Source organism: Lepisma saccharinum, chromosome 27 (genome assembly GCF_977018435.1).
Source record: "Lepisma saccharinum chromosome 27, izLepSacc3.1, whole genome shotgun sequence".
NCBI lineage: Eukaryota > Metazoa > Arthropoda > Insecta > Zygentoma > Lepismatidae > Lepisma > Lepisma saccharinum.
In genome coordinates this window covers 36,053,662-36,197,840 of record NC_139255.1, presented here as the reverse complement: position 1 = coordinate 36,197,840, position 144,179 = coordinate 36,053,662, and the positions used below count along the sequence as shown (strand labels likewise).

General features: G+C 38.1%; 2 protein-coding genes across 8 annotated transcripts in view; both read left to right on the top strand.

Moving 5' to 3' along the window:
- The window catches only part of Piezo (piezo type mechanosensitive ion channel component), a 289,087-nt gene extending 273,170 nt beyond the window's left edge, over window positions 1-15,917 (top strand). For 4 of the 6 annotated variants that reach the window (XM_083113421.1, XM_083113419.1, XM_083113422.1 and 1 more), the window contains 3 exons: window positions 7,125-7,362; window positions 9,662-9,782; window positions 13,364-15,916. In XM_083113421.1, coding sequence (XP_082969547.1) covers window positions 7,125-7,362; window positions 9,662-9,782; window positions 13,364-13,537 — 533 coding nt within the window. In that variant the 3' untranslated portion in view covers window positions 13,538-15,916. Of the gene's footprint in view, window positions 1-7,124; window positions 7,363-9,661; window positions 9,783-13,363 lie in introns of all 6 variants that reach the window. The other 2 variants (XM_083113418.1, XM_083113417.1) reach the window with 1 other exon arrangement.
- A 16,133-nt stretch (window positions 15,918-32,050) lies between these two features.
- Window positions 32,051-104,996, top strand: jub (LIM domain-containing protein jub). Of its 2 annotated transcripts, XM_083113356.1 has the most exons (9): window positions 32,051-34,367; window positions 36,060-36,150; window positions 85,798-85,967; window positions 89,200-89,262; window positions 91,069-91,199; window positions 94,329-94,380; window positions 99,388-99,456; window positions 99,969-100,085; window positions 100,437-104,996. In XM_083113356.1, the coding sequence occupies exons 1-9, from the start codon at window positions 32,454-32,456 to the stop codon at window positions 100,467-100,469; spliced, it is 2,640 nt and encodes an 879-aa protein (XP_082969482.1). In that variant the 5' UTR covers window positions 32,051-32,453; the 3' UTR covers window positions 100,470-104,996. The 2 variants fall into 2 exon arrangements, with proteins under 2 accessions (XP_082969482.1, XP_082969483.1); XM_083113357.1 differs by lacking the exons at window positions 94,329-94,380; window positions 100,437-104,996.
- The last annotated feature ends 39,183 nt before the right edge of the window (window positions 104,997-144,179 follow it).

Below are 144,179 nucleotides of genomic sequence, written 5' to 3'. Positions count from 1 at the left end.
GAAGGTATGTGACAGTTAAGTATATTTCAGACTAGTAATTTAGAGTCTCTTACTATGACACAATCACTATGATGTCATTTTAACTTTATTATGTATTGATTTCTATAGAAGTTCTGTTTTTCGGCATTTAAAAAATAACATGAAAATACATTCAAAGCACAGCTCACATCATCAACTAACATCTTCATATATTAAAAGGTAAATCCCTCACCTTGGTGGAGTATCTAATACTTTGCCGAGATCAACTTGACTTCAGCAGAGACATGAATAGAATCTAGAATAGGAATTGTAGCTTTCCTGGCGACGTGATTCGAACAGTTGTTCTGGGGTTACAAGCCAGGTTAAATCGGCATTAGCTTCCAATGTTTCAAGTGCATACAGCTCTCATCATCAGGGTATATAAAAATGGGACCAGTGTCTGACTAGGATGGGACGGAGCTTGGGTGCTGTCTTCCTATTCGCTCGCTCTGGATCCTGGTGTTCACATTGGCTGGTGTCGTATTTTTACGGAGGAATAGGTTCCAGGCGTGACTTAGCTGGAGTCCCACGTCCCGGTTGAGATTGGTGCTTTCCCATGAAATGGCTATGGCTTCCTTCACTCATCGATCCCAGTAACTGGCACATTTGGCTATTATTTTGGTGTCTGCAAATAAAATCCTGTATGTCTCGGTGATGCTGTGATCCGCAAGTCCTGACTTTTCTGGTTGGAATAATCTGGTGCTATGCTGATGTTCATTACTTCGCTGTCCAATGGTGCATCCTGTCTGGCCTAGATATGGTGTCCCTCACTTACATGGTATATGGTATACTCCTGGAATGCAGAATACAGGTCATCTTTGACTGAACGGAGCAGGGCCTTGGTTTTCAGTGGCAGACTGTGAATGGTCTTCACCCCGTGCGTGACTAGAATTCTGCTCAACTTCCCGACGGTGTGTCCGACATATGGTAAAACTGCTATAGTGGGACATTCCTGTTCTGTGTTTACGTAATGAACATCAGCGCAACAGGAACATAGCATCACCAAGGGACACAGGATTTTATTTGCAGACACCAAAATAATATAAACAATGTTATATTGTATTAAGTTAAATTTAACACTACTTAACGTGAGCGAGTATGAAGCTTTTATGGAACAACGTTTCAGGGTCAAACAGCCCCCTTCATCAGGTTCGTAAATATTTTCCTATGCACTGAACATGTGCTGCGTTAAAAAGTGTTAAAAGAGGATTAGGTTGAGGGTAGGGTTGAAAACACTTAAAACTATCCCTGACACATTCCTAATTTAAAAAAAGGTAAAGATAAACTACTTATTTCGATTGAATCCATAGAAGCATCATACTCACTCACATAAGTAGTGTTAAATTTAACTTAATACAATATAACGTTGTTTATTTTATTTAATAGTGAGTAACACACACCAAGCTACGTACAATATGTTACCAAAATAATAGCCAAATGTGCCGGTTACTGGAACCAACGAGTGAAGGAAGCCATAGCAATTTCACGGGAAAGTACCAATCTCAACAGGGACGTGGAAATCCAGCTAAGTCACGCCTGGAACCCACTCCTCCGAAAAAATACGACACCAGCCAATGAGAACACCAATATCCAGAGCAAGCCAATAGGAAGACAGATCCAAGCTCTGCCCCATCATAGTTATATATATATAACACTATGTCTCCATATTTACATTCCCTGATGATAAGAGCAATGTATGTGCTTGAAATGTTGGAAGCTAATGCTGATTTTACCTGGCTGGTAACCAGTGGCGTAGCGTTATAGCACGCCCGTACGCCCGGCGTTCCCAGATTTAAAATTTCAAAAATGCTTAAATGCTGTGATTATAAAGTAAAACGTGACTAATTTCATATATGTTTGACCTTCATGGCATTATAATGGCTATTTTTCGCGATCCGCTTGCAACGCTTCACTCTCAACACTCGTTCTAGCATCTCTTTTCAATGCCTTTCCCGGCCGGACGCCGAGCACGTTCGGCGTACAGGACTCCTATATTCCTTGCTGCCTTTATGGAGGGAAAGCTTCCATTTCTACAGCACGCGCGTAAATGGGCTCTCTTACGCTGGCGTACGAGAGGTCTACCGTGATTGGTTCATGTGACCCTTCCTGCCTTCTGAAGCAGACGATAGCGGCAGAATTCCTACCCGGTTCTTCGCTCTTCGCGCTCATGCAACTCGTGCTGTGTGATGCTACAATAGGCAATATTGACTGACGTAACTTTACCAATCTCAAATATACTGCTTCTTAATGGCCACTGCATTGTATAATTTATCGCACGAACAGCGATGTGTATTAGAAACTAAAAGATCAACACAGTTTTTGTCAAATAAGTTGGTGAAGTCCTCGTGATAGAAATTCAGCCTGTGGCTGCTCTACCACTTAACCCGCAAAACTATTATTTTTTTATTGTATTTTTTAGTTATTATCTAACTACTTAATATTGTGTGAATGGAAATGTTTAGCATTCATTTGAAAACTCTTAACATCGAATGGTCTCTGGACTGGACTGGAATGTTTATCAGCATTCTCAAGATGTAATAAACAGTGGTCTGAATTACCAATCGGCACTGTTACGTCAGTAGAGTGTACGATATTTGGATCATCCACTCTGCTTTTCACAGTGCGCCAAGACGACAGAGGTCCCTGGTTCGAATCCCAGCGTGAGCACGGGTGTTCTTTGTCAGTGTCCCTTCATCAATATCATCACTCATATTCATATTCGCAATTAACCAAAAGTGGTAGAAAAGCGAAGTAAAATAAACCAAATCAATCAGTAGTTGGATCGCCCACAACAATGGCGTCTACTGTTGTGCAGAGGCGCTTGTGATTCAGGTAGGTTTTTAATGACTTGGGTCATGCAGAAAGATATAAAAAAAGGTATAGAACACCAGAGTTCAAAACATCTGTGGCATAGTGAGGCATCTAATTTTCTAGCTAAAACATGCAATGATGATGTTTTATTGAAAACCCAGCTTACTTCAGGCAAATAATACCTGTGGCGACTAATACCATAAGTAAATTATTAAGCAAGAAAGGGCCGACTCTTCCTTCGGACTTGGCCAGCACGTATCCAGAGGGGGGCTTAGGGGGCTCGAGCCCCCCCCCCCCCCGAAAGTTTTAGGTTTACACTAGATAAAATGAGGTTTTTGGTTTCTTGTGGTGTGAAATAAAATAATGTGACAATAATTTAAGGAGAGAAATAATTATCGAGGCAAGACTGAGAATGTTTTATACCCCTATTATTGTTAATAGCACGTATCCAAGGTGGGGATGAGGTGGCTCGAGACCCCCACCAGGAAAGTTTTTTTTCACTAGATAAAATTAGGTTTTTGGCTTTTTGAATAATGTGACGATGATTTAAGGAGATACACAATTATCGAGGCAAGACGGAGAATGTTCTATAACCCTGTTTTTGATAATATTGCACATAAACTTTTCTTGCGCTTTCGGTGGTGTCACAGCGCACTTGAGCACTATGTAGAAACTTGTCAGCGTTTGGAAGCTGCACAACAAAGCTGACGCCACACGTAGGGCGATTCGTTGTAATTTCTAATCTCTGGAAGGCGGGAGAGGGTACGTTCTTGAATGAGAGAAGGAGTCAACTGCTGGCAATATTAACGAATCGTTTTATCTGCGGAACGTTCTAGAATATAATGAGGATATAAATACGGGGATTCAATTTTTCAGTTCATCTCTACAAATAATCGGTTAATGAGATTTCAGAGGTAAGTGTGACAATTCATACAGTTGATTAGTGATCAGTCACCGTCCTCTGGTTGTTTTATAAGATATAGTGATTCGAAAATGAAGACATTGACGACAGTAGAATTTCCGGGGCCTCAATGTAGTGCTAATTCGGGTCGAGGGCCGAAGAAATTAAGGCCCCCCCCCCCTCTCTCTCTCTCTCTCTGAGCCACATAGCCATCCTTGACTTCAACCGATTTTTCGTAAAATGTCTACATAGTACATGTCCTGCGTATATCAAATCGTAAGGTGTTGCCTGTATAGTGAACAAGCACAGAAAATATAGGAGAGAAGAAAACTGAGGAGCATTCTCACAGGTTGAGGAGAATTTTTTTCTTCTGTGGTCAACAAGAGCTACTACTTCGAGGTGACAATGACAGTGGCCTAATAAGGGAGATTTCACACCATGTCGCCTGAGGATTTCACAAGTCGAAATTAGGTTTGTGCGGCCTTTTGTGTCGCTACGGTGTGAAACGTTGCTGTTGATTGGCCCATTCCAATCGACATGTATCGCGTGTCCCTTCGGTCTGAAACCTTCCTAAGTCTTGAAAATCCAAGTCACAAGGATGGAAAATTAGGTCCTTGTTAAGGTTAGGTGTGAAGGCAGGCAGACGACAGCACCCTAAAGGATCATATCCAAACCTGCAGGAAGAACGCATTTTACTTCAATCTCCAATTCGGAATGATAATAAATTCTGGTGAGTTGATATTAAAAAATGTGTCCGAGATAAAGAGTGGCGTGCCCAGGATTTTCGGAAGGGAGAGGGGTTACGCATACTATTTTTGGTGGTCAGTCCTGATTTTGCCATTTTTTCCCTGTCTTTGACGTTCCTTTTTTTTTAAAAAAAAAAAAAAGGAATACTGGGTCAAATAGGGTTATGACCTCACCAACCCTCCCTTGGGCACATCACTGGAGATAAATGAGTAAGCATTTGATCATACTGGGAGACGAAACATTAGATGTGTTGGGAACGGAAGGGTTTTCATTGTGCATTAATTGTTTCGTGATCCAGCTATATTTGAGAAGACTTCCTTTGTTTCGTGTCGATATATGACAAGACTCCGGAAGCTGTGACAGGCATTTTTGAACACTTGTGAGTGCTAAGGCCTGAATCTGAACAGTTTGGTGGGTTTCGGCTTTTATAAGAGCTGCAAACATGGGAGGACAAGACACGTTAGTGGTGTTCAGGCTCGAATCAGAGATACATATTCGAGAGCTGTCTGCGTCCAGTTGGCAGGCCACAATTTGAATCTCGCGTTTTCGAGTGGATTGTCCATCCCGTGCATGTGTAACAGCTTCGTAAAAACACTCAGACACCATAGATGTTTTTATGCTGAGATGGTTCGGGCACACAATGTTAATCCATGAAAACAGAGGAGTCTAGTGGTAAAAAAATGTTCCGATTTCACGTTCTGATTAAAATGACAACCTTACAGTGGCGACGATTTAAGGGATAGTTGCTCCCCATTTTATTGCCTCAACATTATGGCCTCTTAATGTTAAGCCTTGTCTACCAAGAGAAAGTAAACTTTCCTTGCACAGCCTCCGCCACCCCCCCCCCCCCCCCCCGGTTTTGGAACCCAATTGCCACGACTGGTCTTAATCATACAATTGTGAGGTTCTTACTATACCCCTTAAAAAATGGTGTTCAGCCCCCCCCCCCCCCCCCCCCGAAAGGAATTCCTGGATACGTGCCTGGACTTGGCATTCCCACCCGAAATGTCCATGCTACGCCACTGCTGGTAACCCAAGAACACCTGTTCGAATGAATAGAATCTGTTTTAACCATTCACGCCATTTTATCTCCTTACTTGATTTTTTCATTACTTTGTAAGTGTACTTTGTTTCTTTCATAACTCCCTAATTAGGTAAAGTTGATTTTAAGTAATTCTTTTGTACTAAGGGCTGAGCTGATACCAATTTGAACAGATACCCATACCAATTTCCACGTATACTGATATTGATGCTTGAAAATTGTAACAATTAAAAGTTGTGCAAACTTTAAATATTTCAATGTAAGTATACCACTCCATATACATGCATTAAAACAGAGTTTTGCATTAAATTATTTAAGAATTATATCAGAATATTAAATTACATGCTACATAATCACAAAATCCATTTTTTCACAATACTGGTGCAAAATACATGAAAACTTTTAGTTTTGCATAATTTCAAGAATAATTGAACTGAAAATGTGTCATGTGTCATTTTTGCCAGTGTTCGGAAAGTTACTTTTTAAAAGGTAACTTGTTACAGTTACTTGCTTAAAGAAGTAACAGAGTTACAGTTACTCATTTTAAAAAAGTAACTCAGTTACAGTTACTTTCCACTGGAAATTTTCTTGCAAACAAATTACACAAAATCGATTACTAATTGTAATAAAAAAGAATGAAAATCTATTGAATGCTGCTTACACAAGGGGTATAATTTTGAGGCCACAGATGAACAAACTACAGAAACTAGACACACTTCACAGCACACAACTGACTGCAATAGGATAGAATCCTCCTCCTAATAGAATCTTCCTGCTTCTGGGAAATCCACCACTCTTCCAAGGTATGTATATCGCTTTAGAATTGAGGACTACCAAACAAAGAGATGAAACATGCGATAAACCTGTCACTGAAATGTCTGGAACCCAGAGCCACCGACTGGCCATGGATAGGAGACAAATTTAGTTCAACAACTTTCTCTTTTGTCTTCTATTGTTGGCAGTAATTAATGTAACAAATGATGGATATTTGTATCAAAGCGAAACTAGTAGTTTATCGATGGTTCTGGTTCACTTGAAGACCTATATCACCAATAATTTATGACACTTATATAGCAACTTAAGTGACATGAAGTAAGTATAAAAGTAACTGTTGAAACATTACTTCTATTGGAAAAAGTAACTCTGTTACAGTTAAAACTACTTGGTTTTAAAAGTAACTAGTTAATTACATTTCTTCAAAAAGTAACTGTTACTTATAACTGAGTTACTTGTAACTAGTTACTTCCAAACACTGATTTTTGTGGACCCTGCAAAAGACCGAAATGCCAATCAAGTATTGACCGCCATTGGTATTTGCCCAGCCTTATAAAAGTATTGCTTTTGACTATCATTAATGCTTTTATTTCAGTATAATAAAATCAGGTGAAGTAAAGTAAAGCCGGATTGTGCTTGAGTAATTGTATTCAAATAAGTGTTTGCAAGTTGATTGTGGGGAAATATTGGACATCTTTTTTCTTGATGCACCGAGGTGAGTGATTTACCACACGAATATACATTTTTAAGTACATTATTTAAGATATTGTTGCTCATGGAATTGTCAGAAGTGTAATTAGTTTATTCTGCTAATAACATTATCCATTACAGAAGTCAAAAGCTTAGGCTTCCGATCCCTGAACTTGACTTTACAACATGGAAATTTTAGCTACCTCACTGCTGTCCAGGAATGGTGGGAGATGAGAGAGATTTGTGACGATTCGTATTACGAAAAAGTGCTTAGGAAACTGCCCTGGGGCAGAAGCTGCAATGATGTCAAGTACCTCTACATATATATTTTCAATGATAAGGAATTCCCAGCTGGTTTGAGGTTTTTGTCTGGTGGTGGGTAAGTGCAGCTTCCACTCGGCATTCCGTGTTTGTATTTTGTCTCATTATTTGATTTATTATTTTTTTTATATTTCTGTTGATTATCAATCTTGTTTATTGCACTAACTGGCACATAAAAATTATTTTGATATTTATGTTAGTTCCCAATCTCATTTATTTGCACTAGTTGGGACATAAAGGACTCTCTTTTTCAAAATACATTGCCAAGCTATTTATTATTAACTATTTGACTTCATAAAGTTACTTAAAGTCTTAAGAATGTCATTGAAATGAAAAGCAGTAGCTAAACTAAGATTTTTTTTTTTGGATTTTTTTTGTATGTTGGCAATTGTGTGGCATGTTGACAACATATGCATGAACTACAGAACAGTGATGTGTTACTTGTTGAAAATTATATGTGTTGAAGATTATTGTGCAATCAATGTAAAGGAAATATATGAATTGATTTTGAAGAAAATGGAAAATTTGAAAATACATGGAGAATTCTTTGCAAAGCTAGCATATGTGTCATTAATTATTGGGAAGCCACATGATAGTGACATAATATTTTTTCTATTTTATTGGGGAATGTGTGCCATCCTTTGATGCTGACACTCATTAGCATTGGAAATGGTCATAAAATCCAATTATACCTGTGGCTCTATTATCCTCTTGTTGTAATCAATGAAAGCATCATGAAGATAATTATATAATTGGTACTGCACTGACATACATGCTTCCAGAAAGTTTTTAAGGAAGTTGGTGGGTTTCACTGAAAAAGCATTTGAATGCCATTATGAGTAGGAAAATAGAGCAAAATTATTATATTGGCCTATTTTTCTTCAAGAAAGTTGTCTAAAGATTATGGTTCTGACCCCTCTACTTTTCCCTCCTTTCTGGATGCACCTACAGAGAGCTGTCTTAAAGTAAACAGAAACAAAATGCCCTGTTTTATTGTTTTAATCAGTCTGTTTTTATCAAACATAGCAGATGTGGACCTTTATTAGGCCCTTCCTGAAAAATACCACATTGTAATCAGAAGGTTTGATTCCCAGTGGAAAGACACAGGTTCATGTTCCACTTTAAATGTAGGTCCGGTCCTATATATCCTATCTGAGCATAACATGGGCTTAAAACCAACTTTGCCAAACAAGGCCTCATACAACAAAATAATGATAGATTTTAGAGTTGAAAAGTGAAGTATTACTTCATCCTTCATACAGTTTGAACTCAGTATACATTGTGTACACAAATGAATATCGGAGTTTTAATTGTATATTTTCTATGCTATACACATTAAAAATATGAACGATATATGAAATGAAAGAGTAACTCACCACGTGTTCATAACCTACATTACAAGTGTTCAATGTGGGCACCAATCATAATATGGCACACATCGAGCCAGTAGTCCATTTCTTGCCACACTAAACTTGGCAAGTCTTGTACCAATAAAAATAATGAATTCTATGACACTGATCACCAAACTGAAAAGGAATCTTCTGCACTAGTCATGTCCATCTGTCCATGCCAACTGACTTATAAAGATAAATTTGATGGACAGAAAGCAGCTCAAGGCAATATAAATTAACTCTTGACAACTTTTCTGGCCGTGAGGGACAATTAATGGCAGAGGCAGTTTGGCAATCTCTGAATTAGTTCATGCACATTCTTATTAATATATGTAACCAGGTGACTGCAGTTGGTTTTGCCTTATGAAAAGAGATTGCATTTTTAGACATTATACATTTTCTTAAACATTAAACTCACAAAACCTAAGTATATGAATTAAAACTTTATATTCATTAAAAAAATATAACCAAAATGGTAGAATTTTAAATTGCAGGCAATTTATAGAAGCATCAGATTGTAATTTTATCAGTAAACTCATGTCAGCAGATGTCAGTAGAATGCATGGATCAATAATAATGTCAGAAAAAAATAGTAGGAAGACAAAAGGAGTGGGAAGTCACGTTGCATTAATATAACCCTAATTACCTGGCAAAAAAAATGCATATTTGAGCTAAAAGAGAATTTACTTTTTCTGTAGTTTGGAGGTATTGAAGTACCAAACTCTAAACAGGGAGAACTAGCTGTCCTCCCCCACCCTGGGATGATGACTATGATAGCACAGTTGGGCATTTAGAATTGGGGATGGAGCACAAATTTATCTTATGTTGGCAAACCCTCAATAAATAGTCACTTTCTTATTTTATTTGTTGTATTTATGCACTGATTGCACATTATTTTTGTTACATTTTTCTTTGTGTTGTATTTTTTGTAGTTTGTAGACTAATTTCCAATCTGTTGTTTTCCAGAATCATAGGTCTATATACAACACTGGTGTTCCTTGCAAGTAAGTATGTGAGAGGATTCTTCTCTGGTGTGTCCTTCACTATCATGTTTGACGATATGCCTAACGTGGACAGAATACTTCAGGTACTTACTGCCTGTAACATCTGTGTGTGTGTAACAACATAGCGTTAGAGTAAAGAGCACGTAACAAGGTAGCTGACATCACAATGCACAGTTGAAAATGTTATCACACGAAGAATCCCCATTTAACTTTAGAGAAATTTCACATTAATGTGGCATGTGACACTTCACCATGGGGGTTTCATATTCAAGTGGCAAGTGACACTTCACCAGGGGGTTCTACACTCAAGTGGCAAGTGACACTTCACCAAGGGGGTTCTGCACTCAAGTGGCAAGTGACACTTCACCAAGGGGGTTCTGCACTCAAGTGGCAAGGGACACTTCACCAAAGGGGTTCTGCACTCCAGTAGCAAGTGACACTTCACCAAGGGGGTTCCATACTCAAGTGGCAAGCGACACTTCACTTGGAGTTTTGCACTCAAGTGACAAGCAACACTTCGCCATGGAGGTTTCACATTCAAGTGGCAAGTGATACTTCACCATGGGGATTCATGCTTAAGTAGCAAGTGAAACTTCACCACACATGCTTGAGTAGCTGCTTTTCCTCCAGCCTGGAAAAACATTCATTGTCACTCATGCCATGTTCAAGAAACAAACTGACGTAACACTCTATTAAAAAGAAAAGCAGAGCATGCAAAAGATCATATTTGTTCACAAAGGTCAATCACCACCATGTACTTCGATGTGAAATCTTCCTTTTTCAACTTTGATGCCGAAGTGTATTGTATTTGTATATGCATGTAATTGTTGGAACTGGTATGGAAATATGCAAAAATAGAGTGAGAATACTACTGTTGTTACATGTATGCAGTGGTCATTTGTTTCATGCGAGCATCTTGGACATTTTCTGAAGAACCACACAATCACAGAAGTTACAAGTGCAAAGCATCCAGGTTACCACCTTCTTACGTGCTCTTCATTCTAACAGCTATTTTTAGAATATTTTTTTCTACTTCACGAAGAAGTTCTCTCTGGTTAACAACCAAGTGAGTTCTGGAGAAATTCCTAAGCTTTTGAAAGCTAACACCACTTATCTTCAGCGACTGGATGTTGATCCAAGAGAACCTCTTCATCTTGGTCTTGGGGAAAGAAAGCTTCATTTTATTCATTGCTTTTCTATAATGCATGTATGAATTTAATGTTCATTCTTGGCCAAAATTCTGACTGCAAGTGCTATTTTAATAATAATTTTAGCTCAATTTGTGCATAGCGGAAAATTCAGGTGGAATGCCAGCTCTGTATACTTTAGTAGGTTTGGTCCTGAAAAGCAAACATTGAATGAACATTTATGGTATGAGATCATGATACAATACATGGTTACTGACCAAAAATCAGTTTTGAAGGAGGGAGAAAGACGTGCCGAAAGTGTGTACAGTAGAGAGAGAGAGACACTTTTTCCTGATAATACTTGTAGAAGTTGAGTGCAACTGTAGCCCGACCAGGAGTAAAACCTAGGTTTCTGACACATTGTGCCATAGCTGGACTGAGCTACCGGAGTAACGCTGCTTTTGCTTCATTTTTAACTTTCACTGTGTTGTCTTTGCAGAAGTAATGTAGCATTCAACACTATGATCAGAATAACATTGCAACTAGAAATCCTGTGCCACAATAGCTCAGTCGTTAGAGCGTCTGACTACCATGTGAGAGACCCAGGTTCTATCCCCATCAGGGGAGAAATAAGATTTATTCTACCTATTGAAGTGGCTCCGGTGTCCACCCAGTGTCGCATAAAGTGGGTACCTGGAGGAAACTCTGGGGGGTAAAGGTGGCCAGGGGTGTGATACTGATTACATCACCCCTACCTTTGGCCGTGATCAAGAAAGTGTGGGGCCCTAACTCCACACCCCCTGTACGCCTTCATGGCATGGTGCAAAGTGCAGGGGAGCACTTTACTTTTTTACTTTACTGTAGAAATTACCATGAATTTAGCAAGAAGAGACTTATTGTGATATGATTGGTTTAAGGCAATTCCATATTGGTAAAGTACCTGAACTATAAGAAATAAAGCAAAGCAGTAGTAGTGGTAGAACAGCGACTCTACTCCTGAGGCCCAGGTTTGAATTCGGGTCTCGCTTAATAATTTCTACTATTTCATTGCTTATCCACTCTCTCTCACGCACATACAGATTGGTCAACAGATCTGAGCATTCTACCTAGCCTTAAGCTGAACTTTTATATTCACCATTACACATTTCTGTGTTTATTCAGTTACCTCAGTGGATGACCATGTGAGTATTTGACTCGCGATCTTGCTACCAAAGGTTCTGGATGAAAGTCTTGGCCAATGCATGCTTGTTCTTTCATCTAATTATCATTCTCTTCTTGTTGTGATTAACATTGAAATAAGTAAATACATACAAAATATTATCAAGTTATTAAGGTCTCAATGGTTGACTCATGAGAATAGATTTACTAAATGAGATATCATAGTTTGGAAAGTTTCATAAGACAGATGACTAGTTCTAGTTCCTTTCTCCTAGAAGAACCTACATCATTTTACAAGTAACCCTAAACATGTAAAGAAAGAAAGAAGCCGTATTTATGTTTGAGTTTTTGTGTTAAGTCCACTTTATGCACAGATAGTTTAATCGGGACTGGATCTACAGTTAAAAGACAGATCCAAACCACTGTGCAATGTGCTTCCACAAGGTATTGATTACAAGACAATGACGTTACCACTTTGCCACCAGGGCTTTTCCCATACAATTATTTTAATGTATAGGTATAGCGAAACTTTGTTATAAGACAATGAATACTATTTAAAGTAACACAATTTTCACAGCCTCTGTTATAATTAAATGACAATTGCTATTAATTTGATGCTAAACTACTGCAGTCTACTTGCAGTCATGTTCACAATATTTGTGTTGTGAAATCTAAGTTTTCACAATAAAAATGAACACATTCCAATCTTTCCCATGTATGACACACAGAGTTATGTTTGGCAGGGTCTTCTTTATGTGTGTCAAACGTTATGTTGTCTAGCTGTAGTTGATCCTTAGATATTAGTAGTAGGCACTGTACTGGCAGCTGGAAAACAATGAATCAGTGAGTAGGTGGTCAATTATATTGACTGATATAATTTATTTTCATTTCCCAAAGTGCTGAATGTCGTTCATGACATAAAACAAACAAGAATTGGGGGCACTGTTGCCAAACCTACTGTAAGTGCATAGTTTTTTTCCCCCCTGCAGTTGGTTTTCTAATAAGCCCTGTTATGAGAGAACCTTAATGGATGGGAAATGTCAGTTGAAGGACCTTGACTTGTTGTACTTCCTTTTAATATGTAAGCACAGCAATAAGCAAAGGCAGGATTATGCTTCACAAGATTGCAGGGTGCACACACTCAGAGATGATTGGCAGATAGAAAAAACACCCAAAATCACTTGCCATTTTTGGCTGCCATCCAGTTTAACTAACCTAATACATGTTACTTTGAAATACTCCCAAAAATGCAGATATTGTTTGAGCGCCTGTCTCAATTTATTACAACATCAAACTTACTTCTAGTAATTAATGTATCACTAAAGTGATGTGTTCTTTCAACATAGAGCACTTTCTAATATATACGTTTGTTTTTTCAGCTCTGTTTAGATATCTATTTAGTAAGGGAGAGTGGCGAGTTTGAACTTGAGGAAGACTTGTTCGCCAAATTAATCTTCCTGTATCGCTCACCGGAAACACTCATCAAATGGACACGCCCGAAGGAAGAAGAGATTGGAGAAGAAAACGAAGAAGAACAACAGGATATTGAGTGAAGTCTTCATTAACTTCATTTGCTTTTATTGAATATTTTGTGCAGCTGGCTGCATGACCCCTAATAGGTTAACCAAGAAATGGGTAACAATTCTGTCGTTGCCCAGCAGATAATGCTTGGAGCAAGCGATATGATGCTCAGCCCATAAGTTGCAGTTAAAGAGTCTTCTTTCAGCCTTTCTATGAGCCAAGGTGAGGGATGTTTAATATCATAACCAATGTACATGGCGATGTTTAATATCGTAACCAATGTACAATGTAACAAAGACACTTACTTTGTGACAGTTTTTTTTCAATGCAATGAGAACACTGTACATTGTTTTTCAAGTATCGTGTTTTATGGAGTGCAGGTCTCTCCATGTTAAAATGTACTATACTTTGTCTTTTTGTTTTGCAGGTTAGTTTTTCATCATACTATACATATAAATAACCCATACACATAACAATTCCAGTTATCAAACATGCTCAGCTTTTCTATGATTATCCCATGTGTAAAAATGAATAAAAATTAATGGGTTTTGTATATGTATTGCGGTAATAATTAATAGAATATGAAATAAAGTCATACAGAAATGTCCGAGATTTGGTTTCTGTCAGATCTTTTTTCTCTGATTAAAAGACCCAACCGGCACAAATTAAGAAGCACAATTGTTGGACGTCTATTGGGTCAAATAAAGGTAGATAAATCAAGTTTTGCTCATTTTTTTCCAAAATATGTCTAAGCTCCCTTTTTCTCTTATTGCTTGCATGACAAGCAGCATAACGTAACTATAGGTGCACTTAAAACCATTTTTTAATATTAGCACACATTTTCTAATGAATCATTTGTGTGGCATCCTTCATTGATTGGTTTTGGAACTAAATCCGTATTTTTACAAATGGTTTTTCTGCATATCTATCTGTGTCTTAGCCTTACTATTTATACTCAGAGCTATTAGGGGGAAAAGTAGAAACAAATCCTCACAAAAGATTTGCTATAGTAGTGTTTGATACTTTCTATTACCGTGAAAGATAAAAATCAATTTTTCTACTGGAAAAAATTGCCACATGCTTTGTGAGATAGCTTTGGATATGCATGCAAATTTAATTCTTGTACAGCTACGCACAACATAATACTGATGAGCATATGAAAACAGAAAATTACATTATGTACTTAACTATTAATTTACAAATGAACCTAAAGTTAATTGCTATGGTCCAGTTATTGTTGTGCTTAACAAGAGCAGCAAGGAGCTGTGTGTGAGGCTTTGAAGCTATTGCAACAACTTTGAAGATGGGTGTCTCCATTTATACAACTATGTAATGGACAGCTTGACATTTATAAAGCATTCATTGAAGTTGCTGTAAGGAAGCTTTATACTTTTCTTACTTTTTTATAGAATATTAATTACTGGGTCTTTTTTTGCACATACTTTGTTAGTATAGATGCTCTGTTTTTGCATAATCATGTGGTGAGGTTCTTATTATATATGGCACCTTTTAAAGAGTTCTTTTTTATTATTGGAAATTGTGTATGCTTTGGGTACTTATATTTTGTAAGTAAAGGTATAAGATACTTGTCTCTTTGCATTTATTTTTGACAGTGAAACGTTTATATGTGTATCTAGTTCAATATGGTGATATTTTTTTTAGTATAGCTTTAATTGAAATATGCACCTAAGACTGCTATATTACTTGGAATAAATTGCATACTCTAGTCCAATGAAATATTTCACTTGAAAAAAAAATAACCTAGTCATGTATACTTTACAACTGATTTGTTAGATTTGATGCATTTTAAGCTCTTGAACTGTGTTGAATATGTAGAAACTTGTTTACTAGAATGGATTTTTTTTAAATTTACAAAATATTCTGTTTAAGTTGTAACCTGACAAAATCTGATTGAATATGTGGAACTAATTGTTTTCTCAATAAGTAAATAACATATTTGTTAACATACCTGTTGTTTTATTTATTTCCAAGTTGTAATACAATAAAAAAATCTTAGCCACTATAGAGTAAGATGGTTGTATTTTCACTTTGTTTTTTAAACTTTGGCTTTGCTTTAAATAATCATCTTGCATTGGCAGGAGCATGTGTGCATTGTGTTTGCCAACTTCAATTTTGAGATGCAGAAACTGCTGACAAAAAGAAACAAGGGGCCAAAAATTGCCATTGCTTACATGGCACATTTGTGAATTTTTGGCATGTTTCATATGCATGGGCATAGTCAACAATTCTTGTAGGGATGGTCAAGGCTATTGATGTAAAACTGAATAATAGAGATAATGATAACAATAAATGATAATCGAATAATTCTAAATGGATACTCACTGTGCCTGCCAAAATATGCCATTCCGGTCTTGCAATGTTGGTAAGTTCTTGTTTGTTGAGACTGATGGCTGAGGGAGATGGGTTTTTAAGTTTGACCATGTTATATCATGATAAGTAAAGATTGTCGTTGAGATTATTTGTGTTTTTAATCATGTGTATACCTTCCTTAACATCCCGTTCTATTTTTCATTTAGCCTGTGCCAAAGACGAAACTCAATCATGTGGTTGGTTTCTATTGTGTGTTTGGCCAACCAAGAAGAACTTTCTTTCCTGTGTATACATCCTATGTGGTCTGTGAATCTGTCTTTGATAAGTCTTTTGCATTGGCCTATATATTTCCTGTTTCATTCGCTGTAGATGGCAGAGTTTGTTAAAGTATCTTTGTTGAACGTTTTGAAGCCTGCTAAGCATTGGCCAATGGATTTTCTGGGTTTATATGCTACTTTGTACTTTCATTTTTCTAGGATGCATCGGAATTACGTGGGTAGACCTGGTACAAATGGGAAGCCTATCCATAGTCCTCTTCTTCATTTGTGGGATAGTTGCTTCAGGTTTCATCCTCGTGTTTCATTTGCAGGTTCTGGTCTATGATGTTGGGACCGTAACCATAGGGGATGACCTGTTGCCTTAGAATAGCCAGTTCTTCTTGTAACACTTTGTTGTTGGAAAATAAGTGAACCGTAACAGAACCTTCAGTGTACATTAGAGTACTGCATCGGACCACTTTCACTCACTGAAACTCGTTCGAATCTCCCATGCTCGAGCGTGCTACGCTCGAACGTACCGCACTCGTAGTGGAATGATTGACAACGTCCCGTATTTCAGAGCTTAATAAGCAGCACTGTCAACATAAAACACGTACATGGAAGGAAACCACTCTATGCAATTACAATTCTAAATAATAATTTTTTATATTATGTAAGACTGAAATACAGCACATATGAAAATATGCAATATCTGCACACCGAAACATAAAATGGATGCACATGCTGACAGAGCTACCTAAGCAATTACAAATATCTTATCACAGTGCAACAAATATGTGTACATCATTGTTCACTTACCGAAAAGGATAATCATATTCTGTGAAATAATAAAATGCAGTTATAACATTCAATCGAACATAATTTCAATGTGAAAATAACACTGGGGAACAGTGAAATTGGGGCACAGTGTTTGAGAGCTAATTTAGGGCAATTTCATGCTGCTGAATAATGATATAATAATATATTTCCTGAATTGGCTCTAATTTATGAAATAAATGCAACTAAACCAAATTGGCGGAAACATAAGACACACATATAAATGAACTTCCAACAACAATTTAATATTTCTTTTTGTGATTACAATCATTATTATAAAAATAAATTTATATAGGCCTATGATCATAATAATTAAGAAAATATGTACACAATGAAGTAACAAACTATGTAAAACATTTTCTATACGATTTCCAATGTATTCACACTAAATGCATTTCACTTAGTTTTTGTTTTTTTATAAATGTATATTTGGTTGTAGCTTTGCTGCTATGCACCAGTTACATTTGTTTTACATTTTATAATTTTACAATTTCATAATTTTACAATTTCATAATTTTATAATATAATATTTTCTCTCACAATATAGTTTTTAAGTACATATATTATTTTCTTCGTTGGGTTCCTCAAAAGTACTGACAAGGCGTATGCGCCATTATATCCTGCTTCTTTTACATCTCTTAAGAAATAATCACACGTAGTTACATTAAGGCGACATTCAAATATAATGTGATCAGGTGTTCCTTCAGTTGCACCACACTGACAGATTGGGGATTGAACAATGTTCCTAGTATACAGGTCTTTAGGTGCTAGAGTGTAATTTAGCCGACATCTAAGAAGACTTGTTAAAGAGTTTCTTGAGAGGTTAATGTCTTGATACCAAGGTTCTTTAGGTATAAGTGGTTGAATTGAATAATATTTTTTCCCATTAGTCTTCCCTGTAATTGTCCATTGTTTCTGCCAACTTTTCAACAATTCTGTTTTAGCATGCGACTCGAGCGCTTTTGCAGAAAATTTGATCCAAAGCGATCGGTGACTTGATTCTTCAGCTGCATACTTGGCTAATGTGTCTGCTATGTCTTTCCCTTCTATGGATGTATGCCCAGTCCATACAGACTTAGTTATACTACAAAATTCAACATTAAGAGATATATTGTCTAGCAATGCTTCATAAGTTGCCTAGCAACAATTTACAATAAATAAATAAATAAGTTTCTTAATGGGAATTTCAGCCCATTATCAAGTGTTGATATTACCGAGAAAAGCGTGGAGTAGTTTTACCTCCTACATTTTCCATGGTGTGTTTACTTTTATAACTGGAGTCGATTCAACTGAACCAATCATACAATTGGCAATCACAGCTGTTTTGTGTGCTGAAACTGTTCTTAAACTTTATGCCACAAAATAAAATCTTTTTTTTGTTCCCCAGTGTAATCATAGAAACATAAAATAGTCTAGGTAGTTTCAGCCCATAATCATCTATTTCATTTTCACATATCTCGGTAAGATACACAAAACTGCATTTTAACATGGAGATGATGATTATGTAAACTTATTTTTCAATTTCACTTCGTCTTTTACTTCACGATCCATATTTGAGGGCCCACTACCATAGACAAATTATGGAAATACGTGTACTAATACAGTTCGAGTGTATTTCGCTTGTTCGGTCATTTTTCGCTCAAGCGGAAGAACTTTCAATTCTGTGTGCCATCCAGCGTTGCCTGTGCGAACTATTTGCCGCTCGAGCAAAAAACACTCGTTGCAGCATTCTAGTGTACATCATGCAAAACTTGCTAGTTGAGACAGACTTCATTAATGTGCTCAAACTTGGGGGGAAATATTATATTAATTGACTTTAATAACAATAGTACAAGTTGCTGAATGTGTGCATTGCTCTACTGTTAGGATACAATAAAAAGTACGAAGTGGTACAATTTGGAACTTCTTCAGTGCCAGCATTTAAAACAACTTACACTTTTCTCTCTCAATATAATTGTTGCATGACAAGTAATTACATACAGAAAACCTTCAGTTATACAGATTGGGCCATGTGAAACAAGTGACAACCTTGCATAAAGTTAGTGCCGTGACACCAGCTGTCGTTTCCAAGCGGATCAGGTCTGCCATTTTGTACATCATGAGTAATTGGCTAATAACTGTGCAATAAATGCAAAGGTGGCATCTGCTCTACATCACATTTCCAGCAAGATGGAGCTACAGCCCGCACAGCTTGTACCTCGTTTTCTTTGGGGGATATCTGAAAGACAAAAGTTTTTACCTGCCAGCTGCAGGATATTTGGGAGTTGAAGACCGCAATCCATGAAGAAATTGAGATCAATCCCAGTAAACGAACCAGTATGTTATGACAATCTTCCAGGAATGCTTGTATTGATGTAATCTTCAATGTGTAGATATGGCGTTAAATAACTTGTGGTGCAACAGCCCATTGAGGGCCCAGGCCTATCTACAGACTGCTGGCCTCACTCCCACCTGATACTACTCACTCACCTGAGGTGGAAGATCATCCAACCAGTTATAGGCAGACTTGCGGTTAGCATGACAAACCCACAGTCATTGTTGTAGGTTTTTATGACACGGTTATACTAGCTCCCCAATTTCCACATGATGGTAGGTGGCCACCAGTCCCATACACAGGCCGAAATCTCAGGAGAAAAGCTGTTATCCTTCCCCCAGGAGACTCAAACCTGCATGAGTAACTGTGCTTCTCAGCAAGCAACTGTTATTGGATGATGGTCGTCTCAGACCTGACTGCTGGGGGAAGCTCGAAGGAAGTTTTGTGCTTCAGATCACATTTTTTATCCAGCTATTGCAAGCATTTTGGGAAGTTGCTTTTACTGCTAAGCCCTTTGCACCTCACATCGTGTGTCCAAGACAACAGCAGATGAATGGTTGCAGAGAGAGGTGTGTGTTGGAGTATATGGAAGGAAAAAATGCATTAGATGTGCAGTACGTAATCATAATGCAAGTGAAATATGTGTGTAAGAAAATTTATTGAAATATAACCATGTTAAAAGTGCATGTGTACAATGATTGGTTTGGAATCAGAACTTGGACCTTGGTGGGGATACCCACATTAAAAACTGATCAAATTGCTTTTAAAAGCTTCAATGTTGCTTCTCTAGAAGTGTATATATAAAATAGAAGAGTTCCGCCCTCATTCAAGTGACATCACAAATGTCATTATTTAAAACTCTCTTACTTCTGGAAAGTTTAATCAATGAAATCTGTAATGTTGAAAACACCTCTAATAAATCTTGATGAATAAAGTGAAAAGATAGGGAAGTTATCTCAGCCGTTTGTTTTTGGTCCAATTTATGCTCAGATAGGCCAAATGTGCTGGTACAATGTGCCTCCAGCAGAGATCGCAGGCGACCGTGACTAATCACTTAGTATAGAATAGCTGGTGAAATGTATCAAATAAATTGAGTGGAAAGACATTGGTAATACCATATGATGTCAAACATGGAACTGTAGACATAGATCAGATTTTAAACTTATATGAAATTGGACTGAAGGAACAGAGCCATATATAAGAAGAAAGCATGGAGTGGGGGGAGCAGGAGGTAGTTGACTCAGACCCTGAGGTGTTGTCATATAGTGTTACACCTCCATGGTGTTTCATAAATCTTTTAATGTAGCAAGTCGTAAATTTCTGTAAATGATATTCCTGGGAAGCTAAGAATTAATATACGAAACCGGAACCGCAGGATAACTCGAATGGACTAGATAATGTATGATTATGCAGAAAGAACATTAAACTCTGTGTCGTTTGGGTCGTTTTCAGCTGCCGTAGATTGACAATGAAATATTGTGATTCTCCATGATGTTATATGTTCTTGTCTGGTTGCTAGTATGTGTCCAATGTTGAGTTGCGAATCAGACAAACTCTTCAATAATCCAAAAATAGTATATTAAGTCCCGCATGTGCATAAAATTAATTTATTTATTTACTAAGCAGACATTTTTGCCTTGCAATTTCCCTTTTTTGTTGTTACAACACTCAAAATTGCAATTAGCTAGCAGTTGTGAAACATTTTTTTTTTTTAATAACCTGCCTTCTCAATATAAAACAGGACTACTTTCGCTAACTATGTCAAAAAGTGTGATATCGTGAAGATGAAGAAATAAATTATAATGATTATGAGATAGAAGTACAGTCGTACAAAAATTGCAAATACTATAGTTTTCTTTTTTTAGTTCTGGTATCGTTTGTTTTCGACGATCTCAGGGTGGGTGATCTCAGATGGCATGATGCAAGCAATGCAAAGCTGAGGCAAATGATTACATGGGGGTATAAGGGAAAAGTTTTATAGACCCTGTTAAAAATGTAAACATAAACATTGGTGACTGTCTTGCCTGGTTCCCCCGGAACTTTCTATTTAGGCCAATCCCCATTGTTTCCAGTACAGAAACAGCGGCATATGAAGTAAGGTATGAGCACTTGTTTTCATCAGTTGTGCGACGATAATTAAGAAAGGCCATTGCTTAAGTTTTACCATGAAAGAGTGTACTTGTTGAATCCTTTGGATGATCAATTGCAGTGCAGATTATTAAAAATCAACATGTGGCCTCCAGTTGTACAATACCACGGGCAGTAGAAGCACGACGAATTCAAAATGTACAAAAATTTAGATATGTTCAATTGTTTTGTAAATGGAAAAGTGAGGGAAATAGAATGCTATAAAACTGGTGATATTGTTATGATGTATGCTAAAGTGAATCTTTACCAACAAATCTGCAGCAGTAATGAGTAATACAAATACTAGTAAGTATGTGCACCATCAACTTCACCTTGGTGCCTGAGGGATTTAGGGAAAACCTATGATAAGACATGCCACTTTTACTTGCAGAAATTTAATTCTTACAGTAAGGGAGAATTCACACCGAAGTGAGAGACGACAAGTGTCACTTTGGAATGAGCCAATCAGCAGCAACATTTCACACCATAGCAGCATGACAGGTCGCAGAAGTAATCATTCGATTGGTGAAATCCTCAAGTGGCACGTGTTGCCTGTCGCTTCAGTGTGAATTATCCTTAAAGATTTCAGACTGAAGCGACAAGAGATATAGGGATTTCATACCGCAGAGATGAGAGAGAGAGGCATTCTATCTAAAGCAAACTATTCACCACGCATGCACGAACAACAGACGGAGGCGAGAAGATGCACGGTACTGATAAAACTGCCCATTGAACGACACGCAAGTGACAAGCAAGATGTGCGACTTGTCATGTCGGTTCAGCAGGTTTTGTTTATTTCTGAAGGTTGTTTTCCAAGAGGCATGTGTAGCTTGTCGCTTCAGTCTGAAAGCTTCCTTTCAAACCAAATCAACACTACAAAAGGCACGTGTCGCTTGGACTGGGTCGTTTTCTCAATACCATGCATCGTGTCACCTCGGTATGTTGTTCTCGCATGCGCAGCGAATGGCTTGCTTTAGAATAATTTCATGGTGTGAAATCTCTGTGTCACTTGAAAGCAAACCCTCAGTAATCAATGCAATCTTTCGAACCGAAGTGCGACAACAAGCTGCACGTGTCGCTCGGACTGAGACCATTTCTCTTTACCGTACGGTGTCGCCTCAATCTGTTGCTTTTGCATGTGTGTGGTGAATGCTTGCTTGGGTCTCGCGTCGCTTGTCACTTCGGTCTGAAATATTTCTAAGGAATATTTCAGTTAAAAACGACACGTGTCTCTTGGAAGCAAACCATCAGTAATCAATACAACCTTTCAAACCGAAGCGACACAACATGCTGCAAGTGTCCCTCAGACTCCAAATTGCATGCATCATGTTGCCTCAGTGTATTAGCCGCCTATGCATGGTGAATGCTTGCTTATAGACTAAAGGGTCCTGTGTCGCTTATCACTTCAGTGTGAAACCCCGGTGTCACGTGTCGCTTCGGGCTGAGACCTCCCTAAGAGGCTTCTTTTTTTTTCTTCGGCAAAACACCACACAGATCCACGATCCACATGCTTGTAACAAAATGCAAGTCGTACAAACGACTGCCAATACTTTCTTGTTCCACTTCTATCCACAGGTTTATTCTCGCTATGTGCTTGGGAAACCTACGAAGTGATACTTGACTCGATAAATTTGTTTCCGATCGAACTGTGTAACCATATGCTAAACAGCTGACACCCCTTTTCCTTGTAAAATAATCACCATTTCGCCATTTCATATTATCGCCCATAGCACCGTCAGCTTAACCGGATGTTCGAGGGAAACCGGACGAGTGCGCATGCTCCGCAATAGCTCCACCTTTAACATCGTCTATATCCAGGGTTGGCATGTTTAAAACAAAAGTGTTTAAAACACTTCGTTTTAAACGTTTAAAAAACACGGCTTTGTTTTTTTTACAAGTGTTTAAAACACATTTTGGTGGTTGATATTTTATAGTCTGTGATAATTGTTTTGTTTCCGTGCTTTGCTGGTCTCACTTATCGCACAACACTTGAGCAACCTTATGTCTTATGTTCTGATGTCATGGGGGGCCGTGGCCCCCCCTGGAAAATGAAAGTCAACCAAAAATGATGTATTTCACACACATAACTTCATTTTAGCCACAATAATAGGTGTTAATTATTGCATGAACATCATAAATTCAAATTTAAGCAATGTTTTTTCAAGGAAACAACCCTATTTTTGGAGACAATGTGCTTTGTTCGCCCCCCTCGAAAAAAAATACATTCCTTGCCCCTCCCTGGAAAAAATCCTGCGGACGTCCATGCACAAGGTAGCAAAATTGTTGTGCGACAAGAAAGACCCGTGCTTTACTGTAGAAATCGAAACTTCTCAGTTCCTTGTTTCGTACCGTCCTGTAAGTTTGAGACTGGTGAATACACAATGCGTGATTTTGATCATGACGTGATTTTTTTTTTCTTTTGCGATACGATTCATTGGTTTGTATAACTGAATGAAGCGCAGATGCTTACTTTTGGAAACATAATGTTGTACTTGGAAAGATAAATTGATCTGGAGAATCTATTATGACACTGCAAGTTGTTTTCTGCTATATAAACTGTTCAGGCAACAGGAAATATTTCACCCTGATTTTCCCAGGACGAGGATAGTAATTCTATAATATTTAGTTGCTTGAAATTTAGATGAATATGAATTCTAACCAGGCGCGGTGCATTATTTACCTGGGGGTTCACTGAAGTCATGTGACACATTCAGTTTCCGCAAATAGACTTCCTTCGCCTAACAAAAGGATGGGGGGAGGGATTAAAAGATTTGTCCAGGATTTTTTCATCTGGGAGTATAAGGTTTCATAGTAGGGGTGCGTGAATAAATATAGGGCTGAAACTACAATAAATTGTGCCTTTATGAAAAAGTGATGTTTTGTTGGAAAATCATGGACGTCCTCAAGTAGGGGCAAGGAAGATATTTTTTTCCCAAGACAGGCAAAAAACACTCCTTCAGTCTGAAGTTACTGCAACGCTTTTATAATAATTACCATAAATTACTGTGACTGAAATTAAATTATATGCATGTAATATATAATTTTTGGTTGACATTCAATTTCCATGGGGGCGGTCCCATTTTCCCCTTCCGGACGTCCATGCCGACTAATCAGAGCTGGTCCTACATATATTAAAGGGAAATGGCAATCGAACCTGGGCGACAGCTTTGTTCAAATTTGGGGCTGGTCGACCAGCACACGCTTTTTTTCAGTGGAGAAGGAAGTTTGTTTACGTTAATTATGTGCATTTCTATCGGTCATTTTTTATCTGCGCGGACAGCAACGCCTACACTGCATCAAATGACATAACCTAGGTAAAGTCCATCCTTCGCTTCACTCGCAGCATCATTTAATACTTTCCAACAAGAATCCAAGCACTTCAAAAACTATAACAAACTTGAGACATTGATTGATTGATTGGTTTGGTGTTTTAAGTTCACTTTATGCACAGCAAGGCTAATCGGGACTGGACCTACTTCGTCGGGAAATTGAGAATTTTCCCCGTCCCGAATGTCGGGATTTAAAGAATTTCCCGTCCCGACCCAAAAACTGTTTTTTTTGTTTAAAACATGTTTTTTTGTTTTAAACATAGTTTTAAACATGAGTTAAAAAAAACATGTTTTAAACAAAACAAATTCAACCTTTTCCCAGTAAATTATACTTAAAGTCGTTAAAGAGAAAAAATACTCATTTTTATGAGTACAATTGCGACAAGGACAGTTTATTTACCTTCGGAGATAAGTTTTACCATACTGCAGGGAAGGGGTGTGCGGGACAGAATTTTTTGGGTCGGGACGGGAAATTCTTTAAATCCCGACATTCGGGACGGGGAAAATTCTCAATTTCCCGAAAAAGTCGGAAAATTTTCGGGACGGGATGTGTTCGAAATTTCCCAAAGCTCTTGAACTGGTACAAAACCACAATGCAGAGAACGTCTAGAATTGACGACGTTTTAAAATGACCATTCGGAATTTCCAGACTGCTTGGGATCTCAAAAAGTCGGGAAATCATTTCCGGAAGTCGGGATCGGGATGGAAATTTTCTTTCCCGATCCCGGTCCCGACTTTTCAGGATCCCGCACACCTCTACTGCAGGCATAGGCGCCGACTCGATGGGGCTTGGGGGCTCGAGCCCCCCAATATTAACAATGTGGGGGCAGAGCCCCCAAATAATTTTGCTTAAGAGGATCTAGGCCCGATTGTATAAAACAGTTGATCCTCGATTAGCCAGTAAAATTGATCTGCAGTTACGCTGAACTCTGATGTTGTGTTGTATAAAAGTTGAACTGAGATTCAGTCCCTGCGATCTGCGATCAAAGTTGATCCGCGATTTTTCTCCGATCAGCAGACATTGACCGTAGTTCAGCTGTTGTAACATGGCTGTACTAACGAATATTTGCTTGTAAAATGTGTTGCAAGTGAACGTATGCGGCAAGACGGGAGAATCAATTCGTAAAATCCTGTTTCCATAATAATAAAGAAGAAGCATGCACAACGAGGTGAACAATGATAAATATTTCTTTCCATATATCGTGTGTCATTGTTATTTACTGTTTGAAATACCATGTATTTTTTCCTTGAAATTTGCCTTAAATGACTGCAAGAGCATATTCTAACATTGTTTAATTGCACGATCAGAGAAAAGTAACTTGAGAACAATCGAGTGTTGATACAAACAGAAAATAGACCCGCTACATTTTCTTGTTGATATCGTATCACGCCGCAGACGTGAATCGAACCTAGGACCCGGGTATCATAAATAAATAAGCTAATCACGTTATAAAAAGGGTCCCGCTGAAGCATTGAAAAAAGAGCTTCTTAAAAGCTCATCGCGACAGCGTCCTTCAGCGGAGTTGGAAAAACTCCGCTGACATTGCATTAGAAAATGAAATAAGGAATCAGCGTTCTTCCTCAGGATTGCCGTTGAGAGAGGACGCGATCGAAGCAAGCGTCGTAACGGCCGATAGTTCAAATTTCACATAAATAGGTCGCGTGAGGAAATCTCATGCTTAGTTGTCTTCCGTCAGTCAGATGAAGTAGTTATTACAAAAGAAATCCGTGTCTAGTTGTTTGCAGTTTACGCGAGAGAGCTCCAAAGGCATCGTAAGTTCAGAAAAAGGAGCAAACGACTGGACTCCCACTGTACGCGAGCCAGAACTTTCTTCCAGGAATAGCCTTTCGGTGACGTTATCCGGACTTATAGGATAACCATCCTTCCTTTTTCCAGGATCTCAGCTGTGCGTGTGTCGTGTGTGTGTGTATCGCGTCGTCGTGAGCTCATGTGTTCGACTCCCGTCGCCGGATCTGCAAGAACAGTTCGCCGATCTCCATTACCAATGAACGCTCGCCATCGCGATTGCTAATGGAGTATCCTTCAGCTGTGCATAAAGAACGCTAACTAAGTGTCTTTTTTTCTGTTTCCCTCTGACTATATGTCAAAAACACAAACTTGCAGTGTACCTCGGGAAACAGTTTTTTTTCAGACCGGCAGAAAGACTTGAACAATTTGAATGTAAATTTCTGCCACTAATGTTAATACTTTTCAAATTCTGTGTATCAAATCAAAAGACATTGATTTTTTGGGAAGCAAATCATCCCATGTACATATATTAAATATTTCAATTTCACCTTCCTTGTGTAAGATATTTAACAATATCATTGCTTGTGAACCCTTCAGGTCTCTACTTTTGTATCTTATTGCATGATTTTTTTTCTTGGGTATTGATACCAAGTTTTTTTTGTTTTTTTTTAGTTTTTGTTATAGGTGATATAGGCATCCCCCCCGTTAAAGGGGTACAAACAATCTCCGTGTTTTCCGAACGATGCGCAATGGAATTACCCTTGCTCAGGAATCAAGGATACATTTTATCTTCCGTGTGCTTACAGTGCTTTCGTGTGCTCCGGTGTCAAGTGCTTCAGCGCGTGCCGAGTGACATGTGATAAATAAGTTCGTCGTCAGCGCTGACACGAGAGATTGCTCTGTCAGCGCCACCCGAGAGTCATAAGACGCACGCCGTCAGTCTCGCGAACCGCAAATCGGTTCAGTATGTAACACATCGGTTTAGAATTAGGTTCTGCATGATATGATGTTGTGTTTATTTTTTGGTTCTATACCCATTCTTGCCTTTTTGTATGTTCTTTGGTTTTTATTCAAATATACTTTCTTCTATCCTTGACTGGACAGGATGGGTAGCCGCGACACTTTTTTTTATTTAGGCAGCAGGTGTACACACGAAATTAACTTCCCTCCAGGATGAATAGTCGCGCCCATTTTTTTAATTATTTTTGATTATTTATTTAAGCAGCAGGTTTTCAAAAAATTAACTTCCCTACGTGAACCTAATTTTTTGCCCCAGAGCGGTGTGCCGTATCACGCCGCAGACGTGAATCGAACCTAGGACCCGGGTATCATAAATAAATAAGCTAATCACGTTATAAAAAGGGTCCCGCTGAAGCATTGAAAAAAGAGCTTCTTAAAAGCTCATCGCGACAGCGTCCTTCAGCGGAGTTGGAAAAACTCCGCTGACATTGCATTAGAAAATGAAATAAGGAATCAGCGTTCTTCCTCAGGATTGCCGTTGAGAGAGGACGCGATCGAAGCAAGCGTCGTAACGGCCGATAGTTCAAATTTCACATAAATAGGTCGCGTGAGGAAATCTCATGCTTAGTTGTCTTCCGTCAGTCAGATGAAGTAGTTATTACAAAAGAAATCCGTGTCTAGTTGTTTGCAGTTTACGCGAGAGAGCTCCAAAGGCATCGTAAGTTCAGAAAAAGGAGCAAACGAACAATCGGGAAGTTAAAGTTATCGTTAGAATATCGGTCGGCGAAAGTACAGAGTTTGGAGCCCGGAGTTGCTCCCTCGTCCGTTTTGTTTCAGAGTAGGACCTCGTCGATCCAAGGACCAGCGGAGAAGAGATCGCCGTAGAACTCCAGGTAACGAACATTCCTTGTCTTTCCTTCCCCTGCCTGTTCAGTCAAAGGTAGTGTTTAAATATATGTCCGTGTGTTCTTACTTACGGGGCTAGTCCCCTTGTAGTTAAGTGTCGACGTGCTCTCCAGAGCTACCCCCTTCCTTTTACAACGTTCCTCTCGCCTAACAAGCGAGTGGCTAAAGGCTGTCATAGCCTATCTACGATCCCCGCTCTTAGACTTTATACGATATGATATCATTGTAAAACTTGCGTTGGGATGAAGAGGGAGAATAAAAATATCACCATTTCGCTTTACTGCATCCAGCCAAGTGTTATTGCAATTGAATGTTGTCCGCAGAATGGAACAGATCATGTAACTTTGGTTGTAGTGTATATATCTACTGCTTTATGAACCGAGCACGTTGCATTTTAGTTGGTAAAGCTTTCTCTCCTCCCGATATATAAATTACACATATTTTATTTTGAATATTATTTATTTTGTGCATAATTTACATCCGAGAGGACAAGCGCCACTGTTGTTTCAACATTTTTTTCCATTCGGGAAAACGCAAGCACATTTTACATTTCACAACGTAGGCTATTCAAGTGCAAGGAAAATTCCGTATATTACTTACAGGAACTAATGGTCCACCTGTAACATGTTGTGTAATAACAAAATAAATATAATAAACATCTCCTTACATGAACAATAGCTCCAAATCCGAGTATAAGAAAGTTGTTATATCTCTTTTTAGCATTAAAAAGAAATACAGATTTATTTACAAAATTCTATTTATGCAAGCATATTCTTCTCCCCTTTGCAACCGAGAACCCATAGCTGTTTTCGTTGTCAATGACAAATCATCCACGTGGAACTCGCACAAGCAATAAATGGCAGTTTAGTATCTAATTTAAGTGATTTTACTAAATTTGCAACATGTTCGAATATTTAGTACGTCCAGCACCTCAGATTTATTCTTTATTCAAATATTAAATACATGCATTTTCCGAAACCGACTTTAAAATGTTTACTGTTCAGTGTTGGACAATTGGCAACATCACACCCACACTAGCGACATGTCTGGATTTGCCACGTTGCCAAACGTATTTCTTTGACCCAAGATCAGGATTTGATCTAAGATCGACAAATCGACAGTTAGCTTTATACAACATGATAGAAGCTTGAACTTAGTTCACTACCGGATCGTAGATCAATTCTGATCTCCAGTTAGCGATGTTTATACAACCGGCCCCTAATGTATTATTTTGCTTCTCTTGTAAAGTTTACTCTGAATTGTGCCACATGAACTTAACTTTTAATACACATTTAAAACTTTCTAGACCATCATCTTTGGGGGACTGAAACCGCTAAACCATCAACTTTGGGCAGGCTATGACCAGAGACAGCAAAACGCATGATTTATTACTAGTATATAATAAGTATGTAATTATGAGTATTGTTAAAATTTCTACTAAAAAAGAGTTTCAAAAGACGATGTGCATGAACTAGGGGAGTGGATGGGACGTTCGGGCTACAAATGGCTCTCGCATGACATTCAGAGCGAGATCATTGATATATTACGGAGATCTGTTTTGCGCTCCGAGGTAGCAGATAATAAAAGTCGGGAATATTTTGCTATTATGGTTGACGAAACATGTGACATATCCATCCGTGGACAATTAATATTCCGTGAATAAAAAAATTGATATTTTTGAGGAATTCATGGGCTTTTATTAGGGGTGTGCGGGACCGGATCGGGACGGAAAAAATTTTCATTTTCCCTACTGAGTCGGGAAATGTTCAAAATTTCCCGATGCTCTGAAAATCTCGAATTATACGTCATTTTCACTTTAAGTGATTTCTGGATTAAAAACTAACAATTTACGGTAAGTTCCAGAAATTGACAATGTAGAAAAAGTCGAGAAATAACGACATTTTCAAATGAGCATTCGTTATTTCCCGACTGCACGGGATCCCGAAAATTTGGGAAATCATTTCCCGAAGTCCGGATCGGAACGGGAAATTTTTTTTCCCGATCCCAGTCCTGACTTTTCGGGATCCCGCACACCCCTAGCTTTTATGAGATTCCGAACACTGAGGCCAAAACTTAAAAAAGGGAGAGAGTGAGTCATTCATTAATTTATTTCAGTGATCAGAGCCCCCCCAATAATTTTGACAAGTCGGCGCCCGTGTCTCCAGGGACAAAAGTTGTGGGTAATAGCCCCCCTTTTTCCGCCACTACTGAAGTAGGTTAGGATTTATATTCATCTAAATTTCAAGAAACTAACTATTATAGAATTACTATCCTCGTCCTGAAAAAATCACGGTGAAATATTTCCTGCTGTCTGAACAGTTTATATAGCAGAAAACAACCTGCAGTGTCATAATAGATTCTCCAGATGAATTTATCTTTCAAAGTACAAAATTATGTTACCAAAAGTAAGCATCTGCGCTTCATTCAGTTATACAGACCAATGAATCGTATCGCAAAAGAAAAGAAAATCACGTCATGATCAAAATCACGCATTGTGTATTTAGATAATTAGTTTGCATTTCAAGCTTCCACCAGTTTCAAACTTACAGGACGATACGAAACAAGGAACTGAGAGGTTTCGATTTCTACAGTAAAGCACGGGTCTTTCTTGTCGCACAACAATTTTGCGACCTTGTGCATACATAGCTAGCCTGCCTAACCTAACAACATAGGCATTTAGCCTAAAATTAAAAAGCTCTCTCCCATGACGTCAGAACTTAAGGTTGCTCAAGTGTTGTGCGATAAGTGAGGCCTGTAAAGCACGGATTAATTGACACAGATTCAATGAAAAACAGGGTTGCCAAACAAAAATATTATCACAGACTATAAAATATCTACCACCAAAATGTGTTTTAAACACTTGTAAAAAAACATGTTTAAAACATTTGTAAAAAAAACAGCCGTGTGTTTTAAACGTTTAAAACAAAGTGTTTTAAACACTTTTGTTTTAAACATGCCACCCCTGAGTATGATAAACCTTATCTCCAAAGGGAAATAAACTGTCCTTGTCGCCACTGTACTCATAAAAATGAGTATTTTTTTCTTTAACGACTTTAACTATAATTTACTGGGAAAAGGTTGACTTTCTTTTGTTTAAAACATGTTTTTTAACTCATGTTTAAAACTATGTTTAAAACAAAAAATACATGTTTTAAACAACAAAAAAATCAATTTGTTTTGTTCTTTTTTAAAAAACAGAAATTTTGCCAATCCTGTCTATATCCCATGATAATAGGGATAGGACTATTTTGGTCAATCAATAAAAATACTCATTTCTTTGTTCCAAATTAATAAACCGGAAAATTTTAGATAAGCAAGTGCACACTGCCCACCAGACAAGTTGCGCCTATGAATGGTTTTATAACATGTCTCGACAACCTAAAACCACAGTCTGTGCTAAAACCTCCCTGTACCCTACTGATTTAGTTTCACTTTTCCGCTATTCCCACCCTCTCTTCTCTGCCAACACCTGTGTTTGTTAAGCAAATAGAAATAATGGAAATAGGGCTAGAACGGGTTCTCTCGCATTATTTGGATCACTGTAGAACATAGACCTGTAGAAGGGTTGAGCGGCAGGAAGGCTTCAAGAGAACGTTACATTTTAGGAGGGACACTGATCCAGCTACTCTAGAACTTCTACCTCATTCGCAGCAGCAGCTTCGAAATGTTCCATCTGTTTTATCTGTGAGTCTGTGAGCGTGAAAATGCGACATCTAGTGTAAGATGTCATTGGTTCAAGGTCAAGATTAAGTGATGACGGAAGAAAAGTAGTGCTGAATGTTGTTGTGAAAAGTGCTACAGAAATTAATTGCTGTTTGCAGTACGAAAATTTATGTTCCAAAAGGACGAAGTACTGTAAATGATAACAGCAAGACGTTTCCGAGACTTTGTATGTATTTTAGAACAATGTTTAGTGGTGTAACCCTCCGCGCAGAATTTCGGAAAGATGTGAATCATTGCAATGTATTTACATCGAAATGATACAACATCAGTTAACATTGATTGCCGAAAAAAGTGTATGTGAGTCGAAGCTGTGTGTATTGTAGCCTGTGTTATAACATAACATTAACGATGTTACGTTAGAGAAAATTATATTCTCCATGGTCAACCAGGATATACTTAATTGTTTATCGGACAATGGGAACGTTCGAAGAAAATGCAGGAAAAACCAAAAGAATTGTACAGGACATGAATATGTTCGAAGTTCGTCCTTCCGATAATGCAGCCTTATATCGGCACCAGTTGGCAATGGGAACAACCTCGCAGGCCAGTATTGATGCTCGTGGTATAGGCATAGATTCCTATGTACAAAAGTTAAATTATTTACACATCAACGATGATGGAAATAGTGATCCGCGATTAATTCAGAAAAACAATTCCCGACAAGCAGTCGAGTCCGGTTATGGAAGGCTCCTCCCGAAAGCGGAAGTGCAAGGAAGATCTCTTTCAAGTGGTGCTGTGTCCGGCCTTGGAGAAACTGGCATAAATTCAACAGCAGACTCGCGTAATGTGTTAACTGGTTCACGTTCTTTGCCGTCCAGTGCTGTAGGGTCTCCTGTAAAAAGTTTGCAGGAGAAGACATTATTGTGCAACTCTCAAGATAATTGCAAACAACGAAGTGTAGGAGCGATAGAAAGTTTTGTTGTTCAGGGTCCAGGTGTGCCAACCAAGAATAAACCAAGAGAGAAACCAGCAGAGTATAAAATTTATGACAGAGGAAATATCATAGCTGCCTCAAAATATGCTACACCAAAGCAAGTCGAAAGCATTGCCCTAGTGAATAATAAACCTCCCCACCCATCAGAACAAAGTGAGAGCAAACCCTACCAATCAAATGGTGCTCAAAATCTTGGCACTAATAATCTTACAGCAGATAAATATTATAATCCACCCTATCCAAAAACTGAAACCTCTAGTCCTCCAAGCCTAAGTGGCTCCAGCAAGGATTCCCAACATTCAAATAGCCCAAATAATAGTATAGCAGTAATTTCACCTTATGATTATTCTTCCAAAAATCATAACAGTAGTTCACCAGTTTATGAAAACATTGACATTTTTAGTAGATCAAATTCACAATCATTGCCATATTGCAATTATCAGCATGTCACAGTTGATAACAAAGCTAGCCCTCGTTCAAGCATTAGTTCTCAAGATTCAAAACATTCCAGCCCAAGAGCAAGTATGGTTGCATCATCAGTAATCAGTGAAAGACTTCAGGATAGTGTTCATCAGTATCCATACAATACAAGTTTAGCAGAACAGAATTACCGTAAAGCACAACCACAGGTCCCAGTAGGAGTTAGGTACAGCACAGGAAAAGAATATCCTCCATATGAAGCTCCACCAGTGTATGAAAATATTCAGGATTTACATATGCAGTCTAAACCACAACCTCCGTATGAACCACCAAAGCCTGGCCCTCAAGTTGCTGTTCACCTTGAAAGTAAGCAACAGGTTACAAACCCTCATTCACATCAACCAGGATCATATTATTCTGTAACTGCATCAGTGAGCTCGGGTTCTTCCAGCCCATCTTCATCCCAGCCAGTTTCTCCAGGTGGGAATCTTCCCCCACCTCCTCCATATCCTGGAAATAATCAGTGTCCCCAGTATATTGCATCGGCACAAGATCAACCTCGACAAGGCCATCCGGGAATGCTGGACTCCAATGCATCTAATGCGTCATACAGCTCTTTAGGATCTGTGAACATGTACACCGTATCTGGATCATCTTATAACCCACCTTCTGCAGGATTCTATCATGCAACCACAATACAAAACACAGGTGTGGCAAACGGTAGTGAATATTGTAAAAGAGGTAATGCACATCAGCCTGTCCTGTACAAAGCACAAGCATCTGCTGTTGCATCTTCCACCTATATGCAACCACTTAGTGGAATAGCTGGTGAGGTGTATGTGTCTGCTGGAACACCAATGCACGGAAAAGTGAATCACAGTACTCAACCTGTTAGTGCACAAAAGATGCATGCATCAAACAAATTAAGTGGAAAGACATTGTTGCCATATAGTGTTACACCTCCGCGTCCAATGGTGAGTAGCAAAATATTCATTGTTAATAGCATATTTCATAATCGTTTATTTGGTTTCTTTCCAAAGTTATATACTTTGTTTTATGTTTGATGTTCTTTTAAGCCAAACATTATCTTGCAAATTCAACCATATGTGGAGTAGTTTAAGCTATTTTTCCTTTGTAATCAATTGTTTATGTGAAATAAATTTACTTGAGATGGTTGCATTAGTTTGCAGTATTGGTTGATAAGCAATGTTAGAAGGCACAGGTTCAGATTGTGATATGATGATGACACATTTCATACAGTCAAATTTTTGTATATGGTGCATTTCAGCTTTAAGTGTGTGACATTTTACACATAAAGTGAAAGATTCTAGACACGAGATTGAATTAAAATATTTATAATGAACTGATTTCATACCATTATAAATAACTTTGTGGTGTCTGCTAACAAATGAAACAAATGGTGACATAGCCTGAATGCAGGGTAACTGTTAACAAGAGTGTGTCATATGTGTGACGCTTTAAAAATGTAACAAAGTTTGACTTCATTTGTCTGTGATGCATATAGGCTACAAATTCTAGTAATGTGTGTTGGTGAAACATGCATATTATTATATTTCACAGACAGTTAACCCTTAATGCAATTTAAATCATTTACTATTTACTTTTTTTAAGTGGGTTAGGCTTAATATATACCAGGGTGAGTCAAAAGTTTGTTTGCTTTTGCATGTGGACATTGAGACCGGAGACACAAGTCATGACATCGGACTTACCATTCTGTTGTATGGTCTTCTGCCAACATTCTGGGAGAGCCATGTTCGCACGACGATACCATTATGCTGGTTTTGAGGCCTAAAACTCGCACATTCCTGTTTCCACAGTATCCAATGTGTCAAACTGTCAATCTTGCAGGAAATATACGAGGGATCGAAACAAATGTTAATCCGATGGCGGAAGAGGGTTGTGCTGGCTTAAAATGAAACAACCACCCTGGGGCAGCAAATAACATGTGATTTCTTGAAAACTACACATGATAATTCATTTCTGTCCTTTTTGTTCATTTATATACATATCAATGTGTAGCATCCTGGAATGACAAAGCAATATATTTATTGTTACTATTTTTAACAATACATTTTGAAAATATCTATTTTTGTCCCTACAAAAAAAATAGTATTACTTTTCAACCACTGTTTTTTGCTGATATGTTTTACTTTTACATGTAATAATATAAACAAAAAAAACTTGTTCACAATGTGTGACAATTAGGGGTCCAGCGGGAGACATCCAATTTTCAAAATTACCTGAAAATTTTCTAAATTTAGTTGCACATTTTTTTTTTTTACTTAGTGAATGGGAATTAGATGTACTTAACAAATGCTCTTGTGTCATGCTTCTCTGCAAATTTGCTCCATCCACCAGATTTTACATATCAAGTATTTAAAGCATTTAAGGATGTTTTTTAATGCTACGAGCCCTGAACGGTCACTATGCTTTCATCGTTAGGTGAGGCAGGTTGGGTTTAAGTTTGAGAAATGTCTGTAAGCAAGTAAGCCTTATGATTTGAGTGAAAACTATATGTAATTGAACCACAATTTCTGCATGTAATGCTTAAATGCTTTGGCTAACTACATTGAAGACACATAAATGTATGTTACACTGTTAAAACCAATGAACAGTATCTAAAATATTTATTAATTGGATTTTAGGGCCCGACAGAAGCAGAGAAGAAGATCGAAGAACTGACAAGGCAGTTGGAGGAAGAGATGGAAAAGCAAGAGGAGGAAGGGGAATATTTTGGTGAGTTAATTGCATGAAATTCTTAAAGCCAGTCTCGCATAGTACTTATGTGTCTTCACTTCTACGTCGACCTCTAGCTTGAAACTTTGATAAGATTTTTTTATATCCTTAGTTCAGAAAGGCCGCAAGAGGTGTCGCACAGAATTCTTAAAATTGCAGCCATAAATATGGCAACTGCATAAACATGCTATACCACTTCACAAGTTTAGACACTAATAACTAGGGTAATTAAGTAATTACTTTTTATTTTCTGTTAACATGTTGAGATTAAATCAGTGCAATGTTGGCATTCCATGCCAAATACAGAGGTTGTTCGCTTTAAATCTGACCATTCTCGATTCGGTGCTGCCACCTGGTGTATCATGCTGGAACTATGGGTCTGCTGGCGGGAGCAGTGTTGTGTCTGACCTTGTAGGTGCGTGAGTGTTGGTAGTGAATGTTATCAAATGGCGCCGAAAATGAACCGGTATTGGGATGGTTACGTAATGGCTCTTTTCCATGATAAGTTTTCATATGTACGCATTGTGAAACAGTGTCTGGAGAATGGGTTAACACTCGGGGTGACTACTGCGAAAGCTATTGTGGCCCGTTTCACACAACAGGCTCTCCTTGCGAAACATTCACCATCGAAAACCACCAGGAGAAGGGCTGCAAGCAAAGTGTCACCCGTAGTGCTCACGGGGATCCATCGATTGGCATGCCAAGAAAATCCCCCGACTCAACGTGATATGGCCTACAGATTTCAACTCGCACCGTCAACTGTGAACAAAACAATTCACAAGCACCTCAGGTTGAAGTATGTGCGGAAGGCCCGTGTACACCACCTTCTACCGCGTCACATTGCCGAACGTAAGACAAACTGCAGGAAACTGTATGAAAAGTACCTGGCAGGTTGGAAATGGAAGAAAGTTGTCACAATGGATGAATCATATGTCCATCTCACTGCTGGTGGTCATTTTCGGGCGATCATATACCGTGACATTGACGGCAAGGGGCGCAGCAACTTTGTTCGTCAGTGCAGGGAAAGTTTCCCTCGTGGCTTTATGGTTGTGACGGGATTCGGATATGAGGGTAAGTTGATGATACGCAAGGTGGACAGAAATGTGAAGGTGAATGCCAGATACTTTCAAGACTCCATTCTGACACCTATCTATCAGAGAGACATCCCACAATTGTATGGAATGGATGCGAACCAGGTGATGATCCATATGGACAAGGCTTCGAGTCATACCACCAGAACATCACTACGTTTTTATCAGGAAATGGCAGAGGAATTAGGAATTCGTGTCATTCTGTTTGAAGACATTCCTGTAAAAAGCCCAGATGCCAGTCCAATGGATTTTTGCGCATTTGGACTGTTGAAACGACTTCTTTAACATCGCTGCCTGCACACCCTGGATGGTCTATGGAAAGCTTGCAGGGAGGAGTGGGACAGAATTCCCATGCCTGTCCTGCGCCGGAGCTTGCTACTATGGAAACTGCGATGCCGGCCGATAGTCCACAATGCTGGGGGTCCAATAGAACATGATCGGTTGTGGTGGCGCAGTATCTCTTAAGGTGAGTACCCGTCAAAAATGGTCGGATATAAAGCGAACAATCTTCTGTAGTGCCTAAAAATGTGTAACATTCTTATGTGTTAATAAGTACATATATTTCGATATTTTGCTCATAAGTACATATTTTTCTCTAGATGAACATACGAAGGGTACGAGGGAAAAACGAAGTCCACCTTTTTAACTTTATACTTGAAAATTCTATAGAATGAAACAAAAACATTTTTTGATGCTGATATATGTGGGAATATGAGTATTTTTCAATAAAATTAGGCATATGGGGATGTAATACACCACCAATACAACAGCATGGATCAAAATGTCAATTTTCACCATTGAAATAAAAAAGAAGGGGTGGAACCTCCGAATATGCCCAGCCTCCACCCGCATATATTCAGGAGTATGTGCTTATGTCCTGGTGTCTGAATGTTTAAAACCAGGGCGTCAGTTCCGTTAAATGTTGGTCAGTGCTGGGAAGGTGGTTATCTTTGCTGTCGATTTGGACAGGGTGGGAGTTGGGTTGACTGAAAGCGGAGGAGTTTGTTCTTGGAAACAAGATCCGCAAGTGTGTTTAGAGCTGGGAAGTGTTCTGATCTTAGCAGTTGGGAGCTATCATGATTTGGAAGTTCTTGTCTCAGAAAATTGATGGGTGGGTTGTCTGTTGGACAGGAGAGAAGCTTATGTTCAGGAGAGAGAGTGTTGTTGGGACAGGTAGGGCAATGTTCAGAGGGTCTTAAGTTGAATCTTGCCAGGTGGCTTCCATATGGGCCATGCCAGGTGATATAGTGGATCAATCCCCAGGTGGGATTTGGATGTGTTATCCAGTCTTTCCTGGAGGTTTGGTAGTGCAATCTCCTTCCTTGCTCAGAATTCGTCCATTCTGATTGATAAGGTATCTTGTATATCCTTGGTGCTAATTATGTGAACAGCAGATCTAGGCAACACAATAAACAGCATGTTACAACAGATCTAATCTAGGTGACACGATAAGCCACACGTGTCACTCATGCTGGGCCCTTTTCCCCAATAGCTTGCAACGTGTTGCTGTGGTTTGTTGTTTGGGCATGCAGGATGCAAATGAGTTTCTTGCTTTAGGGAGATTGTGCACCAAGGTGACAAGCGGCAAGCGACACTTATCTATTTGAGGATTTCACCAACCAAACACTAGCCTGTGCTACCTGTCATCCCGCTACGATGTGAAATGTTGCTCTTGACTGGCTCGTTTCCAAGTCAAGTGACATGTGTTGCATGTTGCTTCGGTATGAAAGTTGCCTTGAACCCGTGTCGCTTTGTAGTGAAATCCCCGTATCGTTTGTCGCATGTCGCTTTGATCTAAAAGGAAACGGTGCAGTCAGAGCTTGTGTCCCTACAGTTCGAAAGGCTGCATTGATTACCAATGGCTTGCTTCTAAGCGACACTTGTGGTTTGTCACCTCGGTATGAAATATCTCTCAGGATACTATTTATATTCTAATAACATAGAAAAATAAACTCTTAATACACAATCATACTCCTGACGTCCGGAATCACATTGCGATGTTTCTTCTTGTGTTACGCATGCTATTTATTTATTATTTTTATTTTACTTTTCTTTCGAAATTAATGCCATTTCGTGACTGCAAATCACTCCACAAATATAACTGTTTCCATCAATTCATGTACCGCCTTCCAAGACAAACAAATCTACACAATATATTCCAAAAACTAACTAAGCTGCATTACTTTCATAAGAAAATTAGCAGCTGTACTGATCACACTGCCATCTATGTTGTCGTCTCAGGAACCAATTTCGTGGGTCGTTTTCCACACTACGTTATTCAAGGCGCTGTAGTATCGGTATCTGCAAATGGTAGTATCGGCTCAGCTCTAATCATAGACCTTGGGAGTATAACATCACAGTGAATGAATGAATGTCTTAAACACCGAAAGGCAAAAGTGGCAATATAGCTTTACAGAAAAACAGGTGGTGGCTCGAAACCAGATACAGGTCAGGTCGGCTTCCTCGGGGGTTGTGTCAAGGATGCCGAACTGGCAATACGTTCAAGACTTCAGCTATACATGGACGGAAAAAAGGGCACATTGAACTATGTCATAGTAGTAGGGAAAGTCGAAACTCCAATTTGATTAGCCGTAACTTGAAGTTGCTTCCCCATAAGGAATATATGGGATTCTGTAAATACTTATTAATCATATTTTTCAAACATAGTGTCTAGCTTACTAGTCGACTTGAAAAACAGTTTCCACTTGCAACATGGAGATAAATTCATACTCTCTTGCATACTAATCCCTTTTTTAAATAGCACTGCCCAATCCCACGATATTGAAATAAATGCACAACTGGTGCGTAATTGTCCCTCTTTGCCTTAATGGTTTAAATTTCTTCTCCTTCACTAACAAAACTTGGTCAACATCCAGGCAGTTTTCTAACTTTCCTCTTCTATCGAAATACTGTTATGATATTCCAAAATACGAAAAATTACTTGCGCTTGGAATTCCTTCTAGACCATTCACGTGAATCTTCGTGTGGTTTGCTTTCTTTATTGCCTAGATAGCATCATTTGTTTCTAAGTTTATGTCATTCCTCATAATTTGAAATACCATAGCCTGGCACCGGCCTAAGGTCCAGCGAAGCCTTAAGTGTGGTATCTATACCCTACTTACAGCCACATATCTGGAAATATATTTGGGGGGGGGGCTCTGTACCAACTGTTTCAGAAATAATAAAAATAATGAATAATTATAATTATCTTAATTAAAATAATATTTAAAATGTGTAAACTAATTATTACTATATTATTATTATTGTATAAATAGGTGTAGGAATATAACAGCACGTATTAATTATCTAGCTTACGCCAAAATGCGTGTATAAACTACTGTCCTAGCAAGGAAATGAATGTCAGGAACATAGAAAATTGAACATTTATTGAATAACAAAAAAGGCTGTCAGATGCAGTTGGCGAAAAGTAAAGTTCTGCTTAACATTTTATGCATATTAATATAAGTAGTGATGTGCATAAAACTTCTTTGGTACTGTCATTTAATGTCGTATGATCCCAATCTAATTCTTGCCTTCGGCGGAAATAAATAACACGCCATTATACAAGTGCTGAACAAGAGTGTATTTTCATTATTTAAGTACTTACTTGGTAAGTCTCTCAGGGGGGTCTGAACCCCTTGGACCCTGCCCCTAAATACGTCCTTGCCTACTTACCTTGTATATATAAGATGAAAGATGAGGAGTCGCCTGGGTGACTTCCAGATTCCTCCACCCCTCTTGGAAGACTGTGATCATCAGCAGAAGCTTTTATATGAAGCAGATACATTCGTTTCCCCTAAGCTGGAAAGACTGTAGAAGTGGTACAGGCAGCTTTTGGTGGTAAACCCCGCAACGGCGTCAACGTGGCTACCATCTGCAGGGGCCTCTTTTTTTTTCAGTTGGAGAGGGGCAAAAGGCTGCTTGTACCCTACGGCCTTGAGCCGGAGAACCAACTATATACCGTCACCGGCAATAAAATTGGGTCCTGAAATGTTTCTCTACCCAAGGCATTGGCTCAGAGACGGCAACTTAAAATAAATGGGGCAGGAGGGGGGGGGGGCAAGGTTGGCATATACAATGTTTTATATATGAAAACATATGTACAATATGTGGCCATCTGCGTGAATTTTGGAGGGAGGCAGAAAGTACCTCCCTCCCTCCCAAAGTCAGGGTCTATGGGCGTAGTACATATATTTAACCTATATGAGTGTCGGGGAGCGGGATAGAACCAAACCATGGACTCCTTTATTTCAAGTTACAAAATGGCAGAAAGTTTATTCTTTTTATTATTAATAACAGAAATACAGTTCAATTAATTAGCATTCGAACAGAATAATCAACTTAAAGACAGTGTTAGATAAAAAAAATTGAGTGTACAATACAGAAAAGAGGTTGGTTTTTTATATTCTATCATTTAACCCAAATAATAAAAAAAATGATTCCTGCCAGGCCCCGAGGCAGTGTGGTTAGCACATTGTGCTATGATGCTAGGGGTCCTGGGTTCGAATCCCAGCCTGGGCATGGATGTTTGTGAGTGAGTGCCCAATCATCAATTTTATCATATCACTCATCCCCATCTTCACAAATTAGCCAAAAGTGGCACAAAAGACGAAGTAAAATAATAAAGTAAATCAAACAACCAATCAAAAGAAAGGTCAACCAACATAAACTTTATGACTAAAATTGCCCTCTAGCTTTTAACAAATCCCTCCATCTTGACCCATTCCACGATATTCCAGGAAATTAGATTACAAATTTCTCCAGAGATGGCAGCATCTTCATAAGGTTTTTACATGTACTTTAAATATTCACACACAATTACTCGTAAATAAAAGTGGAACAAGTTCAACAGTGTGTTCCAAATTTATATGCTACGTAACATATAATCACTCAAGTTTTCAAATTTTACGTTATTAAAAAATAACTTCTTGAAAGGTCCAATCTCCCGCGAGCATATTATGAAGATAATGTTTTATTATGTGACCTTCGTTTTTTTTTAATTGGATTACCAAATGTGTAAAACACTCTTTGGAAGAGTAAAGGTTTTTACCTTTACTCCTAATTGCTAAGTTAAAACATTTATAAACAAATATGCATGATATTCCTTATTTTACGCACAGTTTAATCATCAGAGCCTGTTTTCTAATCCAAAACTGGGTTTATAACCTTTCATCGCATACGCGCGTCAGATAACGAATTCGATGCTCAATAATTGAAAGATATCAAATGAACTTGTGCTGTGTCAATTACACACACAAGATCCATGTATAGGCACAGGCACTTTCCAATAATTCTATACACACATAAAATTCAAATTTATATGTGGCACTCACATGAAATAATATAAATTCCATGTATCATACAAACATTTTGTTAGAAAACTTTTGTTGAAAAACAAAAGTAAAGTTTCCCATGAAAAATATAATAAATAGAATAAAATTATATGACAGGAAGTATTTTTGTCATTATTTTTTTCTAAACATCTACACTAACAAGTAATGTATTATACTAAATTTAAACACTTAATAAATAACATCATCACAGACTTGGTCTGAGAATTAAGGCATAGGGTTATTAGGTAAAACATATATCAATATTGATCGATGGCGTTCAAAGTGAGGACGATCCCATTTTGGACTACTCTCAATGTTCTCGTTTTAGCAGACAGTGGCGGATGCTAGAAAACATGACGTCTCTTTCACACGGATGTAAGATAACCTGTCAAGCAATGTGTCAAGAGCTAACTTAAAACTAGCAGCATCCAATGCTGTACCAAAATTGAATGTTCAAATGTGGCTTGATAAGACCCGACACAGTACAGAGGCGAAAACGAAAACTTTTTTCACGAAATCTTGAAAACTTGCTAGACAAAGGAAGATTGATATGCCTCGTCCACGATTTGATTCAAACTGACATGTAGAAGGCCAGGAATGGTAGTACCTCATTGGGTCCCAGGTAGCAGCTTTAATGAGTGAGAAACTGAAAGTCCACGTTTGACCCGCAGTCCTCATTTTCAATTACTCTCCTTTATTGGTTTTAAAATGATGAACCGTTAAGAAAAATATCAAACATTATTATTGTTGTTATTAGGCAAAACCATTCGAATATTTAACCAAGATAAGTTTATAAAGAGTAATTAAATTAAAATTTCAGTAGATTTAACTAACTTTCAACCATTTTTTGAATGTTGTTCTATTTGGTAAAAGCAAACATTACGGAAATGTCACTATTTAGTACGAGATATAGTGTTCATCTTTTGCTCTGTCTTAATTCCTTCGTATTTGAAGAATATCCTAATCAATATTAAAATAATGCACTGGTAGCATTTATCCACAGATCTCGACCTAGAATATAACTGAAATTAGAAAATGTAAACTATTTCAAATACTCACCACTCCATGCATCAGGGAAGATCTTTAATTGTTGTTACATAGAAACAACTGTGGGAGTCAACAATGGAAAATTATTACTTCCAACATTGTTGTGCCCAAGCTTCTATAAACGTTAAAAGAAAACAGTGACAATAATGGCAGAGCCTTGGAATTTACAGTTAATCTGTACTGGATGTAAGTACATAGGAGAATCAAAAAGTAAGGTGGATATTGAATTTATTTAGAAACATGAATGAGTACAAATAAGAAACTGCAGTATGTTATGCACATGGTATCACACTACGATTCCATATACTCGCCACTGCTGTCCAAACATTTATTCCAGCGGGAGACCAAATCGTCCATCCCGGTTGCTTGCAAAAAATTCTTGCTCCAAACTGTTGAGCCACGTAATGGTAGCCTCTTGCACTGCTTCAATTGTGCCAATACGTTTCTTCAGGGGTCCAAACAGATGGTAGACCGAGGGGGCGAGATCGGGACTGTACCGAGGATGTTCGAGAACCTCCCACTTGAAACCACCGATGTGTGCACAGGTGCGTTCGGCTGTGCGTGGTCTTGAATTGTCGTGCAAGAACACCACTCTCGCTGGCAAACGCGTTACACCGCACATACACTTGTTTACGTGTCATCACATTTTCTCCTCGATAAACCTCTTTCAGTTCTTGATGAATTTGTCGGTTTCTTCCCCTTGGCACACAAAAATCGAATGGCACTATGCATCTCCACTTTTGTGTAATGTTCCAGTTGCTGTGCCATGTCAACAGAAGAAACAACGTGTTGCGCTCTGGTGCCTGTCAGACTTACTACACCTCGACACCTTCAACATACAAAAATTATAATTACATACATGCAAAACAATCAATTGTACAGCTAAATTCACCTTATTTTTTGATTCACCTTTGTATATCAAGCAGAATCCGAAAACAAAGGATATGTTTGTCGTTGGCCAGTATAAGGTTGTCCAAAAGTAACAATGTCTCAACAGGACAGGTATATGGTCTTAACTGATAACAAAACTGGACAGTGCCTGCAAGTGGACTGTCCTCAGAGCTTGCAGCCACCTCAGTTTCTTGGCAAACCTTGTACTGGAGACTTGGGTGTCCAGATGTGAACCCTATGGAGCATGTCTAGGATACTTGTCTCGAGTCGTAGCCCGCCAGCATCCACCAAGGACAATTCTAGAGTCGTTTTCACGTTCAGAAGACACAACGGCGCTTATGGAGAAACCGCACAGTGTTGCCAATACAGCGCTAGCTCATGTCGCCGGAAAATGATGACCTTCCTTCACAATGAAGGTGTTACATATTTTGTATATATAATGATAATTATATGTAATTATTAATATTAATATTATACTGTGAATGTTACAGTTATCCTTTTTACTATGATCCATTGCGATCACTACACACGCGAGTGTAATGCACGAATATGACACTTCAGAATTCACTTAAAAAAGTAAAAATCACTGAGCGATCACACAACTGAAAACACTTTTTCGAGAGAGGGAAAAAGTCTAAACATACCAAAGCAGATCTCTCACTCAAGTAAGGGGAACCTGGCACATGGGTTAGATTAAGTTGCAACCCAAACAAACAAATGAGTTATGGCCCACGTGAACTGATAAGACGTGAATGACTCAAGCAAGGCATGTCATATTTCTATCTTGAAGCCCCATATTTTGTCACGTGTTGGAAAGCCTTTCAAAGGTTAATATGGTGTCTACGAATTTATGTGTACCTTGGAAACTGAACGTTGGAAACTGAAAGGTGATCTTCATTTCAGTATTAATGTCGACATTAATGTAAACAAAAACAACGTGTATTTGCGACAGCACTAATGTTGCTCACAACAGCAGCATTGGAAATAATTGTCAATTATTAAATTTAAGTAATTTCAATTCTATTATAACAAACTGCATGAAGTTCATATTTTTAGTGAATGGAAATAAAATGACAACTCGAAAACTTGGTGGTGATTAGCTGGAATGCTGCGGCGAGCCAGCTCAAGATGGCCAGACAACGTCTCCTTGCTTCGTGCGCGGTTCGGGTTAAAAAGAAACTCCAAATGCATGGAAGTAATATTTCTGGGAACCTTTGAGTGGTTATAAAAAATAATTTCATTATTTTCTCCACAACTTTGTCACTGGAAGTTTTTACTTGGAATTACAGAACAAGAAATGGCCAGCGACGACATTTTCTACTGCACGAATATAAAAAATCTTCACACACTTTATTTGAATATTTTTTAATGCAAATATGCTTTAAAGTATTGAAAAATTCTGAGTACGACCATCACCTATGACAATTAAAAAACAGTGTCAATTTTTTTAATAATGAATGCTTCAATTTTACGGCATGTTTCAACGTTAGGAATGAAAACAATGTAAAAATTGTGTTTTCACAGAAAATTTGCATTTTTAATTTATTTAAAATTATGTAAGCAAGTTACCATTTTTTTGTGGTCACCATCGTATTCTCTACAAAGTTTCCTGAAAAACTGCAGGAACCAATTTTACTTAAACTAAATTTGTAAATCCAGAAATTTCCCAACAGCGTGCTCGTATTTCCCATAAGAAAAGCATTGCCCATAAGAGCCCATTGTGTCTTCTGAACGTGAAAATGACTCTAGAGCTCTGCACTGCTCTTCGTGCAGAATGGAACCAGCTGCCTGCAGATCTCTTAAACCACTTTGTAGAGAGCATGCTGTGTTGTTGCGAGGCATGTGTGGCCATTAGGGGTGACCACATCCCATATTAACCTTTTTTTAAATGGAGGGGGGACCTTCCTTTCAGAACATAACCATAACATGGCCACCATATTGAAAACCACCATCTTAGATTCAGGTCAAGTTTTTCAAATGGGAAGGTGGTCATATGATATATCAGATCAGGCTATTTTTTTTCTTGGATATTCTTTTGTTCAATCAGATTTGCCATTTGTGATATGATACAGGAGTTTTTATTACAAGAAGTTAAACCTACTACCTTCAAAGGACCATGTGATGTGCAGTTATTTGATACAAAATCACTAAAGCCACTGACCAAACCAGCTTTATTTATGTAAAAAAAAATGCTATACACATATCATTTTGACCCTGTATCGCATTCTTCTTCAGACTAAGAAACAAATTCACTGGGTCCTACAAATACGTTCGCTAGAAAGAACTGTAAAACTTTTCCATTTGTCAACTCTGTGTATTTTATTAAATGTGCAATGCATGTCAATTGCTGCCTCAGCTGAGAAGAATCTGAATACGCTGGGAAGTGGATTCAGTGACTGAGCCATACACTTCTTTTTTCAAGTGATACCGGAAAGATTTGAGCATTTCTCACAAAATGATGAATATGGTGGAAGGTTAAGTTTGCAATGCAGTAAATGTTACAAATCTTCTACCCAATTGTACTACATTTTATGTGTTAAGCCTACAGGAATGAGCAAAATTGATATGATGATGCATAGAATATCTAATACTCAGTCAGTACTCCATGTATGGGTTTGATATTTTTAGACACTCCCTTTACATGTTGTATCAACAACTTGACTTCAAGAGGTGGCAGGTGCATAAGGACGCCAAAGCAAAAGTGAGAGCCACGAGAAATTCAATTGCTTTGTGGGTATCATAGTTGACAACACCAAACAAGTGGGAGTCACATTTCCAATTGTGGTAACATGGCACCCCAATACTTTCAGTATCATATAAAATTAGCTGTGATCTCGGTGATCATAGTGGTGCTAATCCAACGATGCAGTCACATTCTACAAGCAATAATGTCAGGCCACTGCATTGAATTGTGTATATATAACTAGAAGATATGCTTTACGGTGCAAAAGTGAAGCTATTCTCTCACTTACTTCCAGGTCATGAGTGATGAAAAGCCTGAGGCAGACAAATTTTTCTATTGTGGCAAATGTATTTTTATGATTGCGATCTTTTTAAATTCGGTCCTGAATTTGTGATGCACTTCGGTAGCGGACTCAGGTTTTGAAAACTCCATAGCACAAAGAGCCTTCTCCATTTTGGGAAAAGTGGTCACGTAGCATCACTGGCAGGTACTACGATTGCAGGCAGACACTGAAATAAAACTTTTTTGAGTTATTGTTTTCATACATACATAACATATTACTCTGTGGCAGACTGGTTAGCACAGCATGCTATGAAAACAGGGCTGCCAGGTTCAAATCCCAGCCTGGGCATGAGGGTTCTTTGCGTCCTGTGATCAATTTCATAATGTCAGTGCTCATTCTCATCTTTGTGATTAGCCAAAAGTGACAAAAAAGCGAAGTAAAATAATCCAAATCAATGAACATGTGATTATCACATCTCAATTACAACACAAGTTACATTCATTTCAAAGTGTGAATTTCTTTTTGAATAGTCCTGTATATATTGGGTCACCCCAAAAGTAATGTCGTTTTCTGCAAGGAAAGGGAAAGGATGCCATGCAACATGCAAATTACAAATACTCCAAGGCCATGATACTATCAATGGATACGACAGTTCATTGTGTATTTATGCACAGAGGAAGATTGGGTTGCAGCAGGTTGTGTGGCATCAGAGACATTCAGCAACCATAGCGGCACAAAACATCACGGCCGTGTATCGTCATGGGACCCTTGATGTCCTCAAATATCAAAGATGGTTTTCAAAATTCAAGTCTGAAAACACCAGCCTTGCTGATATGTTTTTGTCCTAATTGCTAAAATAGGTACCTCATGCTTTGACACCACAGCAGAGGCAGCAGCTTGTGGGCATTTGCAGTGTCCTACTGACCTGTTCTTGTATCAATCAAATTAACACCTTGTGGATAAATTTGGAGCAATGTATAGAATGGTCATAATTTTGGAGCAATGTATAGAATGGTCATCTCGTCTCTGTACAGTATTCGTTGACTTTAAGAACTGTCAACAGAAAGGCAATGTGGAAGGAAGTGAAATGTTATGGAGTCCCAACAAAAATTCTTGGCCTTATCTGAGAAACTTATCGTGATTATACATGTAGAGTATGTGGAGTTATACAGAAGGTCGTTTCATGTCCATGGTAACAAAGTAAGAACCCACCTGACCTTAAGAAAAACCATGACGCCACGAGCGGTGGTGCTCCACGTGATACCCCTGTCTTGCAGCAATGGCCCTGCAGCGGAGTTTCCATTGGAGGAGACTGCGTCGAAGAACACATTGGTCCAAAAGATCATATTCCTCCTTACAAGCTTTCCAAATACCCTCAATTGTGCGGGGCCGTCTGCTTCCCAAGGCTCGTTTCAACAACGGAAACCCACAAAAATCCATGGAAGAGGCATCGGGGGATTTCACAGGGATGTCTGTAAAGGAGATTGCATGAGTGCCCGTTTCACGTGCCATCCGATCCATGTATGCCTGCGTGGACTTTGCCGTATGACTGGAAGCCTTGTCCTGGTGGATGACAACACGAGATGTGTCGCTGCCATAGAGAGAAGTAATTTCATGTCTGTAAAGTGGCTCCAAAATATTCGTCTGGTAATAGGCTGCATTTATTTTAGCCTTTTTTACCACTCTGCGTGGTGGAAGTTTGCCGTTATGGCAGTAACCACCAACAACCATGAACCCGCGTGGAAAACTTTCAGCACATTCACGTACCTACTCAGATCGACCTCTTGCATCACGTGGACGATAGTAGATGGCCCTTTTTTTTTACCACATCCCGACAGATACACCCATGCTTCATCCAGGGACACCACATACTTCCAGCGGTCCCCTGCCAGATGTCGTTCGTAGTGCTTCCGACTGTTGGTCTTCCTCTCCTGGACATGTGAGGCACGCAACTTATGAACTTGAGCCTTGTGCTTCCGCACAAATTGTAAATCTTAGGCTATGATGCGATTTACAGTTGCAGGGAAACATTGCACTGCCTGTGCAATCACTCTTTGCGTTGCAGGGTTTTCACATCGCACCAACGATCTCACTTTCCGCACAACATCGGAGGAACGCTTGGGCTTATGATATGTCCGAGGCCCACTTTGACTGGTTCCAGCAACAGGTACAGTGCAAGCTTTATGGCGATTCAATACTGCATTGATGCCCTTCTTTGACACATGGAATGCTTTCATGTGGCACTGTTTAATTATCTGGCTATAACTATAACCAACGTCGGAAAGGGCACAGATGTACCCCTTCCAAAATACTGGAATTTTTGGTGCAATATAAACACTCACTCACACACCAACTATCGTTTTTGCAAGTCAACACACAGTACTTCCATCCTACTGGCTCTGGCTGCTCTCTGCTATGCCTACGTGCTGCTCCTTGGTGATCGAAATCGTTACCATCAACGTGAAACAACCTTCTGTACATTAAGACCATGCGTCTGAGCCAATAGATGTGTAGTCTGGAGTGAGGCAAGGTTGTATATTATCACCCACAATGTTCCTGATTGTGATAATGCAGTGATGCGAAATGTAATAGGAGGGGAAAAGGCATGGTATCCAGTGGTAATTGATGAACAGACTAGAAGACTGATTTTCCAGAAGATATGTGTTCCTTGTCTGAAGCACATGGTGATATGCAATCATATCTAGCAGATTTGATGGACAATGCAAAGAAAGTAGGTCTTGTGATTAACTCTTAAGAAGACCAAGGCACTGCGGATCAACTCCATAAAGACACCCATTTAGTATCAGTGAAGAGATTATTGAAGATGTGGATTGCTTTACTTACCTGAGTAGTGTGGTCGCAAACGATGGAGGGGTTGCACAGGATGTTTCTCAATGTATTCAAAAGGCAAACTGCACCTTTGTGAGGCTCTATCCAGTATGAAAAAGCAGTAAAATATCTATGAAGACCAAACTTCGTATTTTTCGAATTATTGTTAAGTCTATGGTGTTTAATGGGTCTGAGGCATGGAAACAGCGGCGGCGACAGGATTAATCACCTGGCAGTGCAGAATGAAATGTAGGGGGTGTGACGTTGAAAATAAAGAAAACATGAAATATGCATGCATGTTTTAGTCCCTAAATCAAATATCAATCAACTTTTAGTAGGCATCTATGATAATATGGTAATGGAACCAAAGATTACGAGCGACTTGCTTCATTTTTGCCTGATTTTAACACAACAACGACGTTTGAAAATTTGAAAAGAACAGCTTCTTCAAGGGAGGTCAATGGCATATATGGACGACTGGAGGGTTTCTTCAATAGAGAGGCAATCAAGGCAAGGAATATTTCCAAGGAGAGGAATATTTCTCCCCTAATAGCGTTGCTCACTCTCTCTAGAAAGATCCTTCAGTTTGAAGTTACCATGTTCCTGCAATGCTCTTATAATAATTAACATTAATGACCGTGACTGAAATGTAGATTTTAGCTTGACATCCATTGTTTTGAGTCCACTTGATAGGCTAATTGGGACTGCACCTACAGTTTAAAATGGGATCCGAACCACTATGTCCCTCCACCGGGTATTGAACCCGGGATCCCTTGATTACAAGGCACAAGCAGTTGTGGTACGCAATTGAGTTTTGAATCAAATGTCAAATACGTTGTATAATTAACACTGTTGAGTGTTCAGTTTGCGTGCGTTGGGTAAAGGAAAGAAATCGGAACTATGCAACCTAAAGTTCTGCATTTTGAATAAGAAAATAACACAATAAATACGAAATCATGTAGTAACTTTTATGTAAATATCAATTCACTTTTTTTTTGACTGCTTCACTTTTCTGAAAATGTTCCGTTGCTTTGTTTCTGCTCTTTTCATTTTACATAATGCATAGCCTACCTTTCGTCTGCCCAGATGCTGTGGTGTCAGGACAAAACTATAAGTGCACGGCAGCTTCTTAGTTAAAATCCCTTGGGCCGCACTGTCCCAAATAACGAACTATAACATTTCTTCGCTAATTTTTGGCCTCTTCGTAACGGTCTTTGAAAAAGTCTGTACATTTACTAAAACAAATGGAACGAATTAACAAAGAAACTACTGGCACAATACAACTCGCGTTAAATAATTTATCTAGAATGACCTGATGATACTTGAAAGCAACTGAAATGTGTTTGTTCTAATGCGACTTGAAGAAAAGAAGAAGATCAAGTAGATGGACAACAAAACCGTGTATCAACAGTGCAAAGGAAAACATACAACTGACACTGAGCCCGACTGAGCTATATACATTTATCGAAAAACACAAACAGACACACAACAAATCTGAATAAATAAAGACAAGGGCCGCTGATCTTACAGTACAGGAAAATAAATGCGGAATCTCTTTGTGAGTTGGATCAGTGCTTGCCTGCTGTAAATAATAAAAGCAGTCTCACTTCAGTACCTAACATTCAGCCCTCAATATGACGACATGGCATAATATGACAATGTAAGAGGTAATATTTTCGGTAGAATGTAGGTTTTGGATAGGGGGTGCGGAAGAAAATTAAGGGGTGCGCAAGCACCCCCTCATGCCCTCCTGGCGCTGCCCTTGCATGGAAAGTAACAAAAACGGTCACCTCTAAACTACATACTTGTGTCAATCGCTGTCTGAGATAAAAATTGTGTATATGTTGGCCAGAAGTGATTCAAATCAAGAACTTTGGAGAAAGACTGGAGAAACCGAGGTGACCACACATATAAAACTGCAGAAATGGAATTGGATAAGACATACATTGAGGAAGGAAAATAGGACTCTGTTGCACAAACACAGGAACCTGCCTGATCATCATTCAGGTACCAACGACAACTCCAGCCTAGATGATAAGGACAAGTCTTTTTTCTGAGTATATGAGCACAGAAGTTTCTATTGAACATTGACAGCCTTTTGTACTGTTATGTGAATAATCTCAGAATTTACATTTTTTGTGTGCTTTTTATGTCTTATATGATATGCCGACACTATGATGTGTATTAATTCACAAGGGTTGCATTCTGTGCCTGGTCCTATTCTATGTGCAGGAACATTTTAGTGGTTTACTTCGGACTTACCGACTAACTTACTTTGTGTAAATGTGTACATCTTTGTTTTATCCTTCATTAATAGTTAGCTTTTGAAATGTGCCATTAGTTAGAGATTATCTATGCTCACTCTCCCACACACACGTATATACTGCTATTATATCATTTTTGTATGTTCTATTGGGATTCCACTTGTACCTATGAACTATAGGAGGAGGGTGGCGGTTATTTCAAGTGTGCCCAATGAACACATTTATTTACATGTGCCATTATTAGTAGTTTTATATTAGGTGTTTTCCATCTTATCATTGCACTTGTCAAAACACATGCATATATTCATATTAGGGATGTCCAAATCGGGATAAAATTTTATCTGGATATCTAAATTGTCCGGATATTATGATTATATGAATTATCCAGATATCCGAATGTGTGCATTATCCGACAGTTTTATCATTTGTCCATTTTACGGCCCATCCACATATTTATTTATTTAATTGTAGTTGTCTCCAACAGAGAAAGCTTCTCCAATTATGGGAGACTTGCATACAGTTTAAATATACATACATAATTAATAATATATAAAAACACACATACACACAAATAAAGAGATACTTCACACAAATAGATATTTACAAGACAAAACAATACAAAGCCATACCTACACTCATAGTAAATGGTAACAATATACCTATCACCCATGATATATATACATGTTTAGAAATCCCTAAATGTCTGCACTTACAAGACAATAATTTCTATAATTTCTTGCGCAAACCATAATGATTGAAATTTTGTCTTGCAAACATTCAGGGAATACAAAACAATACAAAGCCCTACATACACTCATAGTAAATGATAACAAATATCTCACCTATAACATATATTTATATTCAGAAGTCCTAAATATTTGCACTTATAAGACAATAATTTCTATAATTTCTTGTGTAAAACATAATGATTGCAACTTTGTTCCATAAATATTCAGGGAATACGAAAAGTCTAACTCATTATCTATCATTGATAACTTATTGTACAAATCTAACATTTGCTGTAACGGAGAGTTTTGATACTTCTTAGTTTTAGTCATTTGACAATTCAGCAAGTTTCTATTTCGAAGATGACAACATGTAGTATTAAAAGATATTTTGCTTAAAATTTGAGCATTATCAATAAGGCCATTAATTATTTTATACAAAAATAGCTGTTGCATAAAAATTCTCCTTGACCTTAATGATGGCATGTCGATTTCTTTTTGAAGTGTATTGGTAGATAACATTTTAACATTACAATTCTTACCATGTTTTTTGGAATACAAATAACGTTGAAAGCGTTTTTGTATTTGTTCTATTTTTTCTATATATTTTTTAGCTATTGGTGACCAGATTATAGATGCATATTCCAAGGTACTCCTAACCATTGCATTGTATAATAACGTGATTGCATCCAAATCCTTTAAATATTTTGACATTCTAATTACAAAACCTAATTTTTTGTATGCAATATTTACCATTTGTATTATATGAGTGGAGTACGAGAGATCCTTGTCAATTATTATACCAAGATCCTTCATAGTATTGACTCTTTCCAATTTTTGGTTGTTTATGAAGTATTCACATTGCACGTTCGATTTATTTGCAGATAATACCATGTAATAACATTTTTTTATATTGAGATCAAGTTTATTTTGAATACTCCATTGATAAACACGCTTTAAATCTTCCTGCAATTGACAAGTATCTTGCAACTTTGTAATTTCTTTATATATTTTGATGTCATCTGCATACATTAGACAACTAGATTTATTAATACTTAATGGTAGGTCATTCACATACAGTACAAAAAAAGAGGCCCTAAGTTTGATCCTTGCGGTACTCCACAGTTTACATCATATTTAAAAGATTTTGTCAACCTAAAATCTACATATTGTCTTCTACCTTTCAAATATGATTCAATCAGTGATATCCAGTCATCTGATAATCCATACCATGTTAGTTTATGAAGAAGCACTTTATGATTGATTTTATCAAATGCTTTAGTAAAATCTAAATAAATAGTATGTACTGTGGATCTATTATGTAACATTAAATGAACTTCTTGTGTATAATTTAATAGATTCGTGATGGTCGATCTTTTTGCTGTAAAACCATGTTGACAATCTGTTATCCAACATTTGACATGATTATATATTCTAGTGTAAAGAATTTGCTCAAGTACCTTCACAGGGGAGCATAAAATTGAGATTGGTCTATAATTTTCTATTTCGGATATTTTATTTGTTTTTGGTATAGGACACACCTTGGTTAGTTTCCAAATACTAGGAAATGTTTGCGTCTTCAATATTAAATTGTAAATTGTGCACAAAGGATATTCTAATATTTCCGAACACGCCTTAACGATATACGGCGGAATCCCATCTGGTCCACATGATTTCTTTGCTTTAAGATTCTTTACTGCATTATAATATTCGTCTTTATGAATTTTATTCAATGATAATGTTAGAAGTGTATTAGCTTTTGTATTTACAACTACACTAGAATTATCTTCATTTTGTTCATTTTGTCTATATACAGTGCTAAAAAAATTCGCAAATTCATCTGCGATACTTTTATTTGAATCTAATATATTCTTACCTAATTTCATTTTCTGATTATTAATTTTTTTAGTGTTCCTCTTACTTTTTGCAAATCGCCAAAAACCTTTCATATCAATCTTAATATCTTCCTCTAATTTTTTAATATAATTATTATAAGCATTTGTAATTAAAGTTTTCGATCGCTTCCGTAATTCTTTATACCTATGTTCACTATTGCTATCATGTTTCTTGCGTTTCCTATAGTATTCTTTCTCCTTTATAATATTAATAATTTCTGCATTAAACCAGTAAGGATATTTACTATTGAAGGTGCGTTCTTTTCTTGGTATGGTACTATTCAATACTACATTAAACTTATCGTAAAACCATTTTACTGCATCATCTACATTATTGTAATTCTTTAATTCTGTCCAATCTATTAAGTTGAGCATTTGATATAGTTTTAAAAAGTCAGCTTTTTGAAAATTATAAACATTCACTTTCTCCTTTGAAACTCTATCATGAATAGAACCCAGATGAAGTGTGATGTTTAAAGCTGGGTGATGTAAATCTTCCTTTACAAAGGGATATTCTTCTCTATGTATTAATATGTTATTATTGCTATTAGTAAGTACCAAGTCAAGGGTTTTATTATTCTGATTTTTAATATTATTAATGGAACGTAAGTCATAGAGATTTATAAAGTTAGCTAGATTGATGCATGTGTTATCCCCATTTAATAGGTTATATGACGCATCACTTATTAAAGATAAATTGAAATCTCCTATAATGAGAATATTACTATTTTGAAGATATGTATATTGTTCGAATATATTGTAAAAAGACCGATATGTTTCCAAATTTGCTTGGGGAGTAAAATATACTGAAAAAATATAATATATATTGATACCCAGTGTCACCTTTACACATATAAACTCTACCTGGCTACATATGTCTATAATACAGGAATCTATGTTGTGATGAACAGCTATTATTACTCCTCCCCCTCTTTTATTATTATCCCTATCTTTTCTATATACCACATAATTGTCATTAAACAATTCTTGATTATACACTCCATTCTGTAGCCAAGTTTCTGTCAATACCACTATATCATATTCGCATTGAATACTATTAGCATAGAATTCATGAGTTTTAGTATTCAAACCACGTACATTTTGGTAATAAATAGATAGTGTTTTTAATCTCTCCATGAAAAATCATAACCAACAAGAATTTCCAGTTTTACTGGATAGCTATTACATCATCCATGGATTTTAAATGTATTACTGTACTATCCTTACTTTTCCTCAGTAGAATTCTACCCGAATTGTCTATCCACAAAAACGCATATCTTTTTTCAGTTTTTATCTTACGTGCTTCATTAAATATCTTTCTCCTACTGTATGTTATACTATGATTTACATAAATTGTACCATTATGAGTAAAACCTATTTGATTTATATTTAGATTTCTTTTAACTTTCCTTTTCTCTACAAATTTATCCTTTACACTTCTCCTAACAAATTTCACAATGATGCCACTATCATGTTGATGAGGAGATTTTTTTAGTCTATGACATATATCAATATCTTCATTCTTAATTTCAACATCCAAGGCTCTACCAATATCTTTTACAATATCATACACATTTTCATTCTGTGTTTCAGGAATACCATATATTTCTACCATATTCCTCCTACCGTACTGTTCTAGTTCTTCAATTTCAGTTTGCGTTTCTTTAAGCTGCTTCTTTAATCGCAAATTATCATCATTAAGTTTTTCGATTTTCACTTTACATTCTCTTATTACTTCATTTTGTTTTTTTAACATGTCATTATTTTCATCTAACTTTTCATGTACAAGATCTAAAGATTTACCAAGTTCTTTTTCAATATTTCGATTACTTCTTTTCAAATCCTCGAAGTCTTTCTGTAAGTTTATCAACATCTTATAAACATCTTGCATAGAAATACTTCCCTCACTGCTACCAGCTGGTAAATTGTCTTCATAAAGACTGTTTCTTCTTTCCCTTTCACAAGTATTACAACGCCATTTCTTGTTTTGTTTATTCATATATTCAATATCAGGTTCTGTCAGATTTACACATTGTGTGTGATAGTATTTTAAGCATTGGAGACATTGTATTTTTGATTCTACGTCTTGTCTGGCAACCGAATTCTTACACACCGGGCACTGACTCATTATTGCTCATTAAGAGTAAACCACTCACTTTAGACACTCACTTTAAACACTTCGATTTATCGTTGAATCGTCCCGGCGCTCCGCAGATTGATCTGGCAATACTGGTGCTTCAACTGTTGACAATTGATGGTTTGTTTATGTTCTTGAAAGCCGATTTACCATTAATATATTTCATTATTTATAATGTTCACACAATTTTAGAGTTCACATTATATACTATTCTAAGCACTAAGTACTTACGTTCTATTTCACCATCACACTTTGCATATCCACTTAAAAACACCAATAAAAAACCTTAATTCTGCGGAGCACCTCGTTGATCAGTTCTCACCCGTCGGCCATCTTCGCATATTCTTTTAATAGTCATGTTTATATTTCACTGTACGGATTTTCTACAAATCAAAATTTGGATTATCCAGATATCCGTTATAGTTATAAAGTTGGAGTCCCGGTGGAGGCACATACTTTTTCCGATCGGAGTTTAAACTGTAGGTCTAGTCCTGATTAACCTATCTGTGCGTGCCGTAAAGTGCCCTTGAAACAGCAACTCAACAACAGCAAAATATCCACAGGGCAAGGACGTATTCAAGGGGTCCCGACCCCCCTCCCCCAAATTCCATTCTTTTTTTAAAAGAAATGCTATGGTAGATTCAGCATACTTTCCAATGAGACACTTGATGTTGCAGGTATAGACAATTCTCTCTGTGTGCATGGTTTGTGGATTCTGAAAATAACATCCACTAAAAGTTGTTTTTTTTAGTTTCACACTGGGTAGTGATATACCAGCTGAAAATCTGACTTCAGTTAAATGGATCTGTCCGAGTAAACCATCCCAAGCAAATGATCTATCCGGAGTTGAAAAGGAGACTTTCTTAATTGTACTCTGTGAAAAGGTTTCCAATTCTACTCTACAGTTATCAAAGTACTATTTAAAGCCCTCGTCACAATTTAGCCCCTGCTCTTTCTTACCCAAGAGAAAACTGCTTCTGAAAAGTGTCAACACACGTTCAATTCTGAAAATACGATTTAAAAAGAAAACAAAAGATTGATTGATTTGCTTTATTTTACTTCGCTTTTTGTGCCACTTTTGGCTAATTTTCGAAGATGGGGATGAGTGATTATGTGATGAAATTGATGAATGGACACTCACAAACATCCATGCCCAAGTCGGGATTCGAACCCGGGACCCCTGGCGTCGTAGCACGATGTGCAAACCACTCCGCCACGAGGGCCGGCAGAAAAAAGAAAACGAGATAATTATCCTCCTACTATTATAAAGTAGGATGCGCCATTGGCCTTGGGGGATGGGTACCCCCTGGCTGAACCCCCTCCCCTTCAATTTACTTTCTGGATACGACCCTGATGCAGGATACCCCTACTTGCATGTATTATGTTGCGACCATGTCGATAATTGTCCAGTATTCACTTGCTTGGGAAGGATTTCATTTTTGTGGTTTTGTGAAGGTCACATGAGACGCTCGCTCGAATTCATATGTCAGTTGTTGCACCTTGGCTGATGTGAGGGGACATAGTTACAGTGCTGTGGAAGGGCTAGTGACGTGTGGGTGCACGATCGACAATGCAAGGGGCAAACGATGTACTGTAATGTAATGTCCAGTTCACATATGTTATAAGTAAATATGTAGATACATATAATAAATAAATGTCATATATATCTAGGGATAGTATGTGCTATGTAATAATCTAGGGGTACGGAACGGGGACTTCTCGGACACCCTGTACATACAGAGAGACATTTAAATATGATTTTTACAAAAGTCATAGTTTTTAAAAAATGTTTTCCAATTAAAACATTACAAAGGAATTTAAAATATCCCTTCCATCTTGTGTTATTCTTCTTTGAAATACCACTTAAGGTTATATACCTAGTAATATCATAAATTCAGTTACGAAGTTAATAATGAACTACAGGTACAGTGAACAAGCTAATGTATTAATATTTGGATGTTACATAGGTACAGGTCTTGCCAACACTGTTCAAAGTGGCCACCTCTGGCCTTCACACAGGCCCGAAGCGTCTGAGGCCAGTCATCGATCGCAGTACGCACTGTCTCAAGAGGAAAGTCCGCCACTGCCTTCACAAGAGAGCGCTTGAGACTCGCAAGGTTTAGATGCCTCTTCCTACAGACCATGCCCTCCAAAACGGACCACAACCTGTAGTCCAAGGAGCTGAGGTCGGGGCTGCTGGAGGGCCAATCAGCCGGAGCATTGAAATCAGGCACATTCCTCTGAAGCCACTTCTGTGTAGTCTTTGCGGTACAGGTCAACGATTTCACAATGGCTCCAACACTGTCGCTTGGTACACTTTTGCAGATGTTTTCACACCATGTTCACAGAAGTGGAGGTCAGAGGTAGGATGATGCCCTCTGAGGATCTGTGGCGTGTTCTCATGAGCTTCCTGGGATGTCGAGACATAAACACGGTCGTTTTGATGATTGTAAGAGAAGATTGTTTCGTCCGTGAAAATGATCCTCCTGTGGCCACCATTTGCGTAACGCTGAAGGAGTCTTTTTGTTTTCTGCTCCCTCTGGACCTTAAGCTGTGGAGTGAGGAAGTGACCAGTACCTCGCCGATAAGTGCCGAGTCCTAGGTCACTTCAGAACAAATGCGACATCGACATTTTCAAAATGTTCAGCTCTTGAGCCATCACTGCTTGTTTCCTGACAGAATTTCGTCGAATCCGCGCCGCCACTGCTTTCACGAGCTTCTGGCTCCTCACGCTGCGATGTCTATCTTTCTTGAGACGGTCCTCAATATTGTCCCTGTGTCACAGTGTCTGTTGATGGTCCGATGCATGAATATCCTGCTGATATTCAGCTTTTTCAGGGTGTTGAAAATGTCGAATGGTGATTTGCGAACTTTGTGCAGTGCGATTACTGCCACACGGTTCTCCTGTGGCCATTTACGTAACGCTGAAGGAGTATTTTTGTGTTCTGCTCCCTCTGGGGTGAAATTCACCTTTCCGATAATAAAGCCAAACACACAATGATACTGGTTGTTGTTTGATCCAACATTGCGGGGTTACCTTGCCAACCAATGTTGCCATCCCTGTATAAACTTTGTAACAGAATTTATGATATGACTAGGTAGATTCCAGTAATTCTTCGAATATTGTTGCAAACTGTATGTGTGTATAATTCCATGTTTTATTCTAACTAATTACCTTTTTGTGTGAATGAGAGTGTGCATATGAGATCTGGGCAGACCGTAAATTAGAGTTAGTTTATTTCCAATTGTAAATATATTCTGTAATTTCTGTGGTCTTCCATGAGTCCTCAAGAGTGTAACTTTCGAAGTAGTGGGATAGTGAGACCGAAATTGAGAGTATATATTACGGATTTCAACGGCCTCTAATCAATTTGCAATGCATCAGGCAGTTCTGCCTATGCTAGAAGATGATGGACTTTTCCCAGCGTCCACCCCAAGGTTTATTTTTTTTTTTCTTATTTTCGAAAGTTAGCGTGGGTCGTGGGAACTCTCATGGACGTCACCCCTATTTTTGACCACCTCCTTCGCACAGCATGGTGCTGTCACAGTACGTGAATTTACCACCATGCGACTTTCACGGCCGAGGGACAGAATGCAGCAGCCAGTCTAGAAAGCTGAAAAAAATGTAACAATAGAGCTAGGTCTCCCCAACAAAATGCGCGTCTGGACGTCAGTGTTGCCAGGCATATCAAAATTTCACCGGCATAAGTATGTAAAGGTATCACTTTGTCTTTTCCTCTTTCAACTTTCTAAATCTAGTGATTTTCTTCCATGCTAGATGGCTCCACACCCTCCATTCTAGGGGGGGTCTCTTCAGATTCGAGTAGCACCATATTTTCAGACATTCTCACGTCAAGCCTTTTCTCCGTCCATCTGTGCGACCATATATTTGTCTCTCGAATATTTACAAGCCTGTCACCATTTCGAAAGCATCCCTTGCGTGTAAATTTCAGAATTAAGCTCAAAGGAGAACTATTTAGCTTCATAAATTTCGAATCTAGGCATGTTTCTGTCCACTTTAGTAAAAGGGTGAATTATATATAACGCTGTAAACTTGCGAGGTCACACACCCTCCATGTTCATTGTCAGTAGTGCATAATGGAGAAGGAAGTCCAAGCTCCTGATTGGTCAGGGGAGCACAATAGTGCAAAATAGTGTTTCCAGGAGTGTGGAGAGTCCTGGGACAGACAGTCTAAGTTTTAACGGTGAAGAAGTAAGGAGGCAAAGTGGTCGCTCTTGAAAAGTTCTTTGATTCTTTGCCTTGTACGCATATGAGAGCAGTGCGGATCTGTTGACGCTCGGGCGTGTGAACGTGCAAGTGTTAAAACAGCGCCAAGTACGAACTACGTATGTGTGCAGTGCTGATTTGTTGACGCTCGGACGCGTGAACGGGCAAGTGTTGAAGCACCGTCAAGTACGGCGAGTCCAACGTTAAGATGCCTGCCGAACAGCTTATACAGTAATCAAGCGCTGAAATGGACTGAACCAGAGACGACCAAGGAACCCACCAGTGGTTGTAGCTGCTCTACTGAAAAACCGCCATCATTTCATCTATTACCCCCCCCCCCTTCCATATCTCTTCAAACGTGACATCAGGACCATATTAGAAGACTGGGCCCCAACGATGAACTCAGTGCGCGCTTATATATATTTTTCTTTCTAATGTGCATCGGCAGACAAGGTAATGTGCAAACTGTAGTGTAGTACGCGTACTGCATGCATTATGTAATTGGCCAAATAATTTCAACTCTTTATTGCTAATTTAGTTTGTGACAGTGTGTGTAAATTTTATCAATATGTTTATAGGTCTTGATTCTTGGATCAGTTTTGGTCACCTTGCATAGTTAGCCAAACTAATAGAAATTAAAATTATGGAAATAATAATGATTGTGTTTGCATCTCGATTTACCTCCTCATGTTAAGTTTCAGCTACATATGTTGTGTTACAAGGAGCCAGTTGAGGTTGTATGTGTAGCTAGCCGTGGATTTAATTTTTTTGATTTGTTTTGTTTTGTGGCCCAACTGGTTCCCGGAGGCACTGTTGCCTTCATGATGTGGTGGCTCCCTATTTCTACCGGTAGGCAGTCATTACAGCGTGCACAATAGTGCAAAATAGTGTTTCCAGGAGTGTGGAGAGTCCTGGGACAGACAGTCTAAGTTTTAACGGTGAAGAAGTAAGGAGGCAAAGTGGTCGCTCTTGAAAAGTTCTTTGATTCTTTGCCTTGTACGCATATGAGAGCAGTGCGGATCTGTTGACGCTCGGGCGTGTGAACGTGCAAGTGTTAAAACAGCGCCAAGTACGAACTACGTATGTGTGCAGTGCTGATTTGTTGACGCTCGGACGCGTGAACGGGCAAGTGTTGAAGCACCGTCAAGTACGGCGAGTCCAACGTTAAGATGCCTGCCGAACAGCTTATACAGTAATCAAGCGCTGAAATGGACTGAACCAGAGACGACCAAGGAACCCACCAGTGGTTGTAGCTGCTCTACTGAAAAACCGCCATCATTTCATCTATTACCCCCCCCCCTTCCATATCTCTTCAAACGTGACATCAGGACCATATTAGAAGACTGGGCCCCAACGATGAACTCAGTGCGCGCTTATATATATTTTTCTTTCTAATGTGCATCGGCAGACAAGGTAATGTGCAAACTGTAGTGTAGTACGCGTACTGCATGCATTATGTAATTGGCCAAATAATTTCAACTCTTTATTGCTAATTTAGTTTGTGACAGTGTGTGTAAATTTTATCAATATGTTTATAGGTCTTGATTCTTGGATCAGTTTTGGTCACCTTGCATAGTTAGCCAAACTAATAGAAATTAAAATTATGGAAATAATAATGATTGTGTTTGCATCTCGATTTACCTCCTCATGTTAAGTTTCAGCTACATATGTTGTGTTACAAGGAGCCAGTTGAGGTTGTATGTGTAGCTAGCCGTGGATTTAATTTTTTTGATTTGTTTTGTTTTGTGGCCCAACTGGTTCCCGGAGGCACTGTTGCCTTCATGATGTGGTGGCTCCCTATTTCTACCGGTAGGCAGTCATTACAGCGTGGCCCCCAACTAATGGGCCATATCTGTTAAATCAGCTAAGAAACCCTGTTTATTGAATTTGGATATCTGTTATATATTAATAATTGTAATCCTTGATTCACTTTTTTCAACTAATTAGTTAAATTATCATGGAAATAATATCAGCAATAAAAGGAAATCGAGATGCGAAGGCTTGAAACATGCCCGTAGAATATCTTTATGAAAACGGAAATTATTGCGCACGTGAGATTGGTTTTGAGATGGTGACAGGGCTAGCCGCTAGCAGCGTTTTTCTCGTTTCTCTGTTATTTCTTTTCTCTGCCCATTAAGCTATGTTACGTGTTAGCGTCGATTGTTTTCTTTTGCATTATCCTTTACGTTTCATGCAGTAATTTTTCTACATCTTTTTGATACGCCACTCTCCCCCCTCCCCCTCTCAAAGTGTTATATCTTGATATACTTGTGCCGTTCATTTTTTTTTTCTCGTTCTCTTTCATATATTGGCCTCCCATATTTAGTAGTAGTAGTGTTTGTTTTGTTGTAGCAATTGAACGTTTTTGTCATAACCGACCATGAATTCGAGGTATAATTTTCGCGAGCATACTAGGCTGGCTAGCTTCATTGGTTCTGTTGAAGAGTCGGGCGATCGGGAAGGTGAAAGGCGAGACCCCGCCGATCGTGGGGACGTCACTGAGACCCCAGAGATGCAGGGAAGAAGCGAAGCTAATATGACAACCATCGCGGGTGAGTTGACAACGGTCGGCAACGCTCAGATGTTTGCGATGCTACAATCCATCATGGGGAAGCTGGATGTCCTTCAGACGGATATTCGAGACCTGGAAAGAAGACAGGATGAAAAAATGGACCGGAGATTCGAAGAACTTGAACGCAAGATGCAGAGGTCAAACGAGGATCTAAAACGAGAGATGCAGAGGGACCTCAAAAGGGTGAATACCGTGCTAGGGAAGGCGATCGATGAAGTGTCAGACAGAACCGAATCATTAGAGCAGCGGACGGAAACTGTTGAAGAGAGCCTGCATAATATCAGGGCTGAATTTGCGGAATCCATGGATCAGGTCCAGGAGACCCGGATGCAAGAAATATCCGAGAACTTGCGAGACACCCTGTCTCAACATCTTGAAGCCACCATCGAACGAAGAGATAGCAGAGTGCGGGAGACCATCAATGAGGAGATTCAAGCTCTCAGGGCGCAGATCTCAAGCACAGCCTCGTCAGAGACACGCAGAGTCGATACGCTGGAAAGCAACGGCGACCGACGCGACAACCCTTCCCCCGCTTCAGTGTGTGGTGCTGGGATAGCAGCGGCAAATGTGTATCTGCAGAGGGACCTGTTGCTACCCAAGTTCGACGCCAAAAATCAGGATGGATTAAAAGCTTGCACCTACATCCAAGAGATGGGCGCCACGCTGTAATGACTGCCTACCGGTAGAAATAGGGAGCCACCACATCATGAAGGCAACAGTGCCTCCGGGAACCAGTTGGGCCACAAAACAAAACAAATCAAAAAAATTAAATCCACGGCTAGCTACACATACAACCTCAACTGGCTCCTTGTAACACAACATATGTAGCTGAAACTTAACATGAGGAGGTAAATCGAGATGCAAACACAATCATTATTATTTCCATAATTTTAATTTCTATTAGTTTGGCTAACTATGCAAGGTGACCAAAACTGATCCAAGAATCAAGACCTATAAACATATTGATAAAATTTACACACACTGTCACAAACTAAATTAGCAATAAAGAGTTGAAATTATTTGGCCAATTACATAATGCATGCAGTACGCGTACTACACTACAGTTTGCACATTACCTTGTCTGCCGATGCACATTAGAAAGAAAAATATATATAAGCGCGCACTGAGTTCATCGTTGGGGCCCAGTCTTCTAATATGGTCCTGATGTCACGTTTGAAGAGATATGGAAGGGGGGGGGGTAATAGATGAAATGATGGCGGTTTTTCAGTAGAGCAGCTACAACCACTGGTGGGTTCCTTGGTCGTCTCTGGTTCAGTCCATTTCAGCGCTTGATTACTGTATAAGCTGTTCGGCAGGCATCTTAACGTTGGACTCGCCGTACTTGACGGTGCTTCAACACTTGCCCGTTCACGCGTCCGAGCGTCAACAAATCAGCACTGCACACATACGTAGTTCGTACTTGGCGCTGTTTTAACACTTGCACGTTCACACGCCCGAGCGTCAACAGATCCGCACTGCTCTCATATGCGTACAAGGCAAAGAATCAAAGAACTTTTCAAGAGCGACCACTTTGCCTCCTTACTTCTTCACCGTTAAAACTTAGACTGTCTGTCCCAGGACTCTCCACACTCCTGGAAACACTATTTTGCACTATTGTGCTCCCCTGACCAATCAGGAGCTTGGACTTCCTTCTCCATTATGCACTACTGACAATGAACATGGAGGGTGTGTGACCTCGCAAGTTTACAGCGTTATATATAATTCACCCTTTTACTAAAGTGGACAGAAACATGCCTAGATTCGAAATTTATGAAGCTAAATAGTTCTCCTTTGAGCTTAATTCTGAAATTTACACGCAAGGGATGCTTTCGAAATGGTGACAGGCTTGTAAATATTCGAGAGACAAATATATGGTCGCACAGATGGACGGAGAAAAGGCTTGACGTGAGAATGTCTGAAAATATGGTGCTACTCGAATCTGAAGAGACCCCCCTAGAATGGAGGGTGTGGAGCCATCTAGCATGGAAGAAAATCACTAGATTTAGAAAGTTGAAAGAGGAAAAGACAAAGTGATACCTTTACATACTTATGCCGGTGAAATTTTGATATGCCTGGCAACACTGACGTCCAGACGCGCATTTTGTTGGGGAGACCTAGCTCTATTGTTACATTTTTTTCAGCTTTCTAGACTGGCTGCTGCATTCTGTCCCTCGGCCGTGAAAGTCGCATGGTGGTAAATTCACGTACTGTGACAGCACCATGCTGTGCGAAGGAGGTGGTCAAAAATAGGGGTGACGTCCATGAGAGTTCCCACGACCCACGCTAACTTTCGAAAATAAGAAAAAAAAAATAAACCTTGGGGTGGACGCTGGGAAAAGTCCATCACAATATTACGGATTTCAACGGCCTCTAATCAATTTGCAATGCATCAGGCAGTTCTGCCTATGCTAGAAGATGGCTTCCACAGGCATTTCCGTCGTGAAGTTACGTGTAGAGAGAACTAGGATATAAATTAGAGGACTGGAGTAAATAAATGCATAATTCCCATTTCTATGACTTTTCAGTAGAGTTGTGCGGGATCCCGAAAAGTCGGGACCGGGATCGGGAAAAAAATTACCCGTCCCGATCCCGAGCAGTCTGGAAATACCAAATGATCATTTTAAAAAGTCGTGAATTCTCGACTTTTTCTGCATTGTAAGTGTCTGGAAACCATCGGAAATAATTAGTTTTTATTCCAGAAATGCAAGAACAATAATTTAAGGTGAAAATAACGTGTAGAATTGGAGATTTCCAGAGCTTAGGGAAATTTCGAACATTTCCCACGTTAATTCTGTAAGTTCTTTGCCTAATGGCCGAGTGCGCCAACGAAGATCAAAATTTAAACTCTGATCGGGAAAGTAATACAAAGTATCATTGGAAAATCCCATTGCACAACACTTGATCGCGATCTAGGAACATCAAAACGAATTTATCTTCTGATCGGTCATTCGCCACCGTTTTGGTGGCTGATCCTGGTTCATGATACTGAGGCTGTGTCCAAAAGGTACAATGTACATACTTGAAGTACAGTCTTGACGGAAGTGACGTCACCTAGTGCAGTTCGAAAGCGCCAAGCAAACGAGTGTACAAGACCAGAGGACGCAGCACACGAGCGGTGCACACTTGCGATCTGTGCTTGCTTTTCATTTGTTAAAAAAATGGACGTCTGAAGTCAATCAGCTGGTAGTTGTAGTTCTTCCATTGTGTGGAAATGTAAGTAAACAAGTTTTTAAAATACTATGTAATTTTATTTATTGGTTTTATTCATATATGCGTGGTTTCTTTCTTCTATAGTGAGAAGGTGTTTAAAAGTGAGAAAACAATTTCTTTTCCCGCGATCGTAAACCATGTTGCGGAATGTGTGAAAATTAATTTGAAAGAGCAAATTTCTTTCATATTTCTATAATTAATAACGTGCTGTGTTATATAAACTGCACGCCGAGTCATGTGTGTGTTGTTCACGGAAAACAAGAGTGGCACATACAGTCGATGTTTGATAATTTTAGTTTCGAAGCAACTTTTGTTGCATTCCTCACTTGTGTTGGCGCTGCATTCGAAGTGCAGTTCGAAAGCTTTCCGCTTCCAGGCTTCAAGACCGCACTGCGAGTATGTTCTCGAAGTATGGTCTTGCAGCTTTCGGACACAGCCTGACGCTTCGATTGCAAGCAGCTGTTTTTGAACAGAAAAAGAGTGGAAAGTGATATCGAGGACGTGCAAACGCTAGACATGTTGGATGTACAATGATGATAATTCGAGAACTGTGTAAAAACTGCCAAAATAATAATAATAATAATAATTTGTGGTTCTGTTGTGAAAGTCGTAACGTTTCTAAATATTTTCTACCCCAGAACACAAAACACATATAAATTTCATATATTACGTGCAACTGCAAGGTAAATTAGAACAGAGCAATATTACGATATTGCTACATAGTGTTGGAAATAAGATTGTATAAATTTACGAAAATACATGTTACTGGCTATTTACACGACACGACAATATAAACATAGGAGAATTAAGAAATGAAAAATTCAAATATCACAGACATCAGTAGCATCAAAATCGAATGCATTTCGTAAGGTATTAAAGTCCTGTAGAAGAAGGTTCCATGCTTTCCCCTTCTCCTTTTGTGTTGCGCCGTCAGTATTTTAATATATATTAATTTTTTACACTCTATTACATTCTTGTAGTCGTCGACAAGGTTGATTAGTACATCTCTCAAATTCAGAGAAGTTTGCAGCCCGAATTACTTTCTTCTCCTACATGTTGATACTTTAACACATCACACTACTCTATGCGGTTCTTGATTGTAATTTGTTTTAGCCGACCAATCGGGTATAGCGTTACAAATTAATCTCGGTGCAATGCAAATCTCTAAACCAAGTTTATTTAGAGTGAATTAAAATTGCTCTCGTTCATCTGAACTTCGAAATAATCGGCGTTGGTACACGCGGCCATAAGTAAACTTATTCTGGAGTTCTGAGCGCTCTGCCGAGGAACGGGATGGGAACCCAGGACTAGTAAGCTGAAGTAGTAGTTTTGGTGAGTTTTTCCTACCAGAAGTGACGCGGGTAAGGGTGGGGTGTTAAGAGAATCAATATATATCTTCAACTTCATTGTGTGCCCTTCCAAGATGAAATTTGTGAAGTTTTACTATGGAAGGGGTCAAGGGACATGAAAGATGTAAGCAACTGTTAGGCCGGGAAGGGAGTCTGCTAGAGTCCACGGTGGGCTTAGCTGACCCATCTCAATATACGGATCTGGTATAAGTAGTATTGAATTGGAAGTGCAGTGCTCATGCTGATGTTTGACAGCGGAGAATTGTAGGTGTGTGCTTGGCGAATTTCTTTTGGGTTATGACAGGAAAATGTCTTGATTTCCCGATCCTATGACTCTAAGGGTGGTTAGCTCACCATTCCCAAGAAGAGAAAGTAAAATGAGGAAAGAGATCGTAAAATAAACAAAAAGAAAAGAAAGAAAGAGAAGGCCTAACCTTCCTTTTAAAAAAAAAAATCTAGGCACGTCACCACTGGAATGATGGTTTTCGCATTTGGAAACACTGCCATTTCTAATGCATTTTCGACACTTTTATAGCACAGGAATCTTCGAGAATAAATTACTTTTAACACACTAGCATTTGAAATTCCCCACTGTTCGGGATCGGATGAGAAATATTTTCCCCTTTGCCGTAGCGACGCTTCGGGATTCCGCACAGCAATAGGCGGCGTTGCATTGAGTTTAGAGGAGAGGGCATGCCATATAATAACACAAATATCTTGCATATGAATAACACATTTTTCAGATTATTCGAAGAAATGCGTTCTCCGCTTACAGCGGGTGCCGCACAGGGTGCGAAATCACTGCAGATTTGTGGGGGGGGGGGGAGAGAAGCAGACACACATACACACAATATTATATACAATATAATACTATTAATTATGTGTCAATTATTCAATAATCAAATTATATTATAAATATGCAGTATATTGTATCGACTGTCCATTTAAAATTCCATTGCAAATTGAAGATTTTAATGTAATACTAATGCTATGAACATGAACAATGATTTGCGTGCCTAAGGGGAAGGGGCAAAAATTTAAATTCACATCTAATTGCCATCGCGTGTTTTAATAATATATGTGTATACTTTGCGGAATCTGACGAAAGGCAATGAGAAATGGAGAAGAAATAACAAATTGGACTAATTTCTATGTTCTGGGGATTGCTGAGTTCAGTGTCCTTAGAGATGAGGCTCTTTGTTGTCCGTTCTGTGTGTTCGACTCTCAAACTAATTGTTTGTTTGTTGTTAGAACAAAACCCTTCCCCCCGGAAAAGTTTGGTGGGGGGGAATTTCAGGACAATATCGTTGGTGGGGGAATTCCCCACTGGGATTTCGCACCCTGGCACACCCCTAATGATATGCAAAGCAACGTAGTTAAATTGCGTTTATATGCATTGAAATGGGAAGTAAATGTTAAAGGGAAGTTCTACAACGAGAGCAACACTACATCTTTTTTATTATAAGATCGAGATTTCATGGTTAGCGGCGGACTATTGTAGAGAATGGGGGCGTGAGTAAAACACCTACAGTAGCACGCTTGTTTGTAGCTCGATGTGGCATCGCTGCCGTCGTGGGAGGTGCCGTATTGCTCCACTTGCCATATTAGAGAATGGGCGGTCCCGCGTTGCCAGCCCACGCCCCGCGAGTTGTCGTCGCCTTCGGGACTTCTTTCCTTGCGATCCGGTCCTAGGCGGGGTCATTTGGTAAGCCGATCGCTGGCTACCTGTTCTGTGTCACGGAGAGATAAGTGTCTAAATGATAATGGAAAAGCGAAAAGTTGACTTGAAATATAGATGCGTGTGTGCGTCTATAAAAAACCTACCGTATATTTTTCAGGATTTCTGTTATCACCGGCGATAATCCTCGATCGGTAGAAAAGCTACACTATACCCTGTTCCGGCGTTCTCTGTAGCAGGCGAACGAAAACAAATCTCTGCGCAAGTAGTGACTCGAGACGGCTCCACCAATGAACATGTGACAGGGAACCGGATTGCGCGGAGAGGGGAAGCGACTGCCGTTACCAGCCTTCGCAGCCGCTTGTACTGCTTCGCTCTGCCCACTCGATTTCCTCCCCTTCTCTGACCTTATGCGCGGCCTTGCTCCAGAGATAGTTGGGACAGGGTATAAATGCCCGAAATACAAACAAAATTAAATTAAGTTTACATTTTCTGCCAAAAAAAATAATTAACGTGCATCATCCTCGACCACTGTATATCTATAAGTAGGGACCGGAACTTGGTGAAATGTCATCTTATTTCTGACATCTCGGACACGATGCCCATTAAATATACACAATATTACACTTCGTCTAGAACCCAGAAAAGGTAATTTTAAAGTGCATTTTTTTGCCAATTTTCAGGTTTTAGGTCATTTTCCCCAATTTTCGGCATTTTCCCGTCATTTTTCGCAATATTCGGTGTATTGTTTCGTCATATTTTGTCTCTTCTTTCATTTTGGTAATATTCTCGAGTCTATTCACCAAGGAGAAATACGTATATATATCTCGCAGGATTGCAATTTACGAGCAAAAGAAATGCTGAACTGTTGTGTCGAGGGAAACCACCAGGTGTCCGTCTGGCTCAAACTCAAATTTAAGATCATGTAAGGAGATTGCATTTTGTTTAATTTCCTTTTCATTGAAATTTTTAACCCGAAACTTAACAAATTTAATGGTCATTTTTTGCATTTTTTACGTCATTTTCCCCATTTTTTAGGACATTCTATAGGTCATATACCTATATTTTTTAGGTCATCAACTTCCGCTCCCTATCTATAAAAGTGATATTATTGTGGCTTTTCCCAACCACATTTGACCATTTCATATGCACGGCACGAGATCCAACACGTATTTTCTTTCCGAACCATTCATTTCCGTTTGTAAGTATTGTTAAATATCGAGATTCGATGCGATATATCGTCGATTCCCGATTATCATTTAATTCCAGTAAAATTTCCCTACTTGGAGGTTTCGAAACAAATAACACAGATCTCACACATGTTTGCCCGTTTCCGTAGCAGAATTAATATCGTGTGTTCTGGACCAGCACGGTACCTGTCTTTATCAGTGACCCGCTGTTGCCGAGTTTACCTAAGAAGAAAACTGCCGTGGAACAGCTGATTTGGCCTACCATTGCCCCCTGTTCGGGCAACAAGCGGTAACATTAGAATCCCTCCCCCCGAAGCGGCCAGCAGGAAAACAGGGTTTTGCCAAAATAATGAGAGCCGGAAGATAGCGTGCCCAGGGTATAATCACAGACAGCAATTAACCTAAACAGCACGGTCACGTTTAAGAGAGAGCGCGCGCTCTGATTCGCTGAATACAAGCGTCAGGATTTCCATCGTTGCCATATGTAGGCCAGCGCTTGAGGTGGAGATGTTTGGTTGATCCTTGGGGTTAGGTGGGGGATACATTGTAAAAATTTGGCTGGGGGGTGCTATCTCCTCGCATACCCCCTCACATCGAACACTGCTATAGCCCTATACACATGAGCATTCATGCCACCTCCCACTTTATTTAGGGCTACAAGAGCGCAGCAGTATGAATCCAGTGGTATGAGGAGGGGGGGGGGTTACAGTGGTCTGGTGATATTATGATGGCTTGCATCTAAAAGTCATGCGTTTCTACGTTGTAAGTTTAGACCCAGGCTTTTCAGCTCGAAATGGGGGGTCCAAACGTGTTGCATCTAGAAGATGGGTAAGGACAGAGACATTCGCCACTGTGGTCAGAACTTCGTTGATTGATTTAGAGTTCTCCCCCTTTACATCCCGCCTAGAAGAGGAGCATATGTTGATTGACAGCTCTAAACTTGGATTACGGTCCGACACATTTTGTCCTCTATGGAAACCAAAGTTATTCGTATTTTTATTATTTTACGTCTGATTTCTGCCACTTTTCACTAATCGCGTCGGTGAGGATGAGTGATGATTAGATGGAATTGATGAAGGAACACCCATGCTCAAACCGGGAATCGAACCCGTAAGGTCGGTGATCGAAAGTCAACCACTCGACTTGGTCGGTCGCAGGTAGACCACATGGACAATGTGTAAGTATAATATACTAGCTGATTGCCCGGCGTTGGCCGGGTATTTATTTATTCCAATCCTCTATTAGACAGGAAAATAATGAATTGTAACTATAGTGTAAAATGAACTTGGAGTTGAACGGCATTGGGAGTGTCACTATTCATCATAGTGACCTCGAAAACTATGGATTCCACACTAATATCGGTCGTTTTCGATTATTTTTACATGTCACCTCCCTTCCCACCCCCACCCCTAGAGGTGCCAGGGGGGTCTTACCCGCACAGTATTTCTTTCCAGATTGTAAGTGATATGTGTTGAAATTGCTCGAGGATAACAATATCGCACCTTCTGTGTAGGCAACCAACTTCGCCGTACTGTGTTGCAGGATAAGACACGAAAATGCCACGCAACAGAATGCTATTTTATGTCCCCTTCCCACCCCCACCCCTAGGGGTGCCGGGGGTGTATTAACCCCACAGTATTTATTTCGATATTGCAAGTGATACGTGTACCAAGTTTGGTTGAAATCGCTCCAGGTGTTCGAGAGTTATTGCTGAACAAACACACATACATACATACATTTTATATAGAGAGAGATATAAGGCACTATATTTATTACATGTGTGTATATAGTGGTAAAAATTATATAACGGTCAGAAGTTACCAGCAGTTCATTACATGTTAGCTTTAGGTGTCGTTTGGCCGCCTCGGTGGCCTAGCACGTTGAGGGTTGACTCACGATCTTATCAGAGGTTCTGGCTTCGAGTCCCGACGTAGGCATGAATGTACCATTGTGTACAACTGTACTTCGTCAGTTTCATGCAATCATCATTCATTCTCATAGTCGCTGTTAGCTAAAATTAGCGATAAAGTGATGCAAGAGAAGAAAAATTAATAAAGTGCCTAGACGTTTGGAGGGAGAAGGCGATGCTTCCCGTTACTTGCTTTATCCCTTAATGCACACGTGACCGAGTTACAAGCAGGGTACTCACTACCTCTTGTACAAATGGAGGGGGTGAGCAAGATACCCTTTCCATTCACGCGCCACCGTTTTCCAACTCGATTGATTGAAATTAAAATTCTGGGTGCAGTTACGTTATTTGCATCCGTCAAATTATAAGGAGCCCAACCTCTTACATCAATACCTAGGACTAAAATCTCCGTACTCATCTTTTGAAATGATTGAAATTAAAGTTTTTGGGTTGAACAACACTTGGGTTATTTGCTCCCGTCGTCATACGGGGCCCAGCCCTTTACCGTAACTAAAATTAACACTTGCATCAGAGGACTGCAATCTCCTTACCCATATTAGAAGCTGAGTCTGCAAAGGGCCACTCGGCACATATATGGACAAAACACAGGCCAACACACAACCCTACAGAGGATTTTACTGGTCGCGAGTCCAGACGCCAGAGCCTCGTTGGCCTGCAAGACTGTAGTCAAAGTTGAAGTCCTGATTCGAACGCCACTTTACTTCAAAGAAAGATCCGAGAGATCAGTTTCCCTCTGACAATCATATGTCAAGCCCACGTGAAGCTCAGTAAGTCGTCCCCTCAAACCTTTCCCACCAATAGCGTCTGTTTTAGGAACTGACACTTGCAACGGGATGTTGCCAATTCAGTTTATTTAGAGATTTCATAACGTGAGGTTGCGGTTACACTGCAGGTAAAACTGACAACAGCGCTTCTCAGAAAAACAGGCGCTGGCGTTCGAATCAGGTCTTCAACTATACCGGTGTAAATGAGGTTGATTTCTAGGTGTCTTCTCTATAGGTCACTCCTACACAATGAAAGATACTGAAATGAATTCAAAGCACTTCAGTGAACGTACTTCTAGTCAACGAATTTATAATGCCACCGCTCTGGGAACCGGTGTGCAATCACAGCGCAGAGCGGTTATTTCGACAAAATCCTGTTTCCCTACTGGCTGCTTTGGAGAGGGGAATTTTAACGTTGCCACTTCTTGCCCAAGTGGTGGGCGAAATTGGCTGTTTGACCGCAAGTTCCTTCGCAGGTGAACGCGGCAACAGAGGGTCACTGCCAGAAAGGCGGGTACCGCCCCGGGAGTTAGCGCGATTTCACTCTAGTAGTGCAGTGTAATTTTTAGAGAGAGAGAGAGAAGCGTAATCGTGATGCACGTTTTGTAAAATTAATGAAACAGGTATTTACTTTCGTTAAGAAGAATTAAAGATTAATTACACGAAGTAATAGAAAAATTAACTTAAAAACAGTCGAACTGCACCTTAGGCAAAATATGATGTGTAAAGAAATTGCAGCCGTACTAGGTGAGGCGAGTGTACATTGAAAAGGTTTTGTTCTTTGCTTTGCGATCCGTCAATTCTCCCGCACTTAACAAAATATGGAGTGTAATTTTACGCACAATCGAGGTTCAAGGTTGCTTGACGGGTTTTGTCTTCTCGCTGGAAACGTAACAGATGTTGATTTTTCGTAAGCTGCGTAAAATTGCGTGGTCGGATGAGGCGGACCGGCTGGTGCAAGGCTAATGGTATCAAGCGATGTGGCAACGTGGAAGTAGGGAGTCCCCGTGCCTATTCATTTGCCAATTTCTCCGAATCCAGCGTGTCTGACTCTTCGAGTGGCATGGAGTTGCTACTGGCATGGGAGCTCTGTAAGTATTTTGCTTGCTCTTTTTTCAAGTTATCTTCGGAACTGGGAGACAGTGCGTTTTTCGTTTATATTTGGATATTTGCATTGTAATTCTCTTTTGTTTCTGACGTAATAGTGTACAGGGAATGCATGAGACAGGAAGAAATACTGTGTTATCCACGTAGCGTATTTTTTAAAAAAAATACATGTGACGGATTTGTTGGGGATGGAAAGGAGATTTCACACCGCTTGAAGATTTCACCAATAGAACTCAGGTTATGCCCCTACCTTGTTGATACGCTTGTTCTGAAGCGACTCGCTTTGATCTGAAATATCCTTAAAGGATGCTGTTTTCGGAAGACACTCACGTGTTAAATCTCTTGCGCTATGGATGCTGCATTCTTGCTGGTTCACGAGGGTCCGGCGCCTGGTCTCGCAACCAGGGCGGATCTGTGGTTGGTTAGTTGGGTATTGTCCTGCATCATGCTCTTGTGTGTGTTGATTATTAAAAAAAATCCCGATTTCACGTTCTGAAAATATGGTAGCCTTATGTAACACACGTAACTGTGCGCGTTTCAAGCACTTCTTGCAAAACTAATAGAACAAATTGTAATAATGCAACTGGTGTTATTACGTACAGGTACATTTTTTTACTAACTGGGAATTAATAAAGCAAATGTGTAGTAATATACGATTGTGTATGATTTACGGTTAGCCTTTTTTCTTTCAGAGTAAATGCATTTATTTTTTTGTTTATCGCATGTTAACCATATCATTTTTGTGTATTTGTATTTTTGGTATTATCGTCTCTTTTATGCGTAGATGAAACTGAAGAAGGGGCACTCGCACACAAAAAAAAATCCAGGCCTAGACTCGAACCCGGGTACTTCGGTGGCGAGGTCGAACGAAATTCGACCCGTTAACACGCTTATGCCGCGAGTCTGCCTGTTACCATAGTAAACCGACATGGAGAGCACCGGAACTTTTTTTTTTCTTGCACGAAAGTAATCATTTCTTACACATATCACCAAAATAGACAGTTCAGTTACACACTGGATCTTCCTATGTTAGTTGTTCTTACCGTCATCGAATGTGTGGTTAGTGGATATTGTGAATCTAAACACACACAGATTATACTTATGTCGAGTTGACTGTAAAAGACGTGCACCACATAACCATGCATTACTTATTCCTCAACATAAAAGTCTGCGACACCAAGGGTCCCGGGTTCAAATTCCGCTCGGGCTTGGTTGTTTGTGAATGTCCGTTCATCAATTTCATCATTCATCCCCATCGTCGCAAATTAGCCAAGAGGCACAAGACTCTAAGTAAAATAAACTAAATCAATCAGTCAACATAAAAGTTCCACTAAACATTTACAACAAACCGTATACAGTAGACTCGCGATTATCCGAGCTAATTGGGACCGAGATTACCTCGGATACGAAAAAACTCGTATACTCGTATAATACGGAGATAATGTGCTAATAGATCGTAAATGACGAGACAACACTTAAAACTGTATAGTAATTATTCATTACTAGTACAACATATATGAGAAGATTACTTTTTCCGCTTAGAATAGTTATACACAGACTTAAACACCACCGTAACAATCGGATACACCGACGATGTAATGAACACGTGCAGCGCGTATGGTGACTTGACTCCATAAACAAACAGGGGGTGCGTTATGAAGCGCGATGTTTTCCAACCACTCCCTCGGTTAACCCGGAGCCTCGGTTAATCGCGAGTCTACTGTATTAAAAATAAAACGCAATCTAATACCATAGGCAGCTTTCCATTTTCTCGGGTATTATATACCGTACAGTCCATTTACGTGTTTGACCGACCTGTGCGCTACATGTGCATTGGAATTGCAATTCTACATAGTCCCTGCTTTGTTAACAAGGGTAAGGGGAAAACATTGAACGAATTCTACATTTTCCGATACCAGACTTATGGGACACCCTGTACTCATCTTTCATAAGAGAGAAAAGAAAGATCCATAGAGGGATTTAAGATGAGACACATGAACACTGTTCAAAGAGATTGTGCGTTGTCAGAAAGAGAGGAAAAAAGCGAATGTATTACAGCATGGTGTCATATTGGTTCAAATAAGTTCTTGATTCGAACTGAAGCTTCATGTTTCCCAGCGACCTGCCCGATGGCGTAGTGGTAACGTTGTCGCCTTGTAATGAAGGGATATTTGGTTCGATATCCGGTGGAGATACGTAGTGGTTCGAATCCCACTTTAAACTGTAGGTCTCGTTCCAATTAGCATATATCTGTGCATAAGGTGGACTAAAGCAAAAATTCGAACTCGGCGCGAAGCGATAACCCGTAGACTACGGAGGTAGTAAATTTCCGACTGGAATTAATCCCTCCCATTTGTCGTATGCGTAGTAGAAAAATTGTCCAGGACTATTTGTCCCCGATGGCGCAGTGGTAACGTCATCACCTTGTAATCAAGGTATCCCGGGTTCGATACCCGGTGGAGACACATAGTGGTTCGGATCCCACTTTAAACTGTAGGTCCAGTCCCGATTAGCCTTACTGTGCGTAAAGTGGACTTAAAACACTAAATCAATCAATCAATCAACATTTTTCTTGTTTTACGCAGGACCCTGGTCCGCAATGGAAACAAAAAATTGCAATGAATCGGAGGAGAGCTTTCTCAGCAGTAGAAGAAGTAAAATATAGGTTGAAAAATAAAAGTAGTGGACTGTTCACCTTCAGTTTTCCAAAGTGTTGACAAAATTCTGTACTGCTGGTGTTGCCAACTAAAATTATAAACAGTTTCTCTCATCCGTCGGTCCGCGGACCGGTACCGGACCCTGGCGTCAATTATACCTGGCCTCTAGAGGTTCTCAAGTTTGCGACTTGCAGCCCGAGCTGGGAACAAACTGGAAAGATGGCCTTTCTTTCGGTGTTCATTAGCGGTAAGAGGAAGGAAATCCTTTCTCGTCACTGCTGGTGAGAAATCAGAGCTGCTGAGAGGGGACTACCGTCCGTGCATCCTCCAAAATTTGAATTTCAACCGTTGGGAAGTTCTCGAGTGCACTTTAGTCTTCATTAAGAAATTTACTTAAGTGGAATTTTAATTGATTTTTTTCTGTCTGAAATAGAACATGCCAGTGAAAATCAGCACTTACCAAATTAATTTAATGATATTGACCAGAGAAAACTAAAAGATTCAATTAGATCCAGTCTTTGTCAACTAATTTAAACCAAATGTTATATTTGACAACAAACCTAATCATAATCTCCATGATTGTGGCATGATTTATTTATTAACATTTAAGTTTGAAGGGTTGATTGATATTAATGAAGGTATAAAGTTTGTAAGAAAATAGTAAGCTGTTTACGAGTAAAGTTGTTGGGATCGGGGCATCGACTTTTAAAAAACGATTTTTTTTCGGGCCACAGTCTCAGGAAGGTTGACAATCCCTGCTCTAAAATGTCACTTTACCCAAACAAATAAACAAAATAAGTGACCCATATTGGTCGCAAACCTCAGGTTGACATGGCACCAGTCACGAAACAATTATGATCTTGCGATTATTTACTCTTTTTGACTCCTGAATCTGGAAAAGTATTAACTTGTCTTTGAGCCATTAACCGATTTCTAGAATTTTCTACATGGACTAAACTGACAATGGAAGTTTTTAAAATATCTTTACAGACAAAACTTCATAATACAGAAAATCTGATGAAAATATTTCGTACAGTTTTCATTAAAAGCGATCAGACTTGGTGCGACGCACACCATTATACTTCCAATCGGGATGTTCGTAAATCGCCGTGCCAGAACTAATGAGGTCTTTGTATATTTTTATGATTTAATTATGAATTTATTGATATTAAACACTGCAAAGTCATTTTCTATTACTTGATCTTTGGTTGCCGAAAAGTGCATAGAACTTGCAGTTAAAGCACGAAGATAAGTCACAAGTGCGGAGTTAACATCAGTCTTCGTGACATAGTGGTTGCTGTTAACATGGTATGAATGCTTCGTTTCATCCCTTCACCTTTCCCCGATTAAAATAAAAGTAGTCGAACAGTGACGTAAGCCAATTATTGTTATTGGTTTAGTTTATTTTACTTCGCTTTTCTACCACTTTAGGCTAACGTGAAGATGGGTATGAGTGACGATATGATGAAATTGATGAAGGGACACTCATAAAGAACACCCATGCCGGGATTCGAATCCGGGACCCCTGGCATCGTAAAGTAATTATTGTCACGGATATGTGTCACTCTTCAGGTTAATCGAAACTTACGTACTGAAAATACCATTTGCATCTTCCACCGAGAACTTTTGAAAAACAACAAAAACAATTATTGTTAGGGTCGATGTGGGCGTTAGTGGGGAAAGTTCTCGATTCTAGTTCTTTACTTTTTCTCCTCCACTTGCTTCTCGCCTTATTGACATGCTGTAGCGTGCTGGTTAAAGCAACTTGTTCCACCTTCAGTTTCTATTTATATGCAAACTAAGTGGATGCTTACGCACTACAAATTATTGAAAGCTTTAGTTCATGCAACTGCTGAATGCTAGCTTGGAATTGGTGATTCTCTTGTATGAATAGGTTCCAAGGCGGCTTGACACTTTGTGCAGCACAAAAGACGTGGGGTTGAGTTCTGTTCTCCATCCTCTGCAAGAACAAAGTTAATGTAAACGTAATCAACTTCTGAAAAATAGTTCCTTGCCTGTGTGTTAGATCTGGTGTTATTGGTCGTACCTGTACAAGTCATAATACAGGATGAGACTGAAATAAATAGATTAAACGCTTTATAAATCGAAAACTGTTTGTTTTATCAGGAAGCATTTAGTATTGTTTTGTAGAGAAAGTCTTCAAGTTTACAACCTCCACTTTTCGTTTGTTTTCGTGACGTCAGCATCACGTGAACGCCCTTAACGTCAGTCGAGCAATATGGCAGGTAGCCAGGTAGAAATAACTTTCTGTGTGGTTGAATTTGCAAAAACAAATTCTGTTACTGTCGTACAGCTTCGTTTTAGAACACGGTATGGCAAGCAACAAACAACCATCCACAAAGCAGTCACTCTACGATTGTAGCAAGAAATTTGAGAAAACTGGTTGTCTGTGCAAGGCAAAAAGTAGTGTTTAGGGAGAACTGGACGATCGCATTGATATCTGTCGTGTTACAAGAGGGTCACACATGGAACATTTGTAACTTAGCCATGTAAACTTCAAGACATACTCATCCAACCATGTAAGTACGTAGTTCGAGCCATGTTATTAAAACTCTTGTTTCTGTAAAACTTTGAAACTGTCCATTTCTTTTAGGTTCACCCCGTATAAGGTGAGCTTCAATATAGAAGCCATTTTGAGTGGTATGCACTATATTCATTCGCACAGCATGCCAACAACGTGATTTGGCTGAAGTGGTTGCTTGCGGATTAGTTAATTCTTAATCGAGCGTGTACATAGATATGATCGTCCGGATAACTTCACTAAAGTTTAATTAGGTGATATGGCTTGTATCATGCGCATCTACATTCGAACATGAAATCTGAATTAACCAAAGTAATTTCTCATAACCCACGAACTTTTGTTTGCATTGACTTCGTTCTTCCTGTAGATGGAGAAGTGCTTTAGAGAAAAACGTATTCCTCGCTACACTCAATTATAACCATGTATACCATTTTGATGCCATAGAGACCCGCGAAACGCCAACTCAACGCGCCTACCCTCGCGGGCTAGGAATTGACATACCACCCTGCGTCTCCAGAGGATATTGGTTCGAGCCTTATGTTCATTCATTCGCTTCTACTGCATTCAAGCACCTTTATAGCGTAGTTAGTAGTTAACGTTGTCGTCTTGCAATCAAATGGTTGCAATTCTATTCCCGGTGGGGACATATATGGGACCCAATAGATCCAGTTAGAGTGCAAGGAGTGGCCTGCTTGAGAATAACCCTTATAGGGATGCTATGGAGACGAAACGAAACTTCACAGAGTCTCGAGTTGAAAATGCAGGTCTCGGGTCTCTCTTCAAATCCCAATATCTATAGTGTAAACAACATATATACAGTGTCGCCGCACAGGCTTTTACATCAAATGAAAAACGTTTTTCTGTTTGGCGCCTTGTTTCAAAGCTGCAAACCCACGAAATACAATTGCTACTAATATATTGACTAGGGCTGAGTCGATATCACTTTTAATCGATACCGATACTCTTACAAATTCCCACAGAACCCGATTCTTGAAAATGTTAACAATTAAAGTTGTTCAAAATGTTATTTAATATTAGTGGGTGTGTATTGCACTCCAGTTATGTGCATAATACATACGAGAAAAGTGCCGGTTTTGTAACCCCAAGAAAGTAGTTTTCTCACAACATTCGTTTAAAATCAATGGAAAATCGTTCTTTGCAAAACTCCCAGGATAATTAGATCCCGCGAAAGTATCTGCTCAACCCTAATAACTAAATAACTCTCTAGCCTTCTTAAACCTGAAGGTTCATGGCTGCAGCAACACAAGCCTTCCATCTGTCCCTATCCTGACCAAGATCTATATAATCTTTTCCATCCCTACCAATTTCCTTTAGGACATCTCAACATTATCCCTCCATCTTCGTCTTCCTACTGGTCTCTTACCATCAAGTTTCCAACAAGAATCCTGTAAAGTCTTCTTTCCTCTCCCATTCTGCTCAACCCATTGGCTTTAATTACTACATCTCTAAATAATCGGGTAGATATCCACTTGCAAATTTTTCAAATATCATTCCAGTCTTGAATGAGACAGAATCTTTTATAAGTCTCGGTCTCGTCTCGTTTTTATGGAGGTCTGTCTCGTCTGCAAAAAGTCCCGAAGACGTTTTGCTTCAACATCATTCGTAAGCAATCTTTCACCACTCTATCTGCAGCGGGTAATCCCAATCCAAGAGCAAATCGAGTGCCACCGATGAGAATAGCTGCGTTTGTTTACCGTGCGTGACACGCGGCAGAGTGAACGCTGCCAGCGTTATTTTGGCGATCCGGGGTAAGAAAACGTTGCGTGACGTTGACCCCCAAGGCGCGATGTGAAGGAGCTCTCGGGTGATATTTTCGCCGCGGCGTCCGTGTTGCCAAAGTCTTTAGCCGTGGTGTTTTGGGCAAAGCGGCAACGCCTGTTGGGGTAGGACTTGGATGTTGGATGCAGCAGCGGGAGGGCGTGTGTGATTATGTGGTGCAGCGAGTGACATTTAGAATGCGGATACGCAGGAGCTTCCCCGGTGCAACCCCCGCATGCGATGGCAGCCGTCATTCCCATCGACAGCTGTAAGTACTTGTCCGAAATGTTTTTGTCCACAAGAAAGAACAGGAACCACAGAATTTTCAACGTCGGTCATGATAAGGTACGCTGCTTTTAAAAAGTGAACTGTTCAAAAATAGCACACAATGTATTAGCTTCGTCTTCAGTTTTAACCTTTACAATTAATGAGTCAACGGTGGGATTATCTAGAATGCTCTCAATTTTGGTGGGTTGATGTTTCTTTAAAATAGCCAATAACACGCCTCTCCCCAGAAATTTCCCTGTGGATATTTCATCGCGATCTTTTGTAAAGACTACATATCTATTATCAAAAAATTATTTCTCATTGCGTGAAGAAGTTAGCCAAGTTTCGGAACATATTACTACATCATAATTACTCGATAGGATACTGATAAAACTGTTTCGTTTTTTGTTCTCTCCTCACGTACGTTCTGATAGGTAATATTCAGTTGTTTTTTTAGGCTTAGCACTTGATTGGTTGTCCTGTTAAAATTACGGTGGTATCGTTAAAAAGAACCCCAAGATGTTCGCTGGTGATTTGAAAACCAGTTCCAACTGTTTACATGGAAACTACGGAACTATATATACAGTGGCGTGTTCAGAAACTTCGTAAGGTGTTAAGGAAGCTTGTGTCCTATTTTCTTCCAGTCGATGCTTTATTTTATATATTTTTAAATTCACGTAACGTGTTTTAAATAGAAAATCTTAGCCGAAAGATCGGTTAAGTTAAACCTTTTAAGTTGGAACAGTATAGTTACTCTGTCATATACTAATGGACACATGCTGGTTGATCGTGCGAGAATTATAAAAATGTTTCCAAATTCTGGTTGCTTTCATGTTCCCATATTTCTGAAATGGGATTCCTGAATTCCTTCGTAGCATGTTGAACCCCATCGAATATAATATTGGCTTTAATTCAGTTAATTTTTATTAAGTTGTAGGGAAAAGTTACATTGGGAAACAACCTGACAGTACATCTTCTTCCGTTTTTCTTTCATTTACGAGGCGACCCCTGCCATTTATCGATACTTGGCAGACAGCCAATCTGACTTCATGGTTCGTGAAGGATACCAGCTGGAAAGTGATGCACTGCGCATGCTGAGTGCTATAGTTTAATCTCCTCTCCCGTCCCCTTTCCTTTGGACTCCAGGCTGTGAGATCATTGTTTCCCCTTTGCTTTACACGTGGGACCTTACAGTTGGCGTGGCTTTGTTTTTTTGGCAAGTCTCGTGATCTGCTTGCCCGTCTTCAATATTTACGTACTCACCCATCATCACGTTACTCATGTCTCGTACGGCAGACGACCTGCCGCCATCGAGGAAATAAAGCAGGTGGATGGAAGGAAGGGGGATGGGTGAAGGGTGAAGGATGGATCGATTAATGACATTTTTATTGATCAAGTGGTTTGGATCAAAAGCGGCAGCTCGCAAATTCGAAAGGCAACTTTTCTCTCCGTCAACGGAAATCCGGAAATGTCACGTTGAGCAGAGTTTGTAGGGAAGCGTCAGAATTGTCTTTTTGATAAAGTCAAGCGCGAACTGAAAGAGGACAAAAAACGGAATTGTTATATCATTTTAAATGTAACTTTCATGGACCCCCGTGGCGGAGTGTAGTCAGCATAACACATTACGAAGACAGAGGCCCCAGGTTCGAACCCTGGTTAAGTAAGTTCTGTAATTATGTTCGCCCATTTCATCAGTTTATCCTGATCGTCGCGATTAACGTACAAGGTAGAAAAGCTCTGTAGAATAACTAAAAGAGAGACAAAGAATTGTGACGTTCCTTTATCCCTTGTCATTGCAACCGGTTTGGGGCACATTTCGTTCTCATACAGACAAGAAAAAGAAAAACTTGCTAATTAAATCGATTTTTCGCTCGCACATTTTTACCAGTGACATTTAGAGGTATTAACAATGTGACTAGATCTCTTTCAGTCTTTTTTCCTTCGGAAGAGATTGATGCTACTTTAGTATTAATACTTGCAGGTAAACTCAGGGGCGGCTTAAGGGCCGAGCAATATGATTTATGGTTATTCATATAAATCTATGGTCAATACTTAGGTACATGTCTGCGTCTGTTGACAAAATTTCGGCATGCTAGTGTTGCCAGCTAATGATATATACTCCTAAAATGGAACATTTTTTACTTATCCATATAACCACCAGTCACAATCCCATCAAATGCTGCACATGACCCATATGGGTCGCAAAAGACAAACATTGCAACAGTCATGAGACGTCGAATTGTGACTATAGTTGCAAAAAAGCCGGCTTTTTGAATGTTTTTTTTTCTATAAAAAGCAGGATTTTTTTTAAACAAAATATTGGCTTTTTACCAATTGTGGCTAACCTATTTCACTTGCAGTGTCAGTTAAGACTTTATAGAGGTTCCTAATGTCATACTTTGGATCTAGCTAAATAATTTTACATGATGTAGTAGCCAGAAGACACATTGGCCGTTTCTTCTACAGGGTGTCCGAAAAGTCATGCAAACGAGACTTTGAACGTGCGTTACTTTTGTAGAAAAAGCGATAGAGATATGAATCTTCCTTTGGTATTAACTTTGTCTATGTGGACATTTTTAAAACATTAAACAAGAAAACTCTTCTCTGCATGAACGTTTAGTATGGAGAAATAGTGACTAAGGTGAAAAAAGTTTTTGTATGATGTACAGAAAAACTTGGATTAACGAGATATATGAAGTCACTTGCAATATTTTTTTGTTGTGTTGATGGGCTCTGTGGGTATTTATAGAATTAATAAAAGAACAATCATTTTTTATGCATTCTATGCCTTACAGACTATTTATGGGGTTAATAATGGCATAATCATTCTTATTTTTTTCAAAATTATGAAGTGTAGTGGCAACATTGTCATGTCGGAGGGCAGTCCGAGGTGTGCCTGACATCTAGCTGTGGTATTCAATCAATGTCCAGATGAAAGAAAAGGTTACAAATTTATCATACAAAAACTAGCCTACCTATATTTCGGTTCGATAAATTTCAACTCTTTTCTTGTAATGTAACATTTACAATATATAGTTGCAAGCAGGGCCACCAGCACCTAGTGACAACCTGCAAATTCTACCAGCCTCCTAATTTAATTTTCTTTATTATAGCATAAATTTGTGATGCTGAAGATTTCTCTCTTTCCAATTTCAAATACTTTCCATCAACCACGTATTTTTTTACTTCCTTTCAGGTATCTGCCATACTTGCGGTGAAAAAGTAACAGGAGCAGGACAGGCATGCCAAGCAATGGGGAACCTCTACCATACAAATTGCTTCATTTGCTGCTCTTGTGGCCGGGCATTGAGAGGGAAAGCCTTCTACAATGTCCACGGCAGAGTGTACTGTGAGGAGGATTATTTGGTAAGCAATTTTTCATGTAGTTGGTTTATGAATTTCTGTTAGTGATGCAACAGTACAGTATGCTGATATTGATAATGTGCAGATCAGTACCACAATAACCAGAGGAGCCAGAGGTGAAGTGTTCTTTTTGTCAACCAAGAAAGAACACTCATTTCTATTTTTGTACTGCAGTTAAATGAGATGTAATTGGAGGAGGTCCCAAGATAAAAGCATGGCTTTGCAGGCCTTTAATAAAATCATTTAAAAATAAAATGTGAAGTAAAGAAAAGAAAAAAGAAAAGCATTGTAAACACAGTTTTGTATTTGATGCATAATTGTAAAACCATCCCCAAACCACAAAAAATACCATGACTATGTGCGGCCAAAATCATGGCACATAACTGGGGCCCCAATGTTTTAGGTACGGTACTGGTGCAGATGTAAAATAAATATATATATATATATTAAATTCAGCTAGTCAAATTGAATATTTAGGTAGCAACTGCACATATAGGAATGATATTTTTATGTCTTACTTTCTCTGTACATAAGTAATGATCCATTGCAGCTACAAAAATCAGTGAATAAGGAAATAATCATAAACCAAGAAAATTTTAGACTGTAACACTAATATCCCTCATTTAGAAAGATGTGACAAACAGAAAGTGCACAAACAAATACCAAGGTCATTATTGTTACCTTTCAGTTATGGGGGGACATGCTATAAAATATTCTAATATATTTACAGAATACATTTTCTTTATTATGGGAGGGGGGGGGGGTCCATCCCTTAGCACCTGAGTCCTTAACAATGCTATGATGATAAGTCGATGTGTGGAGATCTGGAAAAAGCAGCCAGAGATCTACAGACTTGTTCACGCCAGTTCAGTACATACCAGAAATAAGTCCTACTTCCTTCTTGGTGCAAAGATGTTGACACGTTTAAAGTGTAACAAGTGGAAAACAGCAAGCGCTTGTGCTTTCGCTACACTATGCTCCGGCGGACGCCAAGAGATTTTTTTCTTTTTTTTTTCTTCAGTGGTGAAGGGATGTGAGGTGCATGTAAGAACACATGCAATGATTAGGCATATTTTTCAGGATTTCAATGTGTAAATAGTCTCATTTCACATATTAAATGGGCTGAAATGCAGAGGTAGCAATAATTTCTTGGCAATTTAAACAAACATGAATGGACATTGGAACCAGACCCATATCCAGCTGTGGGTCAGAAAATGACAACAATTGAAACAAACAAACAGTCGCCTAGTGACAAAGGCCGCTGCATGGCTTACAGCTTCACTTTCATTGTTTACTTTCAATTCTCAGGCATATTTGAAAATTCTATACCGCAAATTAACGATGGTTTCGCTTTCCTTTGATTCCATCACATCCGTACTACTGAATAATCACGATATTCCTATGTTTAGAAAGTAATATATGCTTTCGGTAAATGCACAATCTCATAGTTTAATTAAATGATACATATTAGCAACTCTATTTATAGTCTCCCCGATGGCGTAGTGATAGGGTCGTCACCTTGTAATCAAGGGGTCCCGGGTTTGATACCCAGTGGAGGCACATAGTGGTTCAGATTCCACTTTAAACTGTAGGTCCAGTTCCTATTAGCCTTACTGTGCATAAAGTGGACTTGAGACATCAACTCAATCAATGCTATTTTTAATGAAAAAACATGGCTTAATGTGAGTTAACCAAAGAATCCGAGCATTTCCAGATCACGACTACTATTCGAATAAACTCTGTACAAGAATTAACAGGATAGGACAGTGTAGTTATTAAGCATGTCGTCTTGTAATTGAGTACAGGGTTTGATTTCCCTTGGAGTCATATTGACAATGGTTCGGATTCCATTCTAGTCTAGTCTCAATTAGCTTATCTGAGAATAAAGTGAACTTTAAACAAACTCGTTACATTAAATCGAGAACATGGAACAAATGTTTTTTGTATTGGAATCCATTCTCCCTACTAGCGTGGATTGAAATGACCCTCCCCCTTACTAGAAGGTGTTTTTAAACCTGGTGCCAAACATTCACTTTGTGCTTGCCCAGCTGTTTTGATACTTGTGTTGCACCACACTTTGAAATTTGTGTGGCCTGCATTGGCCCAGGTCTCGTCGGTGTATACAATGTTCCGCCCATCTTTGTAATTCTTAATTTTTCGCAAGCATTCATGACACCACACACTGATACCGTCCCTATCAATCAACAGAGGCTGTGCTCACATCTCATAAATCTGAAGTCCATGTCCACATGTAAATGCCGTAAAGTTGAGAGTGACATTTTAGGAAAATCATCGTCGTCTTTGATGATTTTATGAAGTTTTTACAAAACAGTAGCTCGTTTTTCCTATACATGCCATGCACTTTCTTCCCAATAGCAGCCTGGACAAAACTATCATATTTTTCAAGACAAATCGCCTCTTATAATTCTTCTTCTTCTTGGTGTAGAAAGTTTCCATTTGTTTACATTAAAGTCTTAATTTATTTTAATAATAATCAACATAGCTATTCCCTTTTCTTCAAGATGTCATTTGAGTGGCAGATCTCACTGTTTTGATGCCCCCTTTTGATTCAACACAATTCTCTGTTTGGCCGAGGACAAACATTTGCCTTAATTATGCTTGTTCTTGTAGCATTCCAGATAAATACAAGTCATTGTTCTCCTTGCTTACTTCTCGCACTCCACGCTTACACACAACAATAAATAATAATTAACGAAAATAAAAAAGAACAATAATACAACAATGCAACATGAAGATCAAGAAACTAACAAGAACACAGAACAACACTGCGATAACAAACACAAGCCGAAAGATTTCAGAGCACTCTTTTCACCCTCGGAACGTCACAGAACGTTGCAAGTGGTTGCAATGCGGCACCCTATGTTGAGACCTCTACTGTCCAGCAGACTACAGAGAATCAGAGTTTTAGTTCAGCAAGGGCATAAGAGGGCCAGCAGGGAGAAAATCTGAGAGATCTGACATCTTTTGCTTTCTGTCCCCACCTCACCCCTCCGTTGCACTAACCCAGCGCTCATCTACAAACTGATGTGATGCGCTTCCGGTATGTACCGATCTGGGCTGAACAGGACCTGAGATATGAATCACAATCAAACAAGTTTATTCTCTAGAAAGTAACAATAATGGACAACTTAGTTTTGAAATATTGTTAAGTTTATCCCAAAATGTTTGAGTACTGAGTACTGTGCACACTAATTGGTTTTACATTTTCTTTCAGTACTCGGGATTTCAGCAAACTGCAGAAAAATGTGCCATATGTGGTCATCTCATTATGGAAATGGTGAGTATGTGAAATATACATGACCAGTTTAGGCTACAACAATATAGTGGTTATTGGGTCATTAAGTGTATATAATGTGTAGAGGGTTTGAATACCTGATGCCCACCCAGCGTCGAATAACATGGGTACCTGGGGGGTAAAGGCAGTCAGGGGCGTGATGCTGATCACATCACCCCCATCACGACCGGATCAAGAAAGTGTGGGGCATTACCCCCACACCCCCTATACGCCTTCATGGCATGGTGCTAAGCACAGGGGAGCACTTTACCTTTTTTTATATATATATTTCTGCAAATAGATAACCATGTAAAATTTCTAAAACAAATTCAAGCTACTTTGGAATTAGTCACTAATCTCATTCCATTAGAAGGCAACTCTAATGTGTCCCAGAAGTTGCCGAACCCATTGTTTACGACCGTATAACTGAAAAGCTAAACTGCATTAGAAGAAACACTTTTTTCGAAGATAAGGCACTGTATGTTGAGAAAATTATGTGATACAAACATGGAATATCATGCATGATTTAATAATAAATAACAATAATACAATGTTCGGAAATATTGTTCAACAATATACACTCTTTCCTCTATAGAGAATGGCATTTCGAAAAAACACAACAGTTCAGCACAGAGAGAAAACAATCCGCTATTACACAACAACATGTAACTCACTGGATAACCACCTATTCCAGGTGCAGGAAACATTTGACAAACGTAATTTACTACCAATATTTCAGGGTTGCAAGGTGTATGAAAGTTATAGATTTTTTTTTTAAATAACCAACTTTCTCCTTTTTTGTTAAAAGTGCCGTAGTGTGATAGACAGAGGTGAAACACGTCTGTCAGTGACACTTGTCCTGCAACAGTGTTGCCAGTGTGGTTCGTAATATTGCAAAAACATGGAATTTGGGAATAGCTCATTCATACTCTTGTGCAATGTTTGTAAGACTTTAACAACATACTTTTTCTGTCAAATTCAATAGAATTCCATCCAGTTAAAATAGCTAATGGTAATAATAACCGAATAAATTAGAGTACTTTGTAACAGTGATCTTGTTCTCTAATGTTTACACAAAAAATTGGGAATGAATTAAATGTATTTCAACCTAGGGAATGTATCTTACATAGCTTCTAAGTAGCATGCTAGTAAAAATGAAGAGACATACTAAAAGCAGGCCAAAGCCAATGCAGATACCAAAGAATGTGTATCAATTGATACTTCTTTATTATTTCTACCCAACAATGTGTGCCAAAACACACATGTCTCTAGTATATGACAGGTACTTTAATATTCTGATAATCACATAGACAAGTCTATAAATAGTTTTTAGTAGGACTGAACGGATAACATTATTGATGTTGTTACTCTTAACAGTTCCTTATGCTTCATAGTTGTGACAGTTAAAAATTGTTCAAAATATTCATTAATCTTAGTATGTAAGTATTTCACTGCAATTATATGCAGTAATTTACCCCAGTTTTACTTTTAAATATTCAAGAATTACATCTGCCATTTAGTCACACAAATCTATTTTTTTTTTCACTCGGTGTGTGGTTGCTGAACATCGAATTTTGCATAATTTCCGGGATATTTCTACTCCAGAAAAGTATTTCAACCCATACTTTCCAATACCCATACCACTCTATTGGGCGGTACTGATATTGATATTAACATTGATATTAACTCAGTCCTATTTTTACCAATACTAATTATTAATATATAAGAAACAAGAAATGGAAAAGTATGTGTTATCACAAAGTGTAAGATTAATGAAATGACCTACATGTGGAAACTTTTATTCTACAGATTCTTCAAGCTATGGGCAAGTCATATCATCCTGGTTGTTTCAGATGCTGTGTATGCAACGAATGCTTGGATGGAGTTCCATTTACAGTGGATGTAGATAATAAAATATATTGCGTAAATGACTATCACAGGTAACAGAATCGGAATCTACACGTAAGATTCGTTTTGTATTGTAGCTAGTCTATGGTAGTTATTCTATCTGCAGCTAATTCTTTTTCATAGAACAAATGAGTGTAATCTAACATCTAACATTATTAACATACATTGAAGTAGTCAAAACTATATTTAAAATTGCTTAGTATTATTCTCTAACATTGTAGGTTTAATTATTGGGTGCTGCTTAAATTCATCAGTATTTGTTTCAGAAAGTTTGTCTAAAACAGAACTTTTTATGTAAGAGGATTTTGTTCAATGTGCCTATTTTGTTACAGGTTTTTAGGCAAATAGTACCATGGTATAATGCCATGAAGTACATATATGTTGGAACTTGCACACATGAAGTGCTTGTATGCTTATTCATTTTTTTAACTGTGTTGATATGCGTGAAATATTTTGTTGGCTGAAATAGTCCCTTCACTTCTATAGTGGCTACCTTTAGTATTGCTAAGTATCCCATTCCAGCAAATTTATCAGATATATAACATGAACATCCCTCCAGAAGAAACTACCTACGTATACACTTATACAGAGGAGAATCACATGTAAATAGTAGTGCTAATTGTCAGCCTCCATGGCAGAGTGGTTAGCATCGTGGGCCAGGAGTCCTAGTATCTAATTCTGGGCAAGGCATTGACATTTGCTTCCTCCATTCCAGCTTAATCATTCTCATTGTCTCAATAAAACAAGGTAGCTACTAGATTCTTTTATTTTTATTTTTCACCTTGTAAGATTTTTCATGTTTTACTAGTCATAATTAATGTTTGAATTTTTGTTTTGTAATTAATTTTCGAAATATGTACATAAATATGCAGTAAAAAGAGTCAAAAGATCTAACTTCTGAAAAATTGTTGCAAATTCCCCTTCACGTTTTTGTATTTTTATGCAAAAAAAATTCTACTTGGTAAACACTGAATGAATACATTTCTGTAATGATTAAAATATTTTATATTTGACGATTAGATCACATTTTTTAGAATGAAATGCAATGGTATTGCTCATTTTTATAAACCACATAATAGTGAAATTGAGAGTTTTGGTGTCGAAGTGGTTGTGTATGCATTAGGGGTTTATAAATGTTATAATTTTTAAGTGACTACCAAAGTTAAAAATTATGTTTGTCTTTCATACATTAGTATTTTTTAAAAAATTCAAGTATAAAATGGGGACTAAATTTTCAGTCTTGACAACTAGACTTCATATATTAGGAGCAAATGGTGCCAAAATGTGTGTCTCTCACTTATAGTGCCAGCAGGTCTGGCTGCAAGTACTCATCAGAACCCAAATGTTCCTTGTTGACCCAATATTATTAGCCATTCCATACTGGACAGCCTGGATATATAGTCGTGGAAGGAAATGCACTAGTAGGCCTTGCATCCTTCACCAACATCCATGTGATAATGTATAATATCCTCGCCTTACAAAGTCACAGCAGGCTGACTTTGAAGGGGAGAAATATTTCGAACTGTTACTATAACCAGAAACTGAAGTAATTGGGAAATACCTTGAAATAAGCCAGTGATCATGATATCAATATTCTGAAGCCTCATATATTGCACAGAAAGTACTTTTGGAGGTCACATATACGAGGGTCACTACGAAAGTTTTGAGATACATACTAATTAAGAAACATAAAATCATTTTCAGTACTTTATTTTCTCAAAGTACTTGCCCCGACATTCTATGCACTTTTGCACTTGTAAACCATTTTTGAAAACAGTTTTTCCACTCATTTTCTGTGAATGCTGTAAGTTCACATTCATAGGCATAAACAGCTTCGGGGCTGCAGAACCTTCTTCCGCACATGCAATTTTTTACTGTAGGGAACAGGAAATAATGACAAGGCCATGTCAGGACTGTAAGGTGGATGAGTCAAAAGTTTAACCTCTGTGAACTGCAGGAAGAACTGAATGATGATGTTGGCTGTGTGAGCGGACATATCGTCATGGTGCAAGAGGATTCCTCACAGGCCTGTCCTTGGTCACCGTTGTTGAAGCTTCTTGAAAACGTTGTGTGCCACTGAACAGTAACAGTCTTTTGATCCTCCAAAGGAATAGATGTGACATGACCACTTTTGGAGGAAAAAGTTGCCACTTCACTTTTTTTGGTGGAATGTCATTGGGAAAAATCCTCACTGTCGACTGACGCTTATTATCTGGATCAAACTGGTAAATCCAGGTTTCATCTCCAGTAGCGATGTCAGAAATGCCTCTAGAGTTGCCTCCATCGAATCTGGCCAGCATTTCTTTGCACCGTTTCATGTGAACATGGTTTTGCTCATGTGTCAATGTGAGGCACCCATCGGGATGCAACTTTCCTGACTCGTAAGTAATCACTGGCGAACCAATCTGTAGTGCCACTTCAATGACCTTAAATATCACTCGATTGTTTTCATGAACCGCTGTCTCTGGACTCCCACTCCTCTCCTTGCCTTCCAGCAAGTTTCGACTGCTCTTAAATTCTCAAGACCACTGAAAATTGTCGCATGGGAAGAAGCAAAGTCCCCGAAAGCTTGTTGCAATTTCTCAAGGCTCTGGGACTCGTTTAACCCCCTGAGAAAATCATCACATGAAAGTGCTCTCTTCTCAGCTCCATAGCTGCAGGCAACTGATGCTGCGCGAACGGAAACAAACAAAACTCTCTAAGCAAAACTGATAAGTCGAGCAGGTTGAAACTTGCACAGGTGAATCAGCAAAGCTGCTGCTGCTGACCGTATTTCTTGGATGCAGAATAAGGAATAATAACACAGCTTCTCTTCAAAACTTTTGTAGTGTCCCTCGTATTGTTGAGTGCATTGCTCACGTTATTAAATCTTTTACAGTTTTTCTATGTCTGAATTTCAGAGTTGATTGACAATCTCCATAATGTATTTCAAACTAGGTAGCACTTTTTTTTTAATATTTATTTATTTTAGCAACCCTTCTTTATTAGGCTTTTTTTTAAGGGTGAACAGATCTCGTACCTCTGGTTCATACTTTGACACTATGCTGAAGTGACATTCCAGACATGAGTTAGTTGCACACAGTCCATTAAAAGTTGCAGAGTTTTGTAATATTAGGTATTGCAATGCAAGTGACCAATGCAGTGTTTATTTCCTGTTACAGAATGTTTGCGCCGAAGTGTGCGGCTTGTGGTAAAGGAATCACGCCAGTTGAGGTACTTGTTTTGCCAGCTTGTTTCTCTGTGTTTTTGTCTTTTTTTCTGCAAACATGCTTGTGGTAAAAAAGAAAAACTTTTAATGCTTAAAAAAATTGGTGTGTAGACACACCTGAATGGTTTACCTACAGACTCTTCAGAGGCCTGTTCTCTTTTCATACTGTTTTCCAACTTAGTAGTACAGACTTTGGGTAACCTCTTCAGTTCATTATTTGCTCAAGAATGATGCCGTAAGATAAGCAACGTCTGTATATCTCCACACTGTATGTATTCTTAGTGTGTAAAGATGAAACGTTCATGAACAAGTTTCTGTAAAAATTTGTTTCTTTTCTTCAGCATAAGTTCAAAATGAACTGTTTAGAACAGTGGATATGTACTTAGTCTCTGCATAGTAGAGGCATGAGCTTTTTCACAATGCATGTTATGCAATGAATTTGGACTGTTTTTCGTTTCTTAAATAACAGAGTGCAAAATAATGTGAAGTTTCTTGAAAAACTGCGACTTTTTTTCTCCTCCTTCCACATAGTCACATGGTTAACAGTCTTTCCTTTATTGTAACCTTTTGTAGGTTCGATTCCTGGTGGGAGCTACTTGAAAGCAATGGTAGTGGGTTTGGGTTAAGTTTGTTGACCAACATCTAATGAAAATCTGCTTGCTGGACTCTGTCCTCAAAAGGATGTTGTGCCACAGAATTTAGTTTATGATGAACCTATAATACATTGTTGTTAAAATTTGGCTCTTACAAGGTTGATTTTCACGTGTGAGAGTGACGTGAAAAGTGACAATTACCTTTTATTTTCTAAATTAGAATATACAAGTTTGACTTGTTATTAAACTTTTTCATGCATGCTTGGTTTTGAATATATACAACCTTCATCAGAAAAGTTCCAGGGCTGAGCTCGTTAAAAATAATTTATTCAGCTTACCAACTAATGGTCCTAGGTCTTGTCAAAATAGTCCCCTCGGCTATCTATGCACAGCTGCCGCTGTTTCTGGAGGTCATGCAAGCAAACAGGGAAGCTTCATCTGGGATGCTTCTCAGCACATCTGTCATAGCCATTTGGATTGCTGCAATATCTTCATGACGCTTCTCCTTTCAGCAGCAATTTCACACGAGGTAACCAAAAAAAAATCACATGGTGACAGGCCGGGTGAATAAGGGGGATGTGGTAGAGCAGGAATACGATGCTTGGCCAAATACTCCAGCAGTATGGGGCCTTGCATTGTCGTGCAATAAGAATCACTGCCCAGATGCCCACAAATCAGGACGTCGCCACCTAATTGCTCAACACAAACGTTTTAGGACATCAATATAAGAGTTTTGGTTAATTGGTTGTCCTTCAGACATATATTCATGGTGCACCAAACCTTTAGCATCAAAAAATGTGATCAACATTGTCTTTGTCTTCGAGGGTTGTCGCTTCTTTTTTTTTTTTGGAGAATGGTGAACCGTGACTTCGCCATTCAGCACTTCGATGCTTCGTTTGAGGGTTATTCTGGTAACACCAACTTTCATCTCCCGCAATAATGTTTAACACAAATCTGGGATCAATTCTGTCCCTTTCCAACAATTCAGCAGCAATTGTTCGTCTAGTTTCTTTCAGTTCCTTTGTCAATGTGTGTGAGGGACGATTTTTGCATTACGTTTCCATTTCCCTAAATCACTGTGTAAAATTTGGTGACACACATCCCTATTCAATTTCAGCTCTTCTGAAATCATGCACACAGTAACACGATGATTTTCTTGCAGGAACTGCCTCACACATTCCACATTTGCAGCGGTATGTGATGTTGACAGGTATCATCTTTCACTGAATCTCTGCCCTCCCGAAATCTGTTGTGCCATTCAAAGATACTGCTTCTCGATAATGCCTTGTCACTAAATGCTTGCTGATCATAGTCCATGTTTCACTAGGGGGTTTTCCCTAGCTTAACGCAGAAGTTAATGTTAACTCTCTGCTCGGAATCCATGTCCATCACGTCATTCGTGCAACTTCCAACTACATGCGCCAGCAAGCCGAACAGTGGGTTGCTAAGCACAGCCCTGCCACCTAGTGAGTTTACATGCCAAAGCAATGTCTATTCAGAACATATATCAGGTGACTGAATAACATCCATTTCTTGTGTTTGAATACCACAGGTAAAGAATAAAAAAATCAGTCCTGGAACTTTCTGACAAAGGTTGTATTTCTACTGCTTGATGAAGGTAGTGGATGAGTTTCCATAGCATGCCACACAAACTCCTAGGTTATTAAGAACATTTTACACTGAAGACTTTTTCAGTGATTCCATTATGTTCACCTCAATTCCTGTGTAAGAAATACAGCTTTATTAAATAATCTTCAAAGTGTTCTTTAGTGTAATAGATGAATTGCATATGATTTCAGACAGATAATTTTTGAAGCATTAAACGTGTAAGCAGAATGAATCATTTGATAGCACGAGCATGGTTCCAAGTCACATCTTTGTATAAAGTAATGGCAATTCCATGTAACTTGTAAAAAAATATTTCAGTTACCAGTTGTTTTCAGTAGTCAGTGCTACTTAAAATTTGACTGGTCAATGGATGTAGATCGTAATATATTTACAGTGTATCCTTGTTCCAATGCATGTATTATCATTGCTTATGATCAGGGAACGGATTTATATGTAGTAAAAATGTGCTAAATAGGTAAATGCATATTTAGATATTTTTTCCAAAATATGGACTTAAAATTGTACAAATTTACCTTTTTAAAAATAAGACACTACATTGACTACATAAAATACAGTCTTGGTATTGTTACAATTACCATCACTGTCTTGGACAGAAGCCAAACGCAAATCCCGAACATGTGCTACAAAATCATTGCTTCTGGTGCTGCTGTTGGGCTGCTCAACTTGGGACCCTCTTCTAAAGTTGCCAAAATAACATTTGTAACAACCAGGAGCTGACAACAGTTGTAAATAAACAGGAATTCCAAGTATTCTACAATATCAAAAGTAAACAATGAGGAGGTGTAAAATGGAAAGAAACCAAAGAAAAGAAAGAAAAAAAAACATTATTGATCCGATGACAGAAAACTTGTAATTAATGCAATTTGTTTGTTTAACGTTGCTTCGTACTTTAAGTTATTCACAAGAAATTCACCCAACTCTTTTGGTCACACGGGAACATGTAGTTATTGCGCGAATATGCTTTATATGTGGAGAAAAATTCTGAAATATGGAAATAATATGTAAAACTAACTAAAATATATAGAATATGATCCAAATCTTAATATATGTACAAATACAGAAAATAAAAACTGAATTTTTCGAGTCGTCTTGCCGTGATACACAAAGATACTACAAAATATAACTGATTTCAGCTTCACACATAAATATGTATTTACATATAAATCCGTTCCCTGCGTATGATACTGTAGGAAATGAAGTTTTTGAGTAAGGAGCTAAGTCGAGATAAGAAACTGAAAAGAACTTGATTTGTTAGTGAAATCAACATTCTTGTTATTTTCCTAAGCATTCTTTCACTTGCTTCAAAAATTATGTACTCTAGAGCATCAGTTCTGTTGCCCGCTTACATTGTGCTGTTCCATTTCATTCACATTAGTATTCTCAATATTTTCAATTGAGCATTGATTTTGAATGTATTGCAGTGTTATTAGGTGTACTTTCGATTCAGCACATTGAAACACAAATTTCAAATCAAACGCATCTGTTAGGTAGAAATGGTTGGAAAGGTTGATCATGCACTATTACTGTAACAAACACTCAGTTCTGCTAGTATAACATGAGCTAGAATCTGACGTAGTTTTTAATGGTACTTTGGTACAGGATACGATTGATTGCCTGCATGTTTATAAAAGGGTTCTTTTGAACATGCATCTCCTAGGAAGCTATTTTAAAGGTGCTTAACTGTAGTAATCATTTCTGTAATTGCTTGATTTTAATATTTTTCTGTTTGAAAGTGCTTACTGAATTATTGTGTTGTGAGATTTGCAAAGCATGCTTGATTTTAGTTTGTTGTTTTTTTAGTCGTAATCATCATATTTTTTGTAGAGTATTTTGCTGTCTTCCCCCTCTGTTTTTCTTTTTGGCGTATCATGTAGTATTTTTCTTATGTAAGTGCAATACTGTACTATACTTTTCAAATTTGCATTTAGAGTGTGTGTGTAGAGGATGGAAATATTTTTTAAAAAAATAAAATAGATAAATAACGCTTATTACACACAAGGGTTTATATTAACTCATTTAAAAGTTAGTTAGGATTCGGCTAAGTTTAAACAGCGATCCTGTGGCATTCTTTAATAGTACTGTACCACCAAGTTAACCAAGCCAAGTTCTGGGCTTCTCATGATTTGTACATAAGCTTTAACACGTTAACTGCCATGTTGGTCATTATGACCGACACATGTGGCTTGACTTGCTTGACTTGGTTGGTCCTAGGGTGCTGTCGGTAACGAGTATGAGCATAAGGCATGACCAACAAGGTGTGGGAGTCAAGTACACATTAAATTTTTTTGACTTCTTTTTCTTTTTTTAAAAAAAAGGAAATTTTCGAATTTGTGAAATAAAGTCTAATAACCCCTTGGTGCAGGAAGCAAAGTTGGTGTAACTGCCCTGTCAGTTCACGTGTTAAATGAGTTATAGTGGTGTATTTTGTGGGTTTTATATGTGTAATGTTTACATCCATTCATATGTGCTTATGCATATTTTAAATTGCCAGTATGAGCAGTGATGATAGGGATATCTGTATTGGAAAAAAGTTGTGTTAGCTTAGTCCTTACATATCTGGACACATTTTGTAAGTTTTTGTTGTTCCTAGTTGTGCAATTTGATATGTATTAGATATGGGACAGATTAATCACTAACCTATTGATATCAACTGATATAGGTATACTGCTTTATGAGTAAAATTCCAATAATTTTACCGATTTGATATTTCTATATATGCCCTTTAAAGTGAATATTTCCTTGTCTTAGAAAAGAGGTTAGATATTACTACATTTCAATTTCTTTCCTTAGGGGACCGAAGAAACCGTTCGTGTAGTGTCAATGGATAAAGATTTCCATGTGGACTGTTACATTTGTGAGGTAAGCATTTTGTTATACAGGGTGTTTCGAAAGTATCTTTACGACTATTGCCTGGAACAGAATAAGATAACGAAGACAATTTTTTTTTTTGCATACAAGTTCCAAAGTTTGTCATGAGACAACTGGAGCTCCACTTGTACAAATAATGTCAAAACAGTACTCTATATCCTGCCATGTTCTCCTAGCATGTCCTCGGGAATTGTGATAACAGTAATCCCATGCTTCAATTCACCCAAATTCCTAACCTTTGTGCATACACAATATCCATTAACATAGAATTAACCTATATATAACACATAATTACAACTTACCCATTTCAGTGTATGTTTCCCTTCATCGTTCCATTTTATACAGATTAATGAAAATAATTATATGAATTGGAAACCCAAATAAAAAGTACATACATTTGGTACAGTTACTTTTGTAGAATAATAAATGATGGATGTATTTTTTGCTCACTGATTATTATCTTTCATGAAATGGCAGGTGTGATTAATTGTTGTCTTTTCCAGAATTGTGGAATGCAGTTGACAGATGAACCAGATAAACGCTGTTATCCTTTAGATGGACATCTTCTTTGTAAATCATGTCATATACAGGAGATAAGTCATATTCCACGACAACTGCAGGTAATTAGGTATTGTAATTAGATTTTTTTAAGCATTCAGGTTCTTCATGTAGTTTTTTTGAAGTTTCCATTGAATTGGTAAATTTTATGTTGCTACTTTATATCTATATGGCAATATTTTATATTTAACCATTCCTAATTTCTATAATTCCGTACAGATATAATTGAAATGTACAAAGCTTCATTACTTTCATAGATCTTGTTGTGCAATGGTAACCTATTCTTTGTTTTTATTGTATTTTCTTATAATTAAGAAGTAAAATTCTATGTTGCATTTGATCTCTGTAAATTATGTATTCATAAGTATGCTCTCCTCATTTTAAAAAAAAATATATATTCTTTTAATTTTCAGGGAGTTCCAGCCAGCTATCAGTATATGGGTTGAAATCTTGACTGCAGTTGTAAGTGTGCTCATGTGTGTGTTGCTATATATGTATATATATGCGTGCGTGTGTGTGAAAAAGACAAACTAGGAACAGTGCTGTACATGTGTTTAGTTTTTTAGGTGCCTTGTTGTAAGTTCAGCATTATCCTTCTAAATTCTAGATATGCTTTAGTGCTTCTATGAAGGAAATGCAATCTGAACAAAAACGTATGGTACCTAAACTAAGGAAGTAAGGTGTGAATATTTCATTGTTCATCGTCTGAGGCCTTAGGAGAACAGTCTTTGTCACTTTGCTGTTTTTTCCATTCTTGGCTGTATATTTTGTAAATTGCCTGGGGAACTCCTTATTTTGGTGATTTTTAGAGGAATATTCCTCTGTAAAGTGTAATGTGATGCACAAGGAAAATGTTAAGACATCAGAATTGGGAATCACATTAGAAAAATTGAAGACTTCGTGCGAGAAAGTTTTATAACGAATAATATCAGTGTATGAAAGTATTTTTAATTTTTGTGAAAATCAGGTGATTGTGATATTTTATCATTCCATTGAAGAATTTTAGAACAACAGTGAAAATAAGCAAGAACAGGATTTAATTTTTGTTCATGTGAAAATTGAATTTAGTTAGAATATCCTGTAAGAATATCCTGTAGTGCATATTCAGGGAGTTTTTTGTTTTATAGAGAAGTGAGAGAGATGTGCTTAGAATTTTCCAAAGGTTAATTAATTAGCAACGAGTGTACTAAGTTCAAGGACTGTAGTTGCCATCCTTCATAGTTGACTGGTAGTGAAATAATTAATTGAAACTCTTATATCTTTATATTATTATACTGCTCGCAATTCCAACTGGCAGCCCTGAAACAACGAATCAGTGATCAGTTGAAGTCTTTTCGACTGACATCGGGCATTTTCAATTTATAATGTGCTGAAAATTCTTGGCGAGACTAAACAAATAAGTGTTGAATAAACAGCATGTTGCCAAATGTACTGTAAAATAGGGGAGAGAGAGCTGGTGGTCTGGCTCTATTGGTGTGCACTTCAGCCTTGAGTTCAGGAGGAGTGTTATATGAAGTCACCCTTCTCAAATACTCGCATACATAATGATGCTAAATGTATTGGCAACCCAAGTTATGACCACCTTTCACTGAAAATGAAGTTATGGGAGAGTTGTGTTTCATGAAAAATCTTGTTGTTTGAGTTTATTTTTTAGGTTCATTTATGTACAGAAAAGCAGAGAGGACCTACAGTTTAAAGTGCAATCCGAACCACTATGTGCGTCCACCGGGTGCATGGCAATTTGTTTTAAAAAATAATTGGATTTATTGTTGTCAAAAATTAATTTTAATTCATGCTATGGGAATGAGAGATGCGGTAATAGATAATTAAGGTACTCACATTTTCCGCGAAGCTGTTTTATATTATTTTCTATTAATTTCGGTAGCCACTGCCACCATTCTCGGAATTTGTTGTGTTGTTGCTCGGCTTCTGTTTTTTTTTTCCTAAATCGCCGCTAGGTGTGCTGCTCTCACATGTATGTCTGCTTATATGTCGTCTGCTGTTCCGTTACTGCAGCAATTAACGCCAGTGAACAGCAGACGACACATACGCAGACATACAGGCGACAGCAGCACACTTTGCGCTATTTCAGAAAAAAGAACAGAAAGGCGCCAAGCAACAACAAAACGAGGATGGTGGCAGTGGCTACCGAAATTAATAGAAAATAAGGTAAAACAGCTTCGTGGAAAACGTGAGTACCGTAATTATTTTAAGTTACTGCTGATGAACTTAATAAGCATATTGCAAAATTATGTAGGGATTTAAGCTACTGTTATTTTGATGTCATTATGTAGGTATTAAATAAACCTACACATACCTACAATATACATGTTCTTTAACTGTTAACACTCAAAATATTTTTAAAATAAGGCTACTATTTTTCGTCATCAAAACCATAAATATGTAACATGGCCATGATTTATATTGGTGGAAACTAAGACCAGCAGGGTGGACAAGAGGGAGCATCACCTTGCCTGGCTGAAAATTTTATCTCAGACTTCTCCTACAAACAAGGTACCCGATCCAAAGACCACATGTAGAAAATTGGTTGTAATCTATCTAGCAGTTATTTATTTCTAATGACCGACTGACCAAAATAATGAAATCAAGAGAATAGTAAATATTAAAGAAATTAACTACTCACTCAGTCCACACTGCCCTGCTTTGTACTTCAGAATTTTCCTTTCCCTTCTGCCTTATCCGTATTATTACTGCAGTCGCTGCATGCTTTGTAACTAACTTCCCTCCAAATATTCAATAAAGTTAAATATTACGTATGTATATATTTTCGCTGTGTAAACACTTTACACTGAAACAGGAACAATCTTTGGACAGTGCAACAATTTTGCAAAGCATGAACAGGCACACAATGATAACACCTGACTGATCAACATTTTTCTTGCACGGGTTGATCGACTACAATGCCACAAGGACAGTTTATTTTGCCCAAGCTGCATTAAGCAAAGGCAATGCAAGACATTGTTTAAAACACGGTGGACAGATACAGCTATGTTGCAAAAAGTAGGTCAGCTGCCAGTTGGGTCTGCGATCAGCATAGGTGACTCTGTGATTTTACGTTTTGTACATATTCATATTACACCTGCACATTGTGACACACATATATTCACAAATCAAGTGTAAATTTCATTGTGTTCTTTTATTCTTAACAATCATTTTTTTATAAGCAAATAATGCATAAATGTAAAACAGTTATGGCATTTTCTTCAAGGATATAGCACATTGCGAATTAATTCTTTTTGTTGTGATTATGAGGAAATGCAACAAAATAGGGAAAGAAAAATATTAATTCTTAAGGTTGTATTATTATGCCACAGGAGTGGTTACAAACTTGTTTTTAATTCTCTGAAATCAGTTTATGCATAAAAATCAAATGTAACTTCAAAGGGTACAAGCCAGTGTGCACCTGATCTGTATATAGTTGAAACTGTATAATTTTAACTTGCAAACCAGTTATTTATGATAGCGTCAGTAGCTAAGTATTTATTACACTGTGTATACTACTACATTATCAGTTTTCATGCACATTTTTGCATTTGAAAGACAAGTAAAATTTAAGGCACATAGGTATGATGTTTTCATAAATTAGGAAGCTACATCTTTTGATGCTTGTGCCATTTCTTCCATAATATAATCATTGCAATGTTTACTACAGGTAGGTAAGATGAAGAATACTTCCTTCATGTGTTATAATTTACGTTCGCTTTATATTAAATTTTCACAAATTTCTGCTAATATTGTGCACAAGTAGTGAATATTTAATTACTTTTCACATTTCATATGTTCACCATCTTATCTGTGACATGAATAAAATTATGCATATATATTTTTGTGTAAGTAATGCAGTGCCATGTAAACTCCCCCATTCAAAAATATTACAAAGCATGCTCTTGTGTAAATCTTACAGATTTTAGAATATCTATGCTGGAAATATGTTTAGGCATTGAGAGTTGGTTATTAGTGGTATCAGAGTATATTTGTGTAATGTTCAATAAATCTGTGGATCGACATGGTACGAGTAGAATATCTTTGTTCTGATATTTTCAAGATTTCAGAATGATAAATTGCTGCTAGGAGTATGATAATCCGTAACAGCAAACTTCTGTCTCAGCTTAGCCTTACATTTCATTGTTATAACTTGACTTCCATAACTTGATTAAGATATACACTGATTAAATATGTGCTACAAATTAGATGATTATCATAGAGTAGGCAGTTTCTGTGATATGAAGGACCATGTCCACCTTTATGTATTCTATGTGTGTGTGCACGTGTGAGCGAGAGAGTGAGAGCAATAGTTGTAGTTAAACATAATTTACAAGTATTGCTTGTGGTTTCTCATTCTAATCTGATTCTGAGTAGAAAATTTACTTTTGTTAATATGGTCTGTATAGTACAATTTGGGAAAATTGCTTCCATATTTTGATAGACCATAAGTCTTATTGTCAATAAGTGCATAATAGAACTTATTAAGTAATATGTTGTTAGTTTACAGCTCTATTATGATGTAAGAACAAAATTGTGCATAATGTAAAAGTAGTGTTTTTTAATAATTGTTCTTGGTATAGTGCTAATTGTCATAGGACACCAAATAAGAAAAACGGTAATACATGAACAGGTGGTTTTCATAACGTTCTAATGTCAATGAAACTCTTTTCATTAAGAAATTGTGCATTATAATATAAAAATGTTGATAGCTGCTTTCTGTAACCAGACTTGATTCCTAATGTAAACAATTCTAAGGTTTGTTGTAACAACTGAACTACATTATTTTCTTTTGCTTGTAACAAGACAGTGGTGAGATCAATGTGAAATGTGATTTAAAAAATCATGTGGTAATCTTGTTAAGGCTTGATTTTGTATTAATTTTCATACTTATTTGGATATTACAAATAAATCATTGTTGTGTTTTATGATATTTAGGAAATAAATGTATATGTGATTTCTTCCATTTATTGCAATGTTGATTGCTTACAGAAGAATTGATTTCCTTGGTTTTGTATTTTGTTGTTATGAAGCCGGATAAGTATAATTTCAAGTGTGCACATTAACATTTCTCATTCTGTCTCAGCAATAATAATAAATACTGTGTATCTAAAAAGATGGATAAATTAAGTCCCTAACAGGATAAAACACATTCATATCCTTCCACTGTTTGTGTAATTCCTTGACGTGATCTGTAGACAGAAACTTTACGTGCACCCAGTTCTGCGCAGAAGTGATTTTTAGCTCGATCTTCATTTGTGAAATCTAGGAATAAATATTCAACTAACTGTACAATAAGGTGATTTCACATGTAGTCGATGCAAAGGTTCTTTCTGGGGTATTGGTTTCCGTTATCTACCCTCATGTTCATAAATTAAGGATAATATAGGTTTTGGTGCCCCACGATACAGCACTGAAACAAACTAGTTGTGGTAGCACAGACACATGTTGAACACACAAGAAAGACATGCACATACCCTGTTTAACCCTGTTTATTGCAGAAAACGTGAGAAAAACCAAAGAGCGCACATATGATACAAAGCAAGGGAGATTGTAAATTGTTGTTCCACAGTTCTTTGAGCATGTGCACAGGTTTCAGTATGGAATGTGATGCCCATGCACATTGACACATGCAGTACAACGCCTTGGCATACTCTGGAGGAGGTTGTCGAGCAGCTGTTGGGGTATGGCCTCCCATTCTTGCACCAGTGCCTGTCGGAGCTCCTGAAGAGTCCGAGGAGATGGAAGACGTGCGGCGAGCATGTTCGATTGGGTTGAGGTTGGGGGAATAAGCAAGACACTCCTCCACAATAGCAGCTCGGTGTGGCCTGGCATTGTCATCCATCAGGAGGAACGTAGGACCGACTGCACCTCTGAAAAGAACGAACGTAGTCTTGCAGAATAACATCCCGGTACACCTGACCTGTTACAGTGCCTCTGTCGAAGATATGCAAAAGTGTACGTGAACCTAGGATAATGCCATCCCACACCATGATACCACCACCTCCATACTGGTCCCTTTCGACGATGTTACCGGGTCAGTATCTGTTTCCTGGTTCATGCCTGATGGTTACACGACGAGAATCATTGTTGAGACTATACCTGGACTCATCAGTGAAGAGTACCTGAGACCATTCTTGCATTGTCCATGTCCTGTGTTCTCTACACCAGTTCTTACGGGCTACTCTGTGACCATGTGACAGTGGAATGCAAATAGCAGGCCTCCGGGCTAATAAACCGTGCCTGTTGAGTCGTCTGTACACAGTGTGTCTGGAAACAACTGTTCCAGTGGCAGCTGCAAGGTCTCGATCAAGGGCCCTGGCAGTACTCCATCTGTCTCCGGGCACTTACGGTCAGATACCTGTCTTCTCGTGGTGTTGTACGCTGTGGACGTCCACTGCTGTAGCACCGAGACACGTTTCCAGTCTGTTGGAATCGTTGCCATAATCGTGAGATGACACTTTGTGGCACATGGAGCACCTGTAATATGACCTGCTGTCTTTGGCCCGCCTCTAGCCACCCAAGTATCCTTCCCCTCATTACATCATCAGTATGTGTTCGTTGAGCCATTTCACACACACACCATTCGCACAACCGAACACAACTGCACACTTCCTATAGGCACTGTACTCTGGTCAGCAGTTTCGCTCCTGTGAGTCATTTGTCTGCTTACAGCGCAACCACACACACTGGATCAAGGTCATAGTCAACACAGGTTCTTTGGTACAGTACCCGGACATCATTTCAAGCTGCAACGTGCACATCAAATATTTCTTTGTACAAGATTCAGCATTATCCTTAATTTATAAGCATGAGTGTAGCATATTTGCACAGTGTACAGCTAGTTGCCTACATTTATGCTGTATTTTATAACAATCACAGAAGGCTAGATTTCCTACTTCAACTTAAACTAGTGGTGTAGTACAGTCGGATCCATGAGTATTACCATGCAAATTGTCCATTACCATGTTCGTGCACTTCATTTGACCCAATAAGAGCTTCACGAATTAAGAGAAAACTCAAAACAAACTGCAGAAAACTTCTGTACCAGCATACATAATAATCCATCACATAAAAATAGGGATGTGCCATAGCCGATTACAGATGTATGAAAATCGGCCGAAATTGACACATCGGCATAAATCCGATATTTAAACCGGTACAGATTATACTAGAGTTTTTACCTTCTAATAAGTTTTATATTCTAGTTTTGTAAGATTTATTAAAGATTTGGTTATGATTCGTCATTGTTGTAGAGTTTTTGCAATAAAATTATTGCAAACTCATTCAGAGGATCAACCTAACTATAAATCGAAAATAAAACATTACATTGCTGAACCAGGATCTGCTGTTGTATTGGAAATTCAAAAATGAATATTCAAACCTGAAGCAAGTCCTGAGAAAATACTTGGACATACCTGCTGCATCAGTATTCAGTGATTGAGTGTTCAGTGTTGCTGAACAGATTTCAGATAAGAGAAGAAGTAGGTTACTTCCTGAAGTGCTTCCAAATCTCGTGTTTCTGAAGTTGAATCTGGTAGAACAGGAATTCATTTTGCATTTCAAAAAAATTTCTGGGGAACTAATGTTTAATCTCTTGAGAATCCATGTTCTCCTTAAAGGTTCACATAAAATTTTGTAGATGTAAATGTACATTTGCATCTCTTGAGAATATATATGTATATACATATGATATGCAATAGAAATATACATAGCAAATTTATATTTGTCATGCTGAAAATAACATCCCATTTCTGTTTAATAATCTTATGTATCGGAATCTGTTAAATATCGGTATCGGTTCCAAAAATTATCTGTGAGTACATCGGCATCGGTAAATTTTCAGCTTCGTCACATCCCTACATAAAAACATAGGATGCAAGAGAAAAATTAATGAAAATAGTCATGGACAATTTGCATGGTACATTGTCATAGTCTAGGTTCGCCTTGCATGATACTTGTTGGTAGACTTTTTGTTCCCACAAGGCATTTCGCAGACCAGACAAGCTAAAAAGATGGAGGAAGAATTTTCTAGGTGAATAGCTACTGTCGCTATTTTCCTTACAATTGTCAAAAATTAATCTTCAATGTCCGGACAGTCAAATTTACAACCACTCCTGTATTTACATTGAGGATGGATGGTTGAAATTTTGACCAGCAGCACACATCAGCACTTAACCTACCATTTCTTGAAAACTATACACTATATTTTAGTTCTGTCTTTTTTTTTTTTGTTCATTAGTATACCTCTAAAGTTATTACGTACTCTATTTACAAAGCAATATATCCATTATTAACAACCGCCACTGAAAAATTTAAATTCTAAATATAAGAATGAGTAAAAAGTAACATCCAACCCCCCCTCCCCCCGAATGTTGCAACACAATCATTACATATCCTCATAGAGTATACCTACCTAGTACAGCTACCCTTCGAGAAAAACATTCCACTAGGTTGTGGTAAATGTCTGATAATAGTCACTTCCATTTCTCCTGCAAAATGGCAAACAGCTCAGGGCTTTTTTTTTTTCTAATCAGTTTGGCCTGGATTACAACCAGCTCTCGCAACTAATCCCACAGATGTTCAGTGGGGTTGAGACCAGGACCAAAGGTTGCCTGCAAGGGGGAGCCTGAGGCCCTCCCCCCCCCCTCTTGAATTTAATGACAAATTATTGTTTTTGGTTTAGAAAGAAATACATTTATGAAAAACATTGTTACTTCGTTCGCAATACATCTGTTACTGTAAGACGCACACACTTCAAGTTATACCAGCAAAAAAAGCATGATTTGTTATTGGTATCGGGTGCATTGTCTGCTGCTATTACTCTGGTTTCAATTTATGAATCACTTCACTAAACCAGGCTTCAAATCTTTGTCTGTCCATTTCTTGCTGATAATCACCCTTCCCTTTCTTTGCACCGAACAGTAAATATGCGACTTCAACAAAGACTTCATTGCCGCCAGAGGGTGAAACAATAAGCCTCCTCCTTCCCTCCCTTTCTCGTCGGTTTCTTCAGCGCTGGCGGTGGTATAAAAAAAATAATTGTATGCCTCCACCCCTCCCCCCACCGAGTTAAAGCAAGTCTGGTTCAAATAATAAACATGTTTCTTCTCACGGCGATATATTTTAATATAACGGAGATTCTTTTGTCGTCAAACAACAAACAATCGTTTCCTCTTCCTAAACTTAAACCGCAAATCATTCAACACCCGTGATACAGTTGCACCGCACATTGACGGCAAATCACCTCGCGCCCTGTTTTACTTTGATCTTGTTGCCGTAAGGAGGATTATGCATTTTAACTTGCTTGATTTGAACAGCTTTTCCCTTCGGATGAAATCCAAAATAACACTTGCTGAACAGGAGACCTTGATTCAGCCATTCTCTGTATAGCACGATTATTAATCACAATAAACGTAGGGTTAAAATAGTGGCATGTGCAGCACTGGTATCACGGATTCCACGTGCTCTGCAACGTATTCAGTCTTGCTCGACTCACTCTTCGGCTTCAACGATTCCTCAGCGCAATACAAACTCCAGTTGGCGAATCTGCAGATCAAAGTTCGTCTGCACAGTGATTGACACCGATCAAGTACATACCTGTTCACGGATGTATTATTTTGTCTGTATTTTACAAATTAAATAACTGATTTCTTGCTAGTATGCAGTTGTGTAGGAATAGAACCCGTCTCAGTGAAACTATATTCTGCGTGCGCCTTTGGATCTGCATATGCGAAAACCTGCTGCAAAGTTGATCAGACACTTGGCTTAGACCTTAAACTGTCGTCTGTTGACAGTTGAATGAATCTCTGACTTACTTCACGTCTTCTGTACTGTAACTGTACTGTAACTTTAACCCGTCCATGTATAAAGTTCTCACATACGCTATCCATAATAATTACACAAAAATTCTTATCATAGCAGATGCTTTAAGCGTATTAATGGCGATGAGTTTCTCATATCCTCAGATTTGTAAACATCCTTTATTTATCATCCTTATAATCCAACAAACCCAGTATGCTAAGGGAAGAAATGTCAACGTTCAGTTTAGGTATGTAAAGGCTCACCAAGTAAATATGGGAAATGAACGTGTGGACATATATGCCAAAGCCGCTCGATCATCGGAATCTACCTCACTTGCGAGACTTCCATACACGGATCTTCTCCCGAGAGTTAAGATAAATGGAAACAGTGGTGTGTGGAACAATTTCAATCCGCGGGCAATACATATAAATGGTTTGCAGAACATTCACAAAATAAACCTTGGTACTACGCATATAATCTTCCAAGATCCGTTATTATTTTTATAATACTACGTACGGGTCATGTTCGCACTAATGATCATTTAGCACAATTACATATTACAACAAAACAAGCCTGCACATGTGGACAGGGTTGGCAATTTTTTTTTAAAAAAAAACATTTTTTTTTGTTTAAAACATGTTTGTTTTTTAATCATAGTTTTAAACGAATTAAAAAAACATGTTTTAAACAAAAGAAACTCAACCTTTTCCCAGTAAATTATAGTTGAAGTTGTTAAAGAAAAAAAAATCATTTTTATGAGTACAGTGGCAGCAAGGACAGTTTATTTCCCTTTGGAGATAAGGTTTACCTTACTGCAGGGCAATTCATCACGAGTTTCTGAAGACGACAAAGTTCAAACTACGTATCCCGAGAGACGTTTTGCAGTGGAGCGTGTCAATTACGTGTACTGCCGATACCAAGCACAAGACGCAACTGTTCTGTGGTCACGCACATACCCACACACTGCCTTCACTTCCTGTAACTTCAGAGTTGCAGATGGCGTGATTACAACGAATTATAGGGAATTAACCGATGAGTCGTTTTTTTATCTATTTTGGAGCGGAGCAATTTCCAACACAACGAGTTGGACGTTGTGAGATTTTGCAATGTAAATTGCAGTAAATCGCTACAAATTCTCCCCAGACTGGCAAAGAAAAAAATTCCCACTTGAGCATCTTTACAAATATCAAGTCTCTAAAAGGTAGTAAGCACCCAACACACATGATTAATTTAAATATTCAAGAAACCTTGTTTACACCTAGATATAAAGATATGAATAAAATATATAATAAATAGATAAGACCTAGGAAATATCATAAATGCACAAGTTTAAATAATGACAAATCAGATGTCCACATCAAAAGGATAAACTCAAAATTGAATTGATTTTTTATAAATACATACCAATAATATAAGACAAGGAATTGAAGATTCCATAGTAAGTATTTTAAGAACACATGAGAAATACACATTATAAAACTGCAAAAGGAAATACCACCAAAGGATATACATACATATATATGCACTTACAGAAAAGTTAATGGCGTATGTATGAAGTCCATCAAACGATTAATGACAATTCCAAAAAATGACTAGATACAAAAAGTTTAAATTTACACTATTAACCTGTAACACACTGACATTATGATCAAGAAAGGTATTAGCTTTTATACAATTGAAAAAAAGGAATATATATACAAAGATGATGTTGATCCTGAAAGAAAATTTGCGTAGAATATGCGTTGTTTGTAGATCTATACAATATATCCAATAAAGAATCATAATACGGAAAATGCAGTTGCATAAGCGATGATCTGATGTATGATGCAAAAGATGTAATAATCCATGTACGTGTCCTAAATATGCCAGGATTGATTTGGCAAATGAGATAGACGAATGTTTCCTCGTAAAATACATGAAAAGAAAATTAAAATATTGAAGAGAAGAGCATATAGGAAAGAAAGAGGAAAGATTGATTGAAAAAGGGACGTTAACTGAATGAGCATCTTTACAAATTATCTAAAGTCAAAGTTAAGCTTATATGCAAAAGCAAGTGAATGTAACGTTAAAGCCTCTTAGATGAAAAAGCAACAAATATATTACCAATGATAAAATGAAATGTATGAAAATTAATTATATGCAAATGGCATTTTAAACCATATATAAAAAATGACATTATACGAAGCTAAAGGAGCTTGGAGAGTCACATCCGGAGAAGGAGAAGGATCACGAATATGATAGGGCTTAATATGAGAAATGTGGACCTTTCTTACAAAGACCTGAGTATCCGGATCGATGAGTAATACTGTAACTGGACCCAAAAATTTGAAAATTTGGGTAGGACCCGACCAACGTTCTTGTAATTTTGCTGAAACCTTTTGTAAGGCATTACTCTGTGGGAAGGTTCGAAAAAGAACCAAGTCGACAACTTTAAATGTAGATGCCTGTCGTTTTGGATTATACTTTGTCTTACGAGTATACCATGCTTTCTGTAAATGGTGGTAAGCTTGTGCACGTTCAGAGGAAGGAGGACCAGCTAATTCTGAGTCAGTTTGAAGCTCCCAATGAAAATTCATCGGTCCGTCAATGTCGTGGCCGAATATTATTTGAGAGGGAGATGTCTAAATGCTATCGTGAACCGCAGTATTAAATGCAAAAGCAATAGCCTGAAGATGAATATCCCATTTAGTATGATCGTCGGAATGGTAACTGATGAGTGATGCCTTAATGTTACGAATAAAACGCTCGGCTAAAGATGGATTCGGGTAATAGGCGCTTGTGTATATATGTTTGACTTGTGACTCGAATAGAAAGTTATTTAAAAGACGAGACCTAAAGTAGGAAGCATTATCAGAAACTAGTTCACAGGGTGCACCAAAGGTAAGAAACAAGCAGCGAAGTTTTTCAACCACTTGAATAGAGGTAGCAGAACGAATCGGATATAATGAAACCCATTTCGAAAATGCATCCACTACTACCAAAATGAAATTATTTCCTCTGGAAGAACGGACTAAGGGTCCCACAAGGTCTATATAAAGACGACGCCAAGGGTGTCGAATAACTTCAGAAGACAGAAAGCCCGGAGGCTTACGAATCGCCAATTTAGCCTTCTGACAAACATCACAAGTTCGAATATATTGCTTAATGTCCTGGCGACATGTAGGCCACCAATAGATAGAATTTATCTTTTTTGTACATTTATTTATGCCAAGGTGTGAACCACCACAAGGTGTGTCGTCATAATAACGACATATTAAATGCTGCAAAGACTGAGGAACAACAACCAATGACGAATTTGTACGAGGAGGTTGCCATACCAAAAGATCTTGGTATAAGGCATAATATTTATCTGGTCGGCCTGACTTAAGTGTTTGGATGATAGGGATTAACTGGGTGTCCTTTTGTTGCAAATCGATAATATCTGTCTTGTTAAAAGGAATAATTTGAAGTTTTGGGGCTGCACAAGCCAGAGAAGTTATAGGTATTTGTGAAGATTGAAATTCCTCTGGACAAAACATACGGGAGAGGCAATCAGCTACGGGATTGAGACGGAAAGGAATGTGTTCAACAAGGTAAGAAAAGCAGGACAAATATAACAATTATCGACCGAATTTTCCATATTGTTCCGGGTGTCGAAGAAGCCATGATAAGACCTGGTTGTCGGTCTGTAATGTAAAGGGTTTTGCCGTAAGGTATGTTTCAAATTTCTTAGACCAAAAACGATGGCGCAACATTCAGCCTCATAAATTGACTGGTGCCGTTCCAGGTCGGTACGCTTACGAGAAGCGAAGGCAATGGGACGCAAGGAACCATCAGGCTCTCGTTGATTGAGGGTAGCCCCAAGTGCTAAACTAAAAGCATCACACTGTAAGACAAACTCACGAGAGAAGTCTGGCAATGCCAACACAGTATGTTCCAGGAACACCCGTTTAAGTTTGTCAAATTGAATTTGATCGTCATGTGTCCAAACAAAGGTGACCCCCTTTTTCTTTTTGTCGGTCAAAAAACTGGTAATGTCTGCGTACGAAGGTATGAACTTATTATAATACGCCAATAGTCCAAGGATACGTTGAAGAGCTTTCAAGTTCTTAGGGGAAGGAAGGTCTTGAATCGTGGAAATACGTGCAGGGTCCAAAATTAGCTGGCCCTCTCGCAGAATATACCCGAGATATTTAACTTCCCTCTGCAACCATTTGGATTTGGACAGATTTACCGTTAGCCCCGCTTCACGTAAGGCTTGTAATACCAATTGAAGATGCTGAAGGTGAGTATTTTCGTCAGGGCTGTAAATAAGCAAATCATCAGCATAATTTATTAAGAACTTATACTTGAATTTGCCCAAAATCTTATCTAAAGCACGTGTTAACAGCTGTGCCCAAATTTATTCCAAAAGGAACTCTATTGTAACGGTATTGTCCGAAGCAGGTAACAAAGGATGTTAAATTTTTGCTTGGTTCGTCCAAACGAAATTGATGAAAACTTTTACATAAGTCTAGACATGAAAATACCCTTGCCGATTGTAAGTGCTGAAAAATTATATCAATCTTAGGCTGGGGAAAATTGTCATCAGCTATTAAACGATTTAATTGCTTATAAGAGCAAACTAGACGATGTCCACCATGAAACATGACGATGCATAAGAACTTGAACATTCTTCAATAATGTTTTGTGATAAAAGATCTTCAATTTGTGCACGTAAGATGACTGTTTGCGCAAGATTCAACTGAAAAGGTTTTGTACGGAATGGTACATCAGTTATAATAGGGATGGAAACTGGGTCTAATTTGCATTCACCAACACGTTCTGTAACCACATCCTGAAACTCCTTTAACAGTGAGTAGTAGATGGGGACCCCGCCAACGTCGGTCGCTATTTAATATTCGCAATTAATTTGCACGTACTTATAACTAATTTGCACGGGTTTTAATTAATTTGCACGTACTTAGAATTCATTTGCAAGTACTTAGAGTACTTTACATTTATGTATTTGCATGTTTATAACTTTTTATGAATATATATTTATTTATTTTATGAAAAATATGTATATAAAAGGTAATTAGAGGTACTAAATGCTATGCATATGTTTTTCTATTCATTACTGCAAAGTATGTAATGTATAAATCGATAATATTAATGTTTATAATATTGAAAATAAGTTTTCTATGGTTTATGAACTGCTATGAACGGAGGTAATGGGTGTAGGTACAGGTCCAATTACGAAAGAAGACGGTCCCGGTACTCGAACCCGCGATATGTAATATTATTAATTAGTACTATGTAATAATGTTATATGGCATGTAATATATTGAGCGGAGACGAACTATGTATAACGTGTGAGCTGAGTCTGATGCCAGACAGAGAGAATGAATTAATATTCAGCGCAGGTAGACGAGAAAGGAATTTGGGGGAAGCGCGTTCAAGGTCAAATGACGTCAGAATGTCAGAACAAAGAAGGAACCTGATTCACCAATCAGAGAACGCGTCGGTAGATTTTCAGAACCGGTTTTTTCCAAGGTCAACTAGTACGCAATAACAGGGGAAAGCTATGCAATACTGTAGGGCAGGGGAGGGATTGAACCAGACAACAAAGGATGTCTGGAAATGCGCAGCAAGGGTTAAATTTTTTGAAGCTATGCGTCGCTTGTAGAACCGGTTTCCGCCGCCAATTAATATTCCGCTCAGGTTTGCCTCCAAGGCACAAGACGCTTTAGCGCGTGTTTCAGGGTAGAGCGCTTGCATGTTAGAACAGGTTTTTGTCAAAGCAAGCCAAGTTTGCCCAGAACACAAGAAAAAAGGATTTTGGGATATCCAATTAGATTGGAGCGAGAACTTTAATTTGAACAAGGAGAACGAAGCGTAAGGGTTTTAGTCTGTACTAGGAAGAAGGGAGAGCTATTAGGGACGGGGCCTACAGTTTTCACCATTTGCTTTTATCACGGGGTAACGAACCTAGGACCCTTTGACAGGGGTTTATCCAGGATTTTTCCCTTGGGGGGGTGTTGGAAAATTTTGGGGGGGTGTAAGTTTGGGGAAGTTAAGTGCATATTTTGGACCGTTTTAAAAATGTTCGCCCTAATTAAATTTGTTCATGGATGATTCTAGATATTAACCCCCCCTCCTTTCCCTTCACGTAACATTTCAGAAGAAAAAAGATGTCAAATACAGGAAAAGATGGAAAATAGATTAATGTTAACATTTCAGTTTAACGTTTCGAGTATTACTTTCCTTCCGATAATATTCAGTACTTGATTTAATCAATCGTTAGACAAAACACAAGGGATGACATTAAAAAAACACAAAATTTTAACATATTATTACCAGGAATCATTTCATGCAATTCTTAAGCTAGTTATAAAGAAATTAGGAACATTTGCGCAATATTTTAACTGTATTTGTATCGTTCTTGCCGTAGGTGTAACTCGGAGTTCAACTTGGGGGTGCCCAATTGAAATATCAATGAGAATGCATTGCATTGGTGTGCGCGCACTTGCCTGTCTGAAGTAGTAGTAATAAATACAGATATAATATGACTTAAATAAATTATGACACTGCCAGCGAAGGGAGCGAGAAATTTTTTGGAAGTATTTCTTTGCGAACTGATTATGCATATTATTAGTTAAACATAGCGACAGTATCCCATGATGTTTACTCTTTACAATCTTGCTTTGCTCGTTCGTTGAAGACTTCAATATGAAATTCCTTGACCGATTTCGTTCAAAAGCAATATCAGGTATCTATCAAACGTGCATCCCAACTTCCCACTATATTTTAACGTCTTCATGGCCATGCTCTAAATATATCGAGTTTCATTACTTTATTTCAGTTTGTGAATCATCGTTTAAACAGAGATTTGAAACCACCAGCAGAATTTGGAACTCACTCGCTACATAGAACTATTAAAATTATACATGCATATTTTCTAACTGTTAGAACATGAGGGGGCAGGGGGCATGTGGTGAGGGAAACAGGACGCCGAAAGCAAGATTGTAAAGAGTAAACATCATGGGATACTGTAGCTATGTTTAATTAATAATATGCATATGCATTATACCCTTACTAATCTTTGCAAAATTCGCTTGGCGCTTTTGAGAGTTTATCTTTCAAATACTAAATGAGAGACTAGGGAATTAGGAGTCACGTGCCTCTTTGTCTTAAAAGAAAATGAAATAACATGTGCAAATAAACGCATGGCATGTTAACTGCAAAAGGAAGGCAAGGAATTTTCACTTCTAAATTGAGGCAATGCTTTATTTTCAATTATTTAAAAATTGAATAGCATTTATTTCACTGTTCAACACAAAGAGCACAATGAACCACGTTTTCCAGCAGGTAGTGGCAAGCGCCGTCGTGCCCTCACTGGTGCGCCTATGGTCAGATATAAATTTGGGACTTAATGTAAATTAAATTTCTTTTATGTTTAATTCCTTACACTCAGGCCCGTAGCCAGGAATTCTTTGTAGGGGGAGGGGGGCAAAGTCAATCCTAGAGGGGGCAAATTTTTAATATATTGTGTCGCATTGGCAGATATAGCAGGGTACACAGAGGCACTTGACACCTCCCCCAAAAGAGATAAGTAGATCGACCACAAGGAAAAAAACCTTGGGACGAGAAGTCCCCGCGCAACATTCCCTTCTTCCCTCCACCTCGGGCCATAAGGAAGCATGGTCAACTCTCCCCCTCCCCTACTCGCGGGGGTACGGTGCACAGGACTCGGGGGTCTGCGCAGGTTGTTTTGTTCGTGGTTCCACTATAACAGAAAAGGGATGATATCTTGAAACTGCAACGGACAAAAAAGAACTTCGAGGAACATCAAATGTCATTTTTTCGATAATGGCCTTTCCAGATTCACAAAGAATATAAGTTTAACATAAATTGGCTAATAGGGACTGTATCTACTTGATATTTACAGGTTGATAATGTTAATAGACGATTAATGGGCCTCTCTGCAGAACTGATTAAGGGAGCCCTTTATAAATCATGCTTCATAATGATTCCCTCTAGTTTCCAGTATGCAAGATTTTTCCGCACAAAGGAATCTAACGAGAATCCAACAACACCATTGGGTTGTGTTATGCAAGAAAATCGAATTCATTAAATAATAATGGTTACATATTATCTACACTTGGATGAATTGTGTAAAAATTTGTAATACATTTTTTTTTGTACTTGCAAAAAGATGTGTTCCTTAGTCCACCATGGACTCTATTTCCTTCAAAGGGGAGACTCTTGCATCACTACAGACAATGTTTGGCTACTGATTACGTTAACCATTTTGCAAAATATTGTGTGAATTGTATTATATTATACATGTTTTTACACCTGACAAACAAATAGGAATACGTTGATTGATCAATGACTTCTTGGATTACAGTATCATCATAAATATTTCCTATTATGTTTCATAGAAAGAAATTGTTTTAATACGGCCCAAATAATTTTACGGGGCGGCATGGCATTCTCTTTAACATTTCTTTTTTTCATATAGGTCGTTTGGCTCCGAGAGCCGACTCCCACCTACCCATAGCTATGGCTCTGAACTTGGACTATAAGAATAGCAGATATTGCGAGCGAAGCGAGCAAGAAAATTTTACGAAATGTATTTTTATTTGTATAAAATTTGAAATCGAGAGGGGGGGCAAGTACCTCTTGCAAGTGCCCTTGGCCGTCTCGAAGAAAAATGCAAGGAACTCGTAAAACCTAATTCCATCATGAGTATCCAATTGTCCTGCTCTTCTTAGATTCTCCTAGTCTTGTTTTTTTTTTTTTTTTACTTCAATGTTTGTTCCCCTAGAATGGACTTCCGTCCAAGGTCGGGAGGGTGGGGGGGGGGACAATACCCCCTGTCGCCTTGTGGTTGCGGCACTGTTTATGAGTCTCTCTTCATCAATTTCACGTCATCAATCATTGTTGCGATTAACTATAAGCGGCAGAAAAGCAACGCTAAGTAACAAAAATTAAATATCCACTCCCTCTCTCTACCACATGAATCACTATTACCAAAAAGGGAATTTCCCCCCCCCCCCCAATCCTGATACGACATTATACTGAATCCCACACACCTTCATAAATCACAAAATCATTAAGTGTCTTTGTTATGTTGCTAGAGTAATTGTAAAGATTAGTGAGAATTCCAGGTGTTCTGTATTTTTCACAAGGGGGGGCAAAGCAGGCTCTCAGGGGGCAGTTGACCCCTGCCCCCTCTAGCTACAGGCCTGCTTACACTTCCTTTGCTTCCTCTGAAAAGTTGAATAAAATTAAACATGTCATTATGTCAGTAAACCGACTAGATACAAAGAGAAAGACAATTTTTACTAAAGCTATATCTTTGCAAACTGACAATAACTTTAATTTAATAGGGTACCAGTAATTTCACAGGGCACCACGACGTTAACGCTTTTCTATTTTTATCTGTTTTGCTTGTTTGGCACCCCATTTGTACTTAGCGCCCAGGCAAGCACCCCACGTGGACCCTCCCCCTTTTACAACTCTCTTTCTAATAGTATATAATTTCTTTTACAAAGGTAAGAACTCTTGGAGCCACAAAAATGGTCATCAACTATAGACGTTAATGAATCACTTAGGTTCTTCATGAAATACTTGCCATTTTATATCGAATACTCAGTCAGTAAATTTTATATTGGTACTTTATGAATATCGGTTGGAAGAAATTATACCTACATATAGTGTCACTGATTTTCTACTCACCACTTTCGGTTTCTTTCTGTCTGGTTTTTCATTTTCTCTATCTCCTTCAGACAGTTTTGCAGTAAAGTTTCAGACATTGTTATACACTAAACAGAACGATAACACACGAACGGAGATGCTATACTGAGACTGACCTAAGGCATTTGACTGTTCTTTTCTCTACCACTCCCAAATCATTCATCTCGCCAAGTTACAGAAAATAGTGTTGCTAACCATAGTAACAGAATTCACTACAAGGAGTCAAACCTATATCTTTGAATTTCATCCCTTACTTTTATCGTACATTTCTCACATGAAAGAATCGAAAGGAAAATGCAACAAAATGTAAATTTCATTGACTCAGGGGTTGAATAATTGAATTTACGAATCTGTAACGTATATAAGAAATATAAACGCTAAACTGTCAACACTGTGCGCGGAATTTGCTCCCTGGAAGGAGGGTGAGAGGTCAGTTTGACATTTTCCAGATGGCAATGTCCCTTCTCTAGAGCTGACCGAAGCCTTGTCAAGGGAGCTGGTGTTTCCAGGAAATGACGATGCTGCACTTTGACACTTTGGATTTAGTTGATCGAAAGGTCCATTGGACTACGCTTCTTCAGCTACAAATGATTCCTTTCTGTTTATGTTGAAGTATTTTACACCCCCCCGGTAGGGGGGTGTTCCACTTTTCTGCTTGGGGGGGGTGTTCACCAAAATTTGGGAGGGTGTTGGGGGGGTGTTAGGGGTGTGTGGATAAATCACTGCCCTTTGATTATTGATTTAGGTAGTAAATGTATGTTACTGTGTGCTATTTAACTTAATTTTGAGTTTATTTTTTACCAAACTTTGACTTTATGTCAAACATTTTCACAGCTTATCCTTATTTTTACAAAAATAACACTATTTGTACTATTCAGGCAACACTTTTATTAAATTTTGGACTCACAAAGACATTTTTTCAACGTTTAACTTATTATTTTAGAACTTTATATTAATTTTTTACCAAAATAACACTATTTGTACTAATGAGCAACATTTTTTATTAAATTTTGGACTCACAAAGACATTTTTTTCAACGTTTAACTTATTATTTTACAACTTTATATTAATTTTTTACCAAAATAACACTATTTGTACTAATCAGCAACATTTTTTATTAAATTTTGGACTCACAAAGACATTTTTTCAACTTTTAACTTATTATTTTACAACTTTAAGTTAATTTTTTACCAAAATAACACTATTTGTACTATTCAAGCAACATTTTTTATTAAATTTTGGACTCACAAAGACATTTTTTTTTCTACGTTTAACTTATTATTTTACAACTTTGTATTAATTTTTTACCAAAATAACACTATTTGTACTAATCAGGCAACATTTTTTATTAAATTTTGGACTCACAATGACATTTTTTCAACTTTTAACTTATTATTTTACAACTTTATGTTAATTTTTACCAAAATAACACTATTTGTACTATTCAGGCAACATTTTTTATTAAATTTTGTATTTACAAAGAGATTTTTTCAACTTTTAATTTATTATTTACAAGTTTATGCCTATTTTTTACTCAAATAACACAATTCTATCTGTTCAGGAAAGACTTTTAGTTACATTTTTGACACACAAAGTGTGTGTTCTCAACTTCTATCTGTTTATTTCACAAGTTTAGGCTTATTATTACCAAAATAATACAATTCAATCTGTTCAGGGAAGACTTTTAGTCGCATTTTCGACACACACAGTGTGTGATCTCAATTTCTATCTGTTTATTTCACAAGTTTAGGCTTATTATTACCAAAATAATACAATTCAATCTGTTCAGGAAAGACTTTTAGTTATATTTTCGACACACAGAGTGTGTGATCTCAACTTCTATCTGTTTATTTCACAAGTTTAGGCTTATTATTACCAAAATAATACAATTCAAACTGTTCAGGAAAGACTTTTAGTCGCATTTTCGACACACAAAGTGTGTGTTCTCAACTTCTATCTGTTTATTTCACAAGTTTAGGCTTATTATTACTCAAATAACACAATTCTATCTGTTCAGGAAAGATTTTTAGTTACATTTTCGACACACAAAGTGTGTGTGCTCAACTTTTATTTGTTTATTTTACAAGTTTAGCCTAATATTTACTCAAATGACACTATTTATATTATTCAGGCACCATTTTTATTACATTTTGGACTCTCAAAGACACACACACACACACACACACAGAGAGAGAGATAGAGAGATTTTTTCCAAGTTTACAGGATTATTCTCTAGTTTACTCAAATAACACAATTTAGATGTGTTTTGAATTATATTTTGGATGCAAAAGTATGTTTTGACAAGTTCTACCCTTTTATTTTACAAGTTTAGGCTTATTATTACTCAAATAACACAATTTAATCCAGTCAGGAAGGATTTGTTATTATATTTTGGATGCACAAAGAGAGGTTTTCAACTTTTTTATTGATTTTTTGCAGGGTATGTATTAATTTTTATTTATTTTGTTTTGTATCATATATACATTTACAAATTTTTAACTTAGAGTTTAGTATTTATTTAATTTTTTTCAAAAACACTAAAAAAAAGTACTTTTAGCTAAAATGTAAGCCACAGAATATATTATTATTATTATTATTATTAGGGTTTACTGATTTCCACTATGCTATTTTTGGTTCTGTATTTCTATATGTATTTATTTAGGGCAGGTTACGCCTGCCACGTAGGAAAGTTTGTTTATTTTAGAGTTTGCTGAGTATTTTGTTACTGCTATACTAAGTAAAAGTTTTCTAAATATACCAGATAGAGCTCTATATACTTTTGTTTTTGCTATTTTGGAGATGATGTGATCAGCATCACTCTCCATCTGCTTTTTATTTTATGTACCCAATATTATTTTGAAGCTTAGTGAATTCTAGAGCCTATTTATGCAGGAGAGAGGACTTGAAAATTTTCATCTCAGATAACCCACAACTATTTGTCAGAGTATTTTAAAGGATATTTTATACTTAATATGTGCCACTAGAATATCAAAGCTTGCTTAATTTTTATGTCTGTAACGCATTTATTGTATTTCTAGCTAAGGCTTACTGGATAAAGTACACGAAATGTTTAACATTTCAACTATTTGCTATTATACGAGGGCAATTTTTTAGTGTAACGAAAATTATGATGTGTCTATGAGTTCTGAAACCCCTTTACCGAGGGTCCATATTTGGACGCTTACTAATATTGTTTTTTCCCCTTACATATAACAATTTAACAATATAATTACAATACGAAGTTAACAGACGGCTTAGGGGCCTAGGTCCACTTTCCAAACTTTTTTACTATTCTAGAAGAATTATTTAGCTTTATAGCCTTTTTCAAGGTATTTTTGAAGTATTACTGGCTTCTTTGGGTGCATCAACACTTGGGTTATTTCCATTTGGTTTATTATACGAGGTTTATTTTTTACTCTAAGATCAATATATGTCTCCGAGGACTAAAATACATTTATTGAAGCTAAAAGCTTAGGCTGTAACTAGGGACTTAGCATGTATATCGACAATTTATAGGACAACACGAACCTTACAAAGGATTATAGGTGACGTAGGACCACACGCCAGAGCTTTGTTAATCTGCAAGAAGCAGTTGCAACTAATGCTATGAGGATATAATGTTAATTTTTCATTGTTTCACAAGGAGGCTATTTTTTACACAACCAATATTTGCTTTTTCAAGTAACTACATGTACCAGAAGCACACATGCCAACACTAACTAGATTTTGATTTATACTATCTCAGGTGCTAAATGTATCAAGAACACTGATTGTACATATTTTTGAGAATCCAACTGTATCAGGATTTTTCTATGTAAGTATATTTTTATTGACTGGCTTATTTAACAGATCAAACAGAAAGACGGCAAAATTCACTAAATGTAGGTGATTGCATGGAAATAACTAGATCAAGGGGTGACCAACAGTGAGCTGAATGTATATATAGAGGGTTGCGCTCTATTATTCTCACCTTCGCTGGATTGGCGAAGGAACGCACTTGTGGGCGGTAGAACCTGAACGGGCTCCATCATGGCATCGGAGACTCGAAGCAGATGTTTTGGAGGATGAACCCAAGTAGGGTCATAGGCGCTACGACCAATTTGGTCATTGCTTTTTATATGAGGAACCAATTTGGCCCACTCCCAAAATTAACTTAGATTGCTTATAACTTATGAAATTTGAAGTCTGCACAAGATCCGATGACAAAATCTAAAATTGTAACAACCCTGCCAGGGACTTGAACCCTGGACAGATAGGTTAAAAGCCTAGCGCTATACAAACTAAGCTACCTGCATTTTTAAAAAGTTAGTTATGTTAAGAAATATATTGAAACACCTGAGAACACTCTTGGTCTGGTTCGACAGAGAAGGAGACAACATTTCCAAATTTTTACAGACTGGGTGTATTTTTCCACTATAGAGGCCTTCACTATATGTAATTCGAAACGCTAAAGTTCAGCTAGCTTCCAAAATTGAGGTAAAGATTGTGTTTGGCGAGATTAACAAGTTACAATTATATCCAGTTACGGACAAATAAAGCTAAAAGTCTCAGATTTGCTGTACTAGCCAAGTTTTAGTAACATTTTCTTCACTTTAGTACAAATATCAAAGAAATAGGTATATTTTATTTATAATTTGACAAAATGTACTAGTATTTAATTCACAAAGTTAGGTAAAGAACAGTATTTTTTTAAAATATTGTTACTGCCTTCAAATTTTATGTTATTTAGCCACTAACAACTGGTTTACACTGCTTGGCATCCTTTAAATAGGATAAGAAGGAATTATTTGTTTAGTATTTTTACTACTTTATATTTATTTAAGAAAACAATTCTTCACTTTAACTTAATTTTAACAAATTGTTACTAATTTATATATCAAAGTTATGTTATTTAGAGTGCATAAAGGCGTATAAAGTTAATATTTGTACTTATCAGTTCAACTAACAATTATATTTTACACACAAAAGATACAGTTAAATTACTTGAATCAGAGAATAATATTTTACAGTAATTGATTCATTCAGCACTAGTCAGTACTTTTATGCATCAGAAAGTTTTCTTAATTTTCTATTACGCATGCTATTTTGGGCTATTCTTAAAATGTATTTCTAGGGCAAACTGGTGTAATTTTCTGCTTATAATGCAAAGTTGACAGTTTTCGCACAATGCATTGTACATTTGTTATATTCTCTACGTACAATCCAAATATTATGCTTATTTAATGTATAACTAACTAACTCTCTACCCTTCTTAAACCCGAAGTTTCATGGCTGCAGCAACACATGCCTTTCATCTGTCCCTGTCCTGAGCAAGATCTATATACTCCTTTCCTTCCCCACCAATTTCCTTTAGGTCCATCTCTACATTATCCCTCCATCTTTGTTTTGGTCTTTCTATTGGTCTTTTACCATCAGGTTTCCCAACAAGAATCCTGTATACTCTTCTTTCCTCTCCCATTCGTACCACATGATCTACACACCTAAGTCTTCTTGATTTAATCATTCTAATAATATCTGGACATGAATACAAATTATGTACTTCTAAATGATGTAACCTTCTCCACTCATTTGTCTCCTCATCTGTTTTAGGCCCAAATATTTTCCTAAGGATCTTATTTTCAAATAGTCTCAATTTATGTTCCTTTTTCAATCTAAGGGACCAGGTTTATTTACTGTATTTAACTTTTATTTTTTGTAATTAACAAAAATTAAAAGCTTATACTGTAGTTATTATATCTTTTTCTATCAGCTTATTTTGAAATTAATATTATTAGTTATAGTCTTTGATTTATAACTATATTGCTTTTTTATCAATTTATCTAAGAGTACACGCAGACAAACACATGTGTACACACGTTTATGTAAATAAATATGCCTTTTTTCAATATTTTAGTATGAAGATTGCACTTTAGCTATTTAAGCAAGGGTAGGAAAGGTAGGATTTCTGAGAATTTGTTGCAGGATTTTGTTGTCCAAGTATAGATGAGAACTGAGCTGGGAGACTGTTTTGAACATTTTCATGATAGTTTGCATGTGAACTGTATGCAAATTGAGCACTATTGACTGTGCATGCTTCTAAGTTTTGCTGTTATTTTACATCAAGTCTGTGAGACTGTAGTCAGTTTTCCCTCTTCAAGTAGTTTTTATTGATTGTATTTGTATATGTTTTGGGGACTTAGCAGTTTTATGTTATGAGGCAGTTTGTTGTAGAATATTTTTACCGGATTGTTTTGAGATATTGAGTGTCTGCTGTTTTACTTGTAATTATTTTCCTTCTTGTGTTGTGTATTTGACTATATTTTGTCCAAGTTCGTAGTATTTAGAATAATTGTTATTGACTTGTAGATGTAGGGAGTAATAATCCTTTGCAAGATGCTCTATACTTTAGTCTGAACATTATTCTTAGTGTTCACTTTTGAAGCCTTAGTATTCTGGTAGTATTATTAATGTAGAGGTAAATTAGGCTGAAATGTAGGCATTTTTCTGATACATTATACTCACTTAGTTGTTTCAGCAGGTAGAAGTTGCATGATGGTTTACTGCTGATGATGTTAATTTGCTCTTCTTATGTACTACGTATGATGTAGCTTACTTGAGTAATTGGAATTTTCTACTGAAAAAAGGATTGCTTGTCTATTTTATTCCTATGTTGTTGAGTTTGTCCATAAGCAAGTCATGTTTTTACTCTATCCTATGCCTTGGAAGAATCTAGATATATTGTGTTGGCAGTTTTATGTTCTCTAAGGTTTCAGCTATGTAGTTTTTTAAACTGTGCTATGGGTGTGACTATTGATTTCTCTTTCTAAGAAAAAAGCAAACAACCTAAGTCAAATTCAAGCAGCAAGAGGAATACACAGAAACCAACATGGCATCCAGAAAGAGAAATCAATAGTCACACCCATAGCACAGTTTAAAAAACTACATAGCTGAAACCTTAGAGAAACATAAAACTGCCAACACAATATATCTAGATTCTTCCAAGGCATAGGATAGAGTAAAAACATGACTTGCTTATGGACAAACTCAACAACATAGGAATAAAATAGACAAGCAATCCTTTTTTCAGTAGAAAATTCCAATTACTCAAGTAAGCTACATCATACGTAGTACATAAGAAGAGCAAATTAACATCATCAGCAGTAAACCATCATGCAACTTCTACCTGCTGAAACAACTAAGTGAGTATAATGTATCAGAAAAATGCCTACATTTCAGCCTAATTTACCTCTACATTAATAATACTACCAGAATACTAAGGCTTCAAAAGTGAACACTAAGAATAATGTTCAGACTAAAGTATAGAGCATCTTGCAAAGGATTATTACTCCCTACATCTACAAGTCAATAACAATTATTCTAAATACTACGAACTTGGACAAAATATAGTCAAATACACAACACAAGAAGGAAAATAATTACAAGTAAAACAGCAGACACTCAATATCTCAAAACAATCCGGTAAAAATATTCTACAACAAACTGCCTCATAACATAAAACTGCTAAGTCCCCAAAACATATACAAATACAATCAATAAAAACTACTTGAAGAGGGAAAACTGACTACAGTCTCACAGACTTGATGTAAAATAACAGCAAAACTTAGAAGCATGCACAGTCAATAGTGCTCAATTTGCATACAGTTCACATGCAAACTATCATGAAAATGTTCAAAACAGTCTCCCAGCTCAGTTCTCATCTATACTTGGACAACAAAATCCTGCAACAAATTCTCAGAAATCCTACCTTTCCTACCCTTGCTTAAATAGCTAAAGTGCAATCTTCATACTAAAATATTGAAAAAAGGCATATCTATTTACATAAACGTGTGTACACATGTGTTTGTCTGCGTGTACTCTTAGATAAATTGATAAAAAAGCAATATAGTTATAAATCAAAGACTATAACTAATAATATTAATTTCAAAATAAGCTGATAGAAAAAGATATAATAACTACAGTATAAGCTTTTAATTTTTGTTAATTACAAAAAATAAAAGTTAAATACAGTAAATAAACCTGGTCCCTTAGATTGAAAAAGGAACATAAATTGAGACTATTTGAAAATAAGATCCTTAGGAAAATATTTGGGCCTAAAACAGATGAGGAGACAAATGAGTGGAGAAGGTTACATCATTTAGAAGTACATAATTTGTATTCATGTCCAGATATTATTAGAATGATTAAATCAAGAAGACTTAGGTGTGTAGATCATGTGGTACGAATGGGAGAGGAAAGAAGAGTATACAGGATTCTTGATGGGAAACCTGATGGTAAAAGACCAATAGAAAGACCAAAACAAAGATGGAGGGATAATGTAGAGATGGACCTAAAGGAAATTGGTGGGGAAGGAAAGGAGTATATAGATCTTGCTCAGGACAGGGACAGATGAAAGGCATGTGTTGCTGCAGCCATGAAACTTCGGGTTTAAGAAGGGTAGAGAGTTAGTTAGTTATACATTAAATAAGCATAATATTTGGATTGTACGTAGAGAATATAACAAATGTACAATGCATTGTGCGAAAACTGTCAACTTTGCATTATAAGCAGAAAATTACACCAGTTTGCCCTAGAAATACATTTTAAGAATAGCCCAAAATAGCATGCGTAATAGAAAATTAAGAAAACTTTCTGATGCATAAAAGTACTGACTAGTGCTGAATGAATCAATTACTGTAAAATATTATTCTCTGATTCAAGTAATTTAACTGTATCTTTTGTGTGTAAAATATAATTGTTAGTTGAACTGATAAGTACAAATATTAACTTTATACGCCTTTATGCACTCTAAATAACATAACTTTGATATATAAATTAGTAACAATTTGTTAAAATTAAGTTAAAGTGAAGAATTGTTTTCTTAAATAAATATAAAGTAGTAAAAATACTAAACAAATAATTCCTTCTTTTCCTATTTAAAGGATGCCAAGCAGTGTAAACCAGTTGTTAGTGGCTAAATAACATAAAATTTGAAGGCAGTAACAATATTTTAAAAAAATACTGTTTTTTACCTAACTTTGTGAATTAAATACTAGTACATTTTGTCAAATTATAAATAAAATATACCTATTTCTTTGATATTTGTACTAAAGTGAAGAAAATGTTACTAAAACTTGGCTAGTACAGCAAATCTGAGACTTTTAGCTTTATTTGTCCGTAACTGGATATAATTGTAACTTGTTAATCTCGCCAAACACAATCTTTACCTCAATTTTGGAAGCTAGCTGAACTTTAGCGTTTCGAATTACATATAGTGAAGGCCTCTATAGTGGAAAAATACACCCAGTCTGTAAAAATTTGGAAATGTTGTCTCCTTCTCTGTCGAACCAGACCAAGAGTGTTCTCAGGTGTTTCAATATATTTCTTAACATAACTAACTTTTTAAAAATGCAGGTAGCTTAGTTTGTATAGCGCTAGGCTTTTAACCTATCTGTCCAGGGTTCAAGTCCCTGGCAGGGTTGTTACAATTTTAGATTTTGTCATCGGATCTTGTGCAGACTTCAAATTTCATAAGTTATAAGCAATCTAAGTTAATTTTGGGAGTGGGCCAAATTGGTTCCTCATATAAAAAGCAATGACCAAATTGGTCGTAGCGCCTATGACCCTACTTGGGTTCATCCTCCAAAACATCTGCTTCGAGTCTCCGATGCCATGATGGAGCCCGTTCAGGTTCTACCGCCCACAAGTGCGTTCCTTCGCCAATCCAGCGAAGGTGAGAATAATAGAGCGCAACCCTCTATATATACATTCAGCTCACTGTTGGTCACCCCTTGATCTAGTTATTTCCATGCAATCACCTACATTTAGTGAATTTTGCCGTCTTTCTGTTTGATCTGTTAAATAAGCCAGTCAATAAAAATATACTTACATAGAAAAATCCTGATACAGTTGGATTCTCAAAAATATGTACAATCAGTGTTCTTGATACATTTAGCACCTGAGATAGTATAAATCAAAATCTAGTTAGTGTTGGCATGTGTGCTTCTGGTACATGTAGTTACTTGAAAAAGCAAATATTGGTTGTGTAAAAAATAGCCTCCTTGTGAAACAATGAAAAATTAACATTATATCCTCATAGCATTAGTTGCAACTGCTTCTTGCAGATTAACAAAGCTCTGGCGTGTGGTCCTACGTCACCTATAATCCTTTGTAAGGTTCGTGTTGTCCTATAAATTGTCGATATACATGCTAAGTCCCTAGTTACAGCCTAAGCTTTTAGCTTCAATAAATGTATTTTAGTCCTCGGAGACATATATTGATCTTAGAGTAAAAAATAAACCTCGTATAATAAACCAAATGGAAATAACCCAAGTGTTGATGCACCCAAAGAAGCCAGTAATACTTCAAAAATACCTTGAAAAAGGCTATAAAGCTAAATAATTCTTCTAGAATAGTAAAAAAGTTTGGAAAGTGGACCTAGGCCCCTAAGCCGTCTGTTAACTTCGTATTGTAATTATATTGTTAAATTGTTATATGTAAGGGGAAAAAACAATATTAGTAAGCGTCCAAATATGGACCCTCGGTAAAGGGGTTTCAGACCTCATAGACACATCATAATTTTCGTTACACTAAAAAATTGCCCTCGTATAATAGCAAATAGTTGAAATGTTAAACATTTCGTGTACTTTATCCAGTAAGCCTTAGCTAGAAATACAATAAATGCGTTACAGACATAAAAATTAAGCAAGCTTTGATATTCTAGTGGCACATAATAAGTATAAAATATCCTTTAAAATACTCTGACAAATAGTTGTGGGTTATCTGAGATGAAAATTTTCAAGTCCTCTCTCCTGCATAAATAGGCTCTAGAATTCACTAAGCCTCAAAATAATATTGGGTACATAAAATAAAAAGCAGATGGAGAGTGATGCTGATCACATCATCTCCAAAATAGCAAAAACAAAAGTATATAGAGCTCTATCTGGTATATTTAGAAAACTTTTACTTAGTATAGCAGTAACAAAATACTCAGCAAACTCTAAAATAAACAAACATTCCTACGTGGCAGGCGTAACCTGCCCTAAATAAATACATATAGAAATACAGAACCAAAAATAGCATAGTGGAAATCAGTAAACCCTAATAATAATAATAATAATAATATATTCTGTGGCTTACATTTTAGCTAAAAGTACTTTTTTTTAGTGTTTTTGAAAAAAATTAAATAAATACTAAACTCTAAGTTAAAAATTTGTAAATGTATATATGATACAAAACAAAATAAATAAAAATTAATACATACCCTGCAAAAAATCAATAAAAAAGTTGAAAACCTCTCTTTGTGCATCCAAAATATAATAACAAATCCTTCCTGACTGGATTAAATTGTGTTATTTGAGTAATAATAAGCCTAAACTTGTAAAATAAAGGGGTAGAACTTGTCAAAACATACTTTTGCATCCAAAATATAATTCAAAACACATCTAAATTGTGTTATTTGAGTAAACTAGAGAATAATCCTGTAAACTTGGAAAAAATCTCTCTATCTCTCTCTCTGTGTGTGTGTGTGTGTGTGTGTCTTTGAGAGTCCAAAATGTAATAAAAATGGTGCCTGAATAATATAAATAGTGTCATTTGAGTAAATATTAGGCTAAACTTGTAAAATAAACAAATAAAAGTTGAGCACACACACTTTGTGTGTCGAAAATGTAACTAAAAATCTTTCCTGAACAGATAGAATTGTGTTATTTGAGTAATAATAAGCCTAAACTTGTGAAATAAACAGATAGAAGTTGAGAACACACACTTTGTGTGTCGAAAATGCGACTAAAAGTCTTTCCTGAACAGTTTGAATTGTATTATTTTGGTAATAATAAGCCTAAACTTGTGAAATAAACAGATAGAAGTTGAGATCACACACTCTGTGTGTCGAAAATATAACTAAAAGTCTTTCCTGAACAGATTGAATTGTATTATTTTGGTAATAATAAGCCTAAACTTGTGAAATAAACAGATAGAAATTGAGATCACACACTGTGTGTGTCGAAAATGCGACTAAAAGTCTTCCCTGAACAGATTGAATTGTATTATTTTGGTAATAATAAGCCTAAACTTGTGAAATAAACAGATAGAAGTTGAGAACACACACTTTGTGTGTCAAAAATGTAACTAAAAGTCTTTCCTGAACAGATAGAATTGTGTTATTTGAGTAAAAAATAGGCATAAACTTGTAAATAATAAATTAAAAGTTGAAAAAATCTCTTTGTAAATACAAAATTTAATAAAAAATGTTGCCTGAATAGTACAAATAGTGTTATTTTGGTAAAAATTAACATAAAGTTGTAAAATAATAAGTTAAAAGTTGAAAAAATGTCATTGTGAGTCCAAAATTTAATAAAAAATGTTGCCTGATTAGTACAAATAGTGTTATTTTGGTAAAAAATTAATACAAAGTTGTAAAATAATAAGTTAAACGTAGAAAAAAAAATGTCTTTGTGAGTCCAAAATTTAATAAAAAATGTTGCTTGAATAGTACAAATAGTGTTATTTTGGTAAAAAATTAACTTAAAGTTGTAAAATAATAAGTTAAAAGTTGAAAAAATGTCTTTGTGAGTCCAAAATTTAATAAAAAATGTTGCTGATTAGTACAAATAGTGTTATTTTGGTAAAAAATTAATATAAAGTTGTAAAATAATAAGTTAAACGTTGAAAAAAATGTCTTTGTGAGTCCAAAATTTAATAAAAAATGTTGCTCATTAGTACAAATAGTGTTATTTTGGTAAAAAATTAATATAAAGTTCTAAAATAATAAGTTAAACGTTGAAAAAATGTCTTTGTGAGTCCAAAATTTAATAAAAGTGTTGCCTGAATAGTACAAATAGTGTTATTTTGGTAAAAAATTAACATACAATTGTAAAATAATAAGTTAAAAAGTTGTAAAAATATCTTTGCGAGTCCAAAATTTAATAAAAAATGTTGCCTGAATAGTACAAATAGTGTTATTTTTGTAAAAATAAGGATAAGCTGTGAAAATGTTTGACATAAAGTCAAAGTTTGGTAAAAAATAAACTCAAAATTAAGTTAAATAGCACACAGTAACATACATTTACTACCTAAATCAATAATCAAAGGGTCCTAGGTTCGTTACCCCGTGATAAAAGCAAATGGTGAAAACTGTAGGCCCCGTCCCTAATAGCTCTCCCTTCTTCCTAGTACAGACTAAAACCCTTACGCTTCGTTCTCCTTGTTCAAATTAAAGTTCTCGCTCCAATCTAATTGGATATCCCAAAATCCTTTTTTCTTGTGTTCTGGGCAAACTTGGCTTGCTTTGACAAAAACCTGTTCTAACATGCAAGCGCTCTACCCTGAAACACGCGCTAAAGCGTCTTGTGCCTTGGAGGCAAACCTGAGCGGAATATTAATTGGCGGCGGAAACCGGTTCTACAAGCGACGCATAGCTTCAAAAAATTTAACTCTTGCTGCGCATTTCCAGACATCCTTTGTTGTCTGGTTCAATCCCTCCCCTGCCCTACAGTATTGCATAGCTTTCCCCTGTTATTGCGTACTAGTTGACCTTGGAAAAAACCGGTTCTGAAAATCTACCGACGCGTTCTCTGATTGGTGAATCAGGTTCCTTCTTTGTTCTGACATTCTGACGTCATTTGACCTTGAACGCGCTTCCCCCAAATTCCTTTCTCGTCTACCTGCGCTGAATATTAATTCATTCTCTCTGTCTGGCATCAGACTCAGCTCACACGTTATACATAGTTCGTCTCCGCTCAATATATTACATGCCATATAACATTATTACATAGTACTAATTAATAATATTACATATCGCGGGTTCGAGTACCGGGACCGTCTTCTTTCGTAATTGGACCTGTACCTACACCCATTACCTCCGTTCATAGCAGTTCATAAACCATAGAAAACTTATTTTCAATATTATAAACATTAATATTATCGATTTATACATTACATACTTTGCAGTAATGAATAGAAAAACATATGCATAGCATTTAGTACCTCTAATTACCTTTTATATACATATTTTTCATAAAATAAATAAATATATATTCATAAAAAGTTATAAACATGCAAATACATAAATGTAAAGTACTCTAAGTACTTGCAAATGAATTCTAAGTACGTGCAAATTAATTAAAACCCGTGCAAATTAGTTATAAGTACGTGCAAATTAATTGCGAATATTAAATAGCGACCGACGTTGGCAGGGTCCCCATCTACTGTGAGTGAACGGTTTGAGGAGCAGTAACGAAAGACGACTCCAAAGGTGATAAAGGGGGAATATTTGTAACCTCCTTTACTTGATGTTTTCCGGTAAAGGAAATGGGTTCCTGAAAGAAGGGAAATGTAAGAGTCGAGTTTGCAAAAGAAATACTAGCATGCGAATGCAATAAAAAATCAGCGCCCATGATAAGTGGAAACGGAAGAGCATCGAAATCCAAAAATACCATTTCCAAGAGAAGTCAAGTTTAAAGGATTGCTATCCACAGTATGAAGCGTTTTAGTTATATCTTGTAGAATAGTGGGATGAACCTGAAGAGTGGATAAAAATCCACTAGCAATTAAAGAAACAGAACTACCCGAATCGAGAAGTACACGGGAAGGATTAGAATTTATCAGAGCTTGTATCACCGGCACCGACTTTTCATTTATATGAAAGGGATGATCCAAATGGATAATATCGGAACTTGAATTGCTTTGAGGAAGTGATGTTATATCTGGTAGAGAAGAAGACAAAGCTAAAGGCGATTCAAAGGTGTCATTCAAACCAGAGGAAAAGGAAGAAGATGGCTGTACATCCAAAGATTTTATAAGCGGTATATCTGAAGGTGAAACGTCGATGGCCGACTGGTAAGTAGATTGGGATGTTTCTTCTTCCTGTGCAAGGCCTGTCATTGCTGCTGTTGAATGTAACTCACCAAATGAACGTAGTTCCATCGACCAAATTTCTCTCGCCATCTGCATAAACTCCTGAACTGATCTGGAACGCTGATACCCGACTAAATGAAAGTAGAGACAATAAGAGAGTTCTAAGCCCTCATTTGGGGCTCGAATCATCATGTGGGGCTAGTCGTAGCCTTTTATGATGTATATTTTGAGGGCAGAGTTGGCAACACTGTGGGCCCACTGTAGCCTTTTATGAGGGGGGGTCTATTGCCCTCTGTTTACATCTGGCAATACTGCCGTAGATTTTTTGACAGTGTTGTTAAACCTACTGGGTTTTTCACTGTAAATTTTTATCAAAGGACCTGAGGGGTCCATGTATTTTTTATGTCTGGCAACACTGTTGGGGGCACAGAGTTGGCAACACTGTGGGCTCTTACTGTAGCTTTTTATGAGGGGGACCTATTGTCCTCTTTTTATATTTGGCAACTCTATTGGATGTTCCTTCTTTGAGGCTTGGGTTTTGCCAACCCATCCGAAGAAAATTCCACTATATGATCTTTCACTGGCTAAGCTAACCTACAAATAGGAATTGGCAACACTGACGAGGCTCGAATCATCATTTGATGCTCGTCGGTGTTGCCAACCCACTCTACAAAAATTCCACTATATGATATTTTGAAACTTTTGAATGCAACTTATCGTAATTTTCCAACTGTGGGACCAAATGTTTATATATCGTGACCTTTGTAAACCTCTTTCGGGAACAATGTGTCGCACACACACACGCGCGCGCGCGTGCCTGTATTGTGACGCAAGCAAACAAAAAAAAAAACTTTGCGTGTTATTACAAAAAAAAAATTTTGACCGTATTCTTAAATAACTAACAAGGACAATGAATCTTTTTGGCTTCCGCAAACAGATCAACATGGAGACTGCACCGCCAAATTTCAATAACCTCTTACCTTCCGTGTTATCTAAACTCAATGGTTTACTGATTGTTCATCTCAACAGCATTTGGACGAAACTGAATGACGATGTGGGCAAGATGTTTTATGTTTTTAATAACAATTTACATTTCTACGAAATTCCGATCGACGGGAAACTTCAAATCACCGTGAATCCGGAAAACGCAGGCGAAATCAAAATTTCTACCGGCAAGAATATTTTTCGAATCAAGCACGACAAGATGCTTTCTAACATTACGTACGATGTTTCTGCAGGAGATTATCTTTACATGGAACTTCTCGGAGATTACGACAAACTTATTCCTCTTTTTGTAGAATTACGAATCGTCTATCCTATTATAAATAACCGTTAACCAAAAATGCCTAACGACATTTTCGGCAACACCAAGCGTGTAGACCACGCAGAAGAGATTCTCATGTTGGACATTCGAGTTAAGAAGTTGAGGACCGATTTGATTGCTTTGCAGGAGACCTTAAACAAAAGTTTAGAGTCGGAAATCGCTACGCTCCAAACGCAATGTCTCGACCCCATTCTGAAAATCGATTCCGAACTGAAGACGCTGATAAAAAATTATGTCGACGTACCTTCTTACGACAACGTTCAAAATATACAGTTGAGCGTGGATTCGCTTCAAAATGATTTGGCCAAATTACAGCAATTTCAATCGAAAAATGAAGATTTGGAAAAATTGAAACTCGAAATCGAAGAACGAACTTCCGCAATAGAAAAGAATTTCTCTGAACTTCAAACCGTCGTGAACGATATAGATGCAGAACGCTTACAAGTCGTCGTTTCCAAATTACAAGAAGAATTCACCAGCACGTTGGAAGAAATTAAATCCAAGTTGCAGACTTTGGAAGATACAATGACGAACCTACCATCGTCGGACGAACTGCAGGTCATCGGTAAAAGCGTCGCGAACATAAAAATTCAATTGGAGGCGTATCGAGATTTCGAACACATTCAAACCACCATCGCTACGCTTCAGGCGTCCTTGGAATTGATCAACGAAGAAATTAAAAATATTCACGCTGAAGCAAGAGCGTTGACGAGCATTCAAGACACGTTAAGCACGGTTCAGCAGAAGATCGAATATTTAGAAAATTTGAACGTCGAAACGAATCTCGCTCATTTTCATCACGTACTCGACAACATACAGGGTGACTTGGAATCGTTACGGACGAGCGTGCCTTCGAGCGAAGATTTGGAAAAATTGAAAACGGCGGTGACGGCACTATCCGATTCGAACGACATCAAAAGTTCATTGAGCGATCTCGAGAGTAGGGTGGCCAATCTCCCCACCTCCAAAGAATTGCACGCTTTGAAAAGAAACATATCTCGAATGCTGAAACGACTAGAAACGGAAACGGCGAACGTGGAACAGATTCGAGACGAAATTAGTTCGCTGGTGTCGACGCTGCCCACTTCGCAGAGCGTCGCCGACCTTCACACGCAGTTTACAGAGATGCGAAGGATCGTGAACGATCTTACCGAGAAGAGCTCGAAATTGAATCAAGTCGAGAACCTTCAGAACATTGTCGTCAACATCAGAGATCAAGATGGAGTGCTGGAATCCACGCAGGAATCGACGCTGGCCTCTTTCGGTGCCAAGTTGCAAGAACTCAACGAAAACTTCAAGCAGTTGAACGTGGAAGTGAAAATCAAACCGTCGTTTTCTGCCGTAACGGATACCATAATCGAGCATTTGCTGCCCATCGAAAATAAACTCGGACAAGTTCACAGTAATCTCGTCACCTTCGACACTAAATTCGCCAAATTGTTCACCTTGCAAGCCATCGAAATCAACAGCGTTCCCAATCAACAGAGAATCTCCACGTTCGTCGAAGGTAACAAACTGTACATGTTGCATCCTTATCATCCGTACTACAAGTTTCTCCTCGATGGCACGATTCAGATAAACGAATTTTCGTACTGGTCTCACGGCAGAAAAGCTAGCGTTCCCACCATGACCTTAATATCGAATCGTGGTGTTCAGAAAGCAGGAAACATTCCTCTGGCACGTTGGAACGAAACGCGCAACATATATGAAATACACGAAGACGAAGATCTTACCGTTTTCGACGTGAGTGCCGGCGATAAGCTGATCATTCAAAACACGAGCGAAGTGCCACCCTCTTTGAATCCCATCACGCTTGTGCTTCTCTTGAAACGTAATCTCTAAAAAAAATGTCTAGGCAAGCCATCGTCGAAGAATTGCATAAACCTGCACGCCGTAACTACGAACGTTTGGCTGTGGTAACCAAGGGCATCGACGACCTCTGGCAAAGTGACCTCGTGGAGATGAGTAGCGGCAATTTGAAAAACGTACATAAATTGAACAAGGGCAACAAGTACCTCCTCACCGTCATAGACACATTTTCGAAATTCGCATGGGCTCTACCTTTGAAGGCGAAAACGGGAACATGCGTCACGGAAGCATTCAAATTAATTTTTCGCGAAAGCGGCGGCAGACAACCACGGTTTCTGCAAACGGACAAGGGGAAGGAATTTTACAACGCCGTATTCCAAAAGTTTATTCAAAAACACAAGATTCAACATTATTCGACCTTCAGTCACATCAAAGCCAGCATCGTGGAAAGATTCAATCGAACCTTGAAAACACACATGTGGAAACGATTCACGCTTCGGGGAAATTACAAATGGGTCGACATCCTGCCGGAACTCGTCGACACCTATAATGATACGGTACACAGAACGATAGGCATGAAGCCAGTTGACGTTACGAAATCCGACGAGCAGCGTTTAATTTCTACCGTTTACTGTCCAAAGTACACACCCACAACAAAAAAAGCTAAATACAAAATTGGAGACCGGGTGAGGATCAGCAAATTCAAACGCACCTTCGAGAAGGGATTCACAAAAAATTGGAGCACGGAACTTTTTACGGTGGTTCGAGTTCTACCCGGAAACCGACACACGTATATAATAAAAGATAGTAGCGGCGAGATTTTGAAAGGAAGATTTTACGAAGAGGAACTCTCTAAAACGAAACACCCCGACACGTACCTCATCGAGAAAGTATTGCGTAGGAAAGGTGACAAACTGTTTGTCAAATGGCTGGGACTTCCGGAAAAGAGTTGGATCGACGCGAACGAAGTGATCTTGTGAGTACGTGGAACGTGGTGAAGCGTCTACCGGATCCGGAAAGTCAAACGAGAAAAAAAAAGAACGGTGAGTTGCTTCCCGACAGCATCCGCTGTCTGATCGTAGGTCCTTCGGGGTGTGGGAAAACGACACTGCTCGTGGACAATTTTCTCCTCGCACCGAATTGGTTAGATTGGAAGAACAGGCACCTGTACGTGTTCTCGAAAAGTTTGGAGCAATCCAAATACCAGCAACTGATGAAAGTGTACGATGGTCTGGACATTGCAACGTTCGCTTCGGAAATAAAACCACTCGACGATTGTCGTGAAAATTCAGTCGTCGTGTTCGACGACGCCATCCTGGAAAATCAAAATGAAATTCGCAACTTTTTTACGCAAGGTCGTCACAAAAAAATGGATTGCTTTTACCTAGCTCAAACGTTTTCCAAAATTCCAAAACAGTTAGTACGCGACAACGCTAATTTCATATGTTTGTTTCGTCAAGATCACACCAACCTCAAGCATGCGTACGATGACTACGTAGGCGGAGACATGAACTACAATCAATTTTCGGAAGGCTGCTCTTCTTGCTGGAACGGTGACGATTTCGGATTCGCGACGATCGACATGACGAGGAAACCCAACGACGGAAAATACAGAAACAAAATCAACGACTTTCTAAACGTTGCAACGTTGTGAGAAACGACGTGTATAAATAACGTCATGACGTAACGAAAAGTCGAAGACGAAAATCTCAAGCTTCGCGATTACCTCGCGAAACGCTTCAAAGGTTGGAAATCCGAGAATCGCGGATTCGACGAAGAGAAGAAACGTCAGGATCAACCTGTGATCGATGCCATCAGCGGTCTAGGTAAAGAAATTAAAAGTGTCACGGAACAAAATAAAAATTTGATCAACGAACTCGTACCGCTTGCAGCTAAAAGTTATGCCGTACCCACGCCCATTTCGAGCATTCCTTCGACGCCGTTCGAACTGAAGGATGCACCGGCACGACGTCGAGCCATAGGCAGCACGTCTTCGGATAAAATCGAGTTGGGGCCTTTGGCACGAGACTACCTGAGTACGGGGAAATTCGACAAGGATGAAGTGTTCGGATTGTATCCAAGCATGGAAACCAACGAAGGCGGTGGTGTGGTGTGGAAGATTGGGAAATCGAAGGTGACCTTCGAAGGCAACGACATTAAAGTCAATTTAGGCGACAAGGATTGTTGGACCAGGTATCCCGGTACGGTGGGACTGTGGGAACTCGTCGCCAAAAAGCAGCCGAAAGATTACACCGACGAAGATTACCAAAGTTACAAGGAAATTCTGATCATGACGGATGCCTTGTACCAGAACAACGACGCCTCGCAGAATAGGGTGAAATCGAGCAGCGGCGAGAAGTACAGGAATCTCATCAAACCGATTTGGAACCAGGTCAAAACAGGCAGCGGCGTCAAACGCTACAACACGTTACCCAAAGAATTCGTTTGGGTGGACGACGTTAGGAAGCTCGTGGACCGATTGTTGGTGATAGCCGGCGAAGAGAATGCAGGCAATCGTAATTTCTACAACGAGAAGGTTGGCATCGTGGACATGATCAGCACGAAACTTTCCAACTTCATCGTAAACGACGACAAGGGCATAGGTTACCTGATCAAAATCATCAACACGCTGCCTCCGAAATTTTGGAACGTGGCCGAAGGAAAAGGACTCGTGAACGACATCATCAACAAGTTACCTTTCGAGATGCATTTACCTGGCTACCAGTACTGCGGACCGGGTACCAAACTCGAGAAAAGATTGGAGAGAGGAGACAAGGGTGTGAATCCGTTGGACGCCGCATGCAAAGATCACGACATCGCCTACAACACCACGCAGACGGATCTGGATGCACGTCACGAAGCAGACAGAAAGTTAGAGCACGCAGCTTTCGAAAGGTTCGTGAGCAGAGACGCATCGTTGGGTGAACGGGTCGCCGCACTGGGTACCACCATCGCCATGAACACAAAACAAAAATTGGGGTGGGGTATATAAATAACATACAGTAAAAAAACAACATGGCTTGCATAACTGATTTGCCGCACGAACTACTATCTAAAATATTCAAAAAGGTAGTTAACGGAGATGTTAATAAACTTGTGATCATAGCTAAAACGACGCCGGCATTTCGCATCCCTTGTGAAATAGTTCTCAAGGACCGTCTTCGGGAGATCAGTGGAATGAGGTGCGGTGATCTCGACACTCTTCTGTCGGCCGCGGGGAAGAAATTGAACGAGAGGTTGGACGAACTGCACGAGGCGAGGCAGGGGAGAAGACGGTATACTGATGATTGGCGTAAGTCCAAACAGGAAACTGAAGAAATCATCACGCACATCATCGCGTTCTCCGAAGCACGAACTTTCTTCCTCTGTTAAAAAAATCTTCGATACAAATCGTGAAAAAAATATATATAAATAACACACATCGTGAAAAAAAATAATCTTCGGTATATATAAATAACACACATCGTGAAAAAAAAATTAAATTTCTCTAACACACACACTGAAAATTTCTCTTCTTCGATATGACAACTGAAAAAATGAGTGACCTCCAAGCATTAAAACAAATGCTAAATTTGTCAGTCGAGTATGTAAAAATTCAGGAATTGGAAGTCGACAAACCTTACACGATAACTTCCGGTTCAATCGTTTCTACCCAGTATGGTCCCAAGGTGTGTCTGTTGCTCAACGGACAATACAGTCTATTTTTACCAGATCGATACGCTATCATGTTATCCGACGAGAAGCTAGCTATCTTAATCGAGAACAAAACTCGAATCGTGTACAAGAGGACAAAGGAACTTCTTGGTAAGAAAACAAAGCATGTAATAGAATTTGTGTAACGGGGCTACGCGGAGTATATATAAAATAACATCCATTGAAAAAAAATCTCAGAACATTTATATATAAATAACATACCGTGAAAAAATAACACATAGAGCATCAACATGAAGCCCAAGGGTGTCGTGTACCAGATACCATATTCGAATCTAAAAAATCTAGGTGCCCTCGATGGGTTACTCACCAAGAAACAACGTGAGAAGAAACGTTCTTGCTTGTCGAAAGGACACGGAATGAAATTGCTGCTCAGCACACCTCAATTGAAAAGATTGCAGCGTTCGCGGAAACAGCAAAAGATCGGAGGTTTCATATTCAGCATCCCGGCCATCCTAGCAGCATTGGGGGCTGTTGGAAGTTTGGCTGGCGGAAGTGCCGCCATCGCGAAAACCGTCATCGACTCGAAGAAGAACAAGGCGGAATTGGAAGAACAGAAACGTCACAACCTGGCCATGGAGAAGAAAGGGGGGAAGGGCGTGATGAAGAAGTTTAAAAAAAAAGAAACAACAGCACTCACCAACCGAGACATTGAATCTCTGATCGAACCGTTACAAATCAAACACTTCAGAGGAGTTTTCATGTCCGACTCGTTACCTTCAAGCATTAAAAGAAGAGAATGCGGAGTAGTCAACTTGGACGGTCAAGAAAATCCAGGCACGCATTGGATATGTTACCACAAAAATGATGATAAAGCATTCGTTTTCGATTCTTTCGGAGGTGTTCCACCTACAAATTTAATTCATTATCTGAGAACGAACAAAACCTCTATATACTACAACGACGAACGCATTCAAAATTTCGGAGACGTGAACTGCGGTCATCTCTGCCTCTCCGTGCTCGCGTTTCTCTCTAAAATAAATAACCCTACGATCGAGGATTTCCAGAAAGCATTGTGGAACCTCAAACAGCATCACTAGGATGGGCGTGTTCCATCTCACGAGCGAATCTTCAATCTTGAAACTCACGCTGCACGACGACATCGTCTATCCTAAATCCGTGGCTCTGCGTGCATTCTACAGCATGTACCTCATACCTAACGTCACGCAGCACAACAACAAAATTAGCGTCGGAAGCGAACACATCGTCGTCACGCCAGGACAATACAATCTTTCCACTTTGCAAGCTCAATTACCCAAAGGCACATACCTTTCTCAAAATTCGGTCACGCACAGAGTGGAAATCCTATCCGCGACGGAGACCGTGGACCTGGGCACCATGGGAGAACTTTTAGGTTTCGAGAACAACACCAAACTCGAAGCTGGCATCAAGCACGTAGCAACCAACATTCCTAAATTCTTGGCCATAGAGACTCTGAACGTACACTGCAACGTGGCGGAAGGCATGATCACGAAATCTTCGGACGGATTATTAGGAAGTCACAAGCAGACGGGAATCATAGCCACTTTCAAACCAAGTTCCGAGTTCATGGAACCGATCATCTACACGCCCTCTTCGCCGATCTATTTTCCAGTATGTCGCAACCGCATAGACGACATAGAGTTGGTGGTGACGAACGAGAAAGGAGACGTGGTGGATTTCGCAGGTGCCACTACGACGGCCATCGTGGAGATCAACGTATAATAAATAACCATACATGTAAAATGGAGCAAATCGAAAGTTACGAATTGCAGTCTTTCCCTCCCAACCGTCGCACGTTCGCCAATCTGAACGAAGCGAACAGGGAGATCGAATACGACGTGGACGTAGGCGACGGGTTCATTCATCCTCACAGAGCGGACCTTTATCTTCAATTCGACGTGGTGAAGAAGGAAAGCGGAGACGCGTTTCCTGCAGCAGCAAACTTGATACTCGTGGACAACTTCGTGCCTCACCTGTTCTCGCAGGTGGAGGTGAGGAAACACAACACCGTCATCGACAGAATAGATTATCCAGGCATCACGTCGACGGCAGTGGGAACGTTGAAAGTAGTTGTATTTGTGGTGGGATAAACTCAAGAAAGTATGAACCCCCCCTCAAGCAGATTTGCTATACTTAAATCAAGCTTAACATGAGCATATGAGCTTTTTGCTCAAGTGTGAAACCCCCGTATAATCCAAGATTTTTGTGAAAAAGCCCTCATGGATTCCATGAGAAAGTATGACCCCCTCAGATTGATGAGGCTATACTTACAAAAGGCACTTCTGTGAGATTGCTGTCCATAAATTTGTTAAAAATATGCCCCTCTTGTGGCCACACTTAAAACTAGGCAATCCACACACATACACACATACACACACACACACACACACACACACACACACACACACACACATATACATATTTATTTCTGGTTTAAGTTCAATTGGATACCAGCTTCAATTTGTTTATCTAATATTAAAATAATGTAATTCTTATAACAATGTAATATATATTTGATAAGCAACAACAACAAGCCCATCTATGTGCAAATGTCTGAACTCGGTGAATACTTGGGAACAAGTCAATTTTTTTCAATATATATATTTGATAAGCAACAACAACAGAACCATCTATGTGCAAATGCCTGAACTCGGTGAACACTTGGGAACAAGTCAATTTTTTTCATTATGTCAACATTTTTAACTTCTTTTGCCAGTAATAGGGAAATGGTAGCAAGCAATAAACAAAGTACTTTGGAGCTGAATATTCCTTTCTTAAGACGTCGTATATTACTAAAATATTTTCAATTCACATATTTCTCATACCGCTGTATCTTGTTCTATTAGGCCTCTTCGAGAACATTGCCTATTAGGACTCTTCGAGAACATTGCCTATTAGTGAAATAATAGGACAAGCATATGGCGGTATGGGGATATGTGAATTGTTGGTTTCTTCAATTCAGATAAAA

Bases quoted from the DNA above. Each gene is read 5' to 3' on its own strand.
- jub (XM_083113356.1), top strand. From the start codon at position 32,454: ATGGGAACGTTCGAAGAAAATGCAGGAAAAACCAAAAGAATTGTACAG. The intron at 94,381-99,387 runs GTACTTGTTTTG...TTCTTTCCTTAG, and splicing joins AAGGAATCACGCCAGTTGAG to GGGACCGAAGAAACCGTTCG. The intron at 99,457-99,968 runs GTAAGCATTTTG...TGTCTTTTCCAG, and splicing joins TGGACTGTTACATTTGTGAG to AATTGTGGAATGCAGTTGAC.